Source organism: Medicago truncatula, chromosome 2, assembly GCF_003473485.1.
Source record: "Medicago truncatula cultivar Jemalong A17 chromosome 2, MtrunA17r5.0-ANR, whole genome shotgun sequence".
NCBI lineage: Eukaryota > Viridiplantae > Streptophyta > Magnoliopsida > Fabales > Fabaceae > Medicago > Medicago truncatula.
Genome location: NC_053043.1, coordinates 817985 through 930477, shown reverse-complemented (window position 1 = coordinate 930477; position 112493 = coordinate 817985). Strand labels below are relative to the sequence as shown.

General features: G+C 33.4%; 9 protein-coding genes and 1 long non-coding RNA gene across 18 annotated transcripts in view; 6 read left to right on the top strand and 4 right to left on the bottom strand.

Moving 5' to 3' along the window:
- Window positions 1–1384: 1384 nt before the first annotated feature.
- On the top strand, window positions 1385–6726 carry LOC11419775 (WAT1-related protein At1g68170). 2 transcript variants are annotated; one of them, XM_003593003.4, is made up of 7 exons: window positions 1385–1778; window positions 1973–2035; window positions 2538–2654; window positions 4631–4892; window positions 4990–5148; window positions 5280–5431; window positions 5654–6726. In XM_003593003.4, exons 1-7 carry the CDS (start codon window positions 1579–1581, stop codon window positions 5928–5930), a joined length of 1230 nt encoding a protein of 409 aa, XP_003593051.4. In that variant the 5' UTR covers window positions 1385–1578; the 3' UTR covers window positions 5931–6726. The 2 variants fall into 2 exon arrangements, with proteins under 2 accessions (XP_003593051.4, XP_039686136.1); XM_039830202.1 differs by lacking the exon at window positions 1385–1778 and having other exon boundaries at window positions 2004–2035; window positions 2510–2654.
- Window positions 6727–7861: 1135 nt separating this feature from the next.
- Window positions 7862–47174, bottom strand: LOC11424203 (uncharacterized). 7 transcript variants are annotated; one of them, XM_039830200.1, is made up of 47 exons: window positions 47140–47174; window positions 46025–46172; window positions 45722–45909; window positions 45551–45644; window positions 44555–44598; window positions 44030–44098; window positions 43172–43230; window positions 42459–42654; window positions 41566–41634; window positions 41369–41448; window positions 38830–38979; window positions 36740–36803; window positions 35771–35872; window positions 35423–35614; window positions 32366–32493; window positions 31326–31476; window positions 30510–30605; window positions 30250–30351; window positions 29230–29288; window positions 29031–29133; window positions 27063–27248; window positions 26856–26972; window positions 25071–25351; window positions 22283–23835; window positions 20967–22183; window positions 19038–19166; window positions 18763–18918; window positions 17677–18246; window positions 17515–17586; window positions 17015–17419; window positions 16715–16898; window positions 15892–16636; window positions 14647–14763; window positions 14206–14479; window positions 13091–13204; window positions 12937–13020; window positions 12152–12202; window positions 11891–12070; window positions 11280–11608; window positions 10815–11168; window positions 10657–10720; window positions 10057–10203; window positions 9637–9741; window positions 9434–9544; window positions 9247–9351; window positions 9041–9110; window positions 7862–8892 (listed from the first exon to the last, which is right to left on the bottom strand). In XM_039830200.1, exons 2-47 carry the CDS (start codon window positions 46113–46115, stop codon window positions 8183–8185), a joined length of 10467 nt encoding a protein of 3488 aa, XP_039686134.1. In that variant the 5' UTR covers window positions 46116–46172; window positions 47140–47174; the 3' UTR covers window positions 7862–8182. The 7 variants fall into 7 exon arrangements, with proteins under 7 accessions (XP_039686134.1, XP_024632121.1, XP_039686135.1 ...); XM_024776353.2 differs by lacking the exon at window positions 47140–47174 and adding an exon at window positions 46683–47084; XM_039830201.1 differs by lacking the exons at window positions 42459–42654; window positions 43172–43230; window positions 44030–44098; ... (3 more) ...; window positions 46025–46172; window positions 47140–47174 and having other exon boundaries at window positions 41562–41631.
- A 3883-nt stretch (window positions 47175–51057) lies between these two features.
- LOC11425124 (F-box protein At1g10780) lies at window positions 51058–53905 on the top strand. Its single transcript, XM_003593000.4, has 4 exons — window positions 51058–51217; window positions 52141–52899; window positions 53039–53319; window positions 53527–53905. The coding sequence occupies exons 1-4, from the start codon at window positions 51211–51213 to the stop codon at window positions 53761–53763; spliced, it is 1284 nt and encodes a 427-aa protein (XP_003593048.1). The 5' UTR covers window positions 51058–51210; the 3' UTR covers window positions 53764–53905.
- A 1432-nt stretch (window positions 53906–55337) lies between these two features.
- Window positions 55338–57161, bottom strand: LOC11423572 (transmembrane emp24 domain-containing protein p24delta3). The gene is made up of 4 exons (XM_003592999.4): window positions 56872–57161; window positions 55969–56178; window positions 55711–55787; window positions 55338–55608 (listed from the first exon to the last, which is right to left on the bottom strand). Exons 1-4 carry the CDS (start codon window positions 57058–57060, stop codon window positions 55464–55466), a joined length of 621 nt encoding a protein of 206 aa, XP_003593047.1. The 5' UTR covers window positions 57061–57161; the 3' UTR covers window positions 55338–55463.
- Window positions 57162–62741: 5580 nt separating this feature from the next.
- On the top strand, window positions 62742–63521 carry LOC11418822 (uncharacterized). Its single transcript, XM_003592997.4, has one exon. The coding sequence runs from the start codon at window positions 62894–62896 to the stop codon at window positions 63335–63337; it is 444 nt and encodes a 147-aa protein (XP_003593045.1). The 5' UTR covers window positions 62742–62893; the 3' UTR covers window positions 63338–63521.
- Window positions 63522–71561: 8040 nt separating this feature from the next.
- LOC11425123 (uncharacterized protein At1g10890) lies at window positions 71562–77591 on the top strand. 2 transcript variants are annotated; one of them, XM_003592993.4, is made up of 5 exons: window positions 71562–71846; window positions 72084–72281; window positions 73829–74044; window positions 76403–76622; window positions 77162–77591. In XM_003592993.4, exons 2-5 carry the CDS (start codon window positions 72154–72156, stop codon window positions 77426–77428), a joined length of 831 nt encoding a protein of 276 aa, XP_003593041.1. In that variant the 5' UTR covers window positions 71562–71846; window positions 72084–72153; the 3' UTR covers window positions 77429–77591. The 2 variants fall into 2 exon arrangements, with proteins under 2 accessions (XP_003593041.1, XP_024632411.1); XM_024776643.2 differs by lacking the exon at window positions 71562–71846 and having other exon boundaries at window positions 72138–73709.
- A 4547-nt stretch (window positions 77592–82138) lies between these two features.
- On the top strand, window positions 82139–84602 carry LOC11421595 (uncharacterized). The gene is made up of 2 exons (XR_003009135.2): window positions 82139–82331; window positions 82458–84602. It is a non-coding gene; the product is annotated as an uncharacterized lncRNA (long non-coding RNA).
- A 652-nt stretch (window positions 84603–85254) lies between these two features.
- Window positions 85255–88033, bottom strand: LOC11430337 (RNA demethylase ALKBH9B). The gene is made up of 7 exons (XM_039830279.1): window positions 87916–88033; window positions 87290–87654; window positions 86980–87259; window positions 86310–86395; window positions 85917–86227; window positions 85720–85791; window positions 85255–85647 (listed from the first exon to the last, which is right to left on the bottom strand). The coding sequence occupies exons 1-7, from the start codon at window positions 88028–88030 to the stop codon at window positions 85350–85352; spliced, it is 1527 nt and encodes a 508-aa protein (XP_039686213.1). The 5' UTR covers window positions 88031–88033; the 3' UTR covers window positions 85255–85349.
- Window positions 88034–106976: 18943 nt separating this feature from the next.
- LOC11434324 (RNA demethylase ALKBH9B) lies at window positions 106977–109189 on the bottom strand. Its single transcript, XM_003592987.4, has 5 exons — window positions 108667–109189; window positions 108045–108130; window positions 107648–107958; window positions 107455–107526; window positions 106977–107360 (listed from the first exon to the last, which is right to left on the bottom strand). The coding sequence occupies exons 1-5, from the start codon at window positions 108965–108967 to the stop codon at window positions 107204–107206; spliced, it is 927 nt and encodes a 308-aa protein (XP_003593035.2). The 5' UTR covers window positions 108968–109189; the 3' UTR covers window positions 106977–107203.
- Window positions 109190–111390: 2201 nt separating this feature from the next.
- LOC11433859 (pentatricopeptide repeat-containing protein At1g11900) overlaps window positions 111391–112493 on the top strand; it is a 5947-nt gene continuing 4844 nt past the window's right edge. Inside the window, exons 1-2 of the mRNA XM_024776764.2 lie at window positions 111391–111625; window positions 111794–111863. The gene's annotated coding sequence lies outside the window, so the exon portion shown is untranslated. The remainder of the gene's footprint in view (window positions 111626–111793; window positions 111864–112493) is intronic.

Here is a 112493-nt window from a genome sequence, read left to right as displayed (position 1 = left end):
TTTTTTGTTCCAAATTATAAGGCAAAAAGACTAACTTTTTATCATATTTAATTATGTTTTTTCAAAAAATAATATTTTCTAAAAAGAAATTAAATGCAATATGCATTCATTATGCCATCCCTTTCATTTTCTCTATAATTAATAATCAATAAAAATTATTTTTAAATCTTTTTATGAAACTTATTCAAAGAATAACACAAGAAACTATACTACAAACTACAATATTTTAACTTTCTTAATAAGTGCGAATTTCTATTTTTTTTTTTTATTTTTTTTTTTTATAATTTAGGCGGAGTGAGTATAATGGATAGAGTAATTACTAGTACAGTTGACTACTCTCTGTGCCTGTGCTCATTGATCTTTTCGAACATGTTGGAGGCAGTACCGGTTGATTGATTGGTATGGAAAAAGAAAACACATCAGATATCATTAATTTGGTGGAGTTATTATCGAAGAGGGGGCAATTGACAAATTATGGTCATCCCTAATTTTCATGCATATAGCATCAAGCATGCATTCTTTAAATAAAGGTCAAATGCATTCAAATGTTCTTTAAGTTTTTCATTTTTTTCAAAGTCGTCTTTTAAGTTTCAAAAGTCTTAAATAAGTCCTTTTAGTTTTTGAATCGTTTCAAACAAGTCCTATTGTAGATAGCATAGTTGATAATTGCTTCCTTGAACTCATCTTTGGTACCAAATCTGGCTCCTAACACCCACTTAAAATTAGTCATCTTTTTATGCATGACAAATGGTGGATAATGCTCTTTATTGCCATCATCTAAATCATCACCATCATCCTCTTAAAGGACTTGTTTGAAACGATTCAAAAACTAAAAGGACTTGTTTGAGACTTTTGAAACTTAAAAGACTTGTTTGGGACGTTTGAAACTTAAAGGACGACTTTGGGAAAAACGAAAAACTTAAAGGACCTTTAGATGCATTTGACCTTAAATAAATAAAAACATCAAGCATGCATAGAAGCAATGTTTGGTAGTACCCCTTCTGTGAGCACTTTTTACTTTTTTTCACATTTCTTAAATAATGTAGTTAGTGTAGTTAATATGTTTATTTTGTATGTTAATATTATCAAACTCTTCTTTATTTATAGTATTAAATTTGACTTTTCATATTTCAAAATAAAGTTAGTAGTACTAATTAAATGTATGTTAAGGAAAAAAAATAATAAAGGGATATAATAATTTGAAAATGAGTTTACATCAGACAATTTTTTAGTGAAATAGTAAGAGTTTACATTTGACTTTTTTGATTTATTTCATAAATAATGTATTTAGTCTATATTCTAAACAAGATACGTTAATTACACAATGATCTAAAAAGTCGGCTTTTTTTTTTATATAAATAGGAGCAGACTACTATTGACCAATTTTGCACGTGTCAAATAGAGAAAGCTACAGTACTACGTGGAAAACCAAGAAACGCAACCGCTTTAATTACTTGAGCTTTGGAAAAATGTTCATTCACAACAGCATATATAAATACACATCCCTCCTTCATATAATAACAGTACTGTCTTAATTAATTAGGTCAAATTTCAACACATTGTTTCTTTCTAGTTAATATGAATATGTGTAATATAGTGCAGGGTTTGAAGGGTTTGAAGCCAACGTTGTTAATGATATTGGTGAAAATAGCATTTGCTTGTGCTAATGTTCTCTACAAGCTTGCTGTAAATGATGGCATGAACTTAAGGATTGTTGTTGCCTACCGTTTTATATTTGCAACTCTTTTCATAGCTCCACTTGCTTTCATTCTTGAAAGGTTAATTCATTTTATCATTCATTACACCAAATATACAGATTATGAAAGTAGAGAAATATATATATAGTTACACCACTAATTGAAACACTAATTAACGTGAACACATTAATACTATAGTTACACCACTAATTGAAACACAAAAGAGAATGATAAATATTATTTTTGTTGTTAATTGGGTGCATGCATGCATGCAGGAAGAAGAGGACAAAGTTGACTTGGACCATACTGTTTCAGTCTTTTCTTTGCGGTTTGTTTGGGTAAGTAAATATTATTATGAAGTAGTTTTGATTACTATGTTATGTTAACTTGCTCCTTAATTATCCTTTGAATGAAGCTTTTCTTTCTTTTCTGTTTTTGAAGAGAAACAAAATGTCGAGTCTGCATGTACTAGTAGAGTCATGAAAATACTTTGCATATGATCTCAACTCGTGTTGGAGGTTCGATATTGTGTGTGTATGAGCGCGCATGTGAGCATGCATGCGTGTGCGCAAGGACATGCAACAACACACTTTGCATAGACACGTAATGGTATAAACCATTATGGTACACAAGTGCTATCCCATAAAATTATCGTGACGATCATGTGTGTGTGATGTTGGTGTTTGTTTAGGTGTGGTAGCCTGACTATTTTACTTTTCCAATTACTACTATTTTTTGTGTGTCAATTTGCATTTATATTTCTTAGTTTACATATGCATGTTCTTTCTAAATAATTGTTACTTTATTTAAAGGGGCTAAGGCTTTGGTTTCCATATGTAGAGGATCATTTGTCCAAAATTTCTACTTAGAATCCTTGGCTTTAACTTCAGCAACATTTGCATCCGCAATGGCCAACCTTGTACCAGCTGTAACCTTTATCATGGTTGTTTCCTTAGGGTAAGTATTATTAATTAAGCCTCATTTATGTCAACCAATTGCAAGTTACTGTCATACACGTACTTAGTTTTTAATGTAGAGCAGTAGAGTTGACATTAAAGAATAAACGTCCTTAATAAATAAAATTAAAAGCAGTAGTATTAAAATATAAGAAATTTGTCACTTTAGTTATCCTGTATATTAAGATATGTTTTTCTTTACAATTATATATTAAGATATGTTAAAAACTAATTCATTTGGGGTTGACCTAGTGGTTGGCTTGGGATTTTGAAGTTTGCTCCTCTGAGGTCTCAAGTTCGTCGATTCCCTCTTGTGCCAATTTCGTTGGGCTAAGTCCATACAGAGCTTGCAAAGATATGATAAAAACTAAATTGATGGATATTTGCAATATACTTTAGAGATTAATTTTCTAGGCAGATTACTTGTTACTTTTTATATACATACTTTCGAAACCATTGACAATTTTTTTTCTACCCTAATATGAAACCAAAATTCTAAATCTGTCCTAGTTAAAACAAAATTTTCAAAACTGCCCTACTTTTGACCAACTCACCCCATTGTCTCATGTTAGACTTGCGACATACACCTGTGTCCCAATTGCCTCTTGTGACATACCCCATTTCTCAACATTTGTAATTTTTTTGTCTTCGTTATATGTCTGAAGTTCCACTTGAGACATGGGTTTTGTATTATTTTTTTTTTTTAAATTTCGTATGTCGTAACTTGGTGTTGAGACATGCATTTTTTTTTAAATGGCGTGAGAGATTGAGGTATGTATTTATAGTGTATGAAAATATAATATTTTAAGTAATTTTATTAAAATAAAAAAATTAAAAACAAAAAAAAAATACAAATTTTGAGAAATAGGGATATTTTGCAAGAGGCAATTGAGACATGGGTATATAGGTGTATGTCGCAAGTCCAACTTGATACAAGGAAATGAGTTAGTCAAAAGTAGGACAATTTTAAAAAAATTTGTTTCATATTAGGGCAGAATTTTTTTTTCACCTACATGGTTGTGTGGCCAATGACCATGGGCGGATCTAAACATTTGATATTGGTGTGGCAAAACTTTCAAAGCAACTATATATATTAACAAAGTAAAACATTGATACCTTAAATGCTATAGATAAGTGGTTTGGGTGATTGCGTTTTACCTTGTTGTTACTAGTTCGATTCCCAGTGGAACAATAATTTGGTGTGGCAGATGTTTCAGTGTGGATCCGCCCCTGGCAATGACCCACGCTTAGTTTTGAAAAATTAAAATAAATTAGTACTTAGTACCCTAAAAAACAAATGAGACGGATTTATATTATATATTGTGCCTCCACTATGTTTTGATATTATTATAAATGTGTAATGTTGTTATAATGGTCTTTAAATTTATTATAATTAAAAATCAAATTTAAATATATTTTTTATTAGTCATTTTGGTCTTTAAATGTGTCATTAGTTAATTTTTTTGGTTCTCAAATATATTTAATTTATTAGTCATTTTGATCGATAAAATTACTAAGAAAGTATACATTTGTAAATGTATATACAATTTTGATCAACTCAGATATTATAATGATAACACGTCACACATTTAAAGACTAAAATGATCATTTTCTATTTTTTAGAACTCTACATGTGGCAACGGGTGCAAGAGATATTTAAGGCCCGCACTACACAAAATTTATGCGTCGGTCCCTGCCTACTAAAGATGATTATGTATCCCGTTAAATGACGTCATCGCTGTTTCCGTGAGCTTAACTCAGTTGGTAGAGACATGCATTATTATATGCAGGGGTCGGGATTCGAACCCTGAACACCCCCACTTAAGCTACTTGACAATAAAAAAAAAAAAGACTTCATCGCTTATCCACGTTAATGTCATCCTAAACGCAAGTTTTACATTGATTAACATCCAATTAATTTAAAAAAAAAAAAGTTTGAATATATTTTGGTTGATCTAATCGAAAATATAATTTCAGTATGGAAAAATTAAATCTAAGGACAAAGGCTGGGAAGGCAAAGATAGTGGGTACAATAATTGGAATTGGTGGAGCAATGATATTAACTTTCATTAAAGGTGTTGAAATCAAGATGGGTTCATTCCATTTAAACCTTTTGCATCACCAAAACGATGTAGGATCACATTCACATGCTACTACTATCTCCACTGGTAATACCATTTTGGGTTCTCTGTATGCCATGGTTAGTGCCATCTCTTATGCATTGTGGCTTATTATTCAGGTATTTTGTTTTTTTTACCAATGCCAATTAATGAATAACATTTTAAATTTTAATATCAATTATAAATTTTGGTTAATTTATTTAACTTTATGAACAGGCAAAGATGAATGAAAGATACCCTACTCATTACTCAAGTACAACGTTGATGTCTTTTTGGGCGTCACTTCTTTCTACTATGTTTGCTCTATGCTTTGATAGAGATTTGAGTCAGTGGAGATTGGGTTGGAATATTAGGCTACTAATTGTTGCTTATGCGGTATGTTTAAATGTTCATTGCTATAGTTAATAGCAATGATGAAGAAAAACTAATAAAAAAGAGAATAATGAAAACAATGTTTAAAATTAAATCTTTATTGATTAGTACTCCATGTGAATTGGGTGGTGCAGGGTATAGTGGCTTCAGGAGCAATGGTTGTTGTAATTTCATGGTGTGTTCACATGAGAGGTCCATTGTTTGCCTCTGCTTTTAACCCTTTAGTACTTGTCATTGTGGCCTTAGCTAGTTGTACCATGTTGAATGAGAATCTATACCTTGGAAGGTATGCTTTCTTTTTTTTTTGTTGTTTTCAATTCATTAATCATTTAGGGCATTTGTAAAGAAGTTTAAAATAGAAACTTTATCTTGAAAACTGTGCATTCAACACATAACACATTATGGGATGAATGTGTAAAACTATTTTATAAAAATTAAAAGTTTTATTTTCGTCACAATGTACTGATTTATTGGCTCACTTGAAATTTGCTACTTTTGTTAATTTCAGTATTATTGGATCAGTGTTGATTGTATGTGGCTTATATGCGGTTGTGTGGGGTAAAAGTAAAGAGATGAAGAAAAATAATCAATTAGTGCCATCACAAAGCTCCAATGAATTTGACACTGTTGAAATAGTTGTGAGGCATGTGGTAGATGATAAAAGAAACCATAATAGTAACAATGGTCTCAGTAATACTTCACAAGAGGTTAAGGATAATCAAGATTCACTAGAAGCAGTTCAACATGAAAAACAAAGTGAATATCTACAAAATCAAGAGGTGTAGCATGTAATGCCCTATATATAGTATTCAAGCATGTGAATGATGTCAAATGAAGAGTTAGACATACCTTAACATCATTATAGTCTGATGTTTACGTAAAAATAATACGACAAATGTTACTAGTTAGTTATTATTTAGTTAATTTTCCTTCAAAAAAAAGTTATTATTTAGTTAATTTTGAAGTGGAAACTTAAAATAACAAGCAGCTAATGTGTAACCCTATTTAAGCTAATTTGGGACTATACATTTTGTGCAAAGTTTTTAATAAATTGAAATAGTGCGAGTGAATGTAATAATGTAATCCACTTGAAAAGGAAAAATTATTATTCAAAAGAAGTATGGTGGGCTGATCGCTTTTGATTCGAGATCGAAAGTCAGTTTTTGATTCAAGTTTGGTTTTGGAGCTTTTTAGTATTCTTTCGGTGCACCGGAGGTTGCGCGGTGGTGGAAGCTCAATGATTTTAAGAAAAGGAGTTCTTCGGATGTTGCTCAGTGTTGGTGATGAGGATTGGGTTCTCTATTACAAGGGTTTGGTTTTTTTTTTTTTGAACAGTGGCGATGACCGTTATGGATGTCATTTTTTCAGTGGTAGGCAAGTTCAGGAATCACTTTTAGGGGATGATGTTTATTTTGGTAAGTGTTGTCCTTATGGGTGGTGACGTAGGGGTGTCTTTGTTAGTGTTTGTTTTCGGGTGTTCCAACTATATGCGGTGTCTTTAATGTGCACTTTTTGTAACACCGATCTCTGTTCATCTTGTGTAGAGACCTAGTTATTAATAAAATTTTGCTGATTAAAAAATAATAATAAACAAAGAATTGTATTTCACATGAGCATATGAGGTATTCCAACACATAAAACAAACTAATATCAACATTATGTCCTATGAAAACGATCAATCACATAAGGTTTAAATATGATAATCGTCCCTGTAATTTTGGCTAGTTTTAATTTTCGACCCTGCAAAAAAAATAAAATTGAAATACATCCCTGTAAAAGAAAATATGTTTGAAAAAGGTCTCTGCCCCACTACACTAATACTATTCAGCTGATTTGGCATGGTTTTGGTCACGTGACAGTAGCTGACTCTACAACTTTTGCCACGTGGCGTGCCACATAATATTAATTTTTTTTAAAAAAATTAAAATTCTAAAAATTGTTTTTAAAATTAAAAAATATGAAAATAAATTTTAAAAAATAAAAAAACAATTTAAAAAATCAGAAAATAAATTTTAAAATATTAAAATAATTTTCTGATTTTTTTTAAAAATAATAATTTTCAGAATTTTTTTTATTTTTAAATTTTTAATTACGTGGAGTGCCACGTGGCGAATAACATGCCAAGTCAGACATGAAATGGGGCCAGGGACCTTTTTCAAATAATTTTTTTTACAGGGATGTATTTTAAAAAATAAATAAAATTGGCAGAGATGAAAATCAAAACTGACCTAAATTACAGGGACGATTATCATATTTAAGTCATCACTTAAAGCTTTTATCAGGATTGGGAAGTAGGAAAAAAGTGGAGAACATTTCTCAATCTTAAACATTTATTAATATACTAGTCTTTTTTCAATTTCATATACTAGAAATTAGCATAGTAAATGCATAGATGTAACTTTTAACGAGGTCTTATTTGGTTTGGCTATTTGAATTTATCTACTACTAGAATATATTTTATGAAACTCTTTAGAAGAACTAATGAAAACAGATTATTACACGTTTTGTTTTCAGTTTTTTCCATAAATTTTTCAAGATAGCTTATGAAAACAAATCATAGTTTATAAGAAAACAATCAAATTTTATTTTATCTTTTGTTATAGAAATAGTTCATACGTAAGTACTTATGTTATAAGTTGCAAAATAAATAATGTAAATAAGATTTATTTTTTAATACAATGTACCATTATATATAATTATTAATACAGTACCATCATCAAATCAATTTTATTTTACTATATCATCAACTCAAATCTAATTAATTACAATGACATATAAGACTTTTTTTTACTCTAAACCCTATACCATATTATTATTGTTACTTCGAACAAATTACGCTTGAACAAAAAACAGTGAAGAAACTAATTTAATATCATGATATTTACATCCAAAAAATGTTGAATATACATAATGTACAAGATACAAGCAAATACAAGGAAAAGAACACACTAACTTCTTTCCCCAAAAATGTTCCCTTCTTTTTTATGAGATTTAGTAATGTAGAAACTGTGCAAGTATTTTCAGAAGGGAGGGGTGATTAAACTGCATCCTGTTTCATATTTGCTCGATGCAAGATCCGCCCGCAGTCCCAAGCTCTCCCTTTCCCTTTTTCTATACCAGACAGCAAAAGTTGTAATAAGTTGGCTGCATCTTCTTCACGTGCTAGTTCTATGTCTGTTTGAGGAAGTGGAAGATGAGTTGGATAATGGATATAACGCACATGTTTCGTTTTGCTGCTTCTTTTGGGAGAATGTTGATCATGCATAAAAGACGAGTCTGGTCTACTACCAACAATGTGAATAACCACTTGAGCACAATCAGCATGTATTATACTCTCCAATCCAATCTCCCATTCAATTATCCACTCCAAATCAGAAGGGATGCCGCAAAATTCAGGCTTCCCCAAGTCTCTCAAACTTGGACTGAAAACAGTCATTATATATCTCTCTGTTAAGACAACAAACTTACCGGCTTCTTTAAGGGCTTTGCAAGCCATTAACTTCTCATCTTTGAACTTTAAGCCATCATCAGCCTCCACAAGGACTGATGCTCCAACAGCTTCATCCCATGAATAAGATCTCAAAGGAAATTCATGGCTAAGTGACCTTGGAAGGCGTACCCTAAAGCGGTGTGATCTTAATTGATTAGGTTTGCTACGATTTCTAATGCTTTGTGCAGTTTTGCCAGTAACCTCTAGTATACTAGCTGCAGGTTTTGCCACAAGTCCTGTAATCCCTAAAGCAACTCCTACATAAAAGAAATATGAAAAAGAAAGCACAATCAGTAAACAAGCAAAAAATAAGTCCATCTTCGACAATAATTGCTGCTGGTAATTCTTAAAGTTGCCTCCAACTTATAAAGAAGATATCAAAACAATCCATTCACGTCAATTCACCTGACAGGACACCTGGAAGACCATGCTTCTCGGCTCCTCTTATTGGAGACTGAAGAAGACCAGTGAGTCCCTGTAAACAATATGGGCGAGTGAAATAACTTAATATACAAAGAAACCATTCACGTTATGCAGAAGGAAAAAAATGCAGGTGGTGAGGTGCACCGTAGAAGGGGGTTACATGAATCAATGGAAACATGTTTTAGTACCTCCAAGACTTCGTTAATAACACCTTTACTATCAGAAGCTACAGTTGCCTGTTGTTTTTCAATCCTTGAAGCTATTTGGTCGTCATATGTAAAAGCAACAATACCCTGGAAATAGAAAAGGCTAGCAAGGATTAAAAACAAAGTAAACATATAAATCAACCTACAATTTAATCAAAGCAAGAATCACCTTGCGTGCAACTTTACTGAATTGAGAAGCTGCATCACTGACAGCATAGAGTGTGTTACTTAAAAGACTAGTGGTGCCTTCGGCCATGCCCATAATAAGTCCAGTAGGGCTCTGCAAAATAAATCAATAATGCTTATCTGAATTGTTCCACTGGGAGAACAAAAATAATTGAAGAAAGGGCAACCCTGACAAGGCTTTTTTACCCGCATAATGTTGTTTGCTGGCACAGATAAGAAATCTCTAATCCCGTGCCCCATGCTCCTTGCAAATCCCAAGGGATTACCAATTACACCAGCCGAACCAAACAACTACAGATTTATATTAAAAAAGGTACAATAATTGTTATACAGATGTTACACTGAGTTCTTTAAGGCAATGCACCATGTACAAAAGTAATTAAAAATTTAATGAAGATTAGTTAATTATGTTCTTGTTATACAGGATGTTGTATATAAAAAATGTTAATATAACCGACCAACTAGCTGCATTTAAAAATATTTCCAAGAATCAAGATAGCAATTGAAATAAGTTTGACAACTTCATGGATTGATGTACACTTAACATTTCTTCGATGATGAACGACAAAACATAGAATGAGTCTGCGATGAAAACTAACTCATTACCTTGTAAGTCTCATGAAGTAGTTGGCGGTTGTAATGCCTAATTAGAATCTCTTGAATGGATTCCCAACTAGCCGTGTGATGCGCAATGGTTATATCCTTCAGATAAATATGTGCTCCCTCAACATCAGCAAGAGCCATAAGACCTCGCTGTAATTATATATAATCAGTTGTTAAGAAACAAACCACTGTATAAATGAGTTGGCTGTGCAATCATATATCTAAGAAACTTTTAAAGCTTCCAATAATGGCAATTAAATGGGCGTATAGAAATGAAAACCCTTTAGCTGCACTGACTGAATCAGAAATAGAACTCAGACCCTACGCAGAGTGCTCAGAATGGCGCTTGCTCTGCGATTTCGCCAAAGTTTCTGCTGTGTTCATCAGTTTTTAGTCCAAGAATTTGTCTTTTCATGGGTTTGAAATGAAAATAATTAGGATGTAATTTTTCATGTTTAGATGTGTTTTTTTGTTCAATAATACAGCTCTTTGATTTGAAATCTGTCTATGAAATGAATGTGACTCTATGTGAAGGGTACCGGGGTTTGAACCCTAACAACTAATTACTAACTACTAACATTTGCCTACAAAAAAAAAACGTACATGGATAAGGAACTCCTTCGACGTGAGTATTCTATTGCGAAGCATCCAAGGTGCACTGGAAAAACTGGAATTGTATAAATTATGTTAGTAAGTCTTTAAATACAATCCAGAAGTAGCCCAAACTGAAGCTAGAATAAATTTAAGAATCAGAAAGTGACCTTAAGGTCAATTTGATTGGTGCCAGTTCAAACATTTCAATATAAACTTTCTTCTGGGTTCTGGCTAACAGGTAAATTTCCTGCCATGGGGCTCCAATTGGAACGATAGAAGGCAAAGATGCAATTTTCTTAGATTTTGCATTAAATATCGGAGCAAATCCAAGAGGACTTTGGTCACCATTCAATCTGAAATTTTCACTAGTTTGAACAGAAGATGAATCCTTTAATGATGTCCCGTAATATTGATTTGAAGATGGTTTGGTTCCATACTGCATCCCTGAAGAGATATTTGTAAAGAATTCAAATAAGCTTAATATGACTTCTTGTTCAATCTCAAGACGGAAATCTGCCATCCTGCAAGCATCAAGGATATTATGTATGATAAGAAATCACTTTAAAGTACATAAACGCCAGGAAACATTAGTCACAGTAAACTGTAAAGATGCAACAAACTTAGATAAATACCTCAATTTTATGTGCTCAAATGAAAGAAAAGATGTGTCTTTCTTCTTCCACTTAGATATTTCTAGGCAGAAAACGGGACTAGAAGAGCTGCTGGAGAAATTCATTTGATTTGATTTTTCAATTCTTGATCTTGTGGCATCATCCCTAAATTTTGTATAATCAACTTGACGGGATCTGTATCCACCATTGAAGGACAACATAACTGGATATGGAGTAGAGCGCAACTGGTTATCAATTTGTATGAATGATATTCGCATGGAAAGCCTTTGGCGATCCAAACTTTGCAGTAGGTTGATTTGTATATCATTAATACATGCAAAGAGCAACTCCTACAGAAATGCAAGTATTATTAATATTAGATTCATGAATTCAACAATAGAGATTCTTTGATCTCTGAAATTCTGTTATTGTGATTTCTCAATTTAGTTACAGCTCAACTGACAAGTGTCAGTTGAGTTGGTTACAATCTATTGAGTTAATTGCAATAACTGTTAAGAGACATTTCTTAGCTACTCTGGGTACATGATAGTTATACTAAGTTGTAGCTAAGCTATCCTTTGATATTAAGGAGATAGAAGAGTACCAAATCTAAAAGTTCATAGTTCAACTACCTGTGGGTACGAGTTAATCAAGGAAATTCCAATACATGGAATAGAAATTGATATCTTGTCTTTATATTCTGCAGGTCTAACTTGATTGTGATCATATAACCTTTTCTCTGTAGCATTTGGAACACTTGGTTTCTTCACTTCATTAAAAATGTGGTAATTTGAATCGAGAACACTGAGGACCTGAAAGGAAAAAAAGTTATTGAAGGTAAGAGTTGAGATTTTCCATGTCAGATATATGAAATAAAATTACTATGGAGTCACCTTTGTTGCTCCCTCTGCATGAACGGAAACAAAGAAAATTCTCTCTGGCTTCTGGAATCAAATTTACATAAGCGAACATTAGATTACCGTGGAATCCAACCTTGTAATCAAAGATAAACTGCTATTTATCACGTGCTAAAAGAATCAGCTCCACAAATGTCATCAATAATTGCTGTATAATATTTCTTATTTCTTGAATTTATTTAATTAATTTTACAGTTTCGAATTACTGTAATTTAGATGTGTTGTGTCAATGGATTATTTATTGAGGTTCTCTGTTGAAAATATATCAGGATCTTTATATTTATTGTGTAGGATTATTGTAGAAGCATATTATATCGTAACATATCATACAATGTAAATGGGTATAAGATTTCATATATTTATTTTATTTATTGCATTGAGCCTCTGTTGGGAGTCTCATTGAAATGTGATATGACTTGAAAAAGTTTTTATAAGTGGAAGGTATCTCTCACCTTAAAAGCCAGTTTTGAAGTAAGCGAATCTAACCGTGTATATCAACACTATATTCTGAGTGTGTTCTACTCAAGTATTTTCATTTTAATCTTTATCTTATAACATTTCAGTCTATTTTCAGACCCACCACACAACAAATGTCCATATTATAGTCAATTAGTTGCACTTTGTTCTCTCCTTTTCCTCCCACTATATATACCTAATATACTCAATAGTTTTCAACAAAAAAAACATGTAGTATGTTATGAATGGAATATGTAACATGTAAAAACAACTTTTTTAATCTTGGAAAATGAAAAATGTTTTACCTCAGAGGTTGATGGCAATTGGACAGGCATATATTCTTTAACATCATCAAGAGCATACATCCCCAAAACTCGCTCGCCAGGTACCTTTGATTTTGGAAACAAACATTGTTAGGTTAAGTCATAGGCGGTTTTCATTGTACCAAAGTAATTTTACCTCCACAACAAGACGATGAGGATAGGAGGGCTCATCCCAGGTGTAAGGGTTAGAAGCATATGAGTGAATGACTGTGTCGAAAACTTCACACCTCTGCTGATATATTCGCAATATCTAGAAAGTAGCAATAAAATCCAGTTACATAATGATTAAAAATAGCAAGTGATGCCCATGCTCTATTGATGTATGGCTTTTGTAACAGTATAACGTAAGTAAAGAAAGAACACTCACAATTCATCACTAATGCAAAATAAAAGGACATTTTGTATAGCAACAATAAATGTTTAGTCAAGGAAATAGATGGGAAGATTTTTCAATTGATTCTATAAATTAAAATTAATTTTATAATTATTGGGCATTAAAAGTTCAGCTTTGACTAGGGTATTCATCCAATACGGACTTCTGTGTTTAGCAGCGCATTAATTTTATAATGGGTTGGATGCTGGTTCTCTTTAGTCTCCATCTACCATTAAGTATTGTACTATTCTCTTTAGTGCTTCTACAAGTCTTCTCTGTACAGCCTAAATCACTTAAGTCAAGAGTCTACCAGCATCTCTAATCTCTACTGTTGGAATTCAGCATCGACTAGAAATATGGTCAAAGTAGTCCTTATAGCTCCTGACCTAGCTTTCGAAGATGAATCACACCCTTAAAATGAAATTCTAAAATAATATCAAAGTCTATTCTAGATATCTTTCTAGTTATTCAACATGTATTTGTCCACATTCCATATGTCCAATCATGGGCCTGAGAGGGGTGCTCAAAACCCACAACCCGTTGAGATATGGTCATAATAGTCGTGTTATAAGACTTGAACATGTTTCAGTCCAACTATTGTCTAAATTTTTCTAATAGTTTCTCTTATAATATTTCTAGGCCTTCCTCTGCCTTAAGTGATCTAATTATCCTCCATCCGAGCTACTCTCCAAGCTAAAGAATCTACAACTCTTCTCTCTACATGCCCAAACCATCTAAGGCTATTTTCCACTATAAGTGCCACCTCAACTCATTAATCATTAAATAAAACCAGCAGCCCTTAAAGGAGCATAGTTCAGCACCACAATTTCGGAATCTAAATAAATATTGTAACGCAACTGAAAAAACTAAGGACATACCTCTTTGGAGAAATTATCAATTCTGTATGGCATATACCCTGTATCATCATCAGACAAGAGAATCAAGTTGGTCCCCGAGTTTCCCTTGATGTTTCCAACTATCTTTTCATCTCCCATTGATATGTCAGCATTTTGCACTTCAACGCGAATCATGCTTGAAGTGCCAAGAACAAAGTTTCTCATTTTCAGTTGTGTATCACCCAGATGATCTGGTAAAAAGCTGCCAGACCACTGCCATCCAGTTTCATTATAACAAATTGAAACAAGAAGCTCCCTGCATCACATGTTTTAAAAAAATATATATAGTATGAACAAAAGGAAGAATGATATGTAGAAAAATTATATAAAAACAGAACCAGAATGCAACCTTTTTGGTTAGTGGTGGAAACAACAACCGTACTTGTCTGAGATAAAGAAATACAAACTACCAAAAGTACATACCTGCTTGTATCTGTCCAGTGAAGATGAGCATGTTCTCCTATTCCTAGATAAAACGTGACATCAGTGCCCTTCTGTTTATAAATTATTTCCTTGCTGCAGGCATTGCTGATCACATATCTGCATATTTAGACATCATTCGGTAACTAGAAGGAATGGCAAAAGTAAAACACTAGTGTTTCTCTCGACAAACTGGTATGCCAAAAGCTAGTAGGATAAGGCTAAATATGGTTTTTAACTACAGCCAATATCCTTATATTAACTCATTTTTCTGTATTACGCACTATTTGCAGAGGATTAATTAAATATTAAATAAAGAATAGGGAGGCAAGCAAAAAATCAAACTCTAGACAAGTTCATCAAACAGGCATTATTTCAATCTCAAGGAACCAACAATTCTAAAAGATTAAACTACGGAATTACATAAAAAGATTTCATCAAAAACATTCTTTTCTTTTTTGAACAGCAAACCAAAGCTTATTTTTTATAATATCTATCTATATTAATATACTAGTTACTTGTGATGGAAGAACCTTTAATTCTTTTAGCATAATTACAGATAATATTTTACTTTGTAACTGATTTGTAATTGTAATTATTGTAATTAGTATTTAATGGTGTATGTGGTTTTTATTTCAGATTTTTTCCCATGTGTCTCCTTAATTAGGATGATTCGTTAGAGCCTATAATTTGTATCAATGTTCATAATTTAAAACATGAGAAATATTTTCAGATTTTTTCTCTTCATAATTTCGTTTGAAGTTGGTATCAGAGCTCTGATTTGTGAGATTCTGGTTCTGCATAAGAAACCCTAGCTGCCATAAACTAGATCCTTAGTCAAATGTGCATTTTATTTAGCTCAGCGTTATGGGATTTACCACCAATTCATCAAGGAAAAGCTAGGCAATGGTCTTGTAACAACACACATCTCAGCGTTGAGTTACTTCAAGATCTTACTTGAAAATGGGATATAATGTATATCCAACCACCCCCTTAAGGGGGAGTATTGTGCAATTAACAGATTTGATTTTTCCTTTGAAGTTGGTTTGTTATAGTAATTACTATAATTAGGATAGATATATAAAAGCCTATATACTTGTATCATTCTCTAATCTTAAATAGAGAAATACTTTTCAGATTTTTCTTCAAGTCATCCCACGTCAAGGAAACATCCAAAAATCTTAACCTTTTAAAGAGAGGCCCGTACACATTCATCAATAACATAACCTATGAACATCAATATATTACCTAGGCTGGAAAGCGATTGCATTTGTCCTCCCACCATATGGTTCAGCAACTGAGATAGACGTCACAGCCAGAATAAATGCAGAATTTGACGTCAGATGAGGGACAAATATTGTGCTTGAACCACTTTGCGGTAGCAGAGAAAATGAGTTTGACCATAAAGAATATGGCATATGGTCCCGCGCATCTTTAGAGAAACACCCACTCATTTTAACAAAAATATCATTCACAGAGGAAGTAGGGCTTGGAGAATACATGAATGGAACAACCCTTTCATGCTCATTATTACAAGAACCCGAATAATTCCAAGTTGACTGGACCCCTGAGCTCAGTGTATTTTTTAATCTTCCAAAAGAACTACTTTGAAATGAAGAATTACTTTTTCTTTTTTGCCTTCCCAAATTGCCACGGTAATTGCCAAAGAATACAGAGTTTGGATTATCATCCCTTCTACATGAAATTGTATGACTATCCAGGTAACTCCTTGGCTCACGCGAAACGCTGGCATGTAAACCATTGTTGGAGGCAAGTAGAGAAAGTCCATCCTTTTTATCAGAAAATGTTTCATTTACACCAGCATCGTAATATGAGGGAATCACGAACCCCCTTTCATCAGTTTCACTAGAGGCCTCCTTCACACACAACGGAAAACCCATGCAGTTATACAAAATAAAGGGAACAAAAATAATAAGTTCCCTGCTACCTGAATATGCATCCATCACCTTTTCAGCCGTAACATAAATATGTCCTACGAATGAAAGTAAGAAAATACTTAAAAAGGATGCACTCATAAGAAGAAAAACAGCCCAAAAATAAAATCACTTACCACTTGAATTATTGGATTCGAATATCAGCGTTTCAGATAATGAAAACTTGGTTTCACTGAACTTGGCCACTGTGCAAAAAGTTTCTAAACGAGGAAATTTAAAATCACAACATTTAAATCCATCAATGTAGATCTCTAGTCCTAGGTCATGTGAGGGATCAATATGATAAATAGAAGTTTCCACCTACAAAAGAAAATATGTAGCCTTTATAACATTGCACCACCAGCATGAAGAGGAGCTAAACTACCTACTCTGAGTTATGATCAATTATATATAATTTGTAAACAACCATCACAAACCTCTGAAATTCTTGCAGTATGATCTACCCCACCACTCTTACTAATCAACAAAATTTCCTTAGGAAGAAAGTTGTTAATTACTAATGGAGCACTAAGGATCAAGTGATGGATGTAGTGCTTCTTTGCGTCATCAACCAAAAGATTATTTTTCACCCGGCCAGATGAGGTCAAGCTGATACTCTTAACTGATATACAGCACCGATATGGATGACTACTTGGATGAGATGGATAGCAGATGAAAGATTTAAAGTTTCCTACTTTTGTATTTAATGAGAGAAGATTTGAGAGTTTATGAGCTTCACTCCACAAATAAGAGTTCCCCACTGGCCTCCACCTTACACAACCAGCTTCAGCCAAATGCAGTGGAAGTGGAAATTGTTGCCCAGGGTGTATCGGATCAAATATCTGAAATAATAAAAGTATACATCATACAAGTATTACTACAAAAATAGCAATGCACTATAGACTGGAATTATGAAGTATTAGAGGAGACCAAGTACCCTTGGTGCCACACCAAATGGAATATCAAACCGCAGCTCAAGCGATGTAGAAGTAGCATTTAGAAGAACAACCTGCATTTAAAAAAATTGGCTTATAAGAAAACAATGCATGGGGTAAATGGAAACACCGTCCATAAAGGATAAAAGTCATTTTAAACTTACAGTGGAATATACTCGTATCAACTTGCTATAGCGTAACGCAGAAACATCTAAAACAACAGGAACAACGAAAGTCGGGGCAGTGTTCATTCTACCATCATTGCCATTTTCATTATATGACTTGGAGAAATTCGCATCAAAGCACGTTAATCCAACTAAATCCATTGAAATTGGATTGGACGGCATAGATGTTCCTTCAAGCTGTACCATAATATAACGATGTGCTAAACCACTTGACCTTTGCTCGTTTAGACTATCAGAAGAATGATAAGGTCTGTAATGGGAAAGCTGGTCAGCATTTTCATCCATGTATATCGTACTTGCAGAACCTGGTTGCACACATTTTGCATGATTTATATCTAAGTCATAGATATCATTAGGATTGATATGCCCATGATATACATGATATAGAAGTGGAGCGGAAGTTAAGTTTTGTATAACATAAGGAGCAACACATTTTCTTGCAAAAATGTATTCAGAACATGGCGGATGTAAAAGTTTATTTCCTTCATGATCTTTCAATCCCATCAGACCCAAGGCATCATCCAACATCTCAGCAGTGCGTGAAACACACTGAAAGAAACAAGGTACATAAGTACAATATAAGTAGGGGGTAACATCTCATAATGAGAGTCTTGATATGTATACAGAAAAACCAAGGTTAAGAACGATAAATACTGGTATATAAAAACAACAAAAGAAATCTGGTTTATCCCACAAGACTGAGAATATTTTCAGATCTATTTATGGAAAAGATGATACTTAGAATGTGTCCACTAGACATAAGGAAGGAGAGGTGGTCGGGGTGTTGTTTTTAAGGGGTTTGGGAGGTATAAGGATTCAAACTATACCCATTCTAACACAGTTAACAATATTGAGTTCGGTCCATTCAAAAAAAAGGTAACCTCAAAAGCTGGTTCAAAATGGGATCTCAATACCCCCACAAAAAGCGACAAACTGATCCAGTTACTTCCACAGTTGTCCGTAGACCGGAAAAAGATGATTTAGAAGTGCCATATCAATAACATGTTGCTATAAACAACAAAGGGAAAAATAACTTTGGTGATCTGAAAACAAAAAATTACATACCTCTACTAAAGACTCTGTAATATTAATGTTCAGCTGAGTTGTTGATTCGAGAATGATATCAGTTGAAAGGGACCTGTTCGGAAGAATACTGATTTCTTGATCCCTGACCATAGTGAACAGAAAATGCCAAGGTTCAACGAATGGCTCCCATGCCACCTTCAATTTTGCATCATAAACACACATAAGCAACAGTTAACTGTTAAAACAAAAAGAATAAAACAACAATGGTTTGTACAACAGATAAAAAGATAAAAACTATGGCAATCTCAATACACCTTTCCGATGTTTTTGTAGTTTACTTGTAGATCGCCTGTGAAAGAACATTCCAGGTGTTTTCCACATGCAGATGCATGGAAGAGGATGCTTCTCACAAGAATTTCCAGCTGAGGCCCATTATAGCTCCACTACAAGACATGAAACAAGGCTTACAATGCGAAAAAAGAAAATGTGAGGAATCAAACAAAATACTTCTCTTCTTTATCAATGTTTAGTCAACAGCTAAACTATTTTCCTATATTCTTTGACAAATTTCATTCAGACAGCAGTCTAGGAATCCATTCACATATGCCATTGCAATGCACTGGCCATCCCGTATTCCTCCAAATAACCCATCCTAGGATTAGTTGTAAACTTGTGTTTAAAATCCTTTTGTTTCTTTTTTTTCTCTGTTTCAAACATTTTCATTACTTTAGGGCTTCAAGCACAAATGTTGGCCCAGTTCTTTAGCAGTGCTGTCCACTGCCCTCCTGGTCATCAATTTACTGTTTGTGAGGGACAGTGTACGAGTTCTCTGTTTACGGTATTTCTACCGATGCTCGATTTTTCGACACCTTTGTTTGCTGCCTTCCGTGCCCTTTGGGGCTCAAGTTGTTTGGATACAGCACAATTATTTCAAAACCTCAAAATCTTTTTTTTTACAAGATCAAGACCTCAATCTATCATTCCGATTTGGTTCATAATTATGACACCATCACTTTATGTTTTTGTAGAAATTTGGGGCCTAACTCATCCTTACAAAACCGGCTTGTAAGGTGAGGAGTGCTTCCTCTTCATAAACTCTGATCAAGCTTCCTATCTAACCGATGTGGCACTAAATCCACCCTCTCAAAGACAAGCCAACATAAGGCAACTAGGGGCAGATCGCATCGCAATTTTAAGGTGGAATTACCAACCCACCCCCTCACATTCGGGGCGGGATTTCCAACACACCTGAGGTGGAATTACCAACCCACCCCCTCACGTTTGGGGCGGGATTTCCAACACACCCCCTCACGCTCAGGCCCGATGGGCATGAAGCGTGGCAATGCGGAATCCCAACAACGGTAGATCCTGGATAGGCTCTGATACCATGTTGAAAAACATATAAGAAATCATATGAGAGATTAGAGGAATGATTCTTTCTTATTTTATTTCTGCAGTCCAAGACTGTTTATATATAAAAAGGAATTACAATAAACATAATGACAAATAATGTCTTATCATGACTAATAATGGCATAATATATTCTAATAATGACCAATAATATCATTTGACTTTTCTACAGTTTTTCTTAGGGTTTTAGTCGAAGGCAGCAGCAATCCAGTGTTACACCTACAATAGCAGCTTCAGCTATAGTTAGCACTAGTCCACATATCGCATTCTTATTTGAAGATTTTACACCTTTGGTTAGGATTTCATCCCAACATCATTTATTGCTAGCTTTAAATTTGTAACATCTGGTATAGGGTTCAGCTACTGTAGTGCAGGCCATTTTGGCTTATTCTTTGTTCATGAAAACCAACTGTTATTTCTCCGGTGGTTAGTTCTCAGTCACAAACTTTATTGGCTGTTTTTTGAGTTCCTCGGTTTATCCAAAATATCTTTTTGGGTTTTGTTTTTTTAAAGATCTTTTTGGGTTTTATTATGTCAAGTGTTATATCTTCTTATTTTATCTAAAACTCGTAACTTCAATACTAACCAACTTTTCTAACTCACTCATACAAACTAAATCTGTCTTAGACCAATGAGAGTAAACATCTAAGGTCCAACCTGAACTGTGTCAGGACCCACTGTTCTAAAGGTATATTTGATTATATATAAGAATACATTTGAGAATGATAAACCCGAAGAAAAAAAAAATAGAAGCAAATTTCGAACTAGTGAGAAAAGAGACAGAACAAGAAAAACAGGCATATAAGTTGAATATCGAATATTTAACAACGTACCTTTCCATCTGTTAGTAGAACAGAAACCTTCCTCAATTGGAATTTGAAAGAAATGCTTCCAGTTGAATTTTGAGAAGATTCTGATTTGGGACCATCGAATTTTAAAGCACCGCATAAATAGAATGCAGGATGTGAAAGCCATACATCCGAATGATCACATATAAGCTCCATGTTGACTGTCGTGTTGCCTGTATCACTTTTACTGAGGACAGCATCCATATGAACCTGGACTATATCAAGAAGTGGTAAAGATGTATGACTTCCATTCACAACAAATGTCATTACACTGCTCAATCTTTCTATATTAGACTTCAGTTGGATATCCCTGTTTCTTAAAACTAATTCAAAACCATTCACTTCGATAGAAACAGTAAGAAACTCTGCATCCTTTTCTTCAAGAATATCAGAGGGCACGCTTAGAGTTGTTAGGTTTTGACGTTTAGCATGCTGAAGTTCCACATGCGGTTCTTCACTGGTCCAGATGGGGATGTGAAATGTGATACGAACATTTTCCGACCTAATAATCAATAAGACAGCATTTTCATTATCCTGAATAGTAAAAGGTATGGACGTACTTTCAGAATCATGGAAACTAGAATCATCTTTTACTTCTGCTTCTTTTATAGAAATACCAGTATCTACAGACAAATGCTCAGATGCTGCATTGATAGGAGTTTTTTCCGAAGGTAAATAAAGATGGTTGAGAAAATTAACAATCTCAGTCCACTCAGACAAATGAAGCCATATATCAAGAGACGAAAGACAAAGACTGAGCTCATTCATGTTGTCAATAGACTTAGAAAAACAAATGCCGAGTACAAACATGGAACAGGAAGTTGAGGCACATTTTGCCAAGACAGAATCGTGTGAAGAGAAAATCACCAATCTAGAGAACCTCAAATCCAACCATACCAACGAATCATCAACTAGGGATGCCGAACAAGTAAACTGCAAATCACTCTTGCTTATTGGTTCCACAAAACCTTCGTGTCTATGACAGAAGCTTATCATCAATGATTGAGTGCAACATTTCACTTCTGTTAGTATACTGTTCGACGGCATCAAAGTTGATGAAGTTGCTCCAGTTGCCTTTAAGCTTCTCTTGGACTGAAGAAATTGTAGAACATCAGTTTTGAAACAGTTGGATTGGTCATCAATTGATGAGAATCCCTCAATAACATCCCATAAAGCCATGCATCCATCAAAAAAATAGATATCTGTATATGAACGAAAATTTCATGAGTACAATTACACAATCCAACAATATAAATGTAAACGAGCAAGAAAAAGATGATCAAAGTATGCAGAAGTCAAACCTTCAGCAATAATATGACAACTGCTGATGCATGTCATTAAACATATAGAAGAAGAGCTTTTGTAGTTAGATTCACCTCCAAGGGGTATTCTGACCCAAACATCAGCATTTAAGGGTGCAATTAAAGAAATTGTTACAAATTCGGTATTCCACTCATTTGTACCTAAGCCAAGTATATTATTCGTGTATAAAAGGAATGATATGTTCAAATCTCGACCAAATATATTTAGACAATTATTTCTTTGGGCGAGCTTATGAATAGGAACCAAACACTCCGTTGGGATGTTCTTCAATACATCATCAAAACCAGAATTCACAATGAAAGAACAATAAATCTGTGGCAATTCGAGCTTCAGAAATCGATGTTCATTATTTTCCACTGGTAAAACAAGATCGCTATCCAGGATTTCAAACTTGTATGTAATGTTCATTTCATTTTTTAGAACTATATCACCTTGCTCATCAGAAGGAAACTGGTCACCGGAATAACCACCCCAATCAGAGAGTGAAAAATAACCAATGATGATGGAAAGGTATTCAGAGGGTAGCATGCAGTACACATGCTGAATGCCAAAGCATACTTCTAAATCGACAGCTGAAGATTTGTTCTGTGTTTTCCTGACCCTTACATTTAAAATAGGGGATAAATTTGCAGTGGCAGGACCCCATAGGTAATCCTGAAAATTATGAGGCCCCCAAGATGACGTAAGAACCAATCCTTCAGAAGAAGATAATATGTCCATATTGTCATCGCAAAATGATAGGGAAGATTTGCATGTAGGAATCGTGATTGATCCAATTATGCATGATGAGTCATGAAAATGTGCTCTTATTCCAAAAAGCTGCAACTCAATCGAAAAATAATTCGACATTCTCGCAATCCCAGATTCAAGTAAATTTCCAAAATCTGACTTGCATTTTGAGGAAGAGACGCGGAAACTTTTGGGGCTAATTATTTTTCTATCCCTCAGAGTAAAATATTTTCTCCAATCGGGAATAGCATATACGAGTGAGCTCTCCAGATTATCAAGAGGACCAGAATTGTAAATTGTAACAAACGGAAAGCAATCAAATGGAATGCATGCAGAATCCGCGTAACCAACTTCAAAATAATTTGAGAATCCGAACTTTTGCAACCCAAAACATGAAAAAGATTTTGAGATATCCACAGTATTACTTGCAGTGGATTTCTCAGAACTGGTACTATACGCAGACAACCTATGAAAGAACCCGACAACCAGTCCAACAATATGCGGGTAGCAGTGGATATCAGCATTATTTAGATAGATAAAACACTTGTGACATACTAAATCAGTTCTGGGAGATTCATAATGCATTGCAAAACATGCATCAGCCAACATAGCATCATCAGGATATTGATCAAATTCAATACTTGGTCCAGGAACAGAATGTGCTGGGACTGAAGCACTAGGAGATGATAAATTCACTGATAATAGCACAAAACAGTCATCTTTTTCTTCTTTAACTTCATAAGCACGGATCATCAAAGACTTCGTGCTGATAAATAACTCCTGAAATTCAGCTGAAGCATACCTACAAAAAGTAAAACAAAATGCGAAGATTTTATTTAGTAAACATTGTTAGCATATAAAATAATATCTAATAATATCGTGGGTAGGTCAGCTCTGCAAAACCAATTTGAAAGGTGAAGGATGCCTCACATGTATAATTACATTTCAAGGTGACATTCAATCCTATGTGGGACTCACAACACACTCCCTTGCATCTAGAATTGGATATCTGGAGCGTGCTGAGTAGTTTGATAGTGTGTGGCCAACGGATCTTGGACACGCTCTAATAGCATATTAAGTTATTTAATATACATAATGGGCCTAACTCATCCTTACAAAATTGGTTTGTCGGGTAAGGAGCACCAGATTTTATAAACTCTTGTCATGCCTTAATCTCTTTCCAATATGGGACTTAGGTTTTCTAATTTACACCAGCATTGTTGGGCTTGGTGCGTAGGTAAATTCGCTGGCGGCCTAGATTGATAGACTTTCTTCACGCCTTATTTCTTTTCATTGAGAGACTTGAGCTTTCCTTAATGGAGATCAATAACTGCCATTGTCCAATGAAAAATTAAAAACGAGGGGAGGGGCCAAGGGGAAAACAATATCTTATATGCATCCGAATTACATGGACATACTTAAACCAGTCCAAAGTCTTGTAGTGTTGTGTTGTCGGTTATGTTGTCAATATAAGCGCATTGTAGCACAAAAGTAATGTGGCAGTGTGGAACAATAGCTATCCGCCTTCACAAGCAGTGATGCAGAGAGCAGAATAGAGTTGCGGCAGCTTCTGTACTTGCATTTTGCACCAACATTTAACTTGAAGCATTTATTTTTATTTTATTCTAATGTGTTTCCACTAGAGGAAAACCTTTTCAAACTGATTCTCCAACCATATAATGGAGGCGCAGATAAAACCTAGTCTCCAAACTCGATAAATGATGCCAAATTGTCAATAACCGCTATACCCAGACTGTGCAGTTAAGACTTGAAAAGACAGAAATATAAGTCCTATCAATCACCACAGTACGAAGGAAAAGTCTATAACTTAATAGAGCTTTCAGCAGCCAGGTATTTAATACCAAAAACAAACACTTCAATGACATTTACTAGGACAGTCCAATCAAACATAATATACAGAGCAAACAAACAACAAGGTAAGGAGGGATATGAAGAGTGATTCGACAAAATGCATATTTTCCGTCAAAATGGAGAAAAAGTTCAACACGGGCAGAAAAGGGACAATTGTGAACATACCGTACATAAATTTCTTGCAAAGAAACCATGAGCACTGAGCTTTTATCTCCTCTATTTTCAAGGTCAACTTCTAGATCGACGGAACCTAGTCTTGAAATAATGGATATACCAAAAGTAGAATGCGCCGACACATCCGAAACAATATTAGAAGGAGAAACGCGGTTCACGATTTCAGATTCACCCCTTACAAGCAATGAGTCCATATGAGTTCTCAATTCAATGAATGCGCCATATATTGAATGGGAGAAGTGTACTTTCAGTGATTCTATGAGCATATAAACCTGGAATCAAGAAGTATTGGGAATCAAAAGAGAGAAGACAAAAAAGGAAAATACTCTGTATAGGAGATGCGGGTGGGTGTGCGTATACAAATAAAATAGAATATATGTGGGCTCTAAATAGACTACACTTTCCATCTATGAAGCACGGACATGCGTTGGTGTCCGACGCCGACACATATGATTACATTGAAATATGTGATTTTCTCAAACTATTAGCAGTGTCGGCGTGTCAGTGTGTGTCGTGTCCGGTGTCCATGCTTCATAGGAGATACCTTCCAACATACTATAACACCCTGGGTGCCTAATCATGGTTCCCTAATATATTAATTGGTCTTCGTGAATTCAAAACTTTTTAAAACAAGATTGGAATCATGTTAAGTAGGGATAGGGATATCATATCGTACTTTTTTGGGAAAGTCTTTGAGGGTAGAGGATATAGTAGATGATATCATTGTAACCTCTTGGAAGCGGATTCTTGCTTTGTACTAATGGTTTTCTAATCCTCTTGTTTGTCTTAATTCTTGTTTGACTGAACCCAGTCCCATCTCATCCCCTACAGTTGGTGGCAACATGATTTGTGTGAAACTAATCACCAAGCTCGAAGTATTTCTCGAGAAATCTAGGTGATCTCGAGTACTTTCAGGGCAACAATGTTCCAACTTCTACCTATTGGAAAAGATCAACATGACTGAAGATGAAGTGCCATACCCATTTCATCTGCTGTGATTAGTGACAACAACGAGATCAGTGGGCACACAAACACACTAAATCCCTATCTCCTACCAGGTTTCATGATTTTTGTGATATCCCAAGTGTGTCCACTCTGATCTCACACCCTCCTTTACCTTGGAGGGGGTCTACAGCACCAATTACAGCACAATCAGCTTTGCTGTTAAAGTTTTTTCCGTAGGAAATTCTTAAAGATATATCGCTATTCAGTTAGTTCTTTTACTGGTTAATTGTACCAATCATACATGTGTTTCTATAAATACGTTGATATTAACAAACAAAATATGATGATAAAAACCTCATTCATTTTCATAATTCTCCTAGCTTCTACAAACTAACAGAAAGGACACCCCAAGTGGTTTTCCTAGTTCATAATACTCACACTCTAGGGACTAAAATATAGAAAGCTAATTTACTATAAATTAGCATGTTTAAACTTTTATGACAAAGATAGCAGTGGAAAAACGGGATGATTCGAAAAAGGTTTAAGTAGGAGAGTGATGGAATTTAAATCAAATTTCAATATAACAAATAAATCAAAGGTAAAAATTATAGAACAATTGAATGAACCAGTAAGTTGAACAAGTTTAAAGGAACGTCTCAAAATACTGGCAGCTTGTGCCTTTGATAATTAATTTGTTAAGTTCTGAATCGAACTTGAAACTGAAAGATCACAAAATTTTAGGGATTGAAAGATCAAACCTACTAATAACAAATCGCATCAAAGCAATAGAGAAAGAATAATTCAATCAACAACATCTAATCTGCTAATTACCTCTAACTGCTTCAAAATGGACTCATCAGGGATGACGCAGAAAGCCATGAAAAATGAAGCGGCAAATTTCTCAAGAATAGAAATCTTTTGTGACTGGTCAGAATTAACAATGGTGATCTGCAATAACAAACAATCCAAATGATACAAATATCAGGATAGATTACAAACATATAAATCGGACGAAATTACATGCAATAAGAATCAGACCTTGAAATCATTGAGTTTAACATCAATGTAATTATATAGATCTTGAAAACGGACGCCTGAACAATCGTTAGATGTGGATATTGTATTTGAAAAGTTCTTCAGGAAGTAAGGCTGATCTCCGATTTCGGAAAGGAAAGACTCGGGACCAATTTTAGACTTAAAGCACAAAGACCTTGACATAATCACCTGCGAAGAAAAATACATTGGTTAGAAGAATTAAAAGGAAAACAAAAGCCAACTAACGGGTAAAAAAAACTGTGGTATAAATCTTCAAACTTAAGACTAAGATTGGCTGAATTGCTTGAGAGATTAACTATCGGCCTTGTGTATTTATAACAATTAGAATATGATCAAGATTCTTTGATTATAGGGATGGGAACAAGAACCTTTATCTAATTATTTTGAATTACAATCAGAAAGATATATACAAGATATTTACATAACAAAAATGAAGTAAATTGGGGTAACCCTCAGCGTTATGTATTTATAACAATAATATTACAATCAAAACCCTTTATTTATGGGGAAAACATCAAGAACCTATATCCTCTGTAGCACCGACAATTTTGATGGAAGGTGTGTCCGGTGTCAGACACCAACACGACACCGGCACCCGCACATGTGATTATGTTCAATTAATTAATTTTTTCAAATTTTTACCAGTGTTGACGTGTCTGGTGTCTGTGTTTGTGTCAATGCTTTATAGCCTATATCTACATTTGTGTCTAACTTAGACACTTCAATTCCAAGGAATTATGTTAACCGAGTCAAGCAAATTTTGTGGTCTTGAAGTGTTGTCTCCAAAATCCACATGGCCAATCAGATTTTGGTTTTCATTCAAAATTTTCTAATAACAACTCCACCAGCCTGTTTAATTCTAACTTCGCTTCTTGTTTTTCAGGGTTCCAACAATGTCTCTCTCCCGAAAAAACCAGCTAACTTTGTCTCCAATTGAGAACAGAACTTGTCATATTACAAAACACCCTCCTCCATCCACATGTTTTTTGCCACATGCTTACTTATGATGCTAGCTTATTATTGAAATTGAATCCTAATTTAGCATTTGCACTACTATTTCAAGACTGTCGGGATTCTTTATGACCTACGAGTAGATGGGCTGAATATTATTTCTGAATGATTTGAACTCGTGGTGTGGACACAAGACCAAGAAATCTTATTCTTAAATTTAATTAAGAGGAATGGAGGGTGAGTATAATAAAGCATAGTTATCAGGGCTCCTCGTAACCGCTGGCAGAGTTTTTCATACATAGGTTCTGCATTTCATCTCTCTCATATAACGGGAAGGAAATAGTTTTGCTAATAAATTGACTTCTTTTGGTATTGTAAACCCTAGGATTTCATGGTGGGATCCCATTCCAAGCCCTATTATGGATTACTTCTATTGTGATATGTGTCTTTTCCATGCTTTACATTTTGTGGTGTATGGGCTTCAGTCATGTCTCCAATGCACTTGTGCTTTAGCTTATTTTAAATAAAGCTTTGGTCTGATGCAAAAGATTGGTAGGCTCGGCCATTGCCAACGTAGTTGGGGATTTCAGATTCATTGTGATGTATTTGCACATCAATCTGATTGTATCAACAAAACAAAAAAGGTATAATACAGCCTCCAAAATCAAAAAAGCTAGATACCACAAAAAAAAAAATTAAAAATGATCAACAAACAATACAAAAAATTACCAAACCTGTGTGCTAGAAAAAAGTATGACACAAAAATCATCCTTACACATAACAGGTTTAAGAAACTCTAAAAAAAATGCACCATATGACGTCACATTTTATAAAAAAATATAAACCACACAAAAAAGTGCCCCTAGACTAAATAAAACACTAGATACTGCACAAAGGTTGCACTATAGACAAGTAGCTGTTAAAAATGTAAAGGTAGAGGCGTCACATTTTATATCACAAAATTGAGATACATTGAGGTTGAATACATAGGGTAGTTACCATGTTGCTACACTCTGATGCTGTATTTCTCCAGGGAAAATTAACAGAAATATCGAAAATAGAAACATCCCACATCACTCTTCCATGGTTCACACCAACATACCTGCGGATCAGATGAAATCCACAAGTTACCACTACTATTCCAGAAATGTTATGGCATCATAGTGATGTTTTTAGTTTATCTGAAAGAATAGCTTACTCTGCTTTGGATAAGAGTCGAGTCGTCTCGTTTTCAATTCCATTCAATGACAACAGCACCTGCAGTTTGACAGATATAACAGCCTGACCAATTAGATAATATTTAAAATATCTCCATTTGTCTCTTTGAATTAGATCCTATATTTCTTAGTTCTATCCAGATTTGTTTCCCTGTTTTATTCCAATTCTGACTCTAGTTCCTGTATAAGTTAGGGTTAGTGCTTATTATTTAAATTCTTTATTCTATCTCTTCCCTCTTTATCTAAATATCCTATATCTTCGACAAAATTCACATTGCAATGTACCAAATATTTCATGAAAGAACCACACAAAAAGAAGTCGATCATCATTTTACATGGGGAAGGTTCGGTGAAGACATATAATCAGCTATGTACTGGACACAACCAAAGAACAAACAACTAACAGCCTTGCAAATGCACTTAAGCAAGATGTGATAATCTATATTACAAGTCAAGCATCATTAACATCTACATCCAAGTTGAGGGACAGTGAAACCCCATAGAGAGCTAGGTGTGATATGAAAGTGAACATGTGAATAATAATGTGCGGGGCATCTTTACGTCCTCTTATTAGAAGAAACATATGGCTTTTTGTGTCCGATTCTATAATCTGTCTCCCTGTCAACTTAACCATTTAATTAGTTTGTTCAGTTTCAGATTAGTTATTATAGTTGTAATTGCATCAAGTATATATAATATACTCTTGTCTCTATAATCACATCATCGGACAAGACAAAAACATTTTCAAAAAATCAAATTGCTCTTTTTTCTACCATTTCCTTACTTCATGATATGTAGTGCACTATATTGTGCCCCATTCTATTGGTTTACAAATTTAATAAATAAAAATAAAGAGAATATCAGCCACAATGGATACGGTTTTCTCAGACATTTCTATTTTACAAAGGTAAATAATACACAACAATCACATATTAAATTAAATTACATCTCATTATAAAAATTGTAAAAGCAGGGGAGCCGGGAAAAACACTAGTGCATACCCTCTTGCTATAAGATTTGACAGATGTAACGAAACCATAAAATTCCAACACATTCAATAAAATGTTTGCATCAAATGTCACTTGAAGTTGTTGAAGCATTCCCTGTAGCATAAAATTTTGAAAGAAAAAAAAAATGTAACATACCACAAAAGCCAACAAAATATTTCAGCTTTAAGCTTGCATACCTACACAAGCATATCAATGCTAGCCACTCACTATGCACATCAACTTGGTATCACATTGAAACACAGTGACGATACCTTAACGGAATTGCCCACATCTCTGTTAGAGGAAAAATTTACTTGAAAGTAGCATGAATGATCCACAAAATTCAGTACATTAGTTTCAATGTTGGGCTGCAGATCAAGTAATATCATCATTAGTATCGAATAGATAGACATTAGATATTGGAATGAAAAAAACAGCCGGTCATAAATTACCATTTAACATGCCTTTATCAAAACAAATATCTCAATTATCATGGTGATGAGTTAGAACAGTAATAATTTGATTTTTGCATTTTACAGAACTAAAACAAGTACAAAATAGCACAGAAATAGATCAATATCGCACTACGTCTAAAGGAGGAACAAACAAACAAGGGGATAGCAACTATCATTTCAAGTCAAAACTCTGCTTTAATTGCAATCGATACTTGAGCTTCATTGGCTGAAAGTGCCTCATCCAGTTAGGCATTGAGCTGTCAATTGCAACTCACTTAACTGTATTTGGGTTTCAGGTAATCCACATGGCAACGTTAAGTATAAGAACAACAACTCATCCAGACAATTAACATATTAGAAACAGATTCAAAGCAGAATCGATCGCTCATTTTCCCTCGCCAAAAGTTTTAAGACTAACACACTAAGGTAATAAATGTTGTGCAACACATTATAAGAAAAGCAAATAGTAAGTGGACAAAAAGGTGAGAAGAAGAGCGGATAACAAAATATAAGACAAAATCAAGAACAGCATTCAGGAGAAAGTTGGACAAATCTATATTATGAAAAGAATGACAAAAATGCAAGTTGATTTGTCTAATTAATTCAATTCTAAAGAAAATACAAGATTCGAACCTGTCTAATTTGTACAAAGGTTTCCTTGCTGTTTGGCTCAACCAATTTCCCAGAATTGAATTTGGAGATAATAATTCCATGTTCTTTGTAGAGCTTAGACTCAACAACTCCACCTTCAAAAATTATTTCTGCAATTCCTTTACAATGCTTCCTAGAAGGTGAAGATTAAAAATATCACATTTATTTGACTAGTAGAGAGTGCTAGTCATTACAATCACTTTAATGTGTTTTATACATACAATTGATGGAATCATAAGTAATAAGAATATAAACTTCTTTTCTTAATAAAAATATAATTAATTAACAAATTGATGGAGCCTATTAGAGAAAATATCATTGAAGTGTTGCTCGTCTATGAATTAGTTCTTTTATTGCATCTAGACTATCAGTTCAGTGTATAACAGTATGTAGCATTAGTGTGTGCTCGTGATGAATCAGCACTTCTAATACAACTGATATTCAGTAAGACATAGTTAGAGTTAGTTGTTCACAGCTGTTAGAGACTGCATATAATTAGGTTTAGAGTCAATAAATAGATCAGACCTGTGGTGTATCATTCATACAATGATTAATAAGGAATATCATATTTTAGTTTTATTCAACTGTATGTTCCTCTTGAACCAAGTCTCCCACTTAGATTTTGTACCCAATCACTCTCTAATTGACTGCTCATCGGACCTATATTTATAGCAGATACTACCAACATAAATGAGAGTACTCTAGCATATATCTGAAGCAAAAAACATATAAACAATATCTGAAAAATAGGAATAAGAAATTTTCTGAATGTGCTCGAGTAAGTAAAGCAGTCAGCCACCATGATATTTATATACACTTCATAATTAATTACATGTTATGTTTACAAGGATAAATAAATATAGGTCCAACTCCCTAAATGCATGCATGAATCTAAACATGCATGAACCTGAAGACTTAAATACTTCAATTTGCAAAGAATTTTACTATTTCCAACACTATACACTAATTATTATCAATAAAAATATTCCATAAAATGCCTGTAAACAGAGAACAGAACATACTTGCTAAATAGAGTCACAGAAATCTGATGAATCTCAATATTTGATTCAAATATGCACAACTCATGCTTCGTAGCAACATCAACACTGGATGAAACCAGAGGATGAAATTCAGTTGCTTCAGAAATATCCTGTGAGAAAATGTCAATTGTTAATCAAAACGTGTCATTTAAATTAAGCATAATGCAGCTTTCAAATTGTCAAACAGAAGTTTGGAAAATGCAATAATATGACTTTTAATACTTCTTTCATCTTTGGTTATCTCCTGAGCTAACAAAACAACATAGAAAATTAATTATCACACAAACAAACATTAGCACTTTGAATTTAAAAAAAATTGTATTCATCATTAGAACTACTCATTTTGCACTGATAGATAGTACCCTCAACAATTTATTCCTTAAAACATGATGTTTCCATCAAGCCTTAAACTTTGCAAGTGAACAAAAAAGGGAAGGGAAATAAAGAAAATATATAAACTTAGAAGAGAGGATTACAGATTATTTAATTAACCTAAGTTTTATATTAAGAGCGAACTCCATATATTATTCCCATATATGTACAGTGAGTGAGAAGCGGAATATTAGAATAATTGTGCGAATTTACAACGTTATGGTAAGAGTACTTCCATAAAATTCACTATGTTGGGAGAAAAGCATTTCTGTTTTTATTTCCTGTTTTTCACTTTTAATTACAAAATCGCTGCATTGCTTTCATTTGGTTTCCTGTTTTCAAACATCAGAACAGGAAATGGTGAAAACATATAAACTAAGAAACCAAGTAGGAAGAAAAATGAAAATTTTGTAATTAAAGACGAAATGGCGAGAATACCTTTCTTCATTCCAATCAAAATTATTTTCTTATATATCTAGAAGATTATAGTATAAATATAATAAACAATCATTATGACGAATGCACAAAATGTTAAAAAAAATGTAACATGAAACAAAAATATCATGTTATTTTTATGAAAATGTACATGTATAGAAATATTTTTATATGTTAGGTAGGAACCTACAATCCGTGTTACGATCTGCGAGTTACATTGACCCAAGTCTTTTTATTGCTAGTGAAAGCAGTTAAAAAAACAAAAAACAGAGCAAAACTGTAACCCTATTTGTTACTAACAATAATGAAGTTTCGGTAACATGTTAACTAGTTGCCAAGCAAGGAGCACTGTCTAGTTTCAATTGTGGGAGACCCTCTGCTCCAAATTTGACTTGAGCTATGTCTTGAAATGTTTTTATCAAATGTTTTCAACCATCCAGGATTGAAAACCCAGTATTGGTGAGTATGAAATTAGGAGGAATGAATTTTTCCATGTTTTCAATTCAAACTCAACCCACATACCCAATGTTGTGAAACTCAGGATTCTACCTCGGACTGGGAGAGGGACGAAAGAACATAACACGGATCGTAAGATCCTGCCTGAATAACAAATTTTAGGTATACATGTACATATGCATGAAAAGTCATATAGCTAAGGAAAATAGCCACTAATCACAACATCAAAATAAACTTAATTTAAAAATATAATCAAAAGAAAAAATTAAAATGCAATTTGTATTTAAATATATCCTTCGAATTTGGGTTGGGCTTACTCAACCCTTGCGAAACCGGCGTGTAAGGTGAGGGCTGCTCAAGCATTATAAGCACAATGAAGGTGTTGGAGGCTGCAATGAAGGGAGCCCAAATGCCGCAGTTTGGCGGATGGGAATGAACTGCAATGAAGGCGGAACTTCCAACACACAGCTTCACCTCCCTGGGCAATGAGCCTGAAGCATGAACGATGCGGAGTCCAACAACGGATCTATGATGGGCCATGTATGGGCCCGTTTGGATTGGCTAATTTTTTAGCTTTTGAAAAACAGCTTATGCAAATAGATAAGCTTTTATGTTAATTCATAAGTTCTTGCTAATGAAAATTGTATCTTCATAAGCAGGTTTTACATAAACTACCTTGACAAGCTTATGAATAATACAAAAAAGCTTATTTATTTGCATAAGCTCAGAAATAATCCAATCCAAACAGTCATCTTGGAATTTAGGTTTGGACTAGCTCAACCCTTAGGGTGTGTCTGGATGAAGGTTTAGGAGGGGAAGGGAGGGGAGCGCTTACTTTTCTTTTTTAAATTACGGATGCTATAAAATGTTTTTAAAAATTAAAAAACATGATAAACGATCATATAATACTTCAATCACACATGATTTATACTTTTCTTTTTTAAATTACGGACGCTGTAAAATGTTTTTTAAAAAATTGAAGAACATGATAAATGATAATTGATAGAACATTATGGCGTAATTTGATCCATGTAGCTGACCCCACTTGGTGGGATAATGGCTTGGTTGTTGTTGCTGCTGTTGTTGTATGATAAATGATCATATAATACTTCAATCACACATAATTTATTTTAAAAAAGCATTTTATATTGTGTAATTTAAAAAAGAAAAGTAAGCCCTCCCTTACCTTCCCCTCCTAAACCCTCAACCCAACACACCCTTGGAAAACCGGCTTGAAAGGTGGGGGATGCCCAAGCTTTATAAGTACTACATAGGTCAGATCTCTACCCAATATGGGCCTAAATCCACCTTTTTACGTCCATCGCAATTAGGCAATCCAAATGCCACAATTAGGCGGTTCAGGTCGGACCACAATGAAGGCAAAATTTTCAACATATATAGTTAGGCCCATTATTAATGTAGAGGAGGGGAAATAACATAATCCCTTATAAAAAAGTGAAGGAACGCAAATCGGAGGGGCATGATGAGTGTAAAGTGGAAACATTTTGGGACTGAGCCATGAGGTATATTCTCATTTCAGTAAGGGGTATTCCCTTAGGACTTGGGAGAGTATCATTTCAATTATTTGTTAGGAGAGTATCGTTTGCGATTTCCGCAAGGAGCCCGTTCCTCCAACCATTCACTATCGTACAGAGCAAAATATTATTTTTCCCACCAAAGGCAACTGCAGAGTAGAGAAAAACCCGAAAAAAGCACAAAGAATAGGCCAACCCTCATGATAATTTAGTAACTTAACAAATAATTGAAAACGCGTACCTTAACATCATATGACACAACCCCCGAAAATTGACTGGAATCATCAGTACCACCAGCACCAAGCATGCCACGAGATAGCCAATTCAACCAACCTCGTGATTTGACATTGTGCTCGTCATTTCCTGACTTTTCGGTAGAAATATCAGAGACAATCCTTCCATTGCTAGGAGTAGAATATCTAGAAAGATACTCCTGTAAGAACATAGAAGCAAGAGCTTTACGAACCAAATTATACACCTCAAAATGAATTGTTTTCGCATTAAGTTACCCAAAATTGGTCCATTCAAATACATGTAAGATCAAATATTCAAATACTGAGTACTCATCTGTGACCGGCAGCAATCTTACCTGCATCTCAAACTCTGCAGCAGATCTATAATTAAGAATATCATCTAGATCCGTTTCCTTCTCCATTTGCTCTAAATCTTGAAGAACATCATCATCAACTGGCTAGAAAACACAAATATAAACATCAACAGGACAGTGTGATAGTAATTAGTAAGACCATTAAAAAATATGGTAGAGAATAAAGAAAGTGAATCCGAACTCTGATTATTGATTAATTATACAAATAGAGTAAGACCTCGTATATTAACAGATATGCAATCTTGTAACAGAACATACAAATCAGTCAGTGTAAGTAAAAACTAACATATAAACTATTATGATCATAGTAGAAAAGAGAAAGAGAAAGAGAAAGAAAAGTCAAACTGCAGTTATTATTGAATTTTCTGAAAAACTAAGAGTGTTTGCTTGGGAGGAATGAAAGGGAGAGCTAAAAATTACCTCCTTATTCAATGTTGGCTCCCCTCCAATATATTAGAAGGATTTATAGAGGAGAGAAGATGGGCTTGTAAAATTTAAATCCATGGCTAAGATATCCTTATATGAAATGGAACAGTAAAAAATGATAAAGGTATAAAATATGATTTTGCATGCATGTATTTATCTCTAGTCTATGTCCGTGGAAGTGAGTGCATTACGTAAACACAATACAAGGTTGCCTCTTGTCAGACAAAAATACAATATACAATATCAAGGGAAGAAAAAAGAGACATAAGATTAAATCCAAGTATCCAAACTACAAAGTGGCACCGTGATATATACACAAATAAATAAAATCAAATTCACATTTCAGTTATCCTAATCGCCTTAACGACAAGATTTGACTAGACAACACATAGAATTGAAACATTATTTACATGCTTTTCAACACCATGTAATCAATAACTACTTTAATTTGTAAATAAATGAAAATGCTACAAAATATAGATACAAGCATGTAGGACTTCAAGGAACAAGAAAAAGATAAACCACCTGCTCTTGTTGCAGAAAATCCAATTTAATCTTGTACAAGTTCATATATTTCCGACGATAGCTCCTACAACCAGGAAACATAAAGAATTACCAACAAGATGGATGAATGTCAACAAAAGACTGCACAAGGACACAAACCACAACAAAATATTAATGAGATACATTGTCCGAAATAAAATTCTAAACGAACAGTAGCACATATCACACATAGGTTTTAGTCAGCTGTCGTCTTAAGCTATACACTGTTATATCATAGTATAGTTCTTACCATTTGTTCGCATAACTAATTCAAAATTCAGTTTGCATAACATAATATTGATTTTGGAATATCATAAGCACAGGTTCCAATTTGTCCTTCATATACTTCCAATTTTAGGTTCATACAAGTTTAAAGATTGATTTGGTTAAGACTAATTGACCATGTTACTACCCCTCTCTATTGATTAGTTGGACGAAAAGCAACTGTGACACCTTGGCCTCTAACATCAAACTGTGACGTATTGGACAAGAATATGCAACAGCCACACCACCATAGATGATTTAGCAGCAGCCCCGCATTCCGTCATCCAAACATCCTCAACGTTGAGCCGCTGGCACCAATCACAGAAAACCTGTAACATGTCCCACACTTAACTTGGTTGTTTCAGACTAAGGACTAATATCATCGCGATTTGATTTGTTGGCAAATTATATGAGTTGGTTGTTAAATTTTCTCTTTCAAATGATATTTTTGAAACAACAGCTTTAAGCTTTGTAAGCTTTAGTTTGACGGGAAGTGTCAGAATACAATTGAATATCTTATAATATCTTCTTTTTTTTAAAAATATCTTAAAATATCTCTGATATTATGCTAGCGTATCTTAGATTATTGGTGTTGAAATTTGGGGGCCTAACTCAACCTTACAAAACCGGCTTGTAAGGTGAGGATTGCCTCCTCTTTATATACTCTTCTCAAGAGTCTCATCTATCCGATGTGGGACTTGGGTTTTTCCCAATACACCCCCCTCACGCCCAGCACTCTTTGGGCTTGGTGCGTGAATAGGTTTAGGCGGCCCTTGAATTCGACAAGCTTTGATACCATGTTAAAATTGGGGGCCTAACTCATCCTTACAAAACCGGCTTGTAAGGTGAGGATTGCCTCTCCTTTATAAACTCTTCTCAAGAGTCTTGTCTATCCGATATGGGACTTGGGTTTTTCCAATAGGTGGAAGATGATGATGGGATGAAGACTGAGAATTATGAGAAATAGAAGAAGGAGCCACAGAGTTTTGATGTTGCTGACTAAACCTATTCACGCACCAAGCCCAAAGAGTGCTGGGCGTGAGGGGGGTGTATTGGGAAAAACCCAAGTCCCACATCGGATAGATAAGACTCTTGAGAAGAGTTTATAAAGAGGAGGCAATCCTCACCTTACAAGCCGGTTTTGTAAGGATGAGTTATGCCCCCAATTTTAACAATTGGTTTCTAGTCTTAAAATGTCTTACATTATCTCTTAAGATTAGTTTCCATACTATTAATTATTATAATGATTTGTTACCTGATTTCCTAATTTATTTAGTATAAAGTCTTGTATACCTGCAAATTAGGGTTTGTGTTTGGTCTTTTTTATCAAGTCAGTATCAAATTAATTAGTAGGTTGCTATCAATAATATTACACCATTTTCATATTTAAAAGTATTTACTCCCTCCGTCCCAAAATAACGAGTCATTTGTAATAAAAATAAAAAATTGTCCCAAAATGAAAGACTCATTTCACTTTTCAATGTAATATTAATTAACTTTTGCAATTATAGACTCTATTAATAATAATTTCATCACTCTGAATTCAATATCTTCCACTTCACATTTATGATAATGGTGAATGCACCAATACTACATGGACACTTAAACCATTTTTCTTTCTCTTTCACTTATACACTTTTCTTAAAATGTGTGAAATGAACAAATGGCTCAATTATTTTGGGATGGGGAGTATTATTTATCTTATCCTTTTTTTATCTAAACCCCATTACTTCAACAACCTCTTTAAAAGAAGTCAAGCATACAACGAATGTCATAGAAAGAGCAAAATCACCACGACATAAACTTACAATCGATCTCCGAAATATTTCCAAGAAGTTTTTTTCAGTTTCTTACGAACATCTGAAAGAACTGCTTCTTGTGCATAGTGCCACCACAATATTTGCCATCCTTCTTGTTTCGTTGGTAAAGGACAATGCCAAGGGCGAAAACGCCCATACCTATACAATACAATGGTTAAAATATTGAAGTACATCTTAACATCAAAGCGTCAATTTCATTTAGAAAAATACAATGCAAAGGACAAAAGTAACCATACCTACATGATATAATGAAAATAACATATTCCAAACAATACTGCTTTTTAATATTAAATTTAAAGCAACAATTTTTCACTCAGATGTAAGATTTGGGCATAAGTCATATGATTACCACACTAATCCAAGAAAGACAGTTTTCCTTTAACAATTAAGGAAGGAAACGTATTATGTCTTGTATAATCAAGGAAATGCAAAAGAAAACAAAATTCAAATAATATTATATTTACATAATCCTTCCATTATCCTTCTGATATAATTGAATTGCATCACACTCAACAACATGATTACTTAATTTATATACAGCATCTACAGTGATAGTAAATGAAATGTACAATTTACAAGGGAGCATTTAAGCTAGCACTACTTCCTAAGATACATTGAACTTGTTCTACTTGTTATACAATGAATTTGAACTATTCGGGAATGGGAGCATTAAAGAGGTCTAGGAAAGTAAAACATTAATTAGTTTTTTGTTTCCAACAAATGGTACAAGTCATCCCACATAGTTAACATAGTATTCTCAGCTTGGGTTGTTGTGTTCTACCTAATTACTGTCTCAGCCTGCTCTTAACTATCTAGAACCTTCTTTTGGTAGTTCAATCTTCAGTTTTCGGTTGTAACTGCACAGCTATACATAGGGCATTATTGTGAAAGATAATTATCAGATTATAACAATATATTAGAAACTTCTCTCCAAGTTTTTTCTCGTCTCTAAATTCTATCAAAATTGAAGATGGTATCAAGAACCAAGATCGAGTGATAGCCTCAAAAATTCGCCAACCTGCAACCTGTGGCAAATTGTCCATCAAGGGCTCTAACCTCTTACAGAATCCTTCAATGTATATATCAGTGGTTTGGCCAACACAATATACCACCCTTACCAGACTTGAGCTACGTTATTCAGAGAACAAAGTGTGTAATTCATCACCTGCCCAGTTGAATCTAGTTGGATGGCAATCAAGCACATTCATATATATTAAATGGACTCCTCAATGTAGCATTCGTTTCTAAACCGCGATTTTGCATCAGCTTTACCCCAGTAGGGCGTTTTGTGATGCAAATTGAGATGTTGATACCAATAACTGTAGGTCCACTTGAGGTACGACTACTTTAACATGGTTTTTTGGCGGTTCTGAAGTATACAGTAGTAGTCTGCACTCTGATCCATCCAGCAGAGAAGCTGAATACAGCTTTTCCTAAGCACATGCGGATCTGTTGCGGCTTGAAACACTCCTCTCTGAAATTCCATTGTGCTTCACTACTACTACAATTTATTGTTACAACTTACAACCAGAGTGTTGTCTCCCTAGCACACACCCCAATACTTAGTGCCCGCACAAAGCGCATGGAGTTGACTTTTGATCTTTTCTTTGATTGAGAAAAGGTGCTTGGCAATGTTTAATTCCAACACCTGCTTTTCCAAGACCAGTGGGCTTATCTGCACAATAATCCTCCCTTCCCTGGCAGGTTCTTCTACTTCGAGACCAGCTCAATGTTTAAGTTACCATTAGTCTCTCATCCGCCTTTAGCTTGTAGATTTGAGCTTGTAGAGGGTGTAACAGAGTGCTCTCTACTCGGGTTATTATGTTCCACACTTATTACTGTCATAGATAGTGTAGTCTGCTATTAACTATCTGGAACCTTCTTATGGTACCTACACTATGTTTGGCCTAGCTTATTTTCGCATTAAAAGCTACTTTAATATTAAGTTAAAAATAAGAGCTTTGAAAATAAAGCTAAAAAAAATATCAAATGTCTCCGACTTGATTTGAAAATCTCCTCTCAGCAATTTCTTCATAAATTTTGTATATCTAGTTTTTATACATAAAGGATAAGCTCATTTTCTAATTAAAATGTTTTTAAAAATATTGTCTAGCCAAACTTCTTTTAAAGAAAAAAAAAGTCAAGCCAAAGAGAATCTTCAATTTTCTGTTGAAATTTTAACAGAAATATATGAAACTAGACCACACCTCAAAATTAAAGGAATGCAATGTGACAGACTAACCAGATTCTTAGCACTGGATAGAACTTCTCCATCGAAGAGTTTTCTTCATTATTATAAAAGATTTTTTATAAAAACTAAATTGATGCAAATAAATAAGTTAAGGGAAGAATCTAGTAAATGTCAGTGCAAACGTAGTTTCTGGTTCTTTTGTCTTTCATTTTGTGTTTCAATATTATTTTACTTCTGCAATGACTGCAAATTTTTCCATCAAGCAAAACTACGTACCAAAGACACATTTTTTATGGTACTGCTATAATAGGAACAGGCTTCTCGAAATAAACTTACTTTTCTCTTAATCTGCAAGTGCAAACATAATCCCACACAAGAAACATTTGTTGTAACTGAACTTCGTCTAAAGATATAACCTGATAAGTAGAAACAATATTAGAATGATGCATGAACAACTTCGGTAGGACAGCATAAGAATAAAAAAAGGCAGTAATAACTGCTTAAACTAGCAAAAAAGAAAAAGGAATACCAACCAAACCACTCAGTTCAGCCGTAACAGAATATTGTGCAGCATTGTCATCAAGCTTTTGCGATCGGTTAGCCTGGGAGAGAAGTTGAAGATGAAGCTTAAGTAAAAAAAAAAAAAGCTTTTTGCTGATTTTAACAGTGACTGAAACGAATACACCAGAAGGTTATGTGTAAAATCAATAACTCAACCTAAAATATTTGAAAAGTGGGAAAGAGATATGGGAAATACAATGGACCTCTATTAAGCAATAAAATATTTGAAAAGTGGGAAAGAGATACGGGAAATACAATGGACCTCTATTGAGCAATGCATGTAAACATACAATAAATACAAAAAAGAGATTGGGATATCTGGTATCTGCATATTATCATAATAAAAGAAAAAACTCTGACTGAAAAAATTACAGCTATCTTCTTTTATAGAGAAAAAAAATAATGGAATGTAAAAAGGAAGAGGATATGGCATCCTCACAAGTAATAAATACCAAAAAAAAAACACCTAGAACCTATCATATCGAGTCATGTAACCTGGCCAATATTTCTTCACGTGTGACAACAAAAATACCTTTAAAGAGACCATGAGCAGAGCATTACAACAGATATAAAAAAGGGAAATGCTAATAAGTGCCCTTGGGGTATTGTTTAAGCAATCAATAATAGTAACTTTTGCATAGAAATATGTGTGATTATTACTTTTTCATATGTTTGACTTATGTTTTCAAAAGAATATTTCTATTTATGGTTTGCTTAAACAATGCCCTTAGGACACTTGTTAGTAAGACCCATAAAAAAATCATTTACTTAGGAAAATGGAGTGAGTTGCGATTAAAACTTAAAAGATCATGACCAGATGAAAATATTCATACGAAAACAACGAATGCAATCAAAATATCCATACCGAAAGAATTAAGGTTACATCAAATGGTGCCAATATAGAATTGTACTGTTTTCCTTCGGATCCTATCGTACTTGCTGAGTAGGAGTTACCCATAGTGTTCATAATTACCAAGTCCATTGTTGAACTGTGAAACAAGCTTGAATACATTTCCAGTCCTTTCACCTCCACAATTTTCTTTACTTGGGCTACACTCGCCCTTCCATTTGAAGAAGTGAAATACAAGGAAAATAAATAGTCAAATCTCAGTTGACATGTAAACTAACATCTCAAAAGTCAACATAATATTTGCCCCTTGAAGCAATTTCCAATCAATCACTTGCCCTAATATTAAATTTTACTAAAAATTGCTTGCAGAATAGAGATAACACTTGAAACAGAATAAGGACATTTTAACATAATGCTATTAAGCATAAAAAATTAAATAAATATTACAAAGGGAACTTCGAAATTAGGTGGAGGAGAAATGGTAAGGCAAAAGACATATAGTGAGAAACTATGCTCAGAAATATCACAAGTGGTACATGTAAATTTGTATTATAAAGAAACACTAGTTCAGTAAACGATGAAAGGGTGAAAATTAACCACCAGCCAAAAACACGTTTTTCCATAATGTAGCACTATAGATGAGTCAAAAAACTTAGAAGATAATGATGCAAACTTTAAATGGAAATTCTCAAAGTATTACTAGTGAAATGAAAGTAAGAGAGTATTACCCAACAAGATTTTGCTTCATGGTCAAGTTAGAAAACTTCAAACCAAACATAATATTCCCCTAGAAAATTGAAGTAAAAAAAAAATAAATGAGTGTTGAACAAAGTTACTCCTTCACTAGAAAATCTTCAAGACTTCTATATTTGATTGCAAGAAACATAACCATGTTTGGCATGAAAAGTAAAATATATAAACTAAGACAAACTCAAGGTTGTTTACATAAAAATCGTACATGGGATTGATAAGTGGAGTCAAGATTGTAAATCATTGAATTGTAAAAAGGTACCGTGAGATGATGCCAATTCAGATGATCGAACATACACACAAAATTGAGTTTTATGCAAAATAAAAAGGGGAAATAAAATCGTAAAACGGGATATCATAACATGAATCATGAGATTCTACAAAATTCATATTAGGTTTTTATATCGGGTCTAACTCGTCCTTACAAAACGGGTGCCACGCTTTATAAACTTTAATCATGATCTTTCTTTAATCAATGTGGGACTTGATTTTTCCAATGCACCCACTCTCGGCCAGCACTATTGAGCTTGGTGCGTGGATATAAATGGTGGGTGACCCGAATTGATAGCTCTAATACCATATTAGATTTTTATATTGTATTAATATGGAATGATTAATGTCTCTTTCTTTATAAGTTTAATGCATCTGGATAAGATTTTTTTGTATAATTTTGCTAACATATTTTTTATATAATTTTACTAACATATTTAGGTCGTATCATATCCTAAATTTCTCATATCCCCAGATCCTTGTGGTATCGTCCATGTCGTACTACATATGTGCATTTCATAGCTTACGAGTATAACTGTGATTATGACTACCATGGATAAACTTACCAGGTCATTTTGTGCATCACTGTACAAAACGTGAAAATTCCGTATGTCTACTTGAATGCTGTCAAGAATCTGAAAGAAAATGGACAAATATTAGTGTTTATTGGAATCATAAACCCTGTCGAAAGCAACGAAAAAGCTAATAATGAGTTTTTTGTATAAAAATAAATTCAGTAAAGAAACAAGGGAAGTAAAGAGAAAGGAGAATAGAATATCTTATACCCCACATGAAGACAGCTAAAAGAGAAGGCAATATAAAAAAACACGGGAAAACAAAAAATACATTCTTATCTAATCGCCATCATCGAGTCATAAAAAGTTAAAACTATACTATTTACAGCACTTCTGCCAATCAACTTGCTAGTAGGAGTTTAGTCCTTGACACTAATGAAGAACTACATTGGATTGAAAAGTAGGAGTTTAGTCCTTGACACTGATGAAGAACTACATTGGATTGAAATGAAGAAAAGAAACCAGCCTCAACAGAAACAACAGTAGCATCCGTCTAAATTAATCATGACATATTACCTTTGCAGTGACATGAGAAATAAAAGATTGCCCAGCAAGACCACCTGCAGAAAATAAAGTTATTAAAAAAGCCAAATATAAACAAATGTTTCAATGAAACAGCACCTCAATGAAATCCTAATAATAGGTTGACCAATATAAATATTAGTACATGATGACAGCAGATTGAAATCTCCAATTTAATATTTTCAAAGATTACTTTATTGTTATAAAACTTATTAGGAAGCAGAGATAAAAAAAAGTATAAAAAAGGTAAAACCCCGGTGCCAATTTCGGTGGGCTAGTTTGCCTTATTCAAAAAAAAAAAAGGTTAAAAAAAACATTAAGCGGTGCTTTCGCATCACATTAAACGCCTGAGGCACTCCTCCATTTCTACCACTTATCTTGGACTATAGATCCAACATATTTAAACTGTGTAACTTGTGGTAGGATATGATCTCCAACTTTCACCTCTATGCTAGGAACGCTTCTCCTCTGGCTAAAATTACATTCCATAAACTCGGTCTTGCTTCTAACTAAGCGAAAGCCATATGTTTCTAAGGCTTGTCTCCAACCTCCCATTTAATTCTTCCTTCAACTCTCCTAGTAGGACTAAGCATACATCTTGGTGCTCGCTCTTGGATGTGTTCCGTAAGTACATCCAAAACGAAGGTGAAAAGATAAGGGCTTAGTGTTGAACCTTGGTGCAATCCTGTTGTTATGGGAAAATCTTCAGTGTCTCCATTGTGTCCTCACACTAGTCGAGACCCCTCATACATATCCTTGATAGCTCGAATATAGGGCACCCTAACACCTTTATTCTATAGGGTTTTCCAAAAAAACAAGCATTTTAAAAAGTAAATAAAAAATTTCCAGCCCCCATAAGTATAACTCTTATTTGGAGTTAGAAAAGGAAAATGTCCAAGGCCCAATGTTTCAAGGGGCTTTCCTACGAAGGAATGACTAAAACACACAAAGCAAAATAATGGCATTTCTAATTGAAGTTAACAAACTTACCACTCACACGTCTGGATAATTTTCCCAACTCTGCTGCTGCTAGCTTGGCCTTTTTGCCAGCAAACTCTCTTCTTTCAACAGCATCAGCATTCCACTATCACGACAACATTGAATTAAATAATATATACAATATGTGTAGACAACAAAACAGATTGAGTGCAACTGAAATACCTCATGATCGTCTCGCTTGGATGCAGAAATAAAGACATCCTCTAAAATAATTATAATAGGGTCCCAAGGCTTTTTCCATGGAATTTTGATGCTTAACTTTCCAACTCGACCTTGGTTTAGTGCAAATGGAAGCTGAAGATAATCAAATGCTTCGAGTATGAGCTCCACATTCTCCAATAGGACTTCCTCTAAAAATACAATACACATTCAATTACCAAGTCAGTTCACAACAAAGCGTCGTTCTAAGTATTATAACACTTGGAAAGATAACTACTATAGTAACAGTACTTGCATGTCACATACCAAGTCTAATCTTGAGCTGCTGTTTCTGGATGTCTTTAAAATATCGACCCAGATAACCCAGAAGTAACTGATGGACCAGTCCTTCAAACATTGCAGCTGGACAATTAATTATCTTCAAAGTCGCAACGTGGATATTATCATAGTTCCACTGAAATCAATCACAAGCAAGTTAGTGAAAGAAAATAAAAACAAAGAAAACATAGACACGCCAAAATTCCTTACCAAAAAGAGTGAAAATCACAGAAGATTGAACCAAAATATTTTGCTAAAATATGGTGAACCAGCATCCCTTAAAACAAAAAAGAACAGGTATCGTGCAACAGAAAATATGAAGCAGTAACAAAATCTAAAATTGATAATCATCATATGGAGAAGAACATACAACAAACCTAGAAATCTAATTGGCCTGATCAAAACAAAATCGAATTCGAAATAACTAGGATAATAATCGCAGAACTAAGAAAAAGAAAAACACAGAATCGCTACAAGAAATTGGGAGAAATAATCTTACAAAACTTGCTAACCCATAACAAGAAAAACGCAAATTGAACACAAAATCGCAGAACTGTGAATCGCAGAACAAGGAAAACACAAAATCACAGAACTGAGAACCCATAACAAGAAAAACACAATCGATTGAAGAACAACACTTGCTAACCTGATTTGCTTTGAATTTTCTTTGAAATCGTGAATGGACGTGAGAGAGTATTTCGCAGAACACGATCGATTGATTGGAGAATTATGGTTTTGGAAGAGGGGTTTTGGGGTGTAACCAAGAAATAAGGAATAGGCTTTTTGAAAATCAAATCAGTAGCACTGGTTTGGAAGAAGTAAAAAGCAAACAAAACCAGCTTAATTTTAAACGCAAACTCTATTCAAATTTTAACCAATGAAATAAACAGCGTTAATCACACGAACTCGAACAAAGTTATTCATGAGAATCACGAAATGAGTTACACAAGTTGAGATGAAGTAAAAAATGAAGAACAAAATGAGCTTAATTGAAAAGTAAAACTAAAGTCGAATTTCAACGAAAATTGGTAAAAGAGAACCGATCGTTGGAGGAATTACGTGAAGGTTACGTTGGGGAGAGAGAGAGAGAGAGAGGTGAATACGGTTGAGGTTTTAGTAGGTTCGCAAAATCGAAATCGCAGTAATTTTTTTGAATTTCTTTTTTGTAATATGTAGATTTTTTGGTTTTAGACCTTCATGAAAAATTTCACCCCCAATTAATTTGAGCAAATTTCGATTTACCCCCGGCTATATCTTCGATTTTGTACAGTCAAAATTCATGAAGGTCTAAAACCAAAAATATTCAAATTACAAGGACGAAATCCAAAAAAAATTATTTTACAAGGGGTAAAACCGAAAATGACCTATATTATAAGGGGTAAAACATTATTAACCCTAAAAAGTTATATTAAAAATAGTTGTAGTTGTAGCAATTAAAATTATAAAGAAAATGCTCTATTTTCCATTAGTTTAGATTACAGTAATGTCAAATTCAAAACTAATCAAATTATATCAACTATGCATTATATTATCCTGAATCAATTATACATGTATCCTAAACTAATCAAATTTCCATGGATAGAAAAACATTCATTGCTTTGGTTTAAGTCTCAATTATGTCGTGTGAGTTTCGGTCCCTAAACTAATCTAATTTATCATTTAAAAGTTCTAGATAAAATAATTTCTGGTGAATTTAAAGACTTGCAAGAACCAATCATAATCCCAAAAGTTCTAGATGAAACAATCAAAAGAGTCTTGAATCAAGACCTAACCTAACCTAAACACTCAATTTAAGCTTTATAAAATTAATTATAAACCCAATCAAGATTCAAGAGCTGAATAATTTTCTACCATTATGCATATATGAAAAAATAGAGATGACCTAAAATAGAGATGACCTAGAAATAACTTATAACCGCTATTGCTTGGTGGTGTGGTGAGGGGCAATGGATGGAATGGAATTGCTTATAGTTATAACCAGGATGGAATGAAAAGAAAATAAAAGAAAAGAAAAGAAAAGATGATCCTGAGCAATGGAATGGAATGAAAAGAGGCAGGCAACACGTTTTTACTGATACGTTCGTTTTCTTCATAATTTAAAAAAATATATATATATTGGGCATGGGCTGGTGTGGCACTTGCCACACTAGGCCCATGCCAGGTCCGCCCCTGGTTTGAGGTTGAAATTCGCTGAAAGTAAGGTGGTGGAGAAGAAGAGAAGAGAGAAGAAACTGAGATTTTAGTTTTGCATTAAGGGTACTTTAGGTATTTAAAATTTTAAAACTTTTTTTTATGCAAACAAATATCCCTCCCAACCAATTGAGTTAAGCTCACGAGGAATTTTTTACAAGAAGTAACAAGTGTGACTTTTTTGATAGGGATTAAAAAAATAACTGAAGATATTTATTTATAAGGACTAAAAATTTAAATAAAGGACTGAAAATTTAAATAACCCACAATAATTTCTTAGAAACGAACAGAATTTATTTTATTTTATTTTGGGAGTTTCTTTGATTATTTTGAGACAAAACTATCCTTCTTAAGTATGACATAATAAATAAGGTAATGAGAAAACAAAATTCATCACTTCATAAGAAATTTTAGTCATGAAAATAGTTCATACATAAGCACTTAAGCAATGAGCTAAAAATTAAGTCGTTAATTCAAATGGGTTTTAAGTTTTGATGCAAATTGCTTCTTTCAATTAATAGCAGCATGCTTGACATCATCGTCATTGGAAGGGAAAAAAACTACCCAAAGGATTTGAGCATTACACTTTCACAATTAATGCTTACGGTAAAATGTAATTTACTCGTAAAATAACATGATTCGTATAGAAATTGAAAATATGTGTGATTCATATTATTTGGATTGACCACTATTGCAAACAAGGAAAATGGTGCATATTAATTATTCAATCGATAAATACCCACTTAACTGAAAATGTAAATCGTAGCATGCAGACTCCAAAGTTCCTATGATGCCTATGATGCCTTTGAATAAACTAAGATCAATCCTATGATGCCTTTGAATAAACTCAAAAAACTGTGAAATCAAGAATTTTGAAGAATATTATAATGAAAAAATGACAGACAAAAATTATATTTTACAAATCAAAATTATTACTAGTTTCGTGGTATATTTATCACAAAATCTTCTGATTTGAAGAATTCATCGTAGTGTTTGCGTTGGAAAATAAACAACTTTTTTCCATGGTAATAGCCCATGGAGGCCTTATAGAACCAACTTTATTGGTCAGAGAAAGCTTGAGGATATTTTCAAACTCTTAACAATCAAATTTTGGTCAACACCGTGATTGAAAACCATGAAGCCTTGCGTCATGCATGTTTCCCTTACAATGTCCAGAGTAATATTGTCACTGCTCTTCATAACTTATAAGATAAGTCAACCTTTGGACTATTAAGCTCTTTCACATCATACATACATTGATTTGGAGTCGAACGAACTTTCGTAACTTATTTTCACTGTCCAAGGGCAAAATATAACTTGATGCCATTAGGATTGCGATAAACACACATGCTAAAATAATAAAATTGGATGCAATCAACTATACCATTACATTATAGCATGCTATATAAACGGGTTTTTTTAAGTAGAAAAACATGTGAAAGTGTAAATATTCCATGACTTAAAACACCAGTCTCGAACTAAAAAATTAAAAGGGCTAATTGGTAATAAAATAGCAGTAGTGCATTTTCACAATGGTGAAAGACCCATTTTACCAGTTGCATCGACCCTCATTTGGAAATACTCATCATGATCTCCAAGGATTGTTACAATTCGAAGAAACGCATGCCTATGCATTTGAAACCTTCGTCGGAATTGAGCATTTATGTATATTGGATTTTTAGAGAAATAGTCATTGACCAATCGACTATGTCCTTCTTCACGGCTTCGATCTATTACTTTTCTTCCTCGTCTAGGCCTAATAGAACTTTCTGATTGTTGTTCACTCTGTAGCATTGACATCAACTACTCATCATCAGTGTTGTCCATGAATTCTTCTTCTATCAACTCCTAAAAAAGATTATTAAGATCTTCCAAGCTATCTGGACCCATTTGAGTGAAAGAAGATTGAGAGAAGAGTTAGAGAGATGATATGGTGGAGTTTGTTGGTGTTGACAAAAATTGAGAATTTTGAGAACTATGGTGTTGGTGATTTTGCACAAAATACAACAAAGATTGTATAACAATTAAACTGATTGGTATAATTTGACATAAACCAAAGAGATAAATTTGTGAAGTTAAAATTACATGAGAAAAATTGTGTGTAAAAAAAATAAGAGCAAAAGAGAAAATTGTGAGAGAAAAATCGAGTGTAATTTCTCAAACGAACACAATTTATAAAAATTACAAACAAAAGAGAAAAGTAATAGAAGAGTACCTCATTGGCATAACGGCTAGTTTATTTATTGATTTTCTAATCAAAATAACTGTGTTATCTTCTGAACGTGCGGTTTCTCCAAGTTGGCGCACTCCAACAAAAATTTTGCCAAATTAATGGACTTTATGATACACGAGCTAACTGACGGACGATTACTTCATGTCAACTACTAGAGGTGCTCTTAAAGATTATCCATCAACACGTTATAACATCAACGTTATAATTCAAACACAAATCTTATGCAATTCAAACTAAATAAATCCTTACTACCTACCTAAACTAAGTGAAAAATACTACTAGTACAATTTTAAAACTTAGACAATCAATTACAATGTCTCAAGTTTGAACCGAGAAAAAGTACATGACAATCAAACTTGTACTTTTTACTGTGTAATTAGTAATTACCGCATGGCAATCAAGCTTGTTTGTACTTGCACTTTTTCTTAAATACTAAAGTGCATGCGTGAGTGTGTGTAAAGAATAATTATATTTTCCATAAAAAAATGACCGGTGGAAGTGTAGTGTAGTGCGCGTGTAAAATGGAATCTAATCTAACTAATTGAATTGAATTTCAAACAAATTTGAAATCTCTAAAACGTTAACGCGGGCTTTTTTCAATTCACCCTCCTTCACCGTAAAATAATTTCATTTTAGATCTCAAATTAAAAACCATAAACTTTACATTACATATTTATATCTCTCTCACTCACATTTCTCAACAACAGCTTTGTAACCTAACCCTAATTTCAGATCTTCACATCAATTCATCATGCGTAGTAAGCATTTTCTCTCTCTCTCTCTCTCTCTCTCTCTCTCTCTCTCTCTCTCTCTCTCTCTCTCTCACCCTTTTTGCTTTAACTTAGCTGGATTCATTCATAATTCAATAAATTTTACATTTTCATGCAATTTTTTTGTAACCCAAATTCAAGATATGTGTTCATTTCTTTTTGTAATTGTGTTATAGTGCTTAGATCTTAATTGGGTCTATCTAATTATTTTTATTGCTTAAAAAAAACTCACCTTTTCCAATCTAGGTTTTATTCTTTGCTATGTTTAATTAAACTCTAAATGCAAATTTAACATTTTTAAGAGTGATTGTTTTGATTTTGTTCTATAGAGATTTGACGATAATTTTTATGTTTAATCACTATCTTATTTTGTGATTTAAAGTATGTTTTTTGAATTCAGATTTGGCGTTTGGGGGTGTTAATTTTGAGGGTAATTTGAAGTAAATGGGAGCTAAACTCAAAGGGATTGTGATAATTAAGATAGTTAGAGGAAAAAGATTATTCAATTAATTTGTTAGAGTAATTTGATTTGAGGTTTTTAGATTCTAGTAGTTAATTCTTTTGCTTGATGACATTGATTTTGATTTAAATTGTACTCTTCACTCGCATATTGCTAATTTGGAAACATGTTATTTGATCCGTTGTTATACTGGTTAGTATTGTTTAAGTACAACAGAATTGGGAGCTAAACTGGGAAGGGATTATATAAATAAGACAATTTGAGAAATGAAATGTTTCAATTAGTTTGCGAGAGTTAGATGATTTGAGGTTTTCAGAAAATTCTGATGCTTGTGCATGACGGCACCGATTTTGACTTCAAATCATACTCTATTTGTATATTGCAAATTTGGAAAGACGTTATTTGATTTGTCCGTATACTGACAGCTATTTATTTCAATTATTGTCCACAGCAATCGAGCCTACAGAAATTGAATCTCTGCCTGATGTCATACTTCAGTACATATTGTCACATGTCAGTAATGGCCGCGATGTTGCATATTGCAATTGTGTTTCTAAGCGATGGAAGAACTCAATGGCTTGTATAAGAAGTCTCTATTTCACTCGCAATGCGTTTGATAACGCTCCTCACCGTGAAAATTCTGACATTATTGTGAAAAGAATGGTATCAGCTGTTGAGAGATTAGAGGAGCTAGTTGTTTACTGCCCTTTCTCTGTGTATGGCCTTGCTTCATGGCTATCACTTGCAGGTCCGTCTCTCTCTCATCTGGAGCTTCGAATGGACAACCTTGGCGATAATGAGATTATACATGAAAGCCCATCAAAGTTGGATTGCATTGGTGCAGCAGTCAATGTGGAAACTCTAAAATTGTGGGGTGTCTTGATCAAACTTATCCCTAAATGGGAAACGTTCCATAATCTTAGGATCCTTGAAGTTGTTGGGGCAAGAGTCGAGGATGCTGCAGTAAATGCAATGATTCAGGCCTGTCCAAATCTGACAAGGTTACTACTGCTTGGATGTGAAGGTGTCCGATCAATTTCGATCACCCTGCCATTTTTGGAGCAGTGCAAGCTGGATTTTTATGGTCTTGGGAACTGTTCGCTTTCACTGACCTCCCCTAAAATTGAATCTCTTGAGGTACAAGGCTGTAGTTGGATTAGGGTCCCTGAAACCAAGCATTTGAAGAACCTTTCAATTTCCAACAGTGCAGGTAGTCGAATGTTTCAAGTGATTCTTGTACTTTCATATTTCTTACTGACCTTTGTTTTTTATTGCTCTCTTGGAATTTACTAAAAAGTGATTGCCTTTGTAAGCTCAATTTTCTTTCTTTACTTGTTTATTGCTTGCAGGGAGAGTATACATGATTGATTTTGGGAACCTTGCATCCCTGGAGTTTCTGTCAATGAGGGGGATACAGTGGTGTTGGGATGCAATCTGTAAAATGCTGAAATTGGCAAGTGATGTGAAACATCTTTATATGAAGGTTGAATTCACTGGGGACTATGATGCTCTTCAACCCTTTCCAGAGATTGATTTTGTTGATTTCTTCAACAGCCATCCCAAGCTGCGCAAGTTTGATATCCATGGAGCCATGTTTGCAGCACTATGCCAGAAGAACAGTCTAAAACATGTAAGCTTATGTTTTGAAACTTAAATTCTTGCATTTCGATATATTATAACAATGATTTCAAGGAAGCTACACACTATAGCTTTTGGAAGGACCTGCGTCGAAGAAAACAAACAGGCTTCAAATTCATATTAACTTTGATCGTATAAATCTGCTTGAGCATGTTCTTTAAGTAACATTATCTAAACAAGATATCCATTTATTTTACAGGTTGATTCTGAATTTGTGATTCCATGTTTGGAGGAGGTCTTCATCACTGTGAGATCGCCATTAAATGCTGAACAGAAAATGAGCACTCTTGAGTCGTTGGTAAAATATGGGAAAAATCTAAGGACCATGGTTATCAAGATTCTTCAGATGAAGGGTTCACATAACAGTGCTGATGATTTTTTTGATGAGATTTGCCGGTTCAGATACATGCACCGTGGGATAATTCGAATAGAATAAAGCCTGATGCAATTTTTAACACAGGGCATTTCGTACTGATTTCCAGTTACAGCTGGACTTCTGAATTGATGATGAGTTCACTTTTGTGGAGCTAATGTATTGTTTTGTATGTCATTTAAAATTTGAGAATCTTTTTTTTTTATTTTTTTTTTTATCTAATTTAGAGAATAAGGGTTTACTTCCTCTCCCATGATTGTCAAAAGTACAGTAAAACAATGTCTTGGAAATTTATGCTACATGGATTCCATGCCTACAATCAAGCTTATTCAGGAGGGAGACCAAAAGAATCAAAGGTTTGGTTATGAAATTTGGCTGATCAAGATTATGTTACACTGTACTTTTGGAAAAGGGAACCAATGCGATGACTTCCTTGCAAAGATGGGTGCCCAAAGCAATGATGATTTGGTGTTTCTTGATTCACCTTTATTGCTTGTTGATGCCATGGGCACAAGTTTTTAAGGCATTAAGCCCTAGTTTCTCTGTCTTGTTTTCTCATTTTTCTCATTTGTAACAATAAAAAAATTGTGTTTTAATTTGAATTTGATTCAATTTACTTTTGATCCCTTAACTTTTCTTTGAATTTCAAGTTGGTCTCCTAATTTTAAGAAGTTTCATTTTGGTTTTTTAACTTAATCAGTTAACTCATGCTGGTCATTTCCGTCAAATACAAATAAACGATGTTGGTGAAAGATAACGTGATATCTCATAGGATCTTTACTATAAACTAGCATTTGAAATGCATCACAAAAAACATCTTCAAATCCTAAAGATCCTAAAAACCACAATCAACGAGGTCGTGCTTCTTTGTCCTCCTGTCCCAGAATTTCAAGGTGTTAGGTTCAACTTGGATTAGTTTTGCTGTCCGAACAAGTGCTCCAAAGATTAATATTTTCATTTGCTTTAGTGGTTAAAAGATTGATGAACCAAACCAGAGGAAGATCAACTTAATGGAGGCCATAGACGAGCCTCTCAGTTTGGTTATCTTGATTGGTGCTACATGCTATGAGCATGAATGAATATTATGCAGTAATACCGCTACTACATTGTACATACTATAAATTTTGTAACTTATCCTTTGTTTAAGCCCTAAGGTGCTTACTTATCAGGTAAAAATTGACACGGGAAAAGTTGGATAAAAGACCTTAAGTGGAGCATATTTCAAGGTCCCAAACCAACACAACACAATAATACGGAATCGTTTTTATCTTAAAAAAATAATAATTTAATAGTTGCTTTAAATGAGAAACGATTTTTAGTAGTTTAACTAAAAAATCATTTTTTTATTACTGTTTTTTTTTAATGTGATTTTCATTCTAGTAATCAAACACAGCATTTTTTGATGCACAATGTCTTTCTTGATGATTAAAAAGACAATTTACATAATTATATTTTAATTATAGTAATAATGCCGTTTGTCTGTTTTATTCAATCAAATCAAACCCAATATGAAGTTTGAAACGTAGAAAAAAAAAGTCTTATCGACTCAAAAGGAGTATTTGTATTTTATTATCATTGATCATCCATCATCTTACATAGTTTAATGCCTTATAAGAAAATTTTGATGATAAGAAAAGTTGGAAACTTGCAAATGCAAGTGGATATTTTTTTTTGGCTACTAGAGAATAAGTAAAGGTTTATAAAATGTTAAAAGTCATAAAATTCCATCTTTAAAATATAACAAACACTAGTACTAGTAGCATCTAAATAAGCTTCTTCTTCTGGAAGTATCTTTTCAAATGCCACAACTGCAAAACTGAAACTGCAATGCAAATACCCAAAGACATAAAACTAAACCATGCCACTCTTGCATTTGTTGATTCACTCACTGTCCTCATCCCTGCTTCCCTGATTAATATACCAAAAAATAATTAATAATAATATATAACATAAATCTTATTGAGTAAAAGAGGTACTGTACTAGTTTGCTATTTACATTATTAAAATTACCTGTCCTTAAGACGTATCAAATTCTCATGGATAGCCTCCACTGATCCCTCTAGCTTTCTCAACTCAAGCTCTACTCCCTTAACATCAATCGTTTGACATATTTGTTATTATTTGAACATCAAAATACTGATATAGTACATCTTTCATTCATGTACTTCTTATCTACTACAACTTACACACATTTTAAAAATACGCATAAAAATCAAATGACATTATATTTGACATCAAAATTATATGTCGTTACATTGAAATGTTTACCTCAATTTTCTCTTTTCTAGCAACCGAATCCCAATCCTTAGCTGCAACTCCAATTTTCCAATCAAGGTTCATACTAACATTACCACCTCCATGATTCTGAGCAACCCAGAAGCATGCAATGTAGTTCCCACTCTCTGAAGTTGTAAAGGCGAAATTACCAACTGTAACATTCTCATTATGATGAATATTGTTTCCATATGGTGAGGTCACCTAAAGAAAAAACAAGGAAAAAATAGACCCATTTAACGATTGAATGTCGCAAGGTTTTCCAAAACTTAGATACAATTTTTCTATTCTCCAATTACAATTCAATAGATTGTGTGTCGATATAAATTATAACCGACAATTTTATTCCCCACGACATGTTTAATTGAGGAAGAACACACACAACACCTCATTTTTATTCTCAAAGTAATCATGTAAGTGCGTGTTTGGATTTTTTGTGGAATTACCAAAATCACGTCGAGCCATTGTGATATCGGCCAAAGCTACACTTTTGCAATGTTTGGCATCAACGTGATTATGACAAACCCATCATATGCATAACCTTCAACATGATGTCATTATAATTTTGTTAAATCTACCGCTCATCCAAACATACACTAACAATACAAACATGATTCATGTGTAAGACTAATCCACAATTGTGTTAACCGTGATTTTACAAAACCAATTTTGCAAAAGCTACCAAGTCTAGTTTTTCTAAAATTATTGTAGCTCCTAATAACATGATATGCACTAACATAATCAATTCCACCTAAACCTTATTCTAAAATTATCAATCGGTCACTCTTTAAGGTATCATGAAGAGCCAAATTGATCTCGACCCTAAAATTGAACAGCAACCTATGAAAGAAAATGGAAAAGGGTGATAGAATAGAATGAAAGAGAGAAAAAATGTACCTTGACAGATAAGGTGGGTTGGTTTGATCGATCAGTCGGTAAGACAATATAATCAGCCAAAACAACAACGTTATTCTGAATTTCTTCAGAAACACATTTGGTTCCTGAAACAGGTAAATTGATCCATATAGCATGACATGTTGAGAACAAGTACAAAAACAATACTGCCAAAACTATGTTCTTCTCCATAACACCTTCACCTTCACCTTCACCTTTCTTTCTCTCTTTAATTTTTGATCAAATTCTCTCTCTAATTATTATTATGTACACAATGTGTAATCTTATAATTAATGTTTTTTTGGTACAAATAATAAATGTTTTACTCTTGCTTTTAAGTTTAGATTTTATTTTGATTTGAATACTTTCGATAAGACCAAGAGACCATCTCTATTTGCCTTCTGCATATTTTTGTTAAGATTACCATTATTTTTTCTTTTCTATTTTTAAAATTTTTTCCCTATACAAATATTGTATCTTTTTTTGAATCCCTATTTTTTATTTAGTGAATTTCTTTGGTCAAACAAATTTAATGCTATGCGAAGAACGTGTAACTTTTTCTAAATATGCATTCAATTACATCATATCATAATATTACTATTTTTTTACTTTTATTTTTAAAATATCTTCATAGGAGGAGTGCTATGAACACTCTCTTTCAAACACTCTCTAACACTCACTCTCTTATTGGGTGAAATTCATGTGGGTACCACACATTAGAAATGGATCCCACATAAAGCGATGAGCCCCACTTGGGTTTCATCCAATAGAAAAATAAGTGTTAGAGAGAGTGCTAGAAAGAGAGTGTTCCTAGTATTTCTCATCTTCATATATATATATATATATATATATATATATATATATATATATATATATATATATATATATATATATATAGGGATAGGATCAAATGACACCATGGTGTCAAAATTAGTTTGACACCAAATCTTATCCATTCATTTCATTTAATCCAAAGGCTTAAAACTATCACCAAATTAATTAACATACATCAAATACTCTCTATCACCTAATTAAGAAACATATCTATCATCATTAATTCATAATCAAACAATACCTTCTTGTTTTTGGTAGATTCAAACCCTTTTTATTTTCCCCTAATTTTTTTCTTTTGGCAATAAGCACAAACTCAAACTTTATAATTTTTATAAAATCATGATAAATCTTAATTCAGTTAAACATGAGACACAACGAGTGTCTAAAAAAATTAGACCTATGAGTGACAAAATAATCTAATTAGCATGAACAATTCAAGAATCATTAGTCGAGCTTGTTTGTTTTTTTTTTAATACAATTTAATTAATTATTAAAAAAAAATGAGTATATGAGATAAAGACAAAGAAATATCATTGATAGTGATAATGACTCAAACAACCATAGATATATGAGTTCTACCCTTCATTTTATAAAAACATTTAGAAAAGAAGTTTGAGTATGATTATAGAAATATGAGAAAATTTATAAATTTGGGGAAATAAAAAAGAGGAACAAATAAAATTGAGGAAATAAAAATGGAATGTTTGATTATAAATTAATGATGATAGATATTTTTCTTAATTAGGTGATAGAGAGTATTTGGTGTATATTAATTAATTTGGTGATAGTTTTAAGCCTTTGGATTAAATAAAATGAATGGATGAGATTTGGTGTCAAACTAATTTTGACACCATGGTGTCATTTGATCCTATCCCATATATATATATATCAACATGGTGGGTTATATTTCTTAAAAAAAAAAAACATGGTGGGTTATATTTAATTGAATGTAAGTCTAAAAGAAAATTTAAAATGCACGCGTATATTTTTTTCAATCGATCATCACTTATGCGTAAATATAGAGATTAATCTTTTGAGTTGAGTCGTAAGACCATAATAGATAACAAAATTATCATTTAAGAGATTTAACATCGCTAGTGTCCCAAAATAAATCCAAAATCAATATGTTTGGTAACCAAAAAAATATCTCTTACATCCGTATAATTAAATTATTTTGTATAGCCATATAATATTATTTATCGAACCATAATAATGTGAATTATTTGGCCTCTTTTCATATTTTTAAAACTGCATCGAAGTACCCTTATACTACGGATGACACTTCAGTGCCATTAGCTTCGGTGCCTTTGGGTGCTTTTAGTTCATTTTAGATGAAAGAATGTTGGATGAATGATTAAAGAAGAATGCTAACAATTGCCCTTAGGGCATTGAATAATGGGATAAAAATAGAAATATAGTATTGGAAAATGGTGAAAAGTGATAAATTTAACTTTTTAAGAGTCAAAATCTTGTTGAAACCAATGCAAACATGCTACTTTTGGCTTCCTTAATCATTGCCCTCGTTAGCAAGATCCTTGATTAAAATAAATTATTTAGATGAAAAAGAATAAATAGTTTAGAGAGAGATAGAAACAAAAACACCAAAACCAAAGGCCCCGAAGTGCTATCCATATACTACTTATCGAGTCAATACCCAAATTTGTCCCTAGATTTTCACGAATCGGACAAAAACGTACCCCAATTAATCGAAATGCACACTTTGTCTCTGAATTTAATAAACGTCAATCAAAATAGTCCTTCCGTCCAAATGCTCCGTTAGTGCTGTTGAGTTGTCTTCCTGCATGGCTTGTTGTCTTGTACACGTGTCTACAAGGAAGCCATGTGTACAAGGACCAATTTGATTGAAACGCACAAAATTTCGGTTGTACTTTTGAAATTCTATTGTTCCTGGATTTCCAAATTTACCCTTGTAATATATATACCTTTCCATGATCACGTTTCAGCCAGAACATCAAAAACATCTCTGACCGTTCTCCTTCCCGCTAAACCCTTCATCATCTTCATCAACATCATCTCCGATGAGGAACGTTGCAAAAGATTCAGTTTTGATGGAAGATTTCGTCATTTCATAAGGTAACGCCGTTCCTGTTTGTTTTCCATTCAGTCACGTTTGTTTTTTGTTTGTTTTCTCCCCTTTTGTGTCCGTTTTTGTGATTTTTCGTTTTTAGGCATTTATTTTCAACTTTAAACTTCCTTAAATGTTTGCTTTGATGTTCGTTTTTGTTTGCTTTGATTGTGTGTTTTAGATTACTGATATTAGGGTTTTGTGTTGAAGACGTAAAACATAAAAATGGCGTGTTTTTATGTTTGGTTACTAAAAATTATGAACATTAGAGTAGTTATGAACAAGATTAGTGGTTGATTAAAACGGTATAGATTGTTTAATTTGTAGTGATGATTTGCATTTTTATGTTATTTTGATTGTTATTATGACTGATGCATTGCAAAATCTCTAGGATGGAAGACAATATCACATTAATCATGCATCATGGTGGTTGTTTAGAGCGAGATAAGTATCGGAGGCTAACTTATGTTCGTGGTGAGTTTTGTGTGTGGGAAAAAATGGGTGTTGATGAGGTATGTTTGTGGGACATTGAGAAGATGGTGAAGAAATGCAGCGGCTACTTAAAGGTATCTAAGATGTGGTACTTGAAGCCGTTCAAAGGTGCCGAAGATGATCTTAATATTTGCTTGAATCCATTGAAAACGGATAAGCATTTTTTGGATATGGTGAAAGTTGCAAAGGCTAATGAGAATGAAGTGGAAATATATGCACAACATGTGGTGGATACAAATGAGGTTGAAACTGTACCATTATCAGGTGAAGAAAGGTGTGGATTGATTTGTCATAACTTAAGAGGATGTAATAAGCAAGATGTTGCTAGGAGACCAAAAGACTGGATTGATATTGAGCCAGAAGAAGAAAATGTTGAAGGGAATGCAGAAAATGTTGGAAATGTACCAGGAAATGCAGAAAATCATGTTGCTGAAAAGGGTGGAGGTGTTGCAGAAAATGTTGGAAATGATGAACAAGTTGCACAAACTGTCAATGTTTGAAATGTTGTTGCTGGAAAATGATGCAATTCATGGACAAAATGATGCCAATGGTGTTGCAAATGAAGCAGTGCTTACACAGGTGTGACTGTTAAATTCTAAGGATCGATTTTCTAGTAAGTGTAGAATTCAATGACTAATTTGATCGAATGTTTTATTAAATAGGGACTGGTATGATTGAAACTCTTGTTGCAGAGTGTTACTGGAAGGAGGTATGGCATTAGAGGGCCAATTATTTCAAATGAGAGGCCTAAGCAAACACCAGTGAGGAGTTCTGCACCATCACATCCAACTGCTTCAAGTGCCATATCCAAATTATGGTCCATCCGGTTCAAGTCAACCTAAGTTCATGGAGTTTATCCCAATCCCCCGACTTTCCAAAGAAGTGAAGCTTGATGCATGCTTAGATTATTCTTTTTGGAATATTTTGACTTGTTTACATTATGCCCCCTAGTTGGGTTCTTTTTGACTATGTAATATTTAAGAACATCCTCTATAACTTATGACTTATGACTTGTTAGTGCGCCATAGTTGGGTTGCTTTTGCCTATGTAATATTTCAACCTTAAGACATATGACTTATTTAATGGTATTTTCAAGGATGAAGTTGTGTGTTTTGTCATTTTTAATTCGCTTTCTGCAAATATATGCACCAATGATCAACTTGGAAATATGTTTTTATAATTCAAGGACTTATCTGACAGTTTTTTGAAATAATTTATGGATCGATTTGATAGTAAGTTAAAATTAATAGGGACTTTATTAGAAAATATTTTTTGAAATCAATCAATTTCATCCTTGAAATTTTTTGGCATGATACATCAATTTACTCCCTGCTTATGTGGCATCTGACATGGCAACCCATCTGAAATGTGAACAGCCACATCATCACCGTTAACGTCCCAAATGGACGTATGAACTATTTTGATTGACGTTTGTTAAATTCAGGGATGAAATATGCATTTCGATTAATTGAAGGATGTTTTTATCCGATTCGTAAAAATTCAGGAACGGATTTGGATATTAAATCACTTCTTATCACTCTAGCAAAAGCATGATTTGTCCATTTGACTAAGTTCACACTCACTTGATAGGGCGACTCTGACACTTAAACGGGCAGTGTCGTAGTTTCCAAAATCAATTGTCTCTTTAGATGCGTGAAAGCCACTAATTTTACCGTAAGGTGCTAAAAGTCCACAATTCCATCCATGTTTTCATAAATTAGACAACATCACATTTTCAAACCAAGGGGTCCACTCTCCCTCCCACTATCATTGATTAAGATTCCCTCCTAGATAAGAAAAATCATCCTCCAAACCTTATCTTCATCATCATAGATAAAAATAAAAGGTGATTGATTCCCCTACCTTTCTGTGTAAATAAATAAAAACAAAATGAACTTCAACGGTTCCATTCCAAGTCCTTTTCATAACATTATGGGGTTATTACTTATTTATTCTACATGCAACGGTTAGTTGATCAAAGTAAAAAGCATTCACCCAAAGAAATGGTCAAAGTAAAAGTGGATTTTTATTTTTTCAACCACAAGCTTAATGAATCTACAAATCCAATAATAACAAACAAAAAAAAAAAACAAAAACTATTATGATGTTTGAACGACCAAACACATTTATACTTATTCAATGCTCATCTTCACGTCTAGAACTTCAATACAATTTTAATATTTTCACCTTCATAACACATTACAATTAATAACCCGACTCTCATATCATGTTAAAATGAATTTGGATCTTATCGGAAAATCTAGTTCAAACAATGAGATTGTAGTACACTTTTATACATCCTAACATCTTGAACAAATGTGAGATTTCAATGCAATTAAATAGGAGTATTAGTATTATAAAATAAAATGACAAATTATTTTGATAAAAATAGATAGTAGAGTATATTCTAATATCTATCTATTGTTTTTCTTACTGCCCAAAAGAATTTAATTATAATACTATAAAGAGAATCCAATATGGGTGCACATAATTCTAACCTTTAAATTAAAGGTCTAATACAGTATTCAACACCCACTCCACTATCCTTTTCTTTCTTCCACTCATACTAAACCAAGCTAGCTAGATCTCAATTGAGCAACAAAACAAGAAACAATGGAAGCTCTCCTTTCTCAATTCACCTTCCTCTCAGACCAATCTTTACATGACAAGAGCTTCGATCCATCGACGATAGAAGATCTTATGAAACTATTTGAGATAGAATCCTACAAAGCATGGGCTGCTGCAGAGCTTGAACAAGAAAGAGAGGTGGAAGAAGCAGAAGATGCAATGCAAGAAGCCGAGGAACATCTCAACTCCGCGATGGAAAGTGCTATGGATGAATTTAGAAGGTTTGAAGAAGAACTTGAGAGGATTTCAAGAGATGAAGTAGAGAGTTTAGTTCAAACTGCTGAGAAAGCAAGGAATATGGGAAACTTGATGGAAAAAAAAGCTTCTATTGCTTCTAAGAAGTACATTGAAGCTGCACTTAATTCAGCCACTGCTTCTATGAAATCTGCTTGGAAAGGAATCTCTTCAGGCAAGGTTCATCCATCTTGATTGATATATACATATATGCATCAGACGATCCATTTATGTATTATGTATCTATTATTTATTTTAAGAAAAGTCTTTTACTAATGTTAATGTTACCTAGCGAAAATTGCAAGGATCTAATTTACTAGTGAAAAATAAAAAAATACTTCTTCTTTAGTTGATATTTATGAATTTATTATTTACTTCATATTGTTGTTTTGGATACTACATGAACATGAGTATGTTGTTCAATCCATAACATTTTGGGGGTGAAACAACATGAATTTCAAATCATTTGATATAGTATTAAGATTTTTTTTATTTAAGCAATTTAATCGAGTACTCCAAACATCTATGGTCGTTGGATCAAGATCACACGGTATGGATTTAAAAAAAAAAAATATTAAAATTGGCATATTTTGTGAACTATCTTACGGAAATGCAGATATATCCAACCAGAGGGAATCCATTCTCAATTCTGTTATTACTTATTAGATCTGAATGCATGTGATGTGTCCCTTATACTAGTTTTATTATCTTGATTATTATTTACTAACAAACAATTTGTATTTGTGTGTGAAGATATGTTTTAACACATCTTGTTTTGTCCTTTCAAAAATAAAAACATGTACACTTTTGAATTCTTCATTAATTCCAAAATTGTATGTTATTTTTCTGAATCCAATTGTTATTGGCACCACAAAACTATCTCCATAAGATGTAGAATCTTAAGTGACACAAATCTAATGTGTTAATTATTAAGCTCAAGAAAGATGAGAGTCTAACCTAAGAGATTAGTATATTTGATTCCTAAGATAGTGAAATTTTTGGTAGATGTCAACAACATTTACCTTCATTACCACAATTATAAATAAACTAAATGATGAATATATAAGAGAGATAATTTTTATACGAGATATCTTGAAGTTTTGGGTGGAATATGGTCCTAAACCAAGTACAAAACTTTCCTTCACGAAATCATTAGAGAAACCAAATGTTGAAGTGCACGACTCCATGTATGTTTTTAATTTTTATTTTGAGGAATTTCATTTGCTAAAGTTTGTATTAGTTTTAATTCTTAACAAGACAAAAAATAATCTTAAAGTGACTTTGGTTGTTAACCATCCAGATTTCTAGTTTTTTTTTTTCGCATTCCGGAGGCAATTAAAATGTCAAAAAAAATATTTTCATTAATTTAAGAAAATGCATCCTTCATATCTAACATTTTAATCTTCTATATATCACACCCTTAAAAAAAACTTCTCTATATCACAATGAATCACTTTAAGAGTCTGCACTCTTTTAATTAAAAAGTTAAAATTAAATGTATTCTAGAAAATAAAACAATTTTTTTTGTTAACAAAGTAAGTAATTCCTAAATTCATAATTATAAAAGAGTCAAACTAGTTTTTTTACACTTTTTTTTCCTTGAACAACTAAATTATGTGAATAAAAAATAAGTTATTTTGCTATATGGAACTAAAACAACTTTTTTTTTTATACAATAGACAAAATAATAAATAATCATTGAAACTCACACACGCACACAAGTGAATGAATCCAGAATTCAAACTCCGTTCATAGTATCCGGTATATCAATTTTGAATTTTTTATCAACAGAGCTAGGACTTACAGACAACCAAAACAACTTTTAGACAACCAAAACAACTTTTACTCATAAAAATCTCTCTAAATGTTCGCTCGTGCAATTTGTGCGGATGGCCTATCTTGTGTCATCTAGCACGGCTCATTAGAAAAATTCTAAAATCTGAAAAATACTTAATTCTTTTTACGGTTCAGTGTTGAAATTTTTTTTGATGAAGGTTCAGTGTTGAAATAATAATACACATGAACTCTATAGTCGTCGGAAAAATAAAAATAATATTATACCTTTCATATTTTGGCCCTCCAACAACCGAGTCACACAAGCGCCGACGTGGCAGATAATCTTCTCATGTGATTGGTGTCATTTATTTTTATTTTTATCATTTTTACCCTCAATACCTTGTATATTATTGTGTCATTTTTATTATTTTTTTAAATAAAAAATGGAATATATTAACAACGGCGATGAATTCTCTATAGCACAAGGTGTACTAAAGAGGTCACCCCAAAGAACAAACACTCACTACATAATTACAAAAACAAGTTAGTCGATACCCAAACAAAGTAACGAGTCCGACCACCATCTACTCGTGCCATAAACAAAGTTGGCATTGTTAGCTTTCAGCCACCACAATGAATTATACTTAACCTTTTCTACAAGATCTATCATAGTAAGTTGGGTGTTATTGAAAATTATATTATTTCTTTCGTGCCAATCAATCCATACACACAAGAGCCAAAGCACTTGCATGATTGTCCGGCGCTTTGTCGACCCACCAATAGAGGTAGTAAACTGATAAAAATGATCATGAATGGTAAACGGATCGACACATGAAAAGCCAAGCCAATTCCTGATATGCTGCCAAAGGCCGCCAAAAAAATCACAATGAAGAAACAAATGATGTGCCGTTTCGTCGAAGCCACACCCCGCGACACACCTGATAGCCTCGGGGTGGACAATGCCGTGCCGCAAGAGATTGGTCTTCGTGGGCATCCTACCGCGACGTGTCATTTATTTTTATTTGGAGGTTTAACTATTCGTTAAAAAAAGTAAATATGTTTTTAGTCCTACAAAATTTCAAGGTTTTAAGTTTAGTCCTTAAAAAAATTATCCCTATTTGCATTTTATAGGGACTATTTTGGTCTGGAGGACTAAAAATATTCATTTTTTGTAAAAAGTTTTCAAAATATGGACTATTCCTACAAACTACAATATCACCGAGGACTAAAATTACCATTAAAATTTTATAGGGACTAAACTTAAAAACTCATGATTTTGTAAGGACTATTTTTTTTTTATCTAAGAAAGTTTAGATGAGTTAGGTTTCAAAGGTTCACCAAGATCATGACATGCCTTAAAACTCAAAGGCTTAAATAGACATTTCATCCCTGCAAATAGAGTTCTTTGAAATTTCATCCATGAAGTTACTAATCTTTCCATTTTGCTATTGCAAATATTAATTATTTTAAATTTGATCCTAATTAGGTATGTTTATGAGGTGGATGGTAATTAGCAACGTGGCGCATACGTGGCTAACCAGAAGGCATGTGCAATGACATTTTTGCCATTAATGAATCAGGAGACACGCAAAAAGACCAAATTACCCATGTCTCCATATTTTCATCTTATTTCTTCTTCTTCTGAATCGAACTGGGTTTTTGAAAACCCTAAAATATCAACTCTTCTTCTCCATTAAACCCTTCACTTTTATTCCCTCATCTCAGTTCTGCTTCAGTTTGCAATCCCTAATCTCTGTCTCCAGTTCAAAAATGTCAACAGGGAACACCAGTACAAGGTACTCACATGGTTCTGCAATGTACTGTGGTGAATTCAAAAACTTCCAGTGGAATGCTTCCAACGTGCCATTGTGGGTTGCCCATTGTCATCTACATTGCTAACACAAGACAGAATAAAGGACGTAGGTTTTTGAAGTGTTGCAATTGGATGAAAAATAATACTTGTGATTTGTTGATCTGGGATGATTTGCTTGCTGCGGGTACAAGGCCAATGGTTGCAGTAACATCTAAGATGTCGATTGTTGGGTCAAGGGAAGTGTCTTTTAGGCGTGATGTGGAGTCTAAGGAAAAGAAGAGTAATTGTGCTATTGTTATGCAAGGAGTTTATGAATTGAAGAAAGACAAGTGGAAGAAGAATTTGTTAGTTGAGAAAAAGAAAGTGGAATGATTGAAGTGAATTATGGTGGCTAGTTGGGTCCTTTTTTTTGTGTGTTGTATGCAAGAAAGTGATGGATGTGGATTGCAGTGTTAATTTGTTTAAGTTAGGGTTGAAGTAGGTTGTTATGTAATGAATGTGTTAAGTCAGATGACTTTGATAGTGTGTTTATGTTTAGGCTTTATGCTATATGCATTAAGTGTTTAAGTTATTAAGTGTTTGTGTTTTAAGTGTTGTATTTCAATGTGAATGAATTGCGTTGTATTTCAATATAAATGAATTGTAATGTGATTGTAACAAAGTGTTTAAGTTTGTGTTTTTATGTTTCCCATATGATTAAGATGTAAAGTGTATCCCATGATTGCAACAAAGTGTAAAGTGATTTTGATGTTGTAATCAAATTCAAATAACATAACATTTAAATAGAAATATTAAGGTCTAAGCCATACATTGTCAACAGAAGTTGGTCTAAGCCAATAGGTACATTAACATCAAAAGAAGGCTAAGCTAATTAACCATACTTAATATAGTTACAACAAAATCTCTCATAATGACATTTATGTCATTCATCGTTATTTACACACGATTCTTTTCCATTTTCAGTGAAGGGTCAACTGCAACATTGGAATGTAATTTTGGCGGGGAAACATATAATACAACTTTGTAATATTATTCTTAAAGTATAATCGAGTTTAGCTAATTCATGTAGAATTAAGTATAAGAAGTGGTGTTAATTTAATATAGGATGTTAATCGTTTCTTCAATACAACTAATTCATGTATAGGATTCACAATTTAGGAACATGACAAGGTACAATTTGAAAGCTTGAAGTAAAATTGAATTTAGCTACCAAACAAATTTTTCACTGTCAACCGCCTCTAAATCAAAACCTAAAGATTTCATGGAAACAATCATTTTTCCAAAAAAGAAGAATGGTAAAGTTAAAATCAACAACTATCACATATTTTTCCGAGCCACTTCAAAACACTCATTTAGTTGAGCAATTACCATTCAAAGTTTGTTTGCTATAACAAAACATCTCATAATCTCACTAATGCATCATAATCGTTTCATTACATACACTCTTTCACACGCATTGTCTTTTCCATTTTTAGTGTAGAGAGTGTGCAACAAGGGTAATATTATTTTAGTGGAGAGACTCAACCGTTTTGTGATATCAATGAACAATTAAGCATCAAGTTATGTATGGACATATTTCAATTTCAGTGTCACATCACACCTGCCTTTTCAATTTTCAATATTCTCTTCTATAAAGACCAAACGCCAAGTCCTTTTATATATACCCTCAGCATATTGATCACATGATATTTTCAACAAAGAAAATCAAATGCATTGTTCTCTTTCCAAATCTTAAAAATATTATCTCTAACTCTCTCTTATTCTTCTTCTTCTGTAATGCATCTCAATTTTTTTTTATAACTCCCTCTTATTCATAGGCATATCAAACACAATAAAATAAATCAAAGATTTTTTCTACATATAAATTTATTCCTTTTTACCTCTAACATACATCAATGTTCTCTTCCTCTTTCCTTATAATAGTTAACATCAAACATGTTTTCATAACTCATCTCTAACTAAAACATTCAGAATCTCAAAATATTCATGTAACCTCTCCAACTCATTAATTCTCCTTCTTCTTATTCCATAATGCATCTCAATCAGTTTTACACAACCCTCTCTTATTCATAGGCATCTAAAACATGTAACAAAATAAATCAATTTTTTTTTTTACATATAATTTTTTTCCTTATTACCTCTAACATATGGCTCAAGACCCAATGCCCTCTCATCCTCATTGTCATCAAAATATAAATCATATGCCTCATCTTCTTCACTACTACCTGAACCACCCTTTTCCACATTATCTTCATCAGGACATACCATAACTGCCTTTCCTTTCTCAATGTACATATTGGCTTGTGAACTTTAAATTAAATAATTACCATTGACACAATTTGAGCTTTCATCTACTTGACTACTAATCACACAATTTGGAATGTCCACTAACCCACTTACTTCATCTACATCATGCTTAACAAATAGGTTAACGACCCTATTTTTTTTTAACAACATAATCCTTCATCTCACTTGCATCCTCATCTAATCTTATGATCCTAAAGTCAACATCTTCATCAGACATCCACCACAACATATTGCTTTTTAACCCCCATATCCTGTTCTACAATATCACATATTTTAAATTCAATCTATTACTTTATGAAAACTGCTAGCGGCAGTCTCTCACACACTCGCGAACAAATACTCGCCTGCTTATTGGCACACGTCAGTCAACTTTTTTTTATTTTAAACCGGTTAACCAGTGCAGTCGGTTGAAGAAATTTTAGCTTTTTATTTTTTAATATAATAAAAATCTAGAAACACCCATTTTCATGTGCTCTGCATCTCCAATAAAAAAAATCCCCACCTCTCTATGTTGTATCATGCGTAAAACTTCAAAACCAAAACCATCCCTCTTTTATGTTTTTTTTTTCGAGAACAAAGCCAATTATGCCTTGAATCTCGTTACATAATACAAATTTTGTGAAACTAGTACTCTCACTTTTCCCAATCTCTGTGTGTTGTTAATCTTTGGTAGAAATAATTTGTTGTGAGTGTCATATTCAAGATCTAAGGAAGTTATTGATCTGGATAAATCCTTATTCTTGATCGATCGGAAAAGCACAACAACGTTGTGGTTGTGGTTACCTGAGTTGTGGGACAACTGGAGTTTGATTGGAGGTGTGAGATACTGACGGGTGAGTGTGACGACGAGGGAGCAATTTGTGTTTTAAGGGAAGTTGATTTTTTTCATGGTAGAGAGATTTAAAAGGAAGAAGAGTGGTGTTCGATGAATTGGACTTGGGCCCCGTTTGGATAAACAACTTATATAGATGCTTATAGCATTAGGGCTTATAACATTAGAGCTTACATCATAAGCTCTTATACTTGATAAGCTATTTATGTTTGGATATGTACACTAAAAAGTACTTACATAAATTGATGTGTTTGGATGTGACATTACATAAACAATTATCAAAATTTTAAATATTTTTAATTTAACAAAAAAATCAAAGAATTGAACCACAATTATCAAGATTTTTTTTGATAAAATTAATCAAGGCGTAAAAAAACAATATTATAATATATTAATTATATATATATATATATATATATATATATAGCATAATCAATATTTGTCCTTAAAAAAACATCAATATTCATATAAGACAAAATTAATATTAGAGGTGTAAATAAACTTATATTAGTGTATAGTTTGTTACCAAAAAAAGATAAGTTAAGTTTGTTTTTTATTCAGTTTTATTTTGTTACGTAACAAAAAAATAAAAAAAAATCTTAGTTACGTGTGTTACTTTATTAAGATAAGTATATAGCAATTTTGTTACTCATGATAACTAACATTATAATTAAAATATTATAAAATATATGTTTTGAAAAAGTGGATCCAGAGAGAATCGAAGGAGGTTACATAAATTCATAAGCTCCTTGTTAAGCCGGAGGGTAAGCTAAAAATTTAAGCTTATTAAAATATGGCATAAGCAGCTTATAAAATTATGATAAGCTCTATTTATTTATTTACCCAAACACTTTTAAAAAGGCTTATGAGAGTAGATAAGCCTACATAAGCTTAAAATAAGCAAATCCAAACGGGACATTGAAAGAGGAGAGAGCGAACTTTTCCCCTTTTGCCCATAAAAATTAAAAATAAAATATAAAGAGTCGGTTGCCTAGTTTCAGATCTAAAAGTATGCTGCTGTGGCAATGGTATATGGACGAGTGTTTGACTGCGAGTGTGTGAGAGACTGACGCTAGCAGTTCTCTTAACTTATTTATCCTTTGCTTACTATTGAATAGCTTATGGGTTATAAAGTGATTAAGCACTAAGCAATTACTTCGACATCAAGTAAGTACTTTTTTTGGTGTATCAAACAAGTTTTTTTTTTTTATTGAGCGTATCAAACAAGCTTAAGTACATCCACAAAGCACTACTATTGAGATCCTGTTTAGATTGAACTTATGCAAAACAACTTATGTAAATAGCTTATGGGTTATAAAGTGATTAAGCACTAAGCAATTACTTCGACATCAAGTAAGTACTTTTTTTGGTGTATCAAACAAGTTTTTTTTTATTTTTTTTATTGAGTGTATCAAACAAGCTTAAGTACATCCACAAAGCACTACTATTAAGATCCTGTTTAGATTGAACTTATGCAAAACAACTTATATGTAAATAAACAAACTTTTATTTATTATTTATAAGCTTGTTAGTTTATGAAAAAATAACTTATAAAGATAAAAAATTTTGTTAGCAAAAACTTATAAATTAACATAAAAACTTATTCATTGCCTAAACTATTTTTTATAAGCTCAATGGACCTTAATTCAGTGCAGGGTATTTTTAACAATTTTCTACGGACAATCCTATACAGTATACAATGCGTAGCTTCACATTTTTATTGGTCTTTGTGTAAAACGATTCGTTTTGAGTTTATTAAAGCACAAATATAAAAACGTAGTTTCGTCCTTCTTCATCTTTCTTCTCTTCCCCAATTTTCATTTTCTAGGGTTTTCAGATTTTCAATTTCCCAATTCCTCCATACTTCCATTTCGATAACCACAAATTCAACTCTATATCACATCATAACATCTCTCTTCCTTCCTTTTTTTTTTTTTTTTTTCCTTCTCTATTTCAAGTTTCCCTTCATTTTTCAGGTGGTTTTTTTCCTCTTAATTTTCCCCTTTTTAATCACGCTGCTTCATACAATTAAATTAATATACAAAACTCTCGTAACGGATTCTCACTTTGATTTGCATCTCTAATTATTGACTAATACATATTTTTCGTTCCAATAATCATTTAATAACTTGATAATTGGTTAATTTATTGTTTTTTGAAATAATTGATTTTTACTGAATTTGTTTATTTTTGTTGTTGTTTTGCTTTAACAGGGAAACTTTTATCTTTGTCTGATTGTGAAAAGTATATTTTTGAGCTCATTGGGGATCGGGTGTTGGGAGGATGCCTAGAGACTTGTCGCGATCCCGATCGCCTCCCTACAGGCGTAGGCATTCACCGTCACCGGTTGGACATAGATATAGCAGGAGGAGCAGACGAGATAGAAGCCGGTCTCCATATTCGTATAGCAGGTGACCCTGTTTGAATGTTTAATTTTCTATGTGATATGTATTATTGAGGTAGAATCATTCGGGACTCGTGTTTTACAAATTATTTGCTGTGTATCTATAACGTTTATTTGTCGGTATTTGCTGTAATCATTTACGATGTAAACTGTACCTGGTGGTGGCTTTGAGTATTAGTTAACAATCCATATCACTGTTGCATTTGCTGTGAGAGAAGTTTTTCTAATTTGAATTTGTTAATATCTTATCTTCGATATACCATGTAACAATATACTAAATAGTCTTGCTTTGATTTCTATCAAATGAATTTTTTGAAGAACCTTGAATATGGATTAGTTATTAATGATTTTCAAGCAAAAAATGTGAGGGGAATATTCAGATAATTAAGGGGGCGTTATTTTCGTAGTTCACGTAGGGAACCCAAAATCTTAGCGATGGCCCTGATTGTATGATATATATATATATATACACACACACACATTTATAAATCATATTTGCTTTCAGGTTTGATGTTCTATGGACATAACATGGATGTTATACTATTTGAATAATATTCTTCCAAAATTGCATTTAATTAACCAGGGGTTAGCTTTGAGGCAAAATGTGTAAAATAATATGTTTTAGCGGGGCTCTTCTTCTTTCCATTATATTAACGTCTTATTTGAATGCTAAAGAAATTCCAGAAAAAAAAGAGGATATCTTTGATAGAGTATTTGTGGAAAACTGACTATTTACTTTGTTTGAAGAAATGCATATGACATTTTGACGAGGACATAAAATTGGGTAGTCATTACACTTTCAAGACCACAGAGCTATTGTGTATTTATGACTAAAATGTGGTGGTCAATGTTGAACCCCATGATTGATAATGCTGGTTATTTGTGAAGTGTAATTTGAATTCAATATCTACTTTGTAGTTTCTTATTATCATTTAGCTTCTTTGTTGTACTTGTTCGATTGGATACGAATGAACGGTTAAATTTCTTTTAGTATGCCATTTGGAATTGGACCTCTTCTGTTAAGCTCAATTCGTTGAGCACTTGAACTACGGAATGAGATGCATGCTGTTATGCTGGATGATTGAACATTGCTAATATTCAAGTATTTGAAGACCCTGTCATAAGTGTCTGGTGATGGTGTCACATACTTTTTATTACTTGCTAATTGGCAATGGGTTTCTTTCTTTTGTGTGGTTTCTTATTTGTGTGCCGAGGTTGAAACTCATTAATGAAACATATATAGGGTATTATGTAGAGAACAAGATAGGATATATGATATTTATAAAAAATAGGAAAAATCAGTTTCTTCCCATAACATGGAAAATGAGGGATATGAACAGGTGGTGAGTTCTGATAAGTGTTTTTTCATTGCTCGTTTGTGACATTTGCTTCTTCATGTGATAAAAGATGGAGCAGACAATGATTATTTTATGAGGTAACTGTACATGTTTTTGTATTAACATGCTAGATGGTGGGCAGGCTTTATATTCACTTAAGATAGCTGTTTGGTTTTATAAGGGTTCATTGCTTAGAATCATTTGTATTATCTCACAGGCGAAAAAGTCGTTCTATTTCACCAAGAGGCCGCAGAAGTCCTTCTACAACTACTTGGCGTCGCAGAAGTCGATCTCCTACTGCAAAACGATACCGAAGACAAAGAAGTAGGAGTTCCTCATTGTCTCCTGCTCATAAATCTTCCAGTTCAAGCCTTGGGTCAGTAGAGCAGAAAACTGCAATTGAGAAACAAAGGAAAGAAGAAGAGAAGAAAAGGTAGATAAAAAGCTTGATGTTTTGTTCTAATTCTGCCTTTTCTTCACTTCTATTTGATTTATGTTTTAAGATGGAAATCATTAGTTGGCTCTTCTTGTTTTTGATGAAAATTTTAGTATTTTATGTGTAAATTATATTTATTACTGAAACTTTAGAACATTGACATTATTAATGCACATAACTTCTATGCACAAAAGGTGTATATCATTGGTAAGACACAGACTGGCTGAAAATTAAGAAGGATATTATGGTTAACCTTTATAACTATTTCCTTTCTTTTGTTAAATTGTTATAGCTGGAAATTAGCATGCTCCACTTCCAGGGCATCTATTGATTTGTATTATGATTAATTTCATATTGTATAGAACATGTTGATATGATTCAAGACCTATTTACTAGGTAATGGAAAATTTTCCCTGCTTTTGCTCTTATCATCCATAGACCAAGGGCTATGCTACTATGTTTTGCCTCTATTGCTTCTCCACTCCATCCTTAGCCTTATAATATGAACATTATGATTTTTTGACTAGTTGATGCCCTTGCTGGCTTAAACAAAAAGAAAATAATTATCATGCCTTATTTCTTATGAAGCAGAAAATACCTGTCTCCTTTGTGGATATCAGTATATGTTTTCTTGACGGGGTTTCTCGTATGAATTTGCAGAGGGGTTGGAAACCATACATTTATTCCCTTAATTTTTTTCCAATGGTCTATGTTTTGGTTGTTTTTTGGAGGATTTCTTATTCTCCCCTGCCTTTCGTTTGGATTTTTTCTTTTAACCCAGAAAGGAAAACATTGCATCTTACTTCTCTTTCTTTCTCTATTATACACGTCCCTAATTCTGGACTGAGCTCCATCCTTGCAGGCAGTAATTATCACGTTGTATGATTTCATGTCTCATAATTTATGATTTTTGTACCAGCTTATATTTATTACTTTCTACTGCCAACAGCCACATAATATTTGTCGAGTCCCTGAAACTGTGTGGGTTTCATCCTGATTGTTCAGAACGATTCTTCATCATTTGTGTGAGATGGAAAAGGAAATTGATCTATATCTATGCTGTTTAATTTATACGTTTTGACACTGTTAATGTGAAATTATTAAAATATATTGCACTTATTGAACTTTTTTTTTTTTTTTTTTTCACGACTTGTCCCGTGTCACCACTTTTATGGTACTTATTTGTTGAGGGCTTGAGGTTGAGGTTTAGAATATATACTCAAATACAATGCAACTTTTGATTAAAATGAAGTGAAATACTTCTCTCGTTACATTGTTAGATTATTTGATCTTCACAACACTACAATAGGAATTTGGATATTTTGGGGTGCTCAAAGTCCACATTGAGTAGTATGAGATGCTCGGTGGAGTATTTAAGTGGCTTGGTTCTTCCCTTTTGACAGCTAACTTTTAAGGGAGGATTCCTCGAGTACTTACATACTTATCACACTCCTCCTTCTCTCTGCGCTGGTGGACAATTTCCATCAATTTACTTGCTGGATGCCCTAGTCTTCATCATACTGATCAGTTCTGCTTACTTCTAGTTCCATTGGTTTTCTTAAGAATCACAAATTACCTTTTTATGATTTTTTTTTTTTTCAATCTACATTTATCATTGGGGACGAAAATAACATTATGAATCGCAGTTAGCTAACTAACCATCAACTAATTATTGTTTCCATGAATGAATGGTTACAGAAGATAGGATTTATAATAGGAATCCTATCGAGAGAATACTTGGGTAGACAGGTTGCTCTCATTGTAGAAAAGATGACAGTCTTGTCTTGTATGGCCTGAAACATGGTTTGTCAATTGGCCTGATGCTTTAATCACTTAACTAGCAAAAGATTTTGACCTATTTTACAACAACTAAGATGGCAAAGATATATAATACAAAAATTCTAGTATTTCCATGATTAGTTTAAAACTGCAAAATGTTACTTTAATTTCTTCTTCACAGGCTTATCTGAAGGAAGGTACGGTACTGCTATAATTCAACTTGTTATGTTTGATGATCAAATTGGCTGCTTCATTTATCTACTGTTCACCAGTTTTGAAACATTTGTTTGGATCAGGATTCGATAGAGGTATGCCTTAAAAGCATGACCATTTTTTAGTGCCTTTGTCACCATGGAGGTTAGTTTGTCGTTGATTGTGGTTTTCTGTTAAGTAGTTTAGGTAAGTGTAAAAAGAAAAAAGGGGAGAATTTAAAGGGGATAAAAATTGAAACAGGCATGTTTATTGTCCAGTTTCTATGTGAGATGCCAATGATAAAGAATATTGAGGCTACTTATATGTGGCACTCCCCTGTTTGTGTAACCATTTTCCTGCTTAACATTTTGTATGCTTTCACAGGCGTCAACAGGAAGCAGAGTTGAAATTAATAGCAGAAGAAACTGCTAAGAGGGTTGAAGAAGCTATTCGTAAGAGAGTTGATGAAAGCTTGAGTTCTGAGGAGGTTCGGGTGGAGATTCAAAGGCGGTTGGAAGAGGGAAGAAAGAAACTTAACGACGAAGTCGCTGCTCAACTTCAAAAGGAAAAAGAAGCGGCTCTTATTGAGGCTAAACAGAAGGAGGTATGTATTTCGGATTGCACTATACTCTGATTATTTCCTTTCTCTGGAGTGACCAACATATGAATATCACACTCTTCTGATTTAACAAATCTCCAGTCCTGCTTTTGGAATAAAATTTGAATTTATTTTTGTTCTCTTTTTAATCTTTGAATTTGCAAATTTGTTGATTTGATTGGTTAACTCAAGGCGTGATCATATGATGGTGGACTTTTGATAGGTTTACTTGACTTTTAGTTCTTCTTATGTTCTTCCCTGAGCAAGTCCAAGGAGCGTACCAGTTGAGGGCTTTAATATTTTAACTCTTTTGATAATCCAATGAACATGCTTCAGTCTCTTTTGACTTTGTTTATGAAAAGCTCAAAAACTCTGTTTATACACCAAAATACAAAAAGCATGTTTTAGTCTATGAAACATGATTTGGGGATTTCCAGTTCTAGCTTCTTTGTTTACATGAGACTACAACACTTATTTCCGCATGAACAAGCCTGAATCATCGGAGAGAGCTTATATTAATACTATTTATTTATGTTGTTCTGCAGGAACAAGCTCGTAAAGAGAAAGAAGATCTTGAAAGGATGCTTGAGGAAAACAGGAGGAAGATTGAAGAATCTCAGAGAAGGGAAGCATTAGAGCAGCAAAGAAGGGAGGAGGAACGATATAGAGAGCTAGAAGAGTTACAGAGACAGAAAGAAGAAGCCATGCGAAGGAAGAAACAGGAAGAGGAGCAAGAACGTATAAACCAAATTAAGTTGTTGGGAAAAAACAAATCCCGTCCAAAATTGTCATTTGCTCTCGGATCAAAATGACCGTTATGCAAGTATTTGTCTAGGTTATCTAAAGCGTTTGTCTGTAATTTGCATACGCAATTTAAGAAAATCAAACAGCCTCCTTGGCTTCACTGTGATATCATCAATTCTGTTTCAAAGTTGCATTAGATATGATTTTCTCATGGCCACTTAATTTTCCTTACACTGAGTCCTTGGCTATTGCTACTATTTACTGTGAAATCGAACTCTGTCAGTACAAGTCGAGCATCCTTTATATAGTGTAAAACCATTGGAACATGGAAGGCGATACGGGTGTGGGGACTCTCCACCAAGCATTATATTGACTTAACTATCAGAGTGTTTGCGGTTACACCTCCTTAAGAGCATTTCTTCCATATGAGATACTTTATATTTTCTAATAAATTTAAGTTCTGATTAGAACAAGTATCAATACACAAATATTAAGTTGTGTAAACGCCATGGTAAAATAGATAAATTGATTAAAATAATGACTGGTCAAAGACAAATATCTGGATTTGAAACACTGTTGAATCGTAGTAGATTGTAAAATGAAAGAAATAGGAGAAAGAAGTGTCGTTGTAGTTTAGTCCTTTATTTTCAGATTGTCTGTCATTTGGACCGTGACTGAGTGTTGGTGTGACACATTAATTTATCATCATTAACATATAATTACCGTGACCAGATTCATGCTGACACTTCCAAGTTCCAACCAATGAAACATCACCACGTCAAGTGAAAGAGTACGTGAATCTTGTTTTTGCTTCACTGGCCCCCCTCGATGCAAATGCAATGCAGGTGACAGTACTGCAACGCATTCAAATCGAGCTCGTGGTGGCATGGCATGCATAATTCAATTGAATCAATGCAATGCTATGTCCTCTCATCTCATGAATTTATGAGAAATGTTTTTTAGTATATACAAATCTTGACTTATAGATTTTCTAGTTTTATATTTTTGTTCTGCACTTTCAAATAACATATTTCTTTTGTCTCATTTTAAGTGTTCTACTTGAATTTTACACATTTTTAAAAATAATGATTAGTTATATTGATTTTAAAGATAGAAAGTTTCGACCCGCTTTGATTGGTTTGATGGTGATGACTTGAGACTTTGTAATGTGTTTCTCTTAAGTATCGACTTCGATTCACTCTTGTATAAATTAGAATATTTTATAAGTATATTTGCAGAGACTAATATCTCGAGTTGATATGACCACAATAAGTGTCAAAATTCTCAATTCAAGAGATTTAACACTTACCGCATAGAACTGCAAAAACTAAACTCTCGTATGAGCTGGTAGGACCGTGATATGTGTCAAAACTCTCAATTCAAGAGATTTAACGCATGTATTCTGAGGGCTAAATTCGAACCCATCAAAGTGATCCAGGTATCCATAGGAGGAGAATCAATCCGAGACCTGACCTTGAGGAGGAGCATACTCCTAAATCAACACCACACCTACTCAAATGGGTTTACACATGAACTATTTTACTATAAATGAAAGTGATTTTATGTTTTAGTTGAAAAAGGAGCTGTCAAAGTACGGTATAGAAATACGGCATAAACGGTTCTGCTAAAAATGAAAGTGTTTTTATGTATTAGTTGTTGAAAGAAGGAGCTGTGAAAGTAGTTAATTGATTATTAAATTGCATCATGATTGGCTATATAATTGTGTTTAAAGGATAGGATCAATCCTGAAATACTTAAACCAAATTTGTCACAAATGAAATGATTTGCATTTAAAAATTATTTTCATTTCAAGGTTTAATTTGAATATAATGTGAATATAATTTTTTTTTTGGTAAAATTATGTTCGTATTCCTTTAATTATGTTATTAATGTTTGCAAGGTTAGTTTCTAAAAAAAAAAGTACGGGTGACATTTCAATATTGAGAGAATTTAATAACTGACTAACTTTAATGTAGTTTTTGTGTATTGTTTGAAGTTTCTATTTTAATGATTATGTTTGGACGATGACTCTAGTGTTTTGTTTTGGATGGATATTTGGGTGGGTCGGTGGGAGAGTTGTCGCTTAGGGATAAATTTAGTAGGTTGTATGAGTTGTCGGTACTGAAGGGGGAGTCTGTTGCGGCGATGAGAGCGTTAGGTTGAGAGGAGGAGGGTGAGGCGTGGAGGTGTAGGCTGTTGGCTTGGGAGGAAGAGTCGGTAGGGGAGCTTAGGCTTTTACTTCAAAATGTTTCTTTTCAGGTTCACAGAAAGGATATTTGGAAGTGGAATGCGGATCCTTCTTCTTGTTATACAGTTCAAAGTGCATACAATACTCTCACTGCGCATGTTCATATTGACAATGCAGTGTTATCGCCTTCTTTTTGGCATAAAGATGTCCCTTTGAAGGTGGTGCTTTTTGCGTGGCGTCTGTTTCGTGACCGGCTTCCTACAAAGGTTAATCTTCATAGGCGTCAAGTTTTAGGCTTTGACGCTCAAAATTGTGTTGGTGGATGTGGATTTGTTGAAACATCCAACCATTTATTCTTACATTGTAATCTTTTTGGATCGGTTTGGAATTACATATATCAATGGCTTGGAATAGCTACAAAGATGCCTTTTGATGTCCCAGGGCATTTTAATCAATTCAGTTTTTTATGCGGTGTCTCTAAGTCGAGGCAATCTATTCTCCAGGTGATTTGGTTTGCGACTTTGTGGGAAATTTGGAAGGAAAGGAACAACAAATTTTTTAATTATAAGGATAGCTCTATTATGCAGGTGGTGGATAGGATTAAGTTGTTAATATTCAAGTGGTTGAAGGTGAAGTATGCTACTCTTCCCTTTAACTATCATGGTTGGTGGCTTAGTCTGTTCACTTTACTAGGCATAGGCTAATTGCTGTGTTGTTTCAGGTTGTTTTGTGATGATGGCTTTAGTCTTGCATGTAATCTTTTAATTTGTATTGACTTTGAGGTTTTTATTCCCTGACACGCCTTGTGCTAGGAAGACCTTCGTTGTGGTAATATAATTCATTTTAGTCTCTTCAAAAAAAAAAAAAATTGAGAAAATCTACGAATATGTTAGATTCATCTTTATTCTTTCTCCATTCACATTCATATTCTTTAAATTTAGATACCCTAATCCAAAATCTTAACACCAAGTACTTAATTTTTTCTACAATGTTTTCATTAAGAAGCAATGATTTGATCTTACGAATCGAAAACAATGGAACATACATCTCTAGTGTGAGACGTGATAAATAGACACTTGAATGTTGTTCATTTTTAGTTGTGGATTAAAAGTTGTGGTTTGCTCCTTCAAAAAAAAGTCGTGGTTTGCAGCATATACAACCAGAAAAGATAATATAAATGACACCAATCCAAAGGATAACATACATATCTTAACGTAATATAAAGTAAATGAACGATTCGGCCAATTTAAAAAGATTAAACTTAGATGGACTTCAGGCCCTCTTTTGTACAAAAAAAATAAAAGATTAAACTTAGATTAGATGATCGTAGACGTAATTTTGTCAAAAATGTTTTTGGACAATTTTTACATGTGTATGCAATTATATATCCCATTGTAGATGTAAATATTTTTTTTTAAAAGATATTATAGGAACTATAACATACAACAAAGTGATATGTGATTTGTCAAAAAAAAAAAAGTGATGTAATATAATTTGATTGGATATATGTATACGTATAAAATGATGAGCAACTCATAACAATAATCTCTTCGCTCTCAAAAAACAATATACTCTTTTTTTTTTTAAGGAGAAAAACAATTAATCTCTTAATCTTAGTAAAAAAAAAAAATCTCTTAATCTCTTAATTATAGAGCAAATCATTATCTATAGTGATTTTTGTCAAAGTAACATGTCAATCATATTATTTTGTATTTTGTCAAAAAACAAATCATATATTTTGTATAAAACCTTGCGGACTTGATGATAACAACAAAACTAATATCATTGTGGTGTATATTAATTAATCATGATCTTGTCATAATCGGCTTTAATTTTTTTAAAAATCTTAGACCATTCACAATGGTGGGTGCTTCACCTACTTAGCACCACATTAAATAGGCACCCCATTGTAAGAATAATATATGGGTGGCTATGGAAGCACCCTCTCACTCTTCAGTTTTCATGGGTCCCATGTAATAAATCTTAATAAAATAAGTAAATGTTGTTAAAATGTAATAATATAAAATTATTTGTGAGACTTATTTAATAATTTATTTTGAGGTGTTGGGTTGAAGAAAAATGGTTAAGTATTATCGTAAAATGAGTGATGTGGACATATGAAATAAATGTAAGCACCTAATTTAGGATGCTTTGTGGTGGATGGTCTTGTAAGATCAAATTGGTAAGAAATCAATTAGATTAAATAATAGGAAGATTTTTGTCTTGAGAATCTTTTAAGATAAATGAGCTTTTGAAATGATGCAAAGAATATATACTTTTTGAAAAGGAAAAAAAAAATTCTGGCACTAAAAGTTTTAATGACAAAGATCGAGGAATATGATGTAGTAATCCTCGTTTAATTTGAATGAATGATAGTATTAAATTCCATGATTTACGTCCTAATTAAGTTGGCCTTATTCACAAAGAATATTATTGGTAAAAGATGCTATAGTGACCGTTGATTGAATAAGAGCGTTGATCACACGTGCCAAGAATCAACGTGAGCTCTTCTTAATTATCACGTCTTCTAACATTTTGTTAATTGTCAACAAGGTTAGGTTAGGTTTTAAGAGTATATAAATATGTGTGACACTCACATTTGCTTTTGCTATAGCTTATTATACATGCTTCTCTATGAGAGTATATCATATATGGTTTGATTAAATTGTTTTAGTTATATACAACATATATATTCTTCATTTTTATTTATATAGGGCTATATGGTGGTTGGAAATGAATTGAAAAGAGAGATTATGGTTGATGGGAATGTTGTTTGGCTCGAGGTAATAACTAACTCAATTTCTTTGTCTTTGAAAGCTTTTCTTTGTTTCACTCTTTTTGATTCTTAGAAAGTTGAAACTAAGTGAGCTTTAAAGGTTTGATTTTGATGTGTGATTATCTCGGACCAGGCTTCATTCCTACCAACTCGATCTCTCTAAATACCTTGATCTTCTCATGGCCATGGCTAGTTTGAGGTAAGGTGATGCTAAAGTCTTTATCATGATAACAAGATCTTCTAGTATTTTTTTATAGGAAATGTTTGTAAGGGAAGATAATATTTTCTAGATTTTCTGGTTTGTGTTTGTTCATGTATTGCATGAGACAAATTAACTTGAAATTTGAAGGAAAAAAAAACATTTGTCAAAAACATGTACTAACGACCAAGAGATCAGAAAGATGCCTTTCCTCTGAGCTTGTTGTTGGTGTTGGTGCATTGATATTGCCTCTGCTTATATGTTTGTCTTCTTTCATGTGGCTTCATATATATATATATATATATATATATATATATACATATATATATATATATATCTCTATAAACTAATTAGAATTGGTATAGAATAAACCATATATTTGATCTCTAAACTATCATTGTTTCTCTCATCAATTTAGTCATCTTTCACCAATTTAATCTTTTAAACTATTGAAATATTCCATGTAGTCCTTAAAAGTAAAAGAGAAATTGATAACTCAAAGATTATCTTGATGACTTAAAAATAGTTTAGAGATTAAAAAAATTGTTCCAACATGACAAGGGTAATTTAGATTTTTAGAAATATATTACCTTTTTTTATTTATACAATTTTTTTTAACGAATTCATACACTCTTTAATTTATATAAAATTGTCAAACTGATAATTCATTTCATTATAAGATAAACGAAGTAAATTAGAAAGGTGCACAGAAATCAAAATGACCATAATTGTTTTATTGAGTTATGATTAGTGAGTGATTGTCATTAACTTTTTGTAATTGATGTAAAGTAAACACATGGGATTTTGAATGTCTGCATTTTGTCAATATACTTGAGGGTTTCAAATTCTTTCTTTTCTTGCTAAAACTTTCAACCCAATCAAAATAGTTTGCCTTGTTTTTTTTCAGCTAACAGCACATTAATGCTCGCTCCGTTCTTTTATAACTGTCGCTTTTATATAATTTTTTTGTTTCTAATTAACTGTCATTTTCAAAGTTCAATGTAACATTAAATGTTGTTTTTCCTATTATGTCCTTAGTAATTTATTGCAGAGAGAGAAATATATGAAATATGATATTAAATAATTAAAGATATTATAGGCAAAACATAAGTTATTGCATCAAAAGTAGTGAAATGCATTTAGTGTCTTGGTTTGTGTAAAAAATCAAAATGCGACAATTAAAAAGGAGCAGAGGGAGTAATTTATACCGTTCTCTCTCCAAGATTCATGTTCTTGACATATCGAGTGTATACTTACTTTCATTCATATTTTTTTGTAGTTTATTAATTCCAAGGCATTAATTTTAACAATTTTCATGGCAAAAATTCTCGAATTTAGTTTGTTGAATCTCAATCTCATAACTTTTGCAAAATCACGGTGAGTTAAAGTAGTTTAGTCAAACTTACGCTGAATTTAAACATGCATAAACACGAGATAAATATAATGATTTCAAAACAAAATTAGTATTAATTAGCATTAGCACAAACATTCCACTTTCATTGTTGGTTGATTCTTTTGATCATAGGTGCAACTGGCGGCTGTTGCAGTTGTTTTTTGTTTTCTTGTTGTCTCTTTTTCTTTTGTTAGCTAGTTGACTCAGATGTTGACTATTGACTAAGTGTACTTTGGATCTAGTCCCCAAAACTAGCCTAAATGTATGCATTTTAGTTTCCTATCAATTCAAGTTGAGGTCAAGTTGTATATCTCTTTCTTGGTTGCATACAATTTGAAGTACATAAAACCAAAACATGAGTCAAAGAAAAAACAAAAAATCAAAAGTGATTTCTTTCAAGTTCAAGTTGAAGTCCAAGATCATGATAACAATGATGTTATCTCCTAGAGAAATTGTACTTTTTATTCCTTTGATCTGAACACCATTCAGAAGGGAAAAATGTTACCTAGCTTTAGGAGGAAAAAGTGATAGAAAAAGACCAAAAGTGCTTATTTTGGAAGCTATAATAGTGAACATTAGCATTTGAAATGTGCTACCATGGACCTTTAATGTAGTATTGTATTGATTTCAACAAATGTGTTCATTCAACTAAGGAATTATGAGAATGCATTTTCTTTGTTCATTTATTTGAGCTGAAGGAAATAAAACATAGTCTTAATTTATTAGAATTTATCTTGGCTTGACATAGTATAGTAGTATACTGATTTCAAATAGAGGCAATTGAGGCATACCACGTGACAAATTGTAAGTATACTCACAAGAAGACATGATACTATTGAATGAGACATGATACAGTAAGTAAAAGAGATTTACTTATTAATAATTACAAACTAAACTGTTTTAGTTCATACAATTTTTCAGGGTTTAGTGATTATTAATGATTTAAATAATGTATGTCCCACTACAACTAAATAATGTATGTCTTAGTGTTCTTTGCTTTCTGGTTCAGCACTTTTGATAGTAGTACATTCACTTTTTTTCTTTAACAAACAAGAACAGCACACAGCATCTAATTCTTCAACAATAACCATATTTGATTGGGTGATAAGTTATATTTATAAGTAACTTTTAACTAGAACTTTTGCAGAGTTTAGCATAAATTCAGACCATATAGCAGTGTGAACTACAATCCTCATTAATCTTTCCCCTGCTCTTATGGAAAATAAAAAAGCCATCGGTGTCTAGTATCGAAGCGACGCGCTTACATTTAACAATACTAACATTTGTTATTAAAAAAAATAATACCACAAAAGTCATGTCTAAAAATATAGTGCGGTATTTACTAAAGTAGTAAAGATCATGTGCAATATTGCACGATTGCGAAAAAACAAAGTGACATAAAATAGTAAATATCACGTACAATTCTGTTAAACTTAATGTCTTTCTGTGCGTTCGAATTCGCTGTCCTTCAATTTTCTAAAGTTACTGAAGTTACCATAAAAAGTCTGAGGGTACTCGTCTTTGATGTGAAACGACGATTCATGTCTAGTCTTTAAAACTGGATTAGGTTTGGATTGAACACTTCCAGCCTTCTTTACTTGTGTTTCTGAATTCCTATCCGGTTTATTTAGATGGGAATCGGAAAGTGACTTGATTCCCACTAGCTCAGGATCAGGTGGATACTTGTATGGTAATTTTCTCTCATCCATCTTTCTAAATGTAATAGAAATCCTGCAGCAAAAGACAAGTATTAAAACAAAAAAGTATTTTCAAGTGTATTTGATATTATGGTATTTAAAGTACCTTTTTGACGACACAGATGGAATACAATGTTTAGCAATATCTGCTCCATTACCATTCAAAACGAATACTGACCTGCATGATCAAAACTAACTAATATCAGGTTTCTAAGCAAGAAATACATAGGGAATTAAAATAAAGGTCATGATCCAAATTTGATTCATGAGAAGTCACAAGAAAATGGAAAATAAGTAGCTTACCCTAGAGGCAAAGAAATAGAAGCAGGACCCGAAAACTCTCCGGGTTGAATTTCTTTCAGATTTGAACCAAATAATATTTTAGCTTCGTTCAAGAATGAGACGGAATAAAACGGCCTGACAAAGTCATGATGGTCAATGTGAGGAGGAATGCAGTCCCCTACATCATATATGTTGACAATGCAACTGTCAGGAACACACGTCGGAGGAATTATGTTCCATCTAACCATTCTCTTTATCATTTGCTTGAACACGTCCGGCAAAGGATCAACCTCTTCAGTTCTACATATACCAGGAGGGTTACCATATTTGTCCTGCAACATTTTACAAAAGTAATAAGTATCAAATAGTAACTACTAGAGATGAAAACTAAAATAATGCACCTTAATTACTTACCACTGCATAATTGTAGCAGCAGCCAAATTGCAGGGTTTCACGTCCTTTACCTCGCATCCACTTTCTAGGTTTCGAGTATGTTCTATCTGTGAACAACAAAGGCCAGTAGATGTAAGAATTACAAATTCATTCCATGTATTAGTGATTGAGAGGAGCAATATATTACTAACAGTACTATTTGTTAGAAAAGACTTTAGGTATGCTAGGTATCAATACCAATCATTGTGCAGAACATTCCAAGAGAAGTTCTATTGTATATCTAAAGTTATGAAAAAAGAACTCATATATCCAGAATCAACCAATTTGAAATTATGGCAAGTCACAAAAGGAGAAAAAAATCTATTTTTTTAGTATGAATCGAACTTGGTACCACGGGGTTTACATTGAATCCCAGTATTGGCATATATGCACATTATAAAAAGAAATCAAAACATATCTAATTCCACAGTTTGTATCTGAAAAAGTGTGCTAATTTTGGCATTAGTTCTTAGTTTAGCATGATAACAACAATATACAAAAAGGTGCACTAAGAAGGTGCAACAAACATGGTTACAAATATGAAATAATGATAAACAAAATAGTATATGCTAAAGTTGACAAATAAATCAAAGGGAATGTGATTGAATTGAAGAATAAAAGGAGAAATTAAGAAGCTTTAATTTGTATATACCTCTAAGTCTTCCTTGTTGTCCTCTCCTTTGCAATCCGTATATATACTCGACAATTTCATCCTGCTCCGTAGCATTGAAAACATCGGTGTGAAGTTCAAGACCCTGCAGCAAATTTATGTCTCTCCCATTGATTCTTTCAATGAAGGTAAAATCTTTTTTGCATTGAATTTCAGAATTATAACGGATATGCTCCTTTTGCTCTTCCGATAACTCATTTTTAGATGAAGAAACATCCACAGTTCCATCATTTAACAATAATTCAGTATCAGACTGCTTGCTTTCTTTCAGATATTATTTAATTGAAGAATCAAAATTGGGTTTGTTATCCTTCACTGTGAGAGTAGAATCATGTTTTTGTAAAGAGTTCCTTGGATTGTACACTATTCTAATTCTTTTATTCAAAGATTTTGCAAGTGAAGCATTGCCATTCATGTGTATTGCTCCTCCAATATCTTTCAAGTCTCCACCGGGATACAAATTCTCACCGTGTTTTCCTACATTCTCATCGAGAGTAGAATCATGTTTTAGTGAAGAGTTTATTGGACTCTTCCCCTTTTTTCTAACTCTTGTATTCAAAGATTCTGAATTTGAACCGTTACCATTCATAGACATGTATATTTCATCTCCAATATCTTCCCATCCTTCACCATGATACCAAGTCTCACCGCGCTTTCCTATATTGAGATGATTAAAAAATTACATGTAATTCACTACTTATTACTAAAAAACACAAGCATAGAGATATAAAGTTTGAACTTGATTCACTAAGCTTAACACTATCAAGTATCAACGTGTCAAGGTTAGAGGGATTATGATAAAGGGTTAAATTTTTAATGGTCATGATTCATTGGCAATGTAAAAACTCAAAAGCCCTAAATCCTAAACTTAAATCGACGTAACTAAAAATAATACATAATGAAAAGAGTGTTACTTACTTTTATGAAGGGTTCTTCTGATACGATCATGCCCTAGGGTTTCACACTGATGACATAAACCATGAGATAGAACTTCTAAAATCTCTTCTTTCGTCAATGAACTCAGAAGTTCCATGTTTGGAGAATAGTATTATTTGTCTATTTGTTCAAAAAAAAAGTATTATTTGTCTATTGCTTGTAATGTTCTTGGAGTATATATATATATATATATAATATTTTTGTGAATAAGATTTAATCATTATAATTATAAATCATAAAAAATAACTCATTTAACTATAAATTTAAGGGTTTGTTTATCCAAAAAAAAAAAAAAAAATTTAAGGGTTTGATGTACGGGTACACTCAAATATGTTGGATGTACAGTAGAATTTGTCTATATATATATATAAAGACAAGGGAGACAGCTAAGCAAGTACGCATGTTTCGGTTAAGTTTCTTTAAATCATATATTTTGATATTTAGAGCTTTTCAAGTGGAAAGACAACTTATTTTTTTCACCGTTACCAATTATATATTGCATTTTATTATTCGTATGTCAATCCCTTTACAATAAACCCGAGCGGAGCACGGGTCAAAAATCTAGTTATTTGTTAATTGGAGTTTGGTTGAGTACCGGTATTCCATAAGTAAAATTTATTTAAAATTTCGATTTATTTCAAAATAAATTAATATAAAAATATAACACATCTTTGAATGATGTATATACCTAATCAAATGTCATGGTACCGTCCTTGTGAACTCAGCTCAGTTGGTATGGACAATGCATAATATATGCAAGGTCTGGGGTTTAATCCTCGGCCATCACAAAAAAAAAATGTCATGGTACCATTGTGTTCATAAAAAATTACCAATCCTTATGTTTATTGTAACAAAAGAATCCTTATGTTTACTTGCAGATACTCTAAACTCGTATCTTAATACGTCACTCAAATGTAATTAAATTGACATCTTATTGCACAAGAAGATAGTCCACAAGTCTCAGTTTAACTGACAGAAATGTCAAATTGTTAGGCCATACACTATGACTGAACCGAGATTCAAACGCCGACAGCTCCTCTTGTATTTGTAAGTTTCAATGATTATTTTTCATTTTGTCTATATACAATACAAAAAAAAAAAAATTGCACAGGAGAGTAAATCAAAATATATATGATAAGTTACAAGATTTTTTTTTTTCTTGAGAAGATCCAGTCTCTTAAAGGATTACATTTTAAGAAGTTCCATGAACACACTCCTTCTCAATCCACTCTTTTCTATTAGTTGAAATTCAAATTGTTATACTAAATCACATGAGACCCACCTCCATTGGATGGAAACTTGAAATCATTTTATGTAATTGAAATTGTGTTTGTATAGTTTATTTCCATTATGAAATCCAATTTCAAATGTTTGTATGAGAATATATTTGGAGTCTTGAGTCTAAATAAAGTTTCATAATCTTCAATTTTTGACTAGTTATTTTTTATCAAATTTAAATAAAGTCTAAGCAAAAGTTATAAATGCACGACATGTCGCAAAAGATATAAATAGGTGACATATTTTTTTAGAGGAAATAGGTGACATTTTTTCTACTGTTACCAATGATGAAAGAAAAATGTTACAAAAAATATACATAAGTAACATTTCTTAGTTGTTGTTACTAAAGATATGTTACCGAAACTGTTTAGCAACATAGGTGCTTACATTTTTTCTGACACTAGATCTTATTTATATTGTTGTGAATAAACTCGATGTTTCCACTATGTTAAAACTTTGCAACAACATTCCAAGATGAATCGACAAATACAATGTCTATGTATGTATTCTGTTCTGAGTTGTCTAATCAAGAAAGGCAAGTTTATACCACTATTAATTCTTTCGGCAGATGAAACAAGATTGTCTTGTCCCAGATCTTGCTACCTATATATAGAACCATATACAATTCTTTCCTCCATTGTTTTTCTGTGTTTTTGTTTCTCCATAAATTCTAAAACGAATTTCTAGGGTGTAGTATATAGTGTTTTTTCACTTCAGTTTTGGTTCTTTGATTACTTACTTATAATAATTGAAATCAGCATGCTTGAAACAATAACTTTAAAAACCTTTTTCTGGTTGTTTGAATAACAAAATTACTTTGAAAACTGTATCTCAGAAACAGTTTAGTTCTTAATAAGAATAGCAGTTCAGATTACACTAATCTAAAACAGTTCGGTTTGAGAACCAAAACCATGGTGCACCAAACCAATTACACAGTTCACTTTGGTTTGGAATCAATCGAAATGGCTCAGTTCAGTTTTTCTATACTATTCTTACGATCCGGTTTAGTTTTTATCCTGAACCAAACTGTGATCAGGCCTATGACCAACAGTTACAATACCTGTTTCTGTAACTTATTGTTCTGTTTCAAAATTAGAAACGTATTGATGTTATTTGGACACCGCAAATTAATACTTGATTTCAATTTTAGGGACTACAATACTCTCTTGAAACAATTTGAAGATACTTTTTTTGTTATCAATAGATCTCTTTAGACTTTGTAAATTAGACACATCTAAAGAGATCTGAGAGAGAAAAATGGACGGAGAAATGGAAACTGGTAGAACCACTCCACATAGGTTAAAGGATTTGAGTCACATAAGTGACAAAAAAACTATGTCAACAAAGCCTAATATTCCTAATTATTCCTTGTGCACACTATATATGTCAACAAAACCAAATCTTAAAAAGATCATTAAGATCTAATTCCTCTTTAATGGGCCACCCAAAACAATATATGCTATCAAAATACAAACAAGGATTCCTTTTAGAAATCAACATCTGTAACACTGGAACTTTTGATCAAGGGTGTGTCTAGTGCCCGCCACCGCACATGTTATTACGTTTAATTAATTCATTTTATCAAATTATTACTGGTATTTGGGTGGCAGTGTCAGTGACGTGTGTACGTGCTTCATAAAAACTAACTACTTATATAATCTTTGCGTGTGCCTCTTGCTCTGTAGTTATGAATCTAATCTAAATTTAGCATACGTACAAATGGTCATAAAATGATAAGCATTAATCTGATTGTAGTCATAAACAAGTTTAATAAATAAACAGGAAGACAAGTACTAACTACATCGGGGGTTGGGTATGTCAACTGGTTTGAGCTAAGCGATAAGAATTTGAAGGTCCCAGGTTCAAACCTGAACAAAGAAGAAAAAATTAATCTAAGAACTAAACCACTAAAATTTGCCATTCAAAAACAAAAATACTAACTAAATCATTTAAAGACAATTTTTCCTTAATTTGTGCGGTGATACAAAATCATAACCTTTATATAACTCATACTTCAAAGTTAAAACCACCATATCAAGCAATTGCAAGGTAGGCGCTAATGAAACGACAAGAAGGATAAAGAAGCGACTGCCTACATTGTCTATATTGTTATTGTTAGGTACCAGAGTAACAAAATATTATCACGCAGTTAAAATAAGAGACGAGAAAAGAGGAACTGAACACACAATATTTTACGTGGAAACCCCTCAACAAATAAGGGGAAAAAAACCACGGGGCAAGAGTGGAGAACTTTCACTAAGTGGAAGAAATTACAGGAGAATACAAACACTAACACTACCTAGGAGAAACCTCACAGGAGAAACTAATTTTTCTCTCTATATTTTTCCTCTCACTATTCTACTAAGAACAAGTAGTTGTTGTGTTACTTTTTTCTGGCGTAGTTACAATGGTTCACAAGCAAGCTATTTATATGAGTGTAAAGCCATTGCCTCAACCACTCCAATTTATGGCACCGTAAAACAATTGAACAAATTGTTAAAATGATTTACTGCCAAGCATCCAATTTCAACATGCACAGTAAATTCCAAATGTGAACTAAGGAAAATAAGCCAACATGATTTGACTTGGCACATAAGTTGCTTTACCCATGTTCACAATATCCCACTTAAAGCTACTTTTGTGAGCATTCAAAGTCTCTCTACCTTGCCAACTCCAGTTGCTATGTTTCCAATAGGCCATACGAGGATCGACACCATATAAACTTGTCAGTGTTGATCGGCTTTGTCATTACATCTGCTAGGTTATCATTAGTGTGAATCTTCTACATATCCACGCTTCCTTCCTCTACTACTTCTCGAACAAAATGATATTGAACGCCTATGTGTTTCGTCCTTGAATGAAAAGCTGGATTCCTTGCAATGTGCAAGGCACTCTGACTGTCACAATACACAGTAATTTTCTCCTGCTTGTGCCCGAGTTCCTCCATTAACCTTTGCATCCAGATAGCTTCCTTGCATGCTTGGGTAGCTGCCATGTACTCAGCTTCTGTCGTTGACAGAGCTACAACAGTTTGTAACTTGGATAACCAACTTACTGCTCCTCCTGCAAGCGTGAACACATAACCAGTAGTAGATTTTCTTTTATCCTGATCACCTGCAAAATCTGAATCAACATAACCCCTGACAGTTAACTCTGATCCTCCGAAACATACCGCAACACCTGGGGTTCCTTTAATGTACCTCATGATTCTCTTAACAACATTCCAATGCTCTTTACCCGGATCCGCCATAAACCGACTAACCACTCCCACTGCTTGTGCAATGTCTGGTCTTGTACATATCATGGCATACATAAGGCTTCCCACCGCCGATGCATACGGTACTCGAGACATTTCCATCCTCTCCACTTCATTGCTAGGACTCATACCTGAGGATAATTTAAAATTCACAGGAAGTGGGGTAGAGATTGGCTTACAGTCTTGCATGTTGAAGCGGCGCAAGACTTTCCTTAAATAATTCTTTTGAGAAAGCCAAATATTCCTGTCTTTTCTGTCTCGGTGAATTTGCATCCCTAAAATCTTGTTTGCTGGTCCCAAGTCTTTCATATCGAACTCCCTAGCCAACTGTGCCTTCAATTCCTGGACTCGATCTTTGTTGGGGCCTACCACCAACATGTCATCCACATACAACAGCAAAATGATAAAATCATTATCATCAAACCTTTTGTAGTACGTACAATGGTCTGAACTAAGTCTGTTGTAATCGAGGCTAATTATGAAAGAATCAAATCTCTTGTACCAACATCTGGGCGCCTGCTTTAGACCGTACAGAGATTTGGTCAACCTGCAAACCAAGTTTTCTTTTCCTTGTTCCTTAAATCCTTCCGGTTGGAGCATATAAATTTCTTCTTCAAGTTCTCCATGAAGAAAAGCAGTCTTTACATCCAGCTGTTCAAGATGTAAATCCAATGCAGCACACATCGCCAACACTACTCTGATAGTAGTAAGTCTGACAACCGGAGAAAATATCTCATTGAAGTCAATACCTTCTTTCTGAGCATATCCTTTTACAACCAGTCTTGCACGATTCCGTTCCACTTGATCATTGCCATCACGTTTGATCTTGTATACCCATTTGTTTCCAATGGCTTTCCGACCCTTTGGAAGTTCAACAAGCTCCCATGTCTTGTTCCTATGTAAGGCCTCCATTTCTTCATGCATTGCTGTCATCCATTGAGAAGCATCTGGATCATTCAACGCCTCATGAAAAGTTGACGGTTCACCTTCTTCAGTTATAAGACAATATGCATCGTGGCTCGTCATAACATAGTCTGATTGCCAAGATGGTTTCTGCGTCTGACGCGTTGATCGACGAACACCATTATTGACATCATCTGGTTCTTGTTCTTCGTGCACCGGTTCAGCTTCAGAAGAATCACTTTCTTTGGATTTTTCTTCCATCTGCACAATAGCAGTCTCTTTAGAAGTGCTGTCATTTTTCTGCTTACTTTGCAGTTCATTTTCTGCAAAGACTAGATCCCTGCTAACAACAACCTTGCGGGTAGTGGGATCCCACAGGCGATACCCCTTAACATTGTCAGCATAACCCAAGAAGATACATTTCCTGGACTTTGGGTCCAACTTCGTTCTTTCTTGGGAGTTGTACATCACGTACACAGGACAACCAAACACATGCAGAGAAGAATAATCTACTGGCTTTCCTTTCCACATCTCCATCGGTGTCTTCAAATCAATCGCCGTTGATGGTGAGCGATTTATTACATAACAGGCGGTTTTCACTGCTTCTGCACAGAACGACTTGGCCATTCCCGCTGTTTTCAGCATAACTCTTGTTCTTTCTAGGAGAGTTCTATTCATCCGCTCTGCCACACCATTCTGCTGAGGTGTATGTGCAACCGTGAATTGCCTTACAATACCCTCTTGTTTACAAAATGCTAGAAACTCGCCATCTACATATTCTCCTCCATTATCTGTCCTCAAGCACTTAATTTTCTTCCCAGTTTCAAGCTCTATTTGTGCTTTGAATGCCTTGAATACTGGAAACACATCCGACTTCTTCTTGATTGGGTACACCCATAATCTTCTGGAATAGTCATCAATGAATGACACGAAGTATCTTGCTCCTCCCAGAGATAATTCTGGTGACTCCCACACATCAGAATGTATCAAGTCTAGTATGTGTTTGCTTCTAGTAGTTACTCTAGCAAACTTCAATCTATGTTGCTTGCTTATCACACAGTGCTCACAGAATGGTAAATTTACTGTCTTGAGCCCGTGAAGGAGATTGCGTTCCACAAGGACTTTCAAGCCACGTTCAGACATATGGCCTAGTCTTTGATGTCACATCATCGTTGTTTCTTCTTGGCTTGCTGCTGCAACTGATGCATCCTCCTCTTGCAATGTATCTCCCAGAAGCATGTATAGATTACTTGTGATCTTTTCTGCTTTCATCACCACAAGATTACCTTTCACTACTTTCAAGATTCCACTTTCAGTGTGGATCTTACACCCGAGGTCATCCAATTGTCCAACAGACAATAAATTCTTCTTCAACCCCTTTACATGACGCACTCCTTGTATTTTTCTAACAGTACCATCATGCATCTTTAATCTGATAGTACCGACTCCAGCAATTTCTAATGCATGATCATTTCCCATGTACACAGATCCTTCTGAGATAGGCTCATAAGAGAAAAACCAATCTCGGTGTGGAGTCATGTGCCATGTTGCACCTGAATCCATTATCCAGACATCGTTGAGTCGTCTTTCGCCTTTAGAACTGGTTGCTGCTTCGCTATACAGGATTTCCCCGTCATCTGAGGTACTTGCAACACATCCTTGAGATGTTGAAGCTTCAGAATTCTTCTCTCCATTCTTCTTGATATTCCAACATTCCTTCTTTACGTGCCCTTTCATGCCACAACCGTAGCATTTAATATTCTTCTTTCTTCGAGATTTTGACCTACCATGATTTTGACTCCCACTGCGGCCACGTTCCGTTGATCTGCCTCTCGTCATCGTCAAAGCCTCTGCTTGCTTTGAACTCTCTGACCTTTCTTCCTTATTCTTGCGCCTAGATTCTTCTTCAAGGATTGCACCGGCGACATCATCAAAGTGAAGAGTATCAGCTATGTTATTATTTGTAATGTTGATGATGAGTTGATCATACGAATCTGGTAAACTCTGAAGTAGAAGTTCAGCACGCTCATTTTCCGCTATTTTGAAATCAGAAGCTGTGAGTTGAGAAAATAGCGTATTAAGGGTGTTGATGTGATCTGTTACGGATGTGGATTCACCCATTCGAAGAGTGTAGAGCCTTCTCTTTAAGAATATTCTGTTGTGGAGTGATTTGACCTCGTACAATTTTATTAGTGTATCCCAGATCTCCTTTGCTGTCTTCTTTTCAGCAATACTTGACAATACCGAGTCCGCCATTGCTAGGTGCAAATTGGCAACGGAATTATCATCCATCTCTTTCCACTTTTCATCAGTGATATCTGCAGGTCTGCCATCTATTGCGTCTAGGCAATTATCTTTTCTTAAAATTGCCCTTATCTTCAATTTCCATAGCGAAAAATTTCTCCCGTTGAACTTCTCAATCTCAAATTTCGCTGCCATGGTTTTACACCAAATATTTTTCTTTCAAACTAGACCGGAACAATAAGAATTCTTTTCTGATGTGGAAGATCAGTTTAAACCGCAACCACAGAGCATACTAAGATTTTTCTTACCACTTCACTAGTTTATCACAGCGGAATAACAGCTACGAACCAGCGGCTCTGATACCACTGTTAGGTACCAGAGTAACAAAATATTATCACGCAGCTAAAATAAGAGACGAGAAAAGAGGAACTGAACACACAATATTTTACGTGGAAACCACTCAACAAATAAGGGGAAAAAAACCACGGGGCAAGAGTAGAGAACTTTCACTAAGTGGAAGAAATTACAGGAGAATACAAACACTAACACTACCTAGGAGAAACCTCGCAGGAGAAACTAATTTTTCTCTCTATATTTTTCCTCTCACTATTCTACTAAGAACAAGTAGTTGTTGTGTTACTTTTTTCTGGCGTAGTTACAATGGTTCACAAGCAAGCTATTTATAGGAGTGTAAAGCCATTGCCTCAACCACTCCAATTTATGGCACCGTAAAACAATTGAACAAATTGTCAAAATGATTTACTGCCAAGCATCCAATTTCAACATGCACAGTAAATTCCAAATGTGAACTAAGGAAAATAAGCCAACATGATTTGACTTGGCACATAAGTTGCTTTACCCATGTTCACATATATGTTATCTATGAACTGAAAGTTTACATGTTGCAGATGCCTTTGTGCACGGGGACAACTTTCTTTCTATTTCAAGGGGTTCCCCTTTGCTCCAGATTGTCATGGTTTGTAATTTTTTGGCATTTTTCAAAATATATTTTGATAACAAAAGCTCACATTGTAGGCCTGAAACGTTCCAAATAGTGCAAGTTCTAAGGTATGATGACATGCATTGCGGAATAGACCCAACTTTCATCATCTTCTTCTTCCATTCCACATTGCCTCCTATTAATAGCACACGTGAAATAAAACAAAACATTAGCACATTGCGGCTGTACTACCAAAAAAAGATAAACCAAATACGATTCTTAAACTTAAACAAACCCGATAAAGTTCAAGATTCTGAAGCTTAGGGAAGTGGTGGAGCAGTTGTGCTACCAAATCCAATACATAGTGGAGCTCCAGGTGGGTCAAATTATGAAAGGTAGGAATGTCATCATAAGGGCGTTGTGGTTGATTCACCTAAATTACGCAGATAAATCACATTTTAATTTGCTTTGTTTTCCATCCCATTCAATCAGTGTATTATGCATTTAATCTAACTCTATGAAACACTAATACATCATATGACTTGTTAACACAGATATTGGTAATTTTTTTAGAGAAAACAGAATTATCAAATGTAATCACATGTCCCAACGTATTAAACACCGACATGTATGAAACACCGAAAAGGTCTTCGATATGAAAAGTTAATTCAACATATATCGAGGTAACATGCATACTATTTATAATGTGTTGGGTACAATGTGGATTTATCTATGCGGAGAGACACTGATGTAGAAAATGCTTTCCACATAAAATAAGAGCATGAACATTGATTCATATATGCTCTTGTCAATTTGGGTAAGTCTAAGTTTGTGGAGATTGGGAACATAGTGCCATAGATGAGTCCATCTCTTGGACAAAACACTTGTTGCAACTGGTTTTTTGGTGGGAACAAAAGAGAGAATGTGGCAGAGGATATCGTCAGGTAAATTGCTGATAGTATCCATCTGCGCTGCTACTGCTGTTGGTTAGGGTTTTGTTTTTGGTAGTGCATTGGTTAGGGGTTTACGTGAATAAAATCATGTTTATAATTCGTTTTTTCAATAAATAAACCCCATTCTAAAAGAACCATGATAAACTCATATGTTAAAACTTATGTCAACTAAATTGCGGAAAATATCATACTTTCAATCTCACTAATTTGGTGGGATTCAAGGTCAATTCGCTATTTAATAATAAACAAAAAGAATGTATTATATCATTATTTCGTTTCTTTTTGTGATTTTGTCGTCTTTGCACGACCCTATTAGTTTTGATTTCTTGTCTTTGTGCGGTGTATTTTTTATTTTCCGTCTTAGTGCGGTGTTTATTTGATTCAGATTGAAAAATTAGCTTTGAGCAAGTTCAGATTCAATCAATAATTTACAATTTCACTATAACGATAAGGTTTAGAAGCAACAAGGATTTAACCTAGAGACTTGCGATCTGGATTTCCTGACTTCGTGGCGCCAAAGTCAAGGTTTTAAATTCCCCAAACACGAGGGGGGTTATATGTATTTGATTTAAGAGAAGTGCTATTCCCCGGCACAAAAAATGTCTCGAGCATTTCATGAGGCGTGTGCACCGTTGGATCTTGGTTTTAATTCCGGTTTAAGTGGAAAACATGGTGGTCATGGTATAACAGCCAACCACAACAAATTCGCTACCCTTTCTTGAGAATAATTGTCGCTATACTATTGAGAAGTGCTATATATCGCGAGAGATAATTTCCGGACAACATCACGACGGCATGATTTCTCACACACCGCTTGCATTTTAAAGTCTGGATTTTTCCACCGCTCACAGACCTTCAATTCAATATATGCTAAAGTTTTACCACACCTACCAGGTATATATATCATTCGCCACATTTACACTCAAATGTTTCTACAACTATATATCACCATTGCACCTTTTAGATCCACCTTACGTTTATACATGTGGCTCAATTATAGAGAGACAACTCTTCCATGATTTGGAGAATATAATTTTTATTTATTAACAATCATGGTAAGTTATATTCAAGTGCCAATTAACTTTGTTGAAAGAGAGAGATAAATAACTTATACATGGACAATTTATACACAACGCGGCCATTCGTTATATTTTCGTGAAAATATACTATTCGCTATATTTAGCATTTTTCTATACCATCATTTCCCTTGATTTAATTCCAAAATTTTATATTATTTAACACAAAGAGCTTTATCAGAACCATGATTTCCATCCAATTTGGGAGGAATGGATGAAATCAACTTTTAATTTCTTCTTCATTCATTATTAAAATACTGTTTTACCCCATCCTTGTGACCTTTCCAGTTATCTTTTATATTTCATTATTTCTCAATTCTTCATTTGCATGTTTTTCGTCTTCGTGTACTTTTTGCCCATCTGTACAAGCATCATGCTATGTATCGATATGTATTAATTGACTACAAGAACAGAATAAAAAACAGTACTTGATATTCATTATTGTAATTTGTATCTGCATATTTATTTACATTTATTTTAAACAATGAATGAGATTAGAACATGAATATCAAATAAATCATACTTTGCTTTTCAAACAAAGTCTTTTATTCAATGACTTTTATTTAATTATTTTAATAAAAGATAATATTTATTAATTTTAAATAATAATCTTTTTCAAATAAAGATAAAAATGGAATAAAAATATTATAACTCATTACATTCTGTCTGCTTTCCAAATAATGGAATGAGAACTTTGTTCTAGTATGACCGTATTAGCAAAAAATAATGTGATGCTCGACTGTAAGGTTTACTTGCGATATTCTAGTATGACCGAATGAGCATTCAGAATGTTGATAACTTTTTAACATTGAGCAAAATATTAAAACACTTTGAGTATCTCTATAACTTCCTCCCAAAACAGCAAAAGCATTACTCATCAATCTTGACATTTTCTACAGCATTTTGAGTGGTCAAATCCTTCATAATAACCTAGACATCAGATCCTATGTGAAGCGGATAAAAATATTGGCCATGTTTGATTAATTTAGGCATCATAGTTTTCCTTCTACCTTATTATCGGTCTTGTTTTTTATGTCTAATTTCCGAAGAAGTAACCAAGAAACCATGGTGACTGATGTTGGTATAAATCTTATTCACTCAATGGTCCTATTTTGGTTCAATGGAGGTGAGGAGAAGAGAGCGCATGAATTTTAAAATGCTTTTTGTTTGGTTCCCCAAGATAACTTAAAAGGGAGCTAAAATTAGCTTAGGAGGGTTTTGGCCCTTGGCCCTCCTCCCTAAAAAAAAAAAATAAACAAATCAAACCTAAAACTTATGATAACCGCTCCCATCCCTTGCCGTCAATTTCCCTCCAACCAAACAGACCCTAAAGGATTGTTCAAATTTATTGCATTCCTTGGGAAATAGATCAATAACCTAAAGGACAAAACCATAACAGAAAAACTTATAACCAAAAAAATATAATAAGAAAATAGAAATAGAAGAGTAATGAAAAGATTTCACTACTCATAAGTCACTTGCATTAAATAAAATATTTCTTAATTTGTGCACCGAGACAAAGTTTAGGACGACTTTCATAACAGCACATATTTCATAAAACCACCAAATCGAACAGTTTCATGGTAGAAGAAAATGGAACAAATGAGAGAATAGGAAAAATAATACTTACATAATCGTATATGTTATCAATAAAATGAAAGTTGACATGTTGCAGAAGCCCTTGGGCATGGAGATAATCGACTTTCTATTTCAGATTGTTTATTGTTGCTCCAGATTGTCATAGTTTCTAAAACTCTCGCATTCTTCAGAATAAATATTGCTAACATAATGTGATTACATTGTTGGCCTGCAAGTGCAAAGTCCCGCATAGTGCAAGTTGTAAGGTTTAATGAAACGCAACTTGGAACAGATTTCGGATAGAGCCAATAGTGCATTCTAATGTTGCCAATTAACTTCTGTTAATAATACACATAAAAATAAAAGAATAAAGGTATGTTAAGAAAAGATAAATCAAATAGGATTCTTAAACTTAACAAGCAAACCTGATAAAGTTCAAGATTTTGAAGCTTAGGGCAATGGTGGAGCACCCATACAACTATATTCCAATCATAGTTGTGCACCAAATGGGTCAAATTATGAAATGTAGGAAAGTCATAATAATAGCGATAAATCTAGTTTATATAAAAAGATAAAGTATTAGGTACAAAATAAAAAAATACAAATGAATCACTTTGTTTTTTTTATTCACTCCATCCGAAAATAAAACAAACCTTGGATAGTTGTATGCGTAGAAATACCAATTACAAGCGGTAATATCTGCTCTGTTCAACTTTCTTAACATTGAGCTGCTTTCAAAGTCATCAAAATAATCACGAGTGTAACTTTCCAAGTTTATTATATTAGATAGTTGAAGATCTTCTAGAACTGGACATGCGTCTAGAAGCATCATCAGTTGACATTGTTGGTCAAAGATAATGTCTTTCAAATGTAGTGTTTTGAGTGAGGGTAAATTAAGATGAGAACAAGCACCCCTAGAGAAACAAAACCAACGGAGCTTGAGAACAACAAGGGTTGTACAAAGCAAGTATGATTGTGTCGATGTAATGATTACTGGCAGCCTCTCGCGAGCGAACTCAAGACAAAGTGGTAAGGCGATTCTAGGTCTTTCGATCTGATTTCGTTTAATTCGAGAACAGGAACGTAAAGCCATAGATGAATCCATCGCTTTGAAAGAATGGAAGTGACAAAGGCTTGTTTGGTAGGAACAGAAGAGAGAATATGAATCAGGATATCATCCAGTAAACTGTTGATCCTATCTACCGTTGAAAGTTCATGCTCAGACATTATAGGGTTTGGAAGCAACAAGGATGTCCAGTTCTAGAAGATCTTCCAAGTTTATATTTGCTATTTTGCACTTTTATATTTTAACAAACTATATTTATCCTTTTCCATAACACAAACAATATAGCAAATATAATTTAATTTCTTTTTTTTTTTTTAAAGACACCAACATTATAGAATTATTATAGACAAATTTGTTTTAAGGTATAATTTGAAACCTTTTAGTGAGTGATTGTTATTAGCTTTTTCTAATTGATGTAAAGTAAACACATGGTACTTTGAATGTCTGCATTTTGTCAGTATACTATAGGTTTCTGATCTTATCTAGGTAGCATCGTAAGTATTTTAAATTCCTCCCTTTCTTTTTCTTCCTAAAACTTTCAACTCAATCAAAATAGTTTGCCTTGTTTTTTTTTTCAGCTACAGCACATTACTAATTTATTTACTACTACCGTTCTCTCTCCAAGATTCATGTTCTTGACATATCCAGTATACTTACTTTCATTCATATTTTTTGTAGTTTATTAATTTCAAGACATTAATTTTTACAAATTTTCATAGCAAAAATTCTTGAATTTAGTTTGTTTTTTAAGTGAATGTATGAAATCACGATGACATATTATGATTTTGTTGAATCTCTATCGCATAACTGTGAGTCAAAGTAATTTTGTCAAACTCATCTTAAATTTAAACACAAACGCGAGATTAATATAATGATTTCAAAACAAAATTAGCATTAATTAACATTAGCACAAACATTTCACTTTCATTGTTGGTTGATTCTTTTGATCATAGGGAAGGAGGTGCAACTGGCGGCTGTTGCAGTTCATTTTTGTTTTCTTGTTGTCTCCTTTTCTTTTGTTTGTTGACTCAGATATGTATTGACTATGACTAAGTGTACTATGGATCTAGTCCCCAAAACTAGCCTAAATGTATACATTTCAATTTCCTATCAATTCAAGTTGAGGTCAAGTTGTTTATCTCTTTGTTGATTGCATACAGTTGAAATACATAAAACCAAAATATGAGTCAAAGAAAAAATAAAAAATCAAAAGTGAGTCTTTCAAGTTCAAGTCCAAGATCAAGATAACAATGATGTTATCTCCTAGAGAAATTGTACTTTTTATTCCTTTGATTTGATCACCATTTAGAAGGGAAAGGTGGTACCTAGCTTTAGGAGGAAAAAGTGATGGAAAAAGACCAAGTGCTTTTTTCGGAAGCTATAGTAGTGAACATTAGACGTAATCTAAAAATGTGACCTAGATGTGAATTTTTTATGATTTTTTCTAGGCATGTTAAGGACTGTTAGAATTAAGATTGTAGATATTCCCTATAAGTGTAACAGCAGCTTCTGATTTTATATATTCCTAGAATTACAAAACTTCCTAGTCTAGTGGTTATTCAATGTATTTACTTCCTAGTCTAGTGGTTATTCTATGTATTTATTGTAACACTGGTATAAATACAATAGTGTGATCTCATTATAGACACATTAATCTTCCCATTGCACCTGCTCCTGTCTCAGTCCCCACACCCATCTCTACTGACACACCTGCCATTCGCGTCTATCAATGAAGGTCACATCCAACACCTGGTCTTCCAGACTCGTCCCTTGCTCCGTCGGACTCTCATACTCCGCATTCTACACCAGAACTACTACCCATTGCTCAGCGTAAAGGTAACAGGTCATCTCGGAATCCTAATCCTATTTATGCTTGTCATTTGGATTATCATCAATTATCTCCATCATATTATGCTTTTGTGGTTTCCTTGGATTCCGTGTCTATTCCTAAAACTAAAGGTGAAGTTATGTCTGACCCTGGATGGCGACAGGCTATGGTAGATGAGATGGCTGCTTTGCACTCCAATGATACTTGGGATTTGGTTCCATTACCAGATGGAAAAACCACAGTGGGTTGTAGATGGGTCTATACAGTTAAAGTTGGGTCTGATGGAAAGATTGATCGCTTAAAAGCTCGCCTCGTGGCCAAAGGATATACCCAAATATTCGTCCTTGACTATGGCGATACCTTTTCCCTGGTTGCCAAGATTGCATCTGTTCGTCTTTTTCTTGCCATAGCTGTTATTCACCAATGGCCACTGCATCAATTGGATATTAAAAATGCCTTCTTACATGGTGAGCTGCATGAGGAAGTGTACATGGCACAACCACCGGGATTCACTGTTAATGGTGCTTCTCATCTTGTATGTCAGCTTCGTCGATCTCTCTATGGCTTGAAACAGTCTCCCCGAGCTTGGTTTGTAAGGTTTAGCAATGTACTTCAAGAGTATGGCATGACTAGATGTGAAGTTGATTACTCGTCTTCTCCTTGCATTCCTCACCGACCACTTGCATCTATCTGCTCGTCTATGTCGACGACATCATCATCACTGGTAATGATAAGGCTGGCATCCAACAATTGAAACAACATCTATCCCTTCACTTTCAAACTAAAGATTTGGGTCCACTGAACTATTTCTTGGGGATTGAAGTTGCTCAGTCCAAGACTGGAGTGGCTATTACTCAACGAAGATATGCTCTTGATATTCTTGAGGAAACTGGTTTGCTTGCTTGCCGACCTAGTGACACTCCTATGGATCCCAACGTTAAGTTACTACCAGGTCAGCGGGAGCCACTGAAAGACCCTGGCAGATATCGACGTCTAGTCGGCAAACTTAATTACCTCACAGTAACTAGACCAGACATTACATTTGTTGTTAGTGTAGTTAGCCAATTTCTTAATGCTCCATGTGATGATCATTGGAACGTTGTGATCCGCATTCTTAAGTATATAAAGAATGCGCAGGGTAAAGGATTATTATATGAAAACAAGGGTAACACCAAAGTTGTAGGCTATTCTGATGCTGATTGGGCAGGTTCACCAGCAGATAGAAGGTCCACCTCATGGTATTGTGTCCTCATTGGAGGAGCAAGAAACAGAACATAGTTGCAAGGTCTAGTGCAGAAGCCGAATATCGTGCTATGGCAGCAGCAACTTGTGAATTCACGTGGCTAAGGCAATTACTCCAACAACTCAAATTAGGAGATGTCAAGGCAATGAAGCTAATATGTGACAATCAAGCAGCACTACATATAGCTTTCAATCTAGTTTTCCATGAAAGAACCAAGCACATAGAGATCGACTGCCACTTTGTAAGAGATAAGGTTCTTTCAGGAGAAATCATTACAGATTTTGTTGGTTCGAATGATCAATTGGCTGACATATTTACTAAGTCCCTTAGAGGACCACATGTTGAATCTATTTGTAACAAGCTTGGTGCATATGACATGTATGCTTCAGCTTGAGGAGGAGTGTTAGAATTATAGATTCTAGATATTCCCTATAAGAGTAACAGCTTCTGATTTTATATATTCTTAGGATTACAGAATTTCCTAGTCTAGTGGTTATTCAATGTATTTACTTCCTAGTCTAGTGGTTATTCCATGTATTTATTGTAACACTAGTATAAATACAATAGTGTGATCTCATTATAGACACACAAATATTCAATCAGAAAATACAAATTCTGTAAGGACAACGTTAAAATACAACTTTACATAAAATATTAGATTTTTTCGACTAGAGACGAATTAGGTATAAATTTTAATTTGTCATAATTATGAATTTTTTAAACAATTCATAATTAATTTGTCTCTCCTTTAAAAACTCCAAAATTTCAAAGTGATAGTTCTTATAATGCTCCTACCATGCCTACAAAATTAGGAAACAAAATTTGACCCGTAAGTATACGCTTACTCGAAATAAAATTGCAATTTTACGCGCTTTGGTTAAAAAATAAAAGTAAGTCGAAACGTCTTCAAAATACTATGATACTTTGCAAATATTTTTTTATGTATTTTTATGGATATCTCTGCAAACAATCAGATCAAAATTCGTTATTATTTTTTTTTTTTGTAGATAGACGAGATGGCAAAACCATCATAAACTCACACACACAAAGTGGATGTACCGGGGTTCGAACCATGGTCATGACGACCTAACAATTTTGGCATTTTTGCCAGTTGAGCTATGACTTATGGAACTCAAAATTCGATTTCTAAGTCAGAGATTTCTGTTGTTTTGTTTTTTAGTTTTTGGCGCTTGAAAAATTCATAATTAATTCGTCCATAGTCGAAATTTTTTAGTTACTTTATGTAAAGTTATATATAAACATCCTAAACATGCCTAGAAAAAATTCAACCTCTAGGTCAGGAGGTTGCTATGAGCTATATCTTGTTGGCCTGAATTTTTACCTATGTCAGTTGGCAATACCAGATTCTCTTGAAACACATTCTCTTTCATCATTATGTTGCAGACCAGATTTCGAAGATGTTCTTATGAATTTGATCCAGTTGACCTGCCGATCGAAATATGTCAGTTGACAGGTTAGCTGGATCAAATACAAAAGCACCGCTTCAAACACCTCCCAGAAGATTCATCACTTATGTTATTGTGTTGTTTTAAGTTGTTTAATTACTTTTGTACATTTTTTAAAAAATTTCCTATGCATGTTATTCGCCATGAAAACCTACCAAAAATGAAACTTAAACAAAGTCTGGTGCTATTCGAATTATACAATCCAAAAATATTTAGACAGGTTTGGATTGTATAATCCAAAAACCCTCGGACTAGGTGGAATATGACGTTTCACCAAAGGTTTAGACGGTTTGTGGTGTGTTTAATGCATTTTTGGTCGGTTGGACCATGAAAAACGTTTCCTTTGAATGTAGTTATGGTCTAGGACTTGTTTAAGACTATAAATAGGCTTGCATGCATCAACAATTTCATTCATTCATTCTTCAATTCTCATCTTTTCTTACTTTTTCTTAAACATTTTTTAGTTTTTTAAGAGTGTTTATGATGTTTTATGTTCACTGCTGACTGTTCATAGATTCCCTGCAATTACTTTGCAGTTTATGTGGGGATTCTACGACGGTCTGCAGAGACCTTTGACATCAAATACAACACATAAAATAGAGGTTTGTGAAGTTCCGGATTTTAGAATTCGAAAAATCCCTAACAATCTTGTTCGGATTTTATAACCAGACGAAGGATATTTTCAGAATTTTTATCCCTTCACAGAATACCTCTGTACTTAAGCAAAGATGTGTCAATATGTTCATTTCCAATATTTGTATCTGTCATCATATACTAGTTGATACTGTTTTTCACAATGATTTGTGATTGCTAAAAACATATGAACCATCAATATGTTTTTCACAACATATTTATCTGTATTAGTTATTTGCTTTAGGGAAATGTTAACGAGTGTCTCTGGGGCACTCTTAAGCACCTTTAAAAGTAAGTTTTTATGAAAATCGGTGTAATCAATGCATTGGAATTTGTGACATTTGATTTTTTTAAAAAATAATTTCTAAATTTGGGATGCTTAAACCCTTTTCTTTAACATACAAGAACCGCACATAGCATTTGATTCTACCACAATAAACATATTTGATTGGATGTTAAGTTATAAGAGAAATATATTTAATTAATTCACGAATCAACTTCACAAAAATATAGTCCTATTATAAGTAACTTTCAATAGGAGATTTTGCAGACTTTATCATAAACTCAGACAATATAGCAGTGTGAAATGCAATAACAATTTTAACATTTCTCATTAAACAAATACTACAGCAGTAATTTCTTAAAATAGAATGTGGTAGTTACAAAATGTACATAAATTGAGGTATGAAATTCCCCAATGTGTCGTTAGGAGAATACTTTCCTCTTAGAGTGGAAGAAAGTATTTACAATAAGAAACAAGCAATTGAAGAGTAATTCTGTTGAACTGCGTGCGAATTCGTTCACCTTCAATGTCTTCCAAATTGTATAAGATTCAGATTCAGCACTCTCTGCCTTGTTAAAACGTTATTTGATGAGAATTGGCTTGATCCCACTAGATCATGATCAGGTGAATAAGTGTATGGTAACTTTCTCTTATCCATCTTTCTAAATGTAATAGAAATCCTATACAGCAAAAGAATAATTATTAGATAAAAGTAATACAATAAAACATGATAGGATTTTCAAGTGAATACAAAATTTGTGGTATTTGAAATACCTTTTTGATAACACTGATGGAATGCAGTGTTTAGCGATGTCTGCACCATTACCCTTCAAGACAAACACTGACCTGCATGATCAAAATGAGTACTATCAAGTTTCTAAACAACAAATACATGGGAAAAATAAATAAAGGTCATGAATAAAAATATGATTTGTGAAAAGTTACAGGAGGGAAAAATGATAATTACCCAACTGGCAAAGAAATCGAAGCGGGACCAAAAAACTCTCCTGGACGAACAGCTTTCAAATTTGAACCAAATAATATTTTAGCTTTGTTCAAGAAAGAGACGGAATAAAACGGCCTGACAAAGTCATGATGGTCAATATGAGGAGGAATGCAGTCCCCTACATCATATATGTTGACAATGCAACTGTCAGGAACACACGTCGGAGGAATTATTTTCCATCTAACCATCCTCTTTATCATTTGCTTGAACATGCGTGGTAATGGATCAACCTCTTCAGTTCTACTTATACCAGGGGGGTTACCATTTTTGTCCTGCAACATTTTACAAAAATAATTAGTATCAATTAGTAACTACTAACTAGAGATGAAAACTGAAATCAACAACCTTAATTACTTACCACTGCATAGTTGTAGCAGCAACCAAATTGTAGGGTTTCACGTCCTTTACCTCGCATCCACTTTCTAGGTTTTGAATATGTTCTTTCTGTGAACAATAAAGGCGGTAGATGTAAGAATTACAAATTCATTCCATGTTTCACTAATAGTACTAGTTGTTAGAATAGACTTTAGGTATGCAAGTATCATACCAATTATTGTGCAGAACATTCCTAGAGAGGATCTAGTGTATATAACGTTATGAAAGAAAGAAGTGATGTATCCAGAATCAACCAATTTGAAACTATTGCAAAGTCACAGAAGAAAGAAAAAAATGGACTCTATTTTTTTTAGTATGAATCGAACTTGGCACCACGAGTTTACATTGAATCCCAATCTTGGCATAAAAAAAAAAAATCAAAACACATCTAATTCCACATTTTGTATCCTAAAAAAAGTATGCTAATTTTAGTATTAGTTCTGAGTTTAGCATGATAACAACAATATATTGAGAAGGTGCAACAAACATGAGTACAAATATGAACTAATGAAAAACAAAAAAGTATATGTTGAAGTTAACAAATAAACCAAAGGAATTGTGATTGAATTGAAGAATAAAGAGAAGATAGGAAGTTTTGCATATACCTCTCAGTCTTCCTTGTTGTCCTCTCCGTTGCAATATGTATATATAGTCAACAATTTCATTCTGCTCCGTAGCATTGAAGACACTGCTGTGAAGTTCAAGACCCTCTAACAAATTTATATCTCTTCCGTTGATCCTTTTGCAGTGAACTTCATAATACCGAATAAGCTCGTCCGGTTCCTCCTTCAACTCATTATCAGGTGGAGAAACATCAACAATTCCATCACATAACAACACTTCAGTATCAGATCGTCTGCGTTCCTTCAAATATTTAGGCGGCGAAGAATCAAAATTGTACTTCATATCGTTTGCTTTCCTTGAACTCTTCCCCTCTTTTCTAATCCTTTTATTCCAAGATTCTGAAATTGAACCATTATCATCCACCAACAAGTCTTCCAAATCTTCAACAGGATACAAATTCTCACCACCACGCTTTCCTATATTTGAATGATGAATGAAATTCACTACTAATTAATAATAAAAAACTAAGAGACAAATATACAGTTTCTAAACGTTTCTAATGGTTATGATTTATTGATGTTGGAAAAACTTTCTTTTTGTTAGTAAAAAGTAAAAAGGTTAAAGAACAAGGGAAATTCTATCTTGTGGACACAAGTTAAGAAACCATGGATAAAAGTTTTTTCTAATTTGTAGACTCAACATCTTAAAAGTTTCAAAATTATCTTTTTAAAATAAAACTTTTCTTTTAATTCTATTTTTAACAACTTAACTTGTTCCCTAAAGGTTAAGGCGCAGGTTAGCATGATCCGAAATAAGGAAAACCCAAAAGCCCTCGTTCTTAAATAAATAAATAAAATTGAACTGATCGTTCTCATGTTAATTTAACAAAACTACACACAGACACATATATGATGAAAGAAGAGAGGGAAAAGAGTATTACTTACTTTTATGAGGCATTCTTATGAGACGATCATGAACAAGGGTTTCACAGTGGTGACATAAACCATGAGATAGAACCTCTAAAATCTCTTCTTTCGTCAATGAATTCAAAATTTCCATTGTTGGAGAAACAGAGATTTCAATAGCAATATTTTAAGTAATGTTGTTAGGAGAAACGACTTACTTGATTATCAAGTCAAGTCTACGGAGACAGGCAAGTTCGCGTGTGTTTCTTAAAAACACAACACAATCTTTCAATTTTTATGTCTCGTTTTGGAAAAAATAATAAAATATATGAAAATTGTTGCTTTTTCTAACCATTTTTTTGGTAGAATGCTTTTTCTAAGTTTTCGTATATTAGCTAAAAAAATAAAATAATTTTATTTTAATAAAAGAGAATTTAATACTTGACTTGAGCGAGAGAAAGTTAAGTCATTTGAAGTATAACTTTGCCACCAAGCAACAAATCTTTTTTTTTTTCCTCAAAAAGATAAAAAAAATGTGATTATACATTAAAACAACACAATTACATCTGAACATATTTAGTACCCTGAGTCAGGGGTGTAAACATTTTTGTTATATAATTTATTTATTTTACACATAAAAAAGTCTCACGTTTTAATCCTTCAAAATATCACCGCCTAAACAAATAGTCTTGATTTTTTTTTTTAACAAAAAAAAATAAACAAATAGTCTTGATATTAGGTGAATATTGTTACTCCATCCGTTTTAAAATAATTAAATTTTTTATTTATTTATCATTTCACATATATTATGAAAATTGTATAAATGAAAGAGAGAAACATGGTTTTGAATGTTCTTGTTAACTATTGGTGCATTTACCAATATCATAAACTCAAAATGGAAGATATTGAATTGAGAATGATAAAAAAAGTATTAATTACTAGAGTGTATAGTTGAAAAAAAAGTAATTAATAGTGCATAAAAAAAATGAGTCAATTATTTTGAGACAATATTATTTTAGAATGGATCACTTATTATAGGATAGATAGAATAATATATTTTAATATTTTTTCAACCATGTTTAGAATCTTAAGAAAATTAGAAAAATAATATTATCAACACGGGTTTGTGGTAGAAGGGGAAAAAAGAATGGCAAAAGTAATAAACAATCATCAAGTAATTAATACAACGCTTTGGGCATTTAAACGTATTAAAAATGTAATTAATTTTGTATGTGAAAGAAATATTATGAGTTATATTATAAAATTGTCTTTAATAAATGGTATGGAAATAATAAATTAAATAATTGAAAGAAAAAAGATTAATAATTGGGTAATGGTACACAAGAAAAAGTATCATTAATATTTCATTGTTATTTTAAAGCGACTTATAAGTTTCAAAAACTTGCAATTTTGGCCCCCTGTGTACAAAAACTACAATTTTGACCCTCTAAGATTTTACCCCTTTGCATATTTGGTCCTTTAGATCAATTTTGAGCAGTCAATACCTAGGTGGCATGTCATGTGTGTAATTATTAAATTAAAAAATATTAAAAAAGCATATGACCATTTTTTAAATTAAATAAATGAAAAATGAAATTAAAAAAATAAAAAATCAGAAGAAAAAGTATGATTATCATATTTACTTCTACTCCATATTCCATATTATATCCACTCTGCTACTTTTATTGCATTGATAGATGAACAAAGAATATAGCATGAATTCTATAATACAACTCTCTTTGTTCTAATTAGGAAGTATTGTTTTATTGTTTGAAACACACCGTTTTAGTAAATGGGAAAAAACAAAAATAAATAAATAAGCAATAATAATAATATAATATACATAGAACTTTCTACACACTCATTCCCTTTCCATTCTCCTCTCACTTCCGTTAGCTCTCTGTCCCTCATTCCTCTTCTTCCATTTCTTTTTCCTTCCTTTCCCAAATCAATCATCCTTAAGAATAATTGGTCATCTAAGTAAAGCAACTTCATATTCAAGCTCTATTGGTAGAATTTTGGGGGTTAGGGTTTGTGCTTTGAAGTAGAAGGAGAATACCCATATTGTGAGAGTTGCTCATTGAGACTCCCTGAGGTATATTTATCAACTTACAATTCAATTAGTGTTTATTTACACATGAAGATTCGTTTAGAAATTATTTTGTTGGTTAGAATGGATAATATAGGGATTTCATGGTTAACTCTAGTTAGAGAAGTGGTAGAATGAGTTTCTAATTCATGAGAAAATATTATTGATGTTCAGATTCGGTGGAAATTGCTCCGGTGGTCATTCAGAAAGGCATCCCTAGGAATTGAGTTCTTTCGTCATATCTGTGAGTTGATAACGATCATTATCGCATATTTTCCCTATTAATATTATTGATATTTTGATAATTTTCTATGTTAAAGTGTTTATAAAAAAATGGGGAACACACCCTTTGAACTTTTTCTTATCAATGATGCTCATGTTTAAAGTCATCGATATTATTATGGTCTCTGTTTTGAACTTGTCTATGATTTATTGAGCAAATGTTTTGCAATCGAGATTTGGTTACATATACTATGATGTGAGTTTTGAGATATGGAGAAATACGGTTTTGAGAAATATGTTATTGGTTTGAAAATTATTTTGGTACTATTATACACTCCATTTGGATTTGAGTTTTCGATTGACCTATGTCTGATGATTTATAAAGTAGTGGATTTAAGAATTGAAATTTATTTCATGTATCTTGGCACTAGTTTTCATATGTTGTAAAACATGGTTTAAAGTATGCGCTTTTGAAAGGAATTCAAATTAATATGTACTCGGTTTGGATTTGGATTTACTTATGATGATAAGTAGTAGATTTTCGATTGAGTTTTGATGAATCGTATATTGACATAAGTTTCGTTATGTTCCGAAATATGGATTTAGACATGTGTTTTAAGAATGGTGTTTTGAAGATTACGGTTATAATGAC

Bases quoted from the DNA above. Each gene is read 5' to 3' on its own strand.
- LOC11434324 (XM_003592987.4), bottom strand. From the start codon at position 108,967: ATGAAGTACAATTTTGATTCTTCGCCGCCTAAATATTTGAAGGAACGC. The intron at 107,527-107,647 runs GTAATTATCATT...TTGATCATGCAG, and splicing joins TCGATTTCTTTGCCAGTTGG to GTCAGTGTTTGTCTTGAAGG. The intron at 107,361-107,454 runs GTATTTCAAATA...TTTGCTGTATAG, and splicing joins CCATCAGTGTTATCAAAAAG to GATTTCTATTACATTTAGAA.
- LOC11424203 (XM_039830200.1), bottom strand. From the start codon at position 46,115: ATGTTTGAAGGACTGGTCCATCAGTTACTTCTGGGTTATCTGGGTCGA. The intron at 38,980-41,368 runs GTAAGTTTATTT...TGTATTGTATAG, and splicing joins ACTTGCAGATTAAGAGAAAA to GTATGGGCGTTTTCGCCCTT. The intron at 10,721-10,814 runs GTCACTTTCTGA...ATACAATTCCAG, and splicing joins CCAATCAAATTGACCTTAAG to TTTTTCCAGTGCACCTTGGA.
- LOC11430337 (XM_039830279.1), bottom strand. From the start codon at position 88,030: ATGGAACTTCTGAGTTCATTGACGAAAGAAGAGATTTTAGAAGTTCTA. The intron at 87,260-87,289 runs GATTCTTCAATT...TATCTGAAAGAA, and splicing joins AGGATAACAAACCCAATTTT to AGCAAGCAGTCTGATACTGA. The intron at 86,228-86,309 runs GTAAGTAATTAA...AAAATGTTGCAG, and splicing joins GCTGCTACAATTATGCAGTG to GACAAATATGGTAACCCTCC.
- LOC11418822 (XM_003592997.4), top strand. From the start codon at position 62,894: ATGGAAGCTCTCCTTTCTCAATTCACCTTCCTCTCAGACCAATCTTTA.
- LOC11419775 (XM_003593003.4), top strand. From the start codon at position 1,579: ATGAATATGTGTAATATAGTGCAGGGTTTGAAGGGTTTGAAGCCAACG. The intron at 5,149-5,279 runs GTATGTTTAAAT...TGGGTGGTGCAG, and splicing joins TACTAATTGTTGCTTATGCG to GGTATAGTGGCTTCAGGAGC. The intron at 5,432-5,653 runs GTATGCTTTCTT...TGTTAATTTCAG, and splicing joins GAGAATCTATACCTTGGAAG to TATTATTGGATCAGTGTTGA.
- LOC11425123 (XM_003592993.4), top strand. From the start codon at position 72,154: ATGCCTAGAGACTTGTCGCGATCCCGATCGCCTCCCTACAGGCGTAGG. The intron at 74,045-76,402 runs GTAGATAAAAAG...ATGCTTTCACAG, and splicing joins AAAGAAGAAGAGAAGAAAAG to GCGTCAACAGGAAGCAGAGT. The intron at 76,623-77,161 runs GTATGTATTTCG...GTTGTTCTGCAG, and splicing joins TTGAGGCTAAACAGAAGGAG to GAACAAGCTCGTAAAGAGAA.
- LOC11425124 (XM_003593000.4), top strand. The intron at 52,900-53,038 runs GTAGTCGAATGT...TATTGCTTGCAG, and splicing joins TTCAATTTCCAACAGTGCAG to GGAGAGTATACATGATTGAT. The intron at 53,320-53,526 runs GTAAGCTTATGT...TTTATTTTACAG, and splicing joins AGAAGAACAGTCTAAAACAT to GTTGATTCTGAATTTGTGAT.
- LOC11423572 (XM_003592999.4), bottom strand. From the start codon at position 57,060: ATGGAGAAGAACATAGTTTTGGCAGTATTGTTTTTGTACTTGTTCTCA. The intron at 55,788-55,968 runs GTAAACATTTCA...ATTGATGTTAAG, and splicing joins CTAGAAAAGAGAAAATTGAG to GGAGTAGAGCTTGAGTTGAG. The intron at 55,609-55,710 runs GTAATTTTAATA...TATATTAATCAG, and splicing joins TTGATACGTCTTAAGGACAG to GGAAGCAGGGATGAGGACAG.